We start from the raw sequence: 143703 nt of genomic DNA, 5'->3' as shown, positions 1-143703 counted from the left end.
TTATTGGAAAGGAGGTTAAGAGGCCAGGGTAGTTTATTTGACTTTTGTTGGATTTTTTTTCCGAGAAAGGTGGAAGATGCTAAAGTTTTTGGTTGTTTTTAGAGTAGAGAGACTAGAATATTATGGTGTGGTATCTCTGGTTTCTTGTAGTAGAATACATTTGGGGATTAATATATGATTGTGTTGTTTGTGATTGGATTTGGGGTATTTGTGAATGGATTTAATTGGAGAAAGAAAATGGTGGATAATATATTATCAGTTTAACTGCTCTACCTTTTTTTTCAAAAAAAAAAAAGAACAAGAAAAATTGGAGTACAATGTATCACTCTAAAATGGCATCTCTGCTTGCTACAGTTTCGCTCCTGAGCTATTTTCTGGAAGTCCAGACCATAATTTGTTTTAGCTAATCTCATGAAATTTAAATATAATTACATGTCTTTGCAGAAGGATGTGTTCTTAATCAGCTCAAATGCCATGCGCTATAATGCCCCAGACACAATCTACTATAGACAGGTATTAGTTTCGTTGAAGGTTGTTACATATTGTTCAGTATTTTCAGACTAATTCACTAGGCGAAAATACATATTGCAAGTATCTTCAGTTTGAAAAGTGGTTAATATGTTCAGGCTCGATCCATCCATGAGCTTGCCAAAAAGAACTTTGAGAACTTGCGACAGGAGAGTGATGACAGTGAACCAGAACTAAAGATGGTTGTAAGGAAAGGGAGACCACCAAACAAAAATAAACGGCCTGTTGGTAGACCTCCTGAGCGTGCTACTTCAGATTTCTCCCCTGATTCAACACTTGCTAATGCTGGGGATGGTACTCAGTGGTCTAACATGACACATGATTTGTCAAGAAAAGGATCGGTGGCTGATCAGTCTGGCATGATGGCTTCCCATGGCCTTCGCAACACTGACACGTTCAGTTGGATGGGTGAGCAAAAATCAGAGAGAAATGAAGAATATTCAGGTTTGTAATCTACTGTTGTGCATTGATTTGTATACCACAACAGTTTATGACCATATATGTATTAGAAAACTCTTGCTCTAGGGAAATTCTAACTGCTTACTTTGACCTTCTTTACTTAGGTACTCCACTTTAAAGAACTTTGAGCGTTTATTTAAATTATTTTTTCTGGCTCTTTTATATTTGCAGGATTTATGTTTAAAGGGATTTCAACAAAATATGGAAGAAACTCACTGTTATAGATGAAAATCGTCGCAACACATATAAGCAGTCCCTGCAATTTACATCTGTACATGAGCCACCAGTACTGACTATTTTTGATGGGGAGAAGAAACAGCTAGTGCCTGTAAGTACCAAGAGATTATCTTTTTTTTAATGCTAATTTTATTTATTTTTTTCTGTGAAAACTATCCAGGTTTTTCACTGGTTTTTCTTTAAGTTTTCACTATCCCAAATACTTATGATTTACTTTTATTTATTGAGAAATTTATGGAATTTCAACTTGATATGGTCGTAATGTCTTGTGATCTTTTACTTTAATACTGGACAATTCTTTTGCCAGTTGAGGACTGCTAATTCAAATGCTGCCACATGTTTCTACCTGTGAAACTCATTATATGTGACCATTATTTTTATTGGAATCAGGTTGGGCTACGCATGGAGTATTCATATTGAGAAGTTTGGCTCGGTTTGCTCAAATCTTGGTCCCATTGGCTGGGCCATTGCTGCCAAGAAGATTGAAAGAGCATCGCCTCTGGGACAAAGTTTGGCCCTGGTTGGGTTGGAGATGCTGATGCTCCTCAACAATCACGGCCACCTCTATTATCTGCATCACCTTTGCATCCCTCTCTCAACCTAAAATTTTGCCCTGCACAACAATATCTAGAAGCGATAAACTTCCTCAGAGGCCGGAACCACCCTCAAATGACTCAGCTGCTGAAGAAGCTCATTTCAGAACGTCTCTTCCCCCTGCTCAACATCTGCTGCCTCTAGTAGACCACCTGATATTAAGGATGGTCCCCGGCTTTCCAAGGGATCAAATTGTGAGAATGGATCGAGTGGTGTTGGTGGTGGTAATGCTAATCGGTCCAAGGTTCCTTTCCAGCTTCATCAGAGCCCAGGAATGCATACCACGATAAACGGCTTCAATAACGTGTTTAACATGTCTTCACAGTTTGGTAAGATGGTCAGACTGACAAGACCGCCTGGGCCTTTTGGTTCTGATGTACAGATGACGCATGCTCGAGCACTTGACATGGTTTCCAGAGGCGGCAACAGCCTCATCCATCAGACGTCCACCAGCAACTTGGACGTGGAGAGGGTAAAGACAAATGCAGATGATTCAAGTACAACAAATTCTGGAAATCCCTTTCCAGCTTCTGGCCTCGACTCCCAGGGGCCATGGCAGGGTATGTTTCTGCAACCAAAGTCGGATTCTGTTCCTCCTGACCTCAATGTTGGATTCCAGTCACCAGGATCACCAACTTCAGGCATGTTAGTTGATTCACAGCAACCTGATTTAGCCTTGCAGCTTTGAAGATACGAGTTATTCTTCATGTTAGTTAACTAGGGAGGGAGATTCATGGTGTTGGACTCGCACCCGACAAACAGTGTTAGATGAAGAAAGATGACGATGGTTTCTAACAATGGTTCCACACCACTAATATGTTGTAATAGGGCAGGGGGCGGTTGTACAGATTATTTAATGTATTAGAAATTAAAAATCTTCGGATGAAGAAGCTAAGTCCCATTTGTAACATTCAGATCTGTCTTAGAATAGAAGATTTTGCTTCTGCTGATAAATTACTTCCCCTCTTGGTCGATGGAGTCTAGACTGGGATCAATACTTCATTTTGTTTCCAAAGATGGCAATAGATTCTTCATATCTGGCTATGTTTTTATTTTCAGCACTTGTCTATATCAAGTCGTAAGGAATTGAGTGTATCTGTGCCTGACCATGGATTTAGTGATTCAACGTGTGTAATATTGTATGACATGGCATATCTTAGGTTGTATTTGGAAGCAAGATACGATTTTGTGGTAGGCCAGATAGTTATTTTGGGTTTATGTACAGGGTGGATAGAGTTTGGACCTTGGATACAAGTGTGGATGTGTAGGTTTTGTATTTATTTTATGAGAATGGTAAATATTTGGCTAGGTTTTTCTTTTTATTCATTTGTGTTGTTAAAGTTAATCTAAAATAAGTGTATATGCATAAGAGAAACGTGCTAAAATAAAAAAAAAAGACATGGGCTATGATATCTTGTATCTTGGTTATTTTTATCCTAAAAGATAAACAAACAAATAAATGCTCATTTTCATTCTTACCGTCCAAAATTCCATCAAAAGCAACTATAAGCAAAAGAGAAAATCCCTTGAAATAAGCATATTATATGGTTTGCCTGCACCTAAACTAACTTTTTTTTTTTTTTTTTTTTATTGAGTATATCTGAGTTTACAAACTCTAGAAAGGCAAAAAAAAAAAAAAATATTGTTTCTAGGGTGGAGCTAGTAAGCAAGTGAAGCATAGCATGACGAGGCAAAGCGAGCAAAGAATAATATAACCAACAGAGAATAATGAAGTCCTCAGAGAAAACGCAGAGAATGTCCCACATCACCAACCCAATTGTTGGAAAAACCATTGTCTAAAAATTGCATATATAATTATTTTATAAAAAAAATAATTCACTAAAATATATTCAGAAAATTGAAAAGAGCTTGCCCTGAATTGAAATGTGTCATAGACACTTCCCTAAGAACATGATTTGCCCCTACGTACGGGGTTTGCAGTATTTTCGTCTCCAAGGTACAATAATCTGACTCAATTCGATCCTTCTCTAATGAGCACGATCACTGGAAGGATTGACCTGATTGACTTGCCTAAGAAAAGAAGAAAAAATAAAAAATAAGCAAAGATAGAAAGTAGAAAGTTGAAGAGTAGAAGAACTCAGTCTGTGGAAGAAACTCTCAGAAGATAAAGTACTAGTAAGACGTTCTCTTTTGAAGAGTCACAACTGTCACGCCCCCAAACCCGAGATCACGAGCCGGGGGCCGCGACAACTGCCGCACACTCATAGGGAGTTCTCTCCACGAGCATGGAAGGCATCTCACACACGATATCATCAATATGTAGTGGAATAATTAAACTAATAATATGCAATCTTTATTTTATTAACTAACTCAACTTACAATGTCTTATAATGAACCTAAATTGAAAAACCTCAGGTCAAGTTAATTCTTCGGATCTGTAAAAATAGTAAGAGCTCGTATAATGAGCTAGGACAACCTAATAAGTAATGAATACCTTAACTAGACAATCATATAATAACATTAAAATATAAATGCAAATTATGATGAATCAGTATAAAGACAATCAATTTCGTTTCAAACACAAATCTATTGAAATTCGTATCTTTCAAATATCTGCATACATAATTATAAATTTGTTTCAAAATGAATCACATTCAACTCACGATCTTAACTATGGCCATACTTATACCCTGTGGCTAGGCTAAAACAGAACCATACTTATATCTTGCAGAGTGGGCTAGAATACTGCACTTATATCTTGCAGAGTTTGGTGAGAATACCACACTTATACCTTGTGGTGGGGCCAGAATTGCCAAATGCATAACCCCAATTGGCAGGGTCCAGAATATAGCCAGGCCGAGAGTTCAAAATCTGATGCACATCCAAGTTCTTTTTGTAAAATATTAAATATATCATAATCCAATCAAAATATGCATATACAATGCAAGAACAGTAAATATAATAGTGGTCCGAAAAATATTACTCCAATTTTACATATCTATTTTTCATTCAAATCATTCACCATCTCGTAAAATTCATAAATCACATATAAATCTATTAACAACTTATTCTATATAAAAAATAATATTATAAAAATGAAGAATTTAGAAAAGGCAAATCATTACTTACCTTGCAAATACGATCTAAGTGCTTAATATTCCAAAATTATATTTTTCATTAGAATTTTATTACAATAAAAATGCTAAATTTCAACACTGTTACAGGGTTGACTAAACAGGAGTGTCTGACATCCGAGTCGGTCTGATCAAGATAATTTCATCGAATTATGCTCGGACTAAGGCACAAATTGTTCAACAAAGATCGAGAGTGATCAAATCTAACAGTATTGGCAAGAACCAAGGTGGAGGCTGATACACCGCCCCACGATCCCAAATGAGGACCCTTCACCATGGTCAATTCAAAATCACTATAAAAATTTTCTACCAGATCCAACTATCCTAGAGAAAAGTAGAGAGAGAAAGTTTGGTAGAGGAAGAATCAAGATAGAGAAAGAATGGAGGAGAGAGAATCTCAGTCCAAGTTCAATCCAGGTTCAATCAGGGGCCCAAGGGACAACCTCGATCAATCAATATGTTTGGCCATGGAATCAAAAGAGAGAAACTTTGTAGAGAGAATAAAAAAGAGAAAGCTTGGGGAGGAGAGAGAAAAGAAGAGAAAAGAAGAAGCTTCTCTCTCTCTAACCAAGAAGAAAGAAGGAAAGGGGGTAGCTGCAGGTGGTGCCCGGGGTCAGAGATTCATGGCCCGGTCGATAGGCGGCCGGCGGTGACTGGCGGCTGGCAACGCCAAAACCAACAAAAACAGGAGAATCATAGTCTTCATTGTTTTTGGCTGTTGGCCGCTCGTCGACGGCCATTGCTTAATCGAGAAAGGTTGGTGGGAGGCCGGGGAGTCGATCAAGAGTCAGACATCAAGGGGCGGTGACGCCGATGGCCGGAGAAAGGAAGAGGCGTCGGTTTTCACAAAAAAAAGAGAAAAATAGAGCAACCGGTTCTTCTCGAAAATCCAGTGATTATCGGCCGAAATCAAGGTTTCCGAGGACCACGGAAAGTGGAGGGGGGATCAATCAGAAGTTTGCCAGTGCTTACCTAGCTTCCGGCGATGGCAATGGCGTTGACATAGTCGACGACTGCAGAGGATATTGAAGAGGAATCCGGTGACGGTTCGATCAAAGATTAAACTCTTCGGTGTGTGGTGGAAGAGAAATGAGGGGGGAGCTCTAAATAGAGCTTGGTCGCGACCGAAATCCGACCCAGAGTTGGATTCCGTCCAACCATCACGAGGAGGAAGAAGATTCCCATCTTCTTCTCTCAGGCTCATGCGGAGCACGTGCCAAATCTTTTTTTTTTCTTTTGGGCTAAAGCGATTGGGCCGGCCAAGTGGACAGTGCCCACTTTGCTAGATTTTACAACAACTTTTTGAAAGATGTGTCTTATAAAAAAAATATTTTAAAATATTTAAAATAACTAAAGATTAAGGGATAAAAAAATTTTATTTTTTTCAATTAAAACTCCAACACCAATTGTAGGCTCATGCCATTGATGCCGTCTCCATCACGAGACACCCTCCAATCAAAAATTTTAAAGTTTCATGTCCCCAGTGTTCAGATTCAGGATGAACGACCATAATGTTTTATAGGCTAACTCAAGGGTTGTGATTGTGACATGGATTATCCATGCTTTTATGATATTTAAAATTCAAGATTATGATAAGAATATATGAATAAATGTAACTCTATGTTCACAAAGTACTCATATATTATAATTCTCCTCGATAAATCGGCACATAAAAAGTGATGAAAGTTGGCAATAGATGGTGGGGTGTATTCTGGAACTAAAAATAACATAGCTGTGAGGCATCTCTGACACCAGTCAAAGTAGCAGTTTATCAAAATTTTAAGAATCAATATATTTCCAAATTTATTCAGGAAAAAAGTCCAAAAAACTTTGATTTCTCTTTCAACAATTGTGATCATGCGAGTTGTATATGTGAATCCAAATTGACTAGCAAATTGGTCAATATTTTAATATTAATTCAAAGTATTTATTCAATATGAAAATATTTATTATTCAATAGTCAATTAATTCAATACTATATATATATATATTTATTTGTATATATTTTTATATATTTTTAATAATATAATAATAAAAAATATAATAATAATAAATAATAATAATAATAATAATAATAATAATAATAATAATAATAATAATAATAATTAAGTATATTAATTATTATATAAGGTATTATATAAGATATTATATAATAAGATATTATAAGATATTATATAAGATATAAGGTATATTTGATTTCTCCTTCCTGTCACGTTGGTCGCACGTGAGAACCATTAGTTCGCGTATGAAAGGGAAGCTCTCAGATCGGAAGTACCTTCCTCCTCCCCACGTTCCTCCCGTCTCCTCCGCTTTCCCCTCCCCTTGGTATTCTCCTTGGAAACTCCAAGCGAAGAAAACCCTAACCCTAACGCTAGCGAGCTCTAGGAAGGAGACGACACAAGGTGGGCAGATATGGCTCTCGCGCAGCTGGGCGGGAGCATCGCCCGGGCGTTGCGGCAGATGAGCAACGCCACGATCATCGACGAGAAGGTGCTGAGCGAGTGCCTGAACGAGATCTCGCGGGCGCTGCTGCAGGCAGACGTCCAGTTCAAGATGGTCCGCGACATGCAGACCAACATCAAGCGCATCGTCAACTTCGACGACCTCGCCGCGGGCCACAACAAGCGCCGCATCATCCAGCAGGCATGCCCCCTCATCTAAAAGTTCTAATTTTTATCTATCCCCTCCTCTCTTTCTCTAATTCTTGCAAAATCGAATAATTCTATCACCAGTTTGATGTTTTTTTAATCTTGTGTATCGTTCTTGAAATTCAAAGGTGGAAAGTTTTAAGATCTTTGCATATGGTTCCTGAAATTGAAAATTGAATATTTTCGTATGCTGAATCTGAAATTCTTGAAGTTGAAATGTCGGATAACTGGTTTCAGGTTCTCTTTTTTCTTTTTTTTTCTTAGAGGTATAGGGTTATGTTGCGGTTTTTTGGAAGTATATTGGGTTTTGGGTGATTCTTTTTTCTTCTTTCTTAGAGGTATAGGATTATGTTGTGGTTTTTTGGAAGTATATTGGGTTTTGGTTGATCGGATATGTCAACTTGTTGCAGTTTGAAGGTTTTCGGATCATGTATAGGGTGTTCTTGAAATTCACAACGGAATAGTTTGCTGATTTCAGTTGTGAATTTTCAAAAAAAAAATTAGGACTCGGCAACAGGGGCGACCCCCTCAGATGAGACAAGGGCTTTCAAGTCCTCTCTCAGCCTTCCTCCCTCTCTTTCTTTTCCTCTCTCTCCTTCTCCCTCTCCCCCTCCCTTTCTGTCTCTCTTTGTGTTGGTATGCCCTGGAATGGCACGGTACAAACCTGTACCATGCCGAACCGTCGGCTGGGTACACCCTCCTGGTTTGGTGAACCTTGTTAGAAACTAAAATTTATGTATTTTGGTAGTCTAACCAATGCATCGTGTAGACAAAAATAAATGGTTAAAATGGTATGGGACCATATTTTGCTATGATGTAGGCATTATATTGATTTTCAATTTATATATATTTTTAATATGCTTAGATTGTGATCAATTAGGTGGATCCTTAATTTAAATGCTTTATCATGTATTTCAACACGATGTATTTGTTTGTATCCATTTGATGCATAGGTTAGAGGCTATCAAAATACATGATCTTTTAACCACAAATATTTTTAGTGGTATAGATTATAATGAAAATTGTGGATTTTTAAAGATGCCTCGTTATTGATTTTGGAGTTGAGGGGAGTAGATTCTCTCCTCTTGAGAGAAGCAAAGTCTATCTCTATATTGTAAACAAGACCTCCCCTTGTTTTTCATTTTTATATAACCTATTTTAGACAGAGTCATGTTTTAAGATTATTTCTTTAAGAAACCTCATAAACAACTAAACAGCCCCTAAGATATTAATTTGCTGCTGGGTTGGCAATTTTGCAGGCAGCTATTGAACCTAAGGTACAAAGGTAATAATGCAGCATTTTGATTATGCAAGGGCAATGAAACTTTTCTCATCTGCTCTTTCTTTATGACCTTACTATGAATAGGTGTTGGATGCATCCTCTTGTTTTTATTGATTGTACATGTGGAGGAATGGTTGATTGCTTCAAATCAAGGTTTGCCATCTTGGTTTTGGATCCCGTACCCATACCATCTTTTTATAACGTTGGTACGCGGTATGGTACGCGACAGCGATGCATACTAAGTGTCGGTACGGTACGATACGAGACTGCATACTAGTTCGGTATCAAAATGGTATTGTATGTCTGAGATGGTACGGTACCGATTGGTATGACAAATCTTGCTTCAAATACTATTACAATAGTTCATGATAAGATTTAGTTTGTCTGAACAACTTGTTATATTATTTGGAGTTGGAGGAGAAAAAACTGGGTTTTTTGAAGATAGGAAGATGAGTGTAGATGGAGCTTTGGAACTTCTGTCTATTGGTTTGACTTATTTTTATCGTTCTTGATTGACTTCTTTCATGGCTACCTATTTCTTCTTTTGATTCATTTTATATATTTTTATATGTTCTTGTGATTGCGAACCATTTATGTTATCACTCCATGCAATTAGGCTATTAGCCTTCCTTTTTTTGTTCTTCTTGTCTAGGATTATTTTTTTTGTAATTTTAATAAGTATGTATGAACTTAATTTGTTTAGAGCTCACAATTCCACAGATAAGTAAATCTTTAGCTATACTATTTCCTTGCGCCATGGTTTGTGTTATTTTCATTTCACTTTGTATATGGTAGTAAATTTGCTGGTGTCCATTATCTCAGGCTATCTTCAATGAACTTTGCAAAATGTTGGATCCTGGGAAGCCTTCCTTCACACCCAAGAAGGGAAAGACAAGTGTGATCATGTTTGTGGGTTTACAAGGTAAATTAATTGGTGGTCAGCCATACATGTTTCTTCATGATTATAGTGGAGAGTTGGTTACATCAGTAAATATTTCTGAGAAACTTTTATACTATCCTCTTCAATCTCTGGTCCAAAAGGAAAAGAAATAATAATTAGGTTGCAATCATTTTTTCAATGTATAAATGTTGGTATCCTAAAGGTAGAAGACATGACTGACCTTCAAGCACATCTTTAAGAAATCTTTGAATCTGATTGCTTGGACGATGATACATTTTGGCCATGAGTTCTCCTAGTAGGTGGTCATATTAGAAAAATGTGTCTAGTTCTTTGAAAACTTATTATTTGTTTTGTAATACCCTTGAAACTACATGCAATATTATTCTCCAGATTTTTATGCCTATTTACCTAATTTCACATGCTTGAGGGTGTGAATATGTAACCTATCTAGCTCTATATATTTTTGGTTATGAATACTCATTCCCAAACTATCAAATACTGCTAGCTTCTTTTGAAGTACTAGTACTTTTGCAAATACTATCAGGTTCTTTGAAGTACTACCAGCTTTTTGCATGTATACACTATAAATATGCATTACTGCATATTTACCCTTCAAAAATCCCTGCTTGCATATATACCTCTTAGATCATTTTATTCTTGCAATGATATCTCTCCAATTAGATTTTTGACTAATAGTATTATAAAAATAACTATTTTAAACAAGGTACGCTGTCTCGGTATCGAACCCCGTACCGATGCCACTCTATTACTGTGTCGGTATGCCCGATACGGAGGTCGGTTATGCGTATCGAGCGTCGGCACGCCCTCTATACTGCATATTGGTACCGAGTTAGTACGGTACAGTACGCTCCATACCGTCTGGTTCATTGCGGTATGTCATACTTTGGTTTTAAGTGTAGGACATTATTACCCTTTTGCATTCATACCCATAAAAAAATAATTTAACAATTGTTTGTACTATAAAAAGATATAATTTTGCCTAAATTTTTTAGTGGTATTGATGCAAAAGGGTAATATTGTCATGTTGTGCTTCAAACAATTGTTTATTAATATTGTCGGTGAAAAATCTAAATGGACAAAATTTGAGGGGTATGTATGCAAATAATGATTTCTAAAGGGTAAACATGCAATATGCCATATTTGTAAGGATATATATGCAAAAAGCTCTATAAAATGTATATGTATTATATGGGTATCATATTAGTTTTTATCAGTATTTTTGCATTTTATAAAATTTATCTTATATTATGTTGGTTTGGGTTTTTTTTGCTTTACTCTTCATATTTAGACATAAACATGTAAATACACATAAAGTTACATATTTAGTGTTGATCATTAATAATAGTTGTCATGACAAGTACACCGAATAAGCACTATGCAACTGTCAGGCCATTTTAAGTTAAACAAGATTAAGATATATTTCATGATTTTTCATATATTTTCTCTAAAACTAATGTCCTGTGATTGTTGCTTTCACGTCGTTATATTGAGTTTTTTTGCTGATCCTTGTTTGATATTTTCACTTTCTCTGATTGCATTACTTGTGTTGCTCTCAATATTGTCCATCCAGGTTCTGGGAAGACCACAACTTGTACCAAATATGCATATTATCATCAAAAGAAGGGATGGAAACCTGCATTGATTTGTGCAGATACATTTAGAGCTGGTGCTTTTGATCAATTAAAGCAAAATGCGACTAAAGCTAAAATTCCTTTTTATGGAAGGTATTATACTTATCCTACTTGTATAACATGTGCAAGCTATGTGCTTTAGATGTTGAACAACAAAATGAAGTTGGTTTTTTTGCATGCCAGTGACAGTTTTCTAATGCCTTACCAACTACAATGTTGAACTTGTGGTAGAAAACAAAAAGAAAAAAGAAGAAATAGTAAAGCTGATGTTCATGGTGGAATCTTCCCCCTGAACCTCTAGATTGAGGCAACTTTATCTAGGTTTTGATTTCCACCTATTAAATGTAGTATCTGTTAATCCTGCAATCACTTTTTTGATAGATAAGCCTATTGTATTGATAGTTTTATTGAATTAATTTGACAATTTGTTGTAGTGAGATGTTGCAATTCCTTGTCTTCTGGTTGTCTTAATTGTTTATTGTGTGATCTCGGTACATTGTAGCATGCGAATACATGTTTGATTCCTATTGGAGAGTCAAAATAGTTAGTACTTGCAAGTTTAAATATGATTTATTAAATCAACTGCATGAATTGATGTGGTAAAGCAATTCATAAATTAATCAGAGGACATCTAAATTGCTAAAGAAGAGCTATTACGAAGTAAACAATGAAATGAAAAAAGAATTGTGAGGTAGTTACTTTGGAAAAATATTTGTTGGTAAGGAAAACTTGAAGAACTACAATACAGCTTGAGCTGCATTGCAGCCTAATGCATGGAGTGGGATACGATGTAGGGTGTTTCAGCATTTCCTTCTTGACAGAGGGTGAGTTTGGGGTCTTATTGTGCTTACTATATGTTTGCATTGATAATTTTGTTGCAATATGGAGCTGTCTTACCAAGGTTCGCTGTACCGGTCGGTACCGGTCGGTACCGAGCGTACCGTACTCGTACCGATGGGTACCGGTATCGGTACACCAATGTCGGTATGGTCGGTACCGAGCGTACGGTACCGTACCGACACTCGGTACGCCTATACTAATGCGGCACCGGTACGGGGTTCGGTACCGGTACGGCGAACCTTGTGTCTTACACTCCCAACTAATGTCTAATTTACCACTTGAGTGATCGATCCCTTTGTTGCTAACCTACCACTTGTTTTTTGTTATTTATGATTATGCAAGATGGATATTGGGAGTGCTTTCAACTTTGACTTAAATGATGCATGCTAGAGATGGCTGTAGTTCACTGTTTTGAACCATGCCTTCGCTCTTCATATGGAGTTTAATGAATTGTGTCATGATAGGGTTTATCTACTGAACCATGTATTGACTATTGATAAGGCGCCCCCTTATATTTAAAATCGGCATGTTTATGAATTTAGGACTTGTTTATGGGGCTTTATCATGATCGAGAGTTGGTTTTAGAATATTTCTAGACTTGGTAGATCATGCATAAGATTATAGGTGGGTTGGGCTTGGGCTGGCTATGTCTTGGACGATGCAAGCCCAAACTACTACTCTTGGGCTTTAGGTTGGGCCTAAGTATGAAAAAATTTAACAAAGTCGGGCCTAGGCCTATCTGAAACCCAAGCTTGAACCTAAACTAGAATGGAATGTCCTCATTCATTACTCATTTGTAACAAAAATGAATTGAGGTGGTGGGGGGTGGGATGTGAGGATAGGGTTTCCACACAGCAAGATAGTGCTGCTGGTTGGGTTCGGTAGGGTGCAGACAATGGGGATAGTGGGTTTCGTGCAATGAGGTGAACTTTGTGGGGATTGTCATTAATGTGATGATGGTTAGATCGGTGCTGTTTGGAGTTTGATTGCTTGAAGGAGGATTGCTATCATTGGATCTTCTTAAAGTAGATGAAGTAATCTGGTGTTGATAGTAAGCTAAAGGCTTCTAGCCACCATTATCAAATAGCGATAGGATTTAGCATTGGTGGAGGAAAACTAATGGAGGGGAAAAACAAGGGATTTTGCATTATTTATTGAATGTTTATGATCCATTATACATAAACTCCAAATGATTGTTAGATTTGAAAGTAGTGAAGAAGAACAAGTGGAGAGGAGGAAAGGAGGGGTTGGTGGTTGCTGCAATGGGTTATGATTTGGTTCAAAAGATTAGGGTTTTTAATGTATAGTGATGATTTGATCTTGGTCTTCCATTCAATATGAATGGATTACTAAGATGTATCTGTTAGTTAAATAACATATTTTACAATTCAGTCTTTGTGTTGAGCCTAGAGATGCATGATCATAGCTTGAAAACTTCTTGAGCCTTATGCTTGGGCCCAACCCAATTGCCAAATATTGGCTCAAAGTGTGGCATGCGTTGGTTTATTTGTGCCCATTGCCATTCTTGATTAGAGTTTGATTTGATAGCCTAATTTATGTGAGATAAGTTTGTTGGTTATGACTACTTCTGTTGCTACTTTTAGTACTAGTATTTTTTTTCTCGTACATAAATAAAATAGATTTTGTTGGCATGAACTTGATGCGCATTAGCTCTATATCAAAGATTTAATATGATGCGTCTTATTTTTGAGAGGTGTCTTCTTATTATAATTGTTGTATTTGAAATGACAAATTAGTCTAGAACTTCTAGAGAAGGTACATTTTATGTCAAATGCTTGGCCTTGTCATCATTAACTGCCTATATAAATTTTCAGCCAAATGCAACATCATGAATTAACACATTGTATCTTCACTAAAAGATAGGTGTGACTAAGGCTGGAAAAAGTGCTGGGCTAAGTTGTCTTCTCCCTTGTCCAAGCTCAACCCAAGAAATATTTTCAATTTTTAGGCTGGATGTTAGCCTAAAATCAGCATTTGGTGACCAATTTTTAATGGACGGAGGGGTATTTTTGTCCTCCAATTTTAGCCCAAGATCACTGCCCTAGGGTGATCTTGGATGCTCGACCTAAACGATGGGTATCTTGTCACTGGATTGGGCGATGATTTGAGGAGTGGTGGTGATTTGGGATCGCCGCTACGTAGGACGATCGTGGTGCAACCAAATGCGGTGATTTCATCACTTCCACCCACATCACCCTTGATCGTGGGATGATCATCCCATACTAAACACCCCCAAAATTCTTTATAGGTCTTAGCAAAAGCCCAACCTAAGCCTAGCCCAAAGCTTAAACTTGCCTAAGCACACAAGGGCCGGATGTAGCCTATAGGTAGGAGGAGAGTGATGATGAGCATTCCTACAAGAGAGTGGGGGGGCTAGAAACTCTACCCGACATCCATGGTGGAGCAAGCGAGTGAGAGAGAGAGAGAGAGAGAGAGAGGGATGTCCATGGGGGATGGTGGGGGAGGGCAATCCATTGACATTGATGGTGACGAGGAGTTGTTATTATTGGAGATTTGGAGTTGGAGGTGGCCATATGGGTGCCTAGTTGAAGAAAGGAGTAAGAGAGCAAGGGAGATAGAGAGGGAGGTTTGGGCTTTTGGAGGTGAGGTTAGAGGCAAGGTTGGGGCTCGCTCTATAGAGAAAGAGATGCGGAGAGAGACGAGTGGCGAGGAGGAAGGAGCTTCCATTGATGCTTTCGATTAGTAAGGATTGGTGAAACATCGTAACTAAGTTGGTTTGAGGCCTGGGCTCGAGCTTTGGATTGGTTTCGTGCTAGGCTTGGGCTGCTCTAAATGAACCTCAAACCTGACCAAAACCATCTCGAGCTAGGTCCAATGCCCGACCAAAGCTAGCCCGGCCCAATGGTTATCGGGCTGACCCTAGGTGTGACCCATGTTATAATTTGTCTTTGGCATATGAAACTTAGGTATATGTGTTGAAATTTTCAAAATGTCGCTCTCATGCCATGTGAAGTTTTGGAAGTTTATGCTGCTTTGATTATTATAGTTAAGAAGTGCAACTTGTTTTATGCTTTACCTTCTAGCCAAGTAGCATTATAATTGGAGGCTATCAGCTATCAGGTTTTGCTTTCCTTTCCTTTAGCCCAATATATGCAGTGGGTGAAATCCCTTTTATTTATCAGTGGAATGGGACCTTTTTGGGTTTTACTATATAAAATATTATTATATATTTATATTTCAGAATTCAGATCCTGAGCAGGCCCATATCATTGGCATATGAGTACCATGAATTGCACAGTTTTGGTTCAAATGCATGCCACTATTTTTAAACTAGCAGTTTTTTTGGTCAACTTGATGGTTGATAAGTTGATTGGAATCAATTATGTTGTCCTGTAGGAAATTTAATATAGTCAAATGGTCGCATCACTCTGTGTTTCTGAGGTACCTCTTATTGGCACTTGTTTCTACAGCTACATGGAATCAGATCCTGTAAAAATTGCTGTAGAGGGTGTGGAAAGGTTTAAGAAAGAAAACTGTGATCTAATTATCGTGGATACAAGCGGACGGCACAAACAAGAAGCTGCCCTCTTTGAGGAAATGCGTCAAGTGTCTGAAGCAACGGTACATTATCATTACCTCCAAGTATATCTGACCAAATTTTTGTCATATACCTGTCAAAGTGCACTAAACTTTCTTGCTTTCTTGTCCCAGAAACCCGATCTTGTGATATTTGTTATGGACAGTAGTATTGGCCAAGCTGCATTTGATCAAGCACAAGCTTTCAAACAAAGTGTTGCAGTTGGAGCTGTGATTGTTACAAAAATGGATGGTCATGCAAAAGGTGGTGGTGCACTTAGCGCGTAAGTCCATTCGATTATGCTTGAACTGTGCTTCACTATCTGCTTGCCTCATTTTTTTTCCATTGTCTTCCGAAAGAATCATTCTTCATATATCTGTATGCTGATGCTTGCTTGTCTGCACATGTACACTACAATACTTGGTGGTTTAGTCATGTTATCTTCAGAACTAGTTTAGTTTTGGAAATGTTTAGAAAACTTGTTCCTAATTCATAGTTAAAACTGGCATCTAGAGATCAAATGCATTTCTGGTATATGCCTGATGTTTTTGAAAGGATTTTAAAACAACTAACTTCACTTTGCTGTAATTTAATTGCAGTTTTTACATATTATTAGATTGTAATGGTGCATCTTTCGTATAACCAGACAGGACCATCATCATCTCTTAATTGATTGCCCATCAGCTTGGATGGTCCATTGGTTAAATTCATCGAGATCTTTGACGTCTTTTGTCATATGATCCAGTCTAATGGCTGGTCAATTAGGATTAGGAATCTATTAAGGTGCATTAGGAAGTAAGTAATATCACAAAATTTTGTATATACTTTCTGAAATTACATCTTATTGTTCAAGAGAACTTGGTATTATGTAGTGAAATTTCTTAGGACTTATAAAATCATGTGGGAAATTTTTACTTTTAGCAGAATGGTCCAAGTTCATGATTTCCCTCTCTCATCGTCCTATATTTTTCCATTCCCAATCTTTCTCCTTTTAAAAACCAAACACCTAACCCACATGATAGCTCCTTGAAAAAATGAGTTAACAATCTTAAAATTAATGATAGACCATCCAAATTGAAGATTCAAACCCTTGAGTGTGATCTATACTACAAAAATGCTTAGAAACCAAAACTCATATATTTTAGTGGTCTCTAATCTTTGCATTAAGCTGTACAAAAATGAATGATATCAATTGTACTAGTATGGTAAAATACATGATAGGGAATATAATTGAAAATATACTTTAGATCGTGATCTACACATCTTAAAATGTGGACAGATTCAAAATCACTAAGTTTTGATTATAAGACAATAATAAAATATAGTATCATGCTATTAAGGTGTCGATTTTGGCATCAACTTGATGATTAGGTTAAAGACCACTAAAGTAGTTGATTTTTGGTTTCTAGGCATTTCTTGTAGTGTAGATCATGTTCAATTCTTTATGTGTGTGTGTGTCCACGTGCATGCATGCATGTGTGCTTCCCAGTGAAGTCTGTGTGTATGCATATGCAGGACATCTTGAGCTAAACCTGTCCAACTATTTATATGTACACCGAAAATAGTGGCCATGCAAATTGAATGCCAATTGGTAGGATGGAAATCTGTTGTGGGATGCAAGCTCATAGAAGCAGGGAGTTTCCATCCATAATGAGCGTGCAGGCAATTCTTCCTAATAGCCTTTTTTTTAGGATGGAAGATTAAAGGGAAAAAGGAAAAGGAAGAAAACTGCATGCTCGAGTTTGCATCCATCACGAGCATGAAGGTAACTCACCCTGCCAATGTTTGCCTGGAAGGAAAATGAAAAGAAAAGAAAAGAAAACTGCATGCTTACCTATAAGGAGGCATGCTTTGATGCATCATGGATCGATGGTTAATTAGGAAGTTTGATTAGAGTAATTAATTGATGCAGAACTACTTGAGATGATTCTTTAGTTTGCAATGAAAACGAGAACTGGGCTTGATGAAGAAGTGGGATTCATATTCTGAGGAAATTATATCTCAGTCAAAGAGGTTGATAAGAGTAGTTGGTTACTTAAAAGGAATTAATGAGCAACTTACGTATTAACAACTTAACAATAAACATCTTGGTGGTTATGCTGACTATTGAGAATGAAATTAAAGGCAATGGTTCTATTTGAAAGACGCGTAATAGCTACCAAGTAGGTCTCTGTTATTTGTTATTTTCTTGTCTTATTTATTTTCTTTGTTCTTCTACATTTAACTTTTTATTTTATGAGTTACGAGCTTCTTTTCTTTGAGATATATGGGTTTCTATTTTGAATAATAATGTATGATTAATGGCTAATCCTTTAGCTAAATGATTAATATACAATGCCTTGTTTCATGTGCAGCGTTGCAGCCACTAAAAGTCCAGTCATATTTATTGGAACAGGAGAACACATGGATGAGTTTGAAGTTTTTGATGTCAAACCATTTGTTAGTCGTCTTTTAGGTGTGCTATGACTCTGGTGTTTATTTCGAAATCTTTGCTTCTCCTGGTTAGCATACTTATTCATGGTACTGTTTCCAGGCATGGGTGACTGGTCCGGATTTATGGACAAAATTCATGAAGTTGTACCTACTGACCAACAGCCCGAGCTTCTGCAGAAGCTTTCAGAAGGAAGCTTTACTCTACGACTTATGTATGAGCAATTCCAGAACATCCTCAAGATGGGCCCCATAGGCCAGGTTCAACTATATACTATATCTGAGACCTATTACAAGCTCAAAATGAAAATAATCTCTTTCTTGTTGATACTGCTCCTTTATGACTCATTGATTATCTTGTTTTGGATATCATGAGGAACATAAATATATCTATAGCTTTAATAATGTAGCCCATGCATATACATTGAACTTGATATGTGCTACACCTGTTTAACCATATTTATATTGCATCATGGCCCATGCTTTAAACCATGCTTTTCTGTTTCATTATTTATTCTGCAGAGCCTCTTTTCCTTATGCATGTGGCTTGGTTTCACAGTCTGTAGTTTTCTGCTCCTTTTTTTTTTCTTCTTGGGTAACTTTTTTCACTTCTAACATTCTGAGCAGGTCTTTTCAATGTTACCTGGATTCAGTGCGGAACTGATGCCAAAAGGTCATGAAAAGGAAAGTCAGGCTAAAATCAAGCGCTATATGACAATGATGGATTCCATGACAAATGCAGGTAGTTGTGGTCCTTGTTGAGAAGCTATATAGAATTTATATTCAGAGAAAAATGACAACAACGTGCTACTCGGAAGATTCCCTTGAGGAAACCACATTAGTTTCCTATTAATCCTCACCATAGTGGATGGGTTAATTTGCTAACCAGAGTTTTGCCGTAGCTTTTCTTATTTGGCATCCTTGCAATGCTGGGAATCCTAGATGTGTTTCGATATGCACATGGAATGATTTAATCCTCACCATAGTGGATGGGTTAATTTGCTAACCAGAGTTTTGCCGTAGCTTTTCTTGTTTGGCATCCTTGCAATGTTGGGAATCCTAGATGTGTTACGATTTACACATGGAATGATGATGTCTTCTAACTTTTCATCAATGCAGAGCTGGACAGCACGAATCCAAAGCTCATGAATGAGTCGCGCATCTTGCGGATAGCCAGGGGTTCAGGCAGGCCTCTGAAGGATGTCATGGATATGCTGGAGGAGTACAAGCGCCTTGCCAAGATCTGGAGTAAGATGAAGGGGCTCAAGATCCCAAAGAAAGGTGACATGAGCGCACTGTCCAGGAACATGAATGCCCAACACATGAGCAAAGTCCTTCCCCCGCAGTTACTGAAGCAAGTTGGTGGAGTTGGCGGCCTACAAAGTTTGATGAAGCAGATGGGCTCGAAAGACATGATGAGTGGCATGTTTGGAGGGGACAGATAGATGGCTCAAATGTTTCAACTCATCAACATGAGATCTTCTGTGAATGCCAAGAGTTGACATCCAGGCAAGTTTTTTACAGGGATCTCAAACTGCCGAATATCTCGATGCATGCCCAGCATCCCTGGCTGTGGTTCAGTGAATTCTGTTGCGCTGGAGTGCATGGTTTCTTTACCAAGGCTCCAGCTTGGGCTTTGTGGTTAGGTGCAGCTAGGGAACTGTATGTTCTTATGACCAAAGTTTTTAGTGGTTTCTGCTGCCTCAGGAAGTTTTTGTAGGGAAATTTATTAATCGGGATGTACCTAACAAAAGCTTAGCTGAAATAGTTACATAGATAGATGAACTGGGAAGTGTTTTGAGTAGTTCTTGAAGGTACAAGGACATAATGAGAAATTGGATAAATCATTGTTTCATTCTTTGATGGATGCTGGGCAAAGCTGGACTGGCAGGGCTACTCCCATGCTAGGTTTAGCACACCCGGCTCAACAGCAGCCCTGGGTTCTGTCCATCAGGTTTAGGTTTTCAAGCCAAAGGTTAAATAACGGCATAATTTTGTTATCCCCAGAAGCCATTATTAGCCATTATTGGAATTGTTCATATAATGATGTTATATAGAAAACTAGTGGGCTGAAAACATAAGCGTCCAATTCACGGTTTATTTACTTTTATTTTATTTTTCCCCCTTTAGATTGAGAAAAAAATAGGAAAAAACGAATTAGAAAAAGAATGCTATTTTGCTAAGGGAGCCATTGTGATAGGCTGTTATAACGCTAAATAACCTGTCATAATAGCCATTAACCGACCATTGTGGCAGATCCTATATTGCTATGGTTGCAACGTACTTAATTTTTCACCCTGGCTCACTTTGGAGCAGAGAACATGTTCCATAGTCGCCAAAAGGATATGTGTGTAGCTGCATGGATTTGGCATGTGTATAGCTGCATGGATTTGGCAAGCTCAGCCCGTATACCGACTTCAGCTGCTGTTTAATAGAGATGAATACTATAGCAGGCATGACCCAACATAGTTCAGTGCCTATAGATTCTTTGCCGTTTCTTGGAATCGGTGATGTTGGTTTTCACTCTTGTTTTTATGGTTTATTTGTTTCCAGTTATTCTTAATATGTTTGGTTTTCTTTTCATTCATTAACCACATGTTAGGTTTAAACTACTAAATTTGCTGATACTTTTGACTTCTTATTCTCTCATTAATACAGCAGATTTTTTTTCTTCATTCTTCAAGTAGATTTTGTGTGTTGATTTTTTCTTAGTGTTATTTCATGAATTCCAATGTCAAGCAAAAAAAGAATTCCAATGTGGAAACACGATGTATGTTATCATATGAGATAGTGATTTCGTTTCGTGCATATTGTAGCAAACTTTTTTCCCCCTGTTATATTGTAGTATTCTATATTCGTTTCATTTGAATTATCATTTTCTTCTATCACTATCATTTAATGGATATATTGATTCTTATGAGAACTTAGGTTATTTATGTCATCTTAGTATTAATAAAATATACCATACTGATTGAAAGGAGGAGACATTATTGAGGCAGTTGCAGATAATAGAATGGGAGACCATAGGGGAGACACTGGGCATCATCACAATCATCTACAACAACTCAACAATAACAAATCAACTATGATGGACTCTTTGTTCTTATATTGGTAACCTTATGTTGTAATAGGGGACCATTGACCAATAGGGCAAAAAAAAGGAGTCTTGACAAGAATCAGGTTATTCCAAGTTTCAGGGTACTTGTGATGGATGTGAAATTGTTTAAAAAAGTCCCAACTAACATGCTTGTATGCCTGCTCCATGTCAAGCTTTAAGGCTGCCATCTGAGATGATTTTGTTCGCAATAGGTTTGACTCCATGAGTTAATAACTTATGTATGATATTGTAAGTTGCATTGCAGAGGCTAATCAGTCGAAAATATTTAGCTTGATTTGGGTGATCAATCTTGGGAATGAGAAGCATAGAGGTTGAGTTCCAAGAAGTCAGCATCCTGAGGGTGCAAAAGAAATGTTGGATTGCAGCATAGACATCTTAATTAATGATTTATCGATAAGCCTTGAAGATACTAGGTGGGAGTCCATCTAGGCCTGGTTTGCCTGATTAGATCTCAGAGATTTCACCATCTGCCCCATCTTCATAATTGTGATGGGTGTTGAAAGGAGATTATGATCAGCATCATCTAAAGTAAATGGGATAGTGGATAATTGCATCTGACAAGGAGTGACAAAGGAGGTCCATTTGTCATGAAAAATATTTTTGAAGAACATCATGGTCTTTGTCATCTCCATCAATAGTAGTCCTCGATTCATCATATGTACCGACAATCTTTTTTTTTTTTTTTTTGCGTACCTAATAATGGTGGATTGATGGAAGAATTGAGAGTTACTATCCCCCTCCTATAACAATCGAACTCTCGATTTCTGATGCCAAAACAATTCTTATTGAAAGGGGATATCGTTCTACTCCAAAATCAGTGCCCGAAGTTCATGAAGCTCCTCCAAATAGAGCCTTAATTTTGCTTCTTTTCACTGCAAATTAAAAATGGATCTCTTAATCTGTTCAAAGCGATGGAATAAATTGCCAACATGTTGCTAGTTCCAATCTTTGAAGGCTTTCTTGGTTGCACAAAGTTTACAACAGACCTGAAAAGAAGGAGAACATTCCAAGAATCTTCATAGCACATCTAAAAGTTCTTGAAGCGGAAGGAAACTTTGATCCATGTCATGTGCTCTGTACATGGAATTTGATTATGAACAATGCTATGTGCACCATTTTGCATGAGGTAGACCCAAATGCTCTAATTCTTCTTCTAAAGACTATGTATTTGATTTGGGTTTGGCTCATATAAATCCCATGGCTTTGCTTACTTTACTAAGCAGGTCTAATTTAGTTCCGACTAAATCTTAATCTATTGTAGTAACAACTTGATCCAAGCGAAATAAACCCTATCATTCTTCCACCCAACACCATCCAACGAACGAAGGTTTATCAAATTGGGAGAATAAATCCAAACCCAATCCATTTATAATTTTTTTTTCATATTGATTAATTCAAAATCGGCTAGATTATAAAAATTACTGATTTTGGACCGAGTGGAACCAATTGAAGGGTCCGAATTATTACTTTCCACTCCCACATGCCGCTTAAGTAGATGGATGTCCACTCCCTTCAACAACAAATCTTGTAGGTAATGTTTGTTTGTGTATAATTTTTGGAGAAGATATCCCTTGTCCTATTGGAGGGATAAACCTATTTCATGGAACAAAATAGTGGAGGAAATTAAGAACGTCTAATAATCTGCATTGGATATGAAGATATTTCAAAGTTCATAGCAAAGATAAAGTTCCCCTTTTATTTTTTAATATTTATAGATTAAAAAAAGGGACAAGGACAGGTTTATCTGGCGCCGCCTATACCCCCAATGGAAGCTCCTATTACTTCCTCTCTTTGTGGCGTCTGCCGAGGTCTTCCCATTGGGATATCCCCCGTTCATTCTCCGACCAAGTAGGCTCTCGCAATCCGATCTTGCAATAGTTTTGGATTCGTTTTTTAAACATACGGCTTTCTGATAGGTTCCAAAAGATCTAATTAAAATATGCCGCATGCCAAGAATTTCCTGCAGCCAAGATCGAAGAGCAATTCGCACTCGTCGACTCTCCCCCGTCAAAGCAGCCAGGGACCGAGACATGTCGGGCCACATCAGCCGAAGGACCGGGGAAGCCCGTCGTTCGTTCATTCGTTGATTTCCAATTCCCATCTACAGCCTTTCATACGAGCTTCGGAGAGAGAGAGAGAGGGAGAGGATGTGTATAGCTGCATGGGTTTGGCAGGCGCACCCTGTTTACCAGCTTCTTCTGCTATCCAACAGAGATGAATACCATGACAGGCATGCTTTATTTATTTAATTTCTTGTGGATTTATTTGTTCTTTTCTTAGTAATTGATATGTTGGTTTTGGTTTCTGTTTCCAAACTGCAAACCAGTTGAGTGGGGGGTCTGTGTTCTCTTAGGAATGGAACTTTTGGTTAATGCCTTTTTCCCCAATGCAATTGAATTTGTTATTTCTTTTTTTTTTCTTTAAAGTATCACTCATTGGGAAGAATTATTGGATTTTATAATTGTGCTGCTTAATTTCTGGGAGGCTGAACATTATTGAGTTTTATTTCTCCATCCAAACTCCAAACAAGCTAAAATCATTGGGTATCCGAATTCAAGTAAAAAAAAAACTATTAGGTTCATGTTGCTCCATTCATTGATCTGATTTTCTGTTTAGATTTATTATTTTATACGGGCTTTTCCCAATTCAATTGAATATTATTGGTCTTTGTTGCTCAAATTGTTGAGGAAATTGTATGTTAAGCTCTGTCATTGTCTGATGAAAATTCTTGGTTTTGAGGCTATTTTTTTTCTTCTTCCCCCATGGATGTGAATTTTACCTTGATTTGGGTGAACGGAATGGCAGGCCTGCAAAGCCATTAGGATGGTGGGAGGAGGGTAATAAGAAGATATTGGGAGGAAGAGATGAGCTGGCCGGAGGTACATGGCTGGGATGCACAGAGGATGGGAGGCTGGCTTTTCTGACTAATATAAGGGAGCCAGACCGGCTCCCCAGTGCAAGGACCAGAGGAGACTTGCCGCTTAGGTTCTTGAAGGTGTTTGTTGAATCTCATATGATTTCCATCTTCCCTTTCATTATGTTATGGACTTTTGCTTAAGCAATCTGATAGTTCATGTGATTTTAATTGATAAAATCGCAAATCTTCATTTCATTTATCAAGCGCCATTTAATTTCATTTTTTTTTGTCAATCAAGTGCCCTTTAATTTCATTTGTGTGCAATCAAATTGTCTTTGGCATGCACAACTTCAACCAAAAGAAAAAAAAAAGAAGAAGAAAAGAAAAGGTCTTTGGCCTGATTATACTGACAATCTATTATTTCCTATTTTTCTTACCCAAGGATTTTTGTTTAATTCAAAGGATATCATTGAGTTTATCACTGATTTGATTTGCCCTCATAGACTCACAGTGGAACTTATGATGAACCGAATATTACTCTCGTGGCTTCTCTATTTCTTGTCAGTGCGACGCCCTGCTCTTTATTTTCTAATTAAGTCTCTGTATGCTAAAGAAATCATTATATTTGATGTAATCATTGTTTTTTTTTTAATTTCATTTATCTCATTGATAGGCTGTTGATCTATAGTATGTCTCACTCGCTGCTCATGCAAGGAACAATTTTCTTTGCACATATCACCACCAGATAATAATTAAGATTGACCCACAAATACCCCTCTCTCTCTCTGTATATTCTGTATGTATGTTTGTTCGTACATACATACGTAGAATATTCTAAGATAATGCAGCCCATTAACATTTTTGAATAGTTAATATAATTTTTGTTTTCTTTCTTAAATTGTTCTAAGGAAGACATAGAAAGTATCATTTTCTACTTCCATTTTTGGTCCCTTTCAGACATGTTAGGCTTGCTTTTTGCATGTGGTGGCTGCATGCTCTTTATTTCCCCATGATGGAAGCGTCCAATTAGCCTTGAGATAAATTGTAATCATCAAGCCATGTCCAACTACCTTGGATCAGTTTTACTATCATCTTTTTCCAATCATTCTTATTGAATCTACCCCCAGTATCATTGCAAGCTTCTCCTGTGTCCTTCTAATTGCTTCTACTATGGAAGCTTAAGTCTTTTCCCATTCAAGATTGGTTTCATTGAAAGCATAGTTTTTCGCAAGATGGCTCATTGCTTGTATGTAATCCCACCTGTTTGTACCTATAATAACATGGTTGCTTTCTTTACATTTGATAATCCTCTATGGTTGGTTATACTGATTTAATTTACCTTATAATATATATTACTTTCTTACTGTGGTCAGGTCCTTTATGTGAGCATGGGTAAAATACTTCGCACATGTTTTTGCTTGTGGCTCTTCTGACAGTCTTATTTTCATTTGTCATTTTGTTTACTTAAAGGGAACACAGAGCCCTTTGGAATGTGCAGAGGAAATAATTAAGGAAGCAGACCAGTACAATGGATTTAATCTGATATTGACTGATCTTTGCTCGAAAGTCATGGTTTACATCTCCAACAGGCCAAAGGGAGAACCTATTTCTGTTCAAACAGTTCCTTGTGGTCTTCACGTGATTTCAAATGGAAAGTTGGATGCTCCTTGGCCCAAGGTAGGCAATAATGCATGCTGTTGACATTGTCATCATATTTGTCCTCATTTACCAAGGTATAAGGTGTGCTATTATCGGCTGATTTTCTTAATAAACAAGCTGGTTTTTCTGCTTTTTGTCTTCATTTTTTTTAAAGAAACAGTTTTATATTTTAATGCCGAAGATTGCAAATATTTTTTAACTGAGACATGCTATGGGATCCATGCAGAATTGTTTTTTTATGCAATTTACCATTTTATCTTTATGTGAGATGCATTAACTCATCATATAACAAGTATGGTGGTATTATCTTATGTATTCATGCCAGGGATCGCTTTTCCTTTATCATCTTTTATTTCTGGAGTAAAATTTTAGGCAAAAGATTTTCAAGCAGTACTGTATACTGTGGTTTTTAAATTCTTTTTATCTGCTATAGGAGTGAGCCTTCCGTTCATGTTTCATATTTTGGTATAATGTTGCAGTTAGAATGGTCTAAAAATCTCATGATACTCTGAGCAGGTGCCATGAATGCATGGTAGTAGTATTCAGTCATAAGGTTATGCCCTTTCAGATGTCTGTTTGTGTGCTTGTTCTAACTGTGCAACACGAGTTATTTTCCCTGTTATTTTAACTTGGTCTGTAGCTAAGATTCTTAATGCAGAGTAAGTCTGGTTGCAAAAAAGAGAGGAGGAAAAGAAAGAAAAAGCTCAATCAGTAATTTTCTTTTGCCAGCAATATTTACAGAAACATATAAATGGAAATTACGGTGCCACACTATTTTGACACTAACAAAACTATTTTATATGGACAAATACTCTTGAAGCATTCAGAAATAAAGTTCCAGAATTATTTTACTATTCTACTGTTTGATTAATTTCTTCCTTAAAAATGAGTACAACTGGCACAGCACTCATGATGGAAATTAATCTTTTTATGTAAGATCCATACTTTTACCTTATTTTGTTTCATGACATCCTGCACATGTCTGCATTCATCAAGTTTTCTAAGTTATGGTGATGTTGGTAAGAAATTAGCACCTTCTTACTATGTCAACGTTATTGTTGTGCAAGTATGTTAACTTGGCAATGGTAGTCTGATAGCTTTTTCTTTGGACCAACAATGGCACTAAAAACATATCAAGATGTAGTGGTGTCTGTGGAGGTAATAGAAGGGTCAAACCAAATAAAGGAGGAAAAAATCAAGTTCTTTGCCTGATATGGGTAGCCCACAAGCAGGCATTATAGAAAAGTTATGTTCTATAAAGTTCTCAGAGAAGTGAAAGAAGCTTTCATGAAGATATGCTTCTAGGAAGACTCATAATGACTAAAAAGGATATAGTATCTCACAACATATGTTCTTTAAAGATTACTGAAAAGCAAAGGCACATATTCTCACTGCTGCTTAAGATCAATGTGAAGATTCTGCATGTTGGAACTCATCTTAAGTCCTCCTTTTTCCGGCCCTGCTGTAGAGAAAAAAATCAAATTTCCTTGAAATTCATAATTTTCTTTTTCTTAAACATCAAGTCAGAGCCATTTGCATGCAAATGGTCCAACATCATAGGTATTATTGCTATATTCTTAATGGAAGTAAATGTAGAATTGCTAATATTCTACAAAATGTTGTCACATCTTCATCCAGGTATGTTAGTGAACCTGCTCCATGAGCCTCTAGTCTAGTTAATATTTACTTTCCATCCGAAATAAAATATTGGTCATGTTTAGTCAAAACCATGCCAAAATGCATTCAAACTGCACTCAGCCATACATAAAATTGCACCTAACCTGTGTTTTCAGGTATTAGCTGCACTTTTTCTGCCTCCTGTGGGGCAAATGATGCACCTTTTCTAGTGTGAGGAAGATCCCACAGCAGGTTCTGCCCATTGGTGCCTGTTTATGTGATTAGTACGAACACTTTTTCAAGACATTCCCACCTTGTAAAGTTTGATTGTTACTCTCCTGTTCATTGCTTTCATGGTCGAGATATGTATACCTAGCTCTTGTTATCCATCTACTGATTCAAAAGTCTAGAAATTGCTTATCTCGTCTAATTCTTTTCAGGAGATCTCTATTTCACTATATTGTTATACCTTGTTCATTGCTTTCATGCTCAAGATACGCTTGGTATTTGTGGTTCATCTCATTGAAAAGCTGTACAAATAGCAAGTTTCCTGTCTGGTGTTCAGAAGCGCTCTATTTCACAGATGTCTAGAGCTTTTTTTAATTTATTGATTGTGTAACCAACTATGTCAGTTTCAGTTGTTATCTAAATAAACACATTTGAGAGCTGCTTGTTGTTTATTATGCCCCAAACAAGCACTGAAAAAGGGTGGGACTTTTGTACAAAAATGGAGCATTATTTGCAAAAATGGAGCATTATTCAAGTTTACCTGGTTAAGCTACATTTGACGCAGCAGAAAAAGGAAGAAGGGGTGATTTGATCAATGAGGTTATGTTTCAAAGATCAACATGCAAATAGAAGAAAATTGGATTGAAAAATTCTTCACTTGGTGAAAGAAATTCTCATGAAAAGAATTTTATTAATGTCTCGAAAAGAATTCTTCACTTGGCATGGTCTAGTTGCTCATAGTACCTATTGGCTGCACCTTGTGCTACATCCACATTTTGCAACTTTTAAGGCTTCCAGTTTTCTGCTATTTATTGCTTTATAGATCTCAGCTTGTGTACTCACAATAATTTTCCATGTAAATTTGGAATTGGTGAGTTTTACCTATAGGAAAGTGGAGATAAGCATTCAAGCAGAAGAGTTCTTACAGGCAGGACTGACACCACTGCAGGGTATGGGAACAAACTGGTGGCAACCTTCATTCTTATGCTATAGCATGTCAGTCAGCTTTAACGGCACCAAATTACTCTCAAGCTTCTTAGAGCTTTCTACTTCATCTTTGCCATCTATGTATGAGCAAAGTTGATAAATAAAAATATACATTGGAAATACAGTCCATCAAACTTATACCAATCTATTAGGTGCATTTTTAATGCTTTTGTTGACCCCAAAAATATAATAGCCATAAAATTTCATTTCATACCATTTGATTATTTGGCAAACTATATTTTGAATATCTTGATGCGAAATTGTAAAGGATTGATATTTTGGAACAATTAGAAAGAATGGTTATAGGGCAATGTTACAATTTGATTTAGATAACTAAGCTCTAGATCTTACTCCTTCCTCAGGCCTAGCACACCCATTTCTCAGAATAGGTGCAGTTCCTTAAAAAAATGTTCCAGACTTCCAGACAATGATTGTAATTAGACAAGTCACTTGAGATTACAAGTAATATTGACAGCTTGTTATGCTACATCTTGACTGTTTGTTTTGGTATCTCACTGGTTTCTCTTTCCCATATTGTTTTGGTACTATGTGCTAAAAGGTGAATCTAAAGTGAATCCTGGATAACTGCATTAGCTTGTATGTTAGCTATGTCAGATACCTCGTCCATCCATTTTATTTGCAACTCAATCTCTTTGTAGGCCCAGCGCTTGGGTAAGAATTTCAATGAACTTCTAAGGGGACATGGCAAGAAGGACATCTTTTTGAAAGGAATGGTTGAAGAACTGATGGGAGACAATGTGAAAGCTAGTCGTGATGAGCTGCCGGACACTGGTTGCGACCCCGAGTGGGAATTTGAGTTAAGTTCTATCTTTATCGATGCTGACAGTAAATTGGTAAGCACTTCTCAAATCCCATAAACTGTATTCCATGATCATGTAATGCAAGCTCTAAGAACTCAACCTGGCCATTGCAGGGACGCTATGGAACTAGAAGCATGGCTGCTATATCAGTTAAAACAAATGGCGATTCAATCTTCTATGAGAAGCACCTAGAGAGCAGCTTGTGGAAGGAGAACATTGTGAAATTCCATGTCTAAAAGTCGCAAAACATCTAAAGGATAACATATATTTGTGAGGCAACCCTAGCACTGTCATTTTCCTCCAGTCTAATCAAATTTCCGGAGCACAAATGCTGCATCATTTTTTTCCTTGCAACTGTTCCCTTAATGTGAATAAAGTTGATGTGTTATCGAAAACTATAATAATCATAATTGGTTACACACTGTAGCATATACATGTCCTTCCTCTAATTTGATGGTCAATTTGAGACAACACTGCACAATAACCTCTAATGCCCACAGAAGTTACTGCATGTTGATCAGAGCAGAATTGAACCAACAAAGTTTGGCGAACCGAGGCTTAAAAGCTCCAAAGCAATATACTTGTGGCTTCTCTTCCATGTTTACCTGGTTATCCACCTGCAAAAAGGGACAAGCCCTTGAGAGGGCTTACCTTAAAAAGCTTTTGCAGGGTCATTGCCATGTAATCTTCCTGTTCAGGTAATGTCAATATGTCTAGTTCTTTTTTCCTCGAGTCATGCATTTATCCATGAGAATGAATTGGTAATTTTTTTCTTAATGAACATCAGCCTCTCTGCAGCAATCAAATCAATCCCTGTAGCTTCCTACAGGGATTCTTTTCATGTCCTTTAATATCTTCCCATCTTTGGCTTGCAAGAGCATCAGCTTAGTTTCGAGAAATTAAACCTAGGGCAAAATCAAGATCAGACTTGTCAACATGGCCAAATTTTATCACTTTCTACAAGAAGAATATCCCTTGATAAAACATAGGAAATCCAAAAGATGTTACAATAGCAATTCAAAACTCATATGCCCATGGAGTGAAAAACAAAGAGACAACTTCAAACATTGTAGCCAAGAGATGAATTAGGCCTCAAGAACAATTTCCGAGCATTAAACAACACAAAAGGATTACAGGAGCCAAATTTTCATATGAGATTGGACATCAAATATTTAATATTAATGGAACATCATTCATGTTTTAGAATGCAAGGGATATACTCCAAAAACCAAGCTAATATTAACAGCCTCTAGGCCATATATGGTGCTAGCTGAAGTGTACGTACAATGGAAGATCGATGAAGTGACATAGAATCATGATGCACATTGCTCGAAGCAGCATCCACGTAAAATGGCTTTGGAGCTAATCCTCTCTCTATGGTCTTTGGATCATTAGTTCTAAGGAATATTAACATGAAATGAGCAAGGATATCAGAACATTGGGTCATAAGGACATAAACTGAACAGGGCTGTAAGGTACTAAAAGGGCTATAGGTTGGTATGAGCCACAGATGTAGACATTAGGTTTAAAAAGGTGGAGCCACGAGCAAAAGCAAAAGAAAAAAAAGAAAAAAGAAGGATGGTTATGATTGATCCCACGTAGGTTTCTATATAAAAAACTAATAAGTAAACAAAGTTGAAGTGGCTTCATTTTATAATATAAGACCTCACCTAAAATGACTAGTCGAAAGATATTAATGGGTTCCTTAATCTTATATAGACATCCAAGATCTACTTGGTGAATAACCGATGTGAGGCCAAATATATGCTCGCACAAGTCTTGACATACTTATTTCATTCAAAGCTTGACGTTCTTGTCGGACAGTGTCTCCTAGTTCCATAGGCTATGGGCCGAATTTACTCTGATACCATTTGTAACAACTTAAAAGCTCACCTAAAATGACTAGCTATAAGATATTATTTGGATTTTTTGATTCTATAAAAATTTATCTAGCAAATAATCGTTATGAAACTAAACATATGCCCGTATGAATTCTGACATATTTATTCTAGACTCCAACACTACAACCCAGAGAGAGAGAGAGAGAGAGAGAGAGAGAGAGAGAGAGAGAGAGAGAGAGAGCTCCTGTAGACAGGCAGAGAAATAGCATAGACATGGGTCACAATTAATGATTTTTTTTATTTTTATCGCTTAAAAATTTCGGGATGGACATCCTGTCCCATTAATTTTCTTTTTTCCTTCTCCCAAACGGGGTCCATCAACAACTAGGATTTGTGTAGATCGGACGATTTTGAATGCGATCGAATTTGCCCTTACAAGTTATATTCCATCGTGTGTTATCCGGTCAAATGAAGCCTATCTCCCTCTGGATATAGATATAAATAAGATATTTGTGTGCAGGCCTGTGCTAAAATCCCAACCAAACCTGGCCAATGTCATCGGATTGATATGGTTGTCCAGTTGGGCCGGAAGTCGCAATGTTTCATTTCAATTCACAGCCGCGGTAGTGTGAATGTGCGATAGGGCGCAGAATTGCAGCCGACTCCGCTCAAATCCTCCCCACGCCATGGCCACCGCTCCGAGCAAATGCTTTATCGTCACCGGCCCTCCCGTAAACACTTCAAATTATTCACACTACTCTCCCTACTCTCACAACCCGTCCTATCGATGATTCAGAGAGCGAGAAGTTTTGATGGATGGTTGTTGTTGTTTTTGCTGCTGCTGACAGGGGATTGGAAAGACGACGCTGGTGATGAGAGTTTTGGAGAGTCTCAAGACTTCTCACCCTCACCTCAATATCCGGGGCTTCTACACTCGTATGCCTGTCGCTTGTGTTTTGCTCTACTTTCGCCTTTCTTTTCTCTTCTCATCCACATGCCCTTTGCTATAATTTTGTAGGGGAAGTCAGGGAGGCCTCTGAGAGGGTTGGGTTCGAGGTCGTCACGCTGGATGGTAGACGCGGTACCCTCGCCTCGTCCACTGTCTTAAGGTTCGGTTTGATACCTGTTGTCTATCTGTTTGTCGGTAAGTAGTGTGTGTCCCTTGGGTTGGAATTAAGATTCCCATTATTGCATATTTGTTGCTAGCAATCTCTAGTGGCAAGAAAGGGGAGGAGCTAGGGTTGAGGTGGGAAAAGAGGCAAGAGCCAATAATGGTTGAGGAATGTAAGAAGCAGGATAAGGGTTAGAAAGGGTTGGATAATAACTGGTTAGAATTGGTTTCACTGCTACATTTATTTTTAAGGGTTTACACGTGATCATGTGGCTGCTTGAGGTGGCCAGTGCACTCGCTTGAGTGCGTATAGCATTCCTCATGCTTTTTGAAGGGGTAAATCATAGATTATAAGCATTAGGCTATGGGAAATAAGTTACCATAGAAAAGGATATTTTGTTGTATTTCATGTCTAAACAAGATTGAAAGAAAAGGTACAAAGAGGAAATAGTGCAATAAGATGGATAGTTTAATGTAGGAAATTGCATAAGGAGGAAGGAAAAATTTAGTGGAGTTACAATAGTCACATAACTGAAATAATTGAGGATGCATGCGGATATTTGGTAGTTGGACGATAGAAGTAGAGTAGATGGAATTGTGTTTAGATGCCATATCCAAGTAGCTATTAAAATCTCATCTTGATTTAGAATTGTGACACAAATCCACTTTGTTTATTTGAAATTGTCAATTTTGTAATTTTCATTAAAAGTAGTTATTATAATGCAAAAAAATAGAGGAATAATTGTGATAGGAAACACCTAAAGCTGATTATGTTGTTACTAGTGCACCTAGACTTATATGTTTAATTTTTCCTTAAAAAAAGGTTTACTTGTCTAGTCTGTGGATGAGACTTAGCTGAAAGAAACGAGAGTAGATGCGAGGAAGCGGTATTCTAATAACTCTTAAAAGTACGGAAGCAAGTGCATGTTCGAGTTTCTAAAAATCTCGGAAGCAGACACATTATAAAAGATTTTTTGCTACAAAGGGATGAGTTTATCATCTTGGATGCTGCAAAAATCTTCATTTAGTTCTTTAAATAAGAAGCAGTTTGAGGCTAAATGTTAATCTGGCTATTAACTTGGTGATTAGAGGGAAGCATGTGACATTAGGTGCGCAAAGACTTCTGATAGAACTTTGAATTATGCAGCCAAGTCTTTCTTCATAACTTTATTGGTACTTAGACCATGCCTCTCTTGGTTTACATTTGGATCCGCTGTTAGAGAAATTTGAGTGCAACCATCTTTATGGAAGAGAATGTTTATGAGAGGAGGATGTGCCTTGTTTATAGTAAATATAATAGTTCATTAAGAATTTTTGGTTAGGTTAGAAGAGATTGTTTGAAGGTGAGGATTCTATGAAAAAAATTCTCATCAATGACATGACTCTATATATTGCTTTCCAAAAATTTCGAGAGTTGAAAAATATGTGTTGTTGATGCATATGAAATTACTGAACATAATTGGGCTTGGATCATTGCATTAAGGAAGAATTGTGGATGAGCATATTGAAAGGTATGCTAACTTTCCATTCTTTTCTTAATGGTTCTTGCATAGCATATGGCTAAGAGGACAGAAATATTTGGTTGGTTGGTCCCACCAACAGATGGCCTTCTTAAGCTTCTGTGTAAGGTGCACTTATGGGAGCTTTTCTATAAGGTCTTCCCCTAGAGATCTTTTAAGGGACACATAATGTAAAAGCACTCCTTGGGTTATTAGCTTATAGTTAACAATTTTGATGACCTTTGCAAATTAAATATCACCTTGCTAAGCGCCAAGCTGCCAACATCAACTTCTGTACTACCTTCGACTTGCCAAAATGACTTGAAATACTAGTGATTCTTTAGTGAATATTTACTACGTAGATATTGATATTCTTTAAGTTTGATTAGGTTTAGATTTAGCTACTTTAATTTTTTGGGATTTTTTTAGTTAATTTTAATTGTATTTGATTCTTTGTGTGTATATATATATATTTGCAATCTCAATCTTAATTTTGGAAGTTATTTTTATAGTGGATTTTTTAGTTCGATATTGTGTAGAATTGTTGTCTAAAAGTCTTATTTTAGTTCTTAGTTTGGTTAGAAAAGGTTTTAAGTCATTAAGATTATGTGTATGATTTCAATAGCTTCCTTTGTTGGGTTTCATGGGCATTCGAATTTAGCTATTTCTAACAAGTGTAAAAGCATCTGCGATGCTTCTTGCCTTATTTCTTTCTTGGGGGGAAGATGTAACAATTCAGGACCTTACCCAAAAAGGGCTAGCTAGAAGTTATTAGTCAGCTTCTTAGCCCTACTCAAGTATCCAAGGCCTCCCAAATTCACCGCTAATGTGGGTCTAAACGCATGCCCACGTGGTCCTCACAAAGTGGTCGTAAGTAGGAGATAGTGATAGAAAATTTTGCTCCACGTACTTTGGAGTTTGGATAGGTTTGAAGGATAACATCCAACAATGCACAGGCTTCAGCTTTAGAGGGCTTTGCTTGCTAGAACACATCACTCATATTATTATCAAAGATGACTTTAATGCCCTCCCTAGTTGGGCTTATGGCAGGCTATGCACCATATCCATTTCACATGAAATTGGAAGTCTTGCATTTTTTAAGAGGATATTGTTACTTGTAGCAAAATCCGCCAGTGTTAAAATAATGGTAGATTGTCTTGCTAGAAAAGGGGTGTGGAGGTGCAAATTGCATGTAGATCTTACCCTACTTTTTTCCATCGTGTGGCAATAAATATTGAACATGTGAAGGTTGTGATGGTGTTCCCGAAGTTTCAGGATCTCAGCATCCTTCATCTGGTCTCTGTCTTCAGATGATTTCTTTGCACATACTGGAAGAACACCCTAGAGGTACTTGTTATCATAGAACTCCCTCTAGTTCATCTCAGTAGTGAAAGTATGGTAGTAGTCTTCTTTGCTTCACTTATGTTTCATTCTGATGCTAATCCACTTCTTTGGATATTTGGAGTATGAAGGTAGAATGGTGCCAAGCTACCCATACCTACTGGGACAGTGATAGTGCAGTGTATTAGGTGGCTAAGTTTTTCGCTGAACACATTTACAATTACCAATGGACCTTTCCTTCCCTGATACCATGAGATCTTTGAGATTTTCTGTTAGCTGATGTAATGGTTGTCTCTATACATGAGTTTTGTGAGACTACTGGTTGACCTAAAAAAAAACATCGAGACTGTTTTTTGACATCCTGCTACAGTGCTACCTTGTCTGTATGATATCCCACTTATGGTTGGAAATTCTCTCTCAAGTTTCACTTCAGCTGAGAACTGGATGAAAAAGAGTGTGATGGAATTAAAGAGGCCACTGACCCCAAAAAACCAAGATTTTTTGAATACTGCAGGTCCCTTTTTGAATAATGCATCGTCTAGAATATGGTTATTGGTGGAAGTCTAACTTCAGCTCAAATATTACAGACTAACTCCTTTCAAGAAATCATTGAGCTGCTTCCCCTGGCATCCAAAAAATCCATAGGGCATAATAGCTCATAATCCAAAAGCTGCCTTAAGAACCTTGCTATCTTATTATACACTTAATTTGGTCTCTCTCTCTCTCTCTCTCTCTCTCTCTCTCTCTCTCTCTCTTTCATCACTCTCAGCTCCAATATTCATTTTGTTATAACATAATTCGCTGTTGCAGAATTACCTGGTTCCTTGTTTTCTTAAGAATCTTTTTTCATGTTTTGGTTTAGGCATCGCTGCTGCTTAGTGCTTATGATGGCACCATCAACTCTTCATTTTCTGCACATCTGTTACAGCCTCGTTTGGTTCGCGGGAAATATTTTTCTTCCTAGGAATATGATTCCTAGGAAGAGGATGCCTAGAAAAGTATTTTTGGCATGTTTGGTTGACCATGGGAAAGTGACAAATTTTCAAAGTGCTTACGTTTGGTTGACCATCCACTTTCCTGAAAAGTTATGTATAATTCCTATTATACCCTTAATAAAAATTAGGTCTTTAATGCCTCTTTAATGCTTCTTTAATGCTGAAGGGTTTTTTTTGGAAAAAAATAAAAATGGAGTGATTTCCGCCTCATGGGAAAGTAACTTTCCCATAAAATGTGGGAATCATATTTCCATGGGAATACAACTTTTCCGTCTCTCTCCTTTGAAAACTCCAACCAAACAAGAGGCATCTCTTACTTTCCCGTTGACCACACTCTCCCCCCTTCTTTTCCCGCGAACCAAACGAGCCCTACATGTTTATAAACACATTAATGGCAATATTGCAATCTTTCTTATATATGCTTCCTTTTTTTTTTTTGGCCCCCGGGAGGAGGTGGAGGAGAGGGGGAAGGGGGGGGGGGGATGGGGGCGGTATTAAACCTTAATCCTCATCCTCTTGTTAGTAATTTAATGGATATGCTATGAACTTTAAATGGTTAACATGCCCAGCTTTTCTAGCAGTTGAGTCTCCTAGTTATTATCTTGCTAGAGCCCCCTAGTAGTGTCAGTTTTCATTTCTTCTTATATCAGGAAGTTCTCGTAGAGATTTTTAATCCTATAGATTGCTCACTCCAAGTTTTCATTCAAATTTGATCGGTTTTCTCATAAATCTAGCTCATATCCTTTTTTTTTTTGGCAATTGCAGTGCTGAATCTTTCAGATGGCCTAGTGTTGGAAAATACAAAGTAGATGTGGCGTCATTTGAATCTCTGGCATTGCCTGAGTTGCAGGTAAGCTGGATCATAAGATTTACATGGCACCATATTGTATTGGAACTTTTATGATATACTCATGCACGTGACTGCAAATTTCATGTTGTAATATCAGGTCAAAGAGGGCACAGATCTTTTCATTATTGATGAAGTGGGTAAAATGGAGTTGTTCAGTTCTTCATTTTTCCCTGCTGTTCTGAAAATTCTCGAATCCAATATTCCAATTCTGGCATCCATTCCTATTCCAAAGTTTGGTCGTGACATTCCTGGAGGTACTCGTCTGTATTCATATGTCAGCAGCTTCAATAATTAATCTGCAGTTGCTGAATCTTATATTGTCTGTTTATTGTTGGATTTTTCTTTTGTCTTGCACTTCTTTAGCTCTGTCATAAAATATCTCCATCTTGTTCAGTAGTTTTCTGTTACATTTTTAGCTCCATAACCAATCACAAGGCTATTGTATATACAGTTCTGTTCAGTTTTTTATGAAGTTGAAGCTTCAACATTTCATAATTCCAGCTTCTACTCATATCATGGTTGGTTCATTTGAATGGTGTTGTTGGAGCTGCTTTCTGAATTTTAACTTACCAAAAGTAAAGAAGCCCCTTTATAATTTTAGAAGCACCTTCTTTCTATTTCTTAGGTTGCTAAATAGTTTAGGTTTATTTGAGATTGATGATGGATATTCGCTTTTAACTAGACTTGGTAGTTGGTACATATGATGTACATGACTAATTTGATAGGAAGGAATACCTGATGAATGGTTGTTAAGAAGGTGTATAGAAACTTTCTTTGTTTCACATCTTTTATTCGTGAGGACAAGACTTCTAAAAAGAGAGAGGAAACATGAATAAGACTTAGAACGCTGCCTCCAAGAGCCATGCAAGATAATAATATAAGGGAAAAAGGGCAGCCTAGTGCACAAGGCTCCCACCATTTGCAGGGTCCGGGGAGGGTCAAATGTTCATAGTCTTACTCCCTGCATGCAGAGAGGCTATTTTCATGTTTCAAACCCATGACAAGGTAATAATTAAGATAATAATAGAAGAAATTGTATGGATATTAATGGTGTAGAAGAGACTATCCCTATTGCTTTCTCTTTTGCTTTCATCGATATGCTTAGAAGAGAAAGGAAGCTGGTGCAACCACATACAAAAATTTCTCATTTTCTTCCAGGATTAAGACTTAAAAATAGTAAATTACATAAAGGATCATTTAAAACATCCATTTTAGAATTGGGAGCTACTTAAAGTTTATTTCACTTTTCCTTCACCTTGTAGGAGAAGAGGTCAGTTTTGCCCTTATCTAATGTCTTCAATACTATTCTAATACAACCTTGGAGTGGGGGTAGAAGTCAATTTTTCCCCATGCCGGAGAACTTATTTTTCTTTAATAATGTTTAGTTTATTAGCTCTAGTAAGCAGTTATTTTTTTGACAATAAAAACTTGAGGAGGCTCTAGTAAAGAAATATTTTAATTTGACTTGAAAGTGACAAGAAAAAGAGGGAAAACCTAAGAAAACATCGATGGACGTTGTGAGGAAAGACATGAGAATCTTGGAATAACTTCTGAGGTGGTCCTAAATAGGAATACTTGGCTAATGAGGATCGACAAAGATGATCCCAAATAGTTGAGAGAAGGCTGGATGGTTTGGCTTAGTTTAACTCTATCTTCCTCTATGTCCTTTATCCTTTCATTCCATCTTGTTCTCTTCTTTTCTCTTTCAACAAGAGAGCTTTGTGGAGTAAACAAAGAGGGTGAAGTGGCCTTGTAAGAACGATGGTGGAAAGGCCGAAGGAGGGGTATTGGTGGCAGCAGCTTGCCACTCCAATTACATGGGTTGCACATCATGGCGAGGAAGTTGTAGATCATGAGTTGGTGAGGACCTATGGCTAGCACTCACTATAAGGCTCAAAATAGGAAACAAAAACTGCTTCTAAGTTGTATCATTTTGCTTCCTCTTATAGATTAAATTCTTGTTTAATTATTACTGTCATTTCCGACCTGAAATCACGAGTTAGAGGATGGCAACTGCCGCATACTCATAGGGAATACCTGCCAAATAGTTCCAACAATTATACTAAGAATATAAAGACTAGTTTTAGACTACATTGAGGATTCTGCTCTGGCATCTAATCACATTCTCATAATGGTATCCTTTCTGCTAATAGTTCTCTAAATTTGTAAAAAAAGAAAGAGACCGAATAATGAGCTCAACAGCACACTAAGTAATGAATAACTCAACTAAAAACCTAAGTCTTAAAATGGATAAAAGAAAACCTGTTGCTCTCCAGTCTCCACTATTCCTCTTCCATCACAACCCCTTCACCTCACCTCACCAGTCTCACTTTTAGTTGCTAGATGATATGATAAAGAAGGTGGAGAGGGCAGAGGACAGGACTTTGGCATGGAGAAAGTAGGCAAAGGTGTTATTAGGTCAAACGTATTAAGAAAAAGTGTTGCTGAACAAGTAAGAGAACGAGGGAAAATGAGAAGAGCAAAAGAATCTGGCAATGATCTGCTTGCTGCATGGCCCTTGCCAAGGCTAGTAATGAAGGTTGATGGAGGTTTGTGGTCAATAGCATTTCTTTCCCTTTCCATATTTCTTCTCCCTTACTCACCCGTTCGTACTTCATTGTGAATGTTAGTGGTTAACAGTTGCAGATGATGTGAGGGAATGAAAGCTTCTCCAAGATGGCAAAAATGCGATACCATCATGGACAATGGTGCTTGTTAAGGTGGGGCATTTTTAAGGGCTGAGAAGGAACTATAGGAAAGGTTAATGTTGAAGATCCAACATTCAAAAATTAAATTTTCAGCAAAGGGCGAAAATAATTTTCCCCCTCATTGTGAATTTGTATTGAAAAAATGGTACTAAAAATATTACATGGGGTAGGGTGAAAATTGACTTTTCCTCTAGCCAAAAATTAGACTTTGAAAAGTGACTGATTCTTAAATTGGACATTGTAAGTGACTTTTTTTTAAAAACTTACCCAAAAGAAATCTGTCAAGAGTTCAACAGAAAATTATAAAAGAACTAGTTTAATTTTCAAAATAAAAGAAGCAAAGCTCATATTATGAAATAAACTGAAGGTGAATAGAAAGCTATTGCTTGAATGTTCAATTACAAACCTGTTCCCATTATTAATATTTATCAAAGACAGAATGGTTTGTCTTTCATTTTTTTTGCTTCTCTAGGCAATCTTTCCACCTAATTACCCACTCAAGATAGAAGACATATCCATGTGCTCGATGTAATGAAAATTCATGTTATTTTTGTAGAAATTATTTGAATATATGAATTTGCTGTCATTATCGATCGACAAATGCACAATCTATATCTTTCTATATAATTTGAAAATAAGAATGTGGAGTTCCCATCTACGACCATTTATACCATAGATTGATGCCATGTGGATTTTATGTATGTGTAGTTGTTTCCCTTTCTATTTCTTCTATAAGTTTGTCTTTTGTTTCTTTTGTTTTAACTCGCTTTTCTTGGGATATTACATATCAATGTGGCTATAATTGCATTTAGAAGTTTTCGTACCTACAAACAATCGACATTTTATTTCTTCAAAATTTTTATTTGGATATCATTACATGAATGTTAACTACCATTTGAATTTTGATTGCTTAAATTTAGTTTAACATATCTTGCATTTAACCAATAGCATTAAGTAAAACATGATGTCAAAATTTGTGGGAGAGCGAATTCTAGCAATGACCTATTTTGGTAGCTTTCCTTGGACACGACAGTCTTAGGGATATTTGTTCTGCCCCACAGGGACACGACATGATGCGGTAGACACGCTGGATATACTGTGGACACACGTCACACACCTTCATGCTCATAAAGTCCTATGGGTTTCTGAGATCAAAAGGAGATCAAAGAGAGGGGTTCCATCTCTCTTCCTTTTAGCCCTCGATGAAGCCATGGAATAAAGAAAATGAAAAAAAAAACACATAAGAAGGAAAAATGGCTTAGGTACGTTTCTTGAGAGAGTTTATTTGCACTTTCGAGCAGCAAGGACTTCTCCTCTTGCTGATTTGTTGCAGTATTTTCTCTCAGATAGATCCTAAGTGGAACAAGTAGAAGAGGTCAGAACTCTAAGGCAGCATGTTTCAAAGGTCTAAGCGAAATATGCTGGCTGATTTTTTGCTTGATTTTCCTCTTGGATATAGCCGAAGGGGAATTGAGAAGAAGGTCTGAAGAGGTCGGAACCCTGAGGCACTGTGTAATGTGTTACGTAGAGTTTTTAAGAGATGCCAAAGCAAAATATATGAGGGTTTTTTAGTGACTGAACTAATAGAGCACCTTATGGGACTAGGTGATAGCCCAAACTAAGTTATGGGCCACATCCAAGCACGTGGTCTTTTTATCACTAAAGATAAACTAGTCCAATTTTCAAAAACAGATACCAGTCCAAATATTTAAAATTATATATATATATATATATATATATATATATATATATATATATATATATATATATATATAGAGAGAGAGAGAGAGAGAGAGAGAGAGAGAGAGAGAGAGAGAGAGAGAGAGAGCTATATCCATGCATCCAAGTTTTCAAACATTGCCATGTTGGATGCTCCAGGACACTTGGACAGTTGACACCTGTGTCCCATGTGCAGGTAACATTGCCTATTTATTAGCACAGTTCTCAGTACTGGGCCGTAACAGGCATATTGACTCATACTAGCAAGGAGCCATTAATTGGCACAGACCTATACTGAGTGTCAGTACCAAGAACTGGCACTATATTTATTGGGTACTAGTACTGTAAACCTTGTTCTATAGATTTGCTTGATTGTTCTATCTTCCTACTTCACCTAGAATCTTGCCCTATAGCCTACTTCAGATTTTGGGAAAGGCTACTTTAATTAAAGTAACAGGCATGATTGTTTTTCTTTTAGCTCCTTATATGATGTAATACCCTGTTAGTAAATGTTATCAAAATTTAATATAGTTGCCTTAGCTCTAGGTTGCACCAGGATTATGTATATTAAAGGGTTGACTCAGGTCATCACTGCTAAGCTGCCGCATGAACTATAACCGTGTTCAAGGGTGGTTGTGAGCTTCTTGGGACAATGACCATGGCCACTTGAGCTCTGTAATAAATCAAAGTTTCTTATGTGTTTCTCGCTATTTATTACATATTGTGTGCTCTTATTTTCTTCTTTCGATCCTGATGAGCCAGTTTCTGAGGTATGCTCCGCATTATATTCTTGTGTTTGAAAGTTGATGCTGGTCATGCCTGATATGTAACTCTTGCTTATTGGTCCATGCGGTTTTCTATGTATTGTTTTTCTTATTCATGTGACGCGAATGATGTCTTCACAATTTGCAGTTGCAAGGTTGAGGAATCATCCCGGAGCTGCTGTGTTCACACTAAACACGGGGAACAGAGATGCAATCAAAGAAAATATCTATAACTTCTTGGTCACCTTGTTGTCAAAGCATTGATACCATTAATTGCCCGATGCCTGAAATCAAACTGCTGTATATTTTGGAATATCATGTTTGCTATCGATTTCTCCCCTTGTTAATTTTGGATGGTTGTTCCATAAATTAATAAAATCCCTATCTTTTTGCTGATAAAGGAAAGGTTCTATCAAGTCAATAACTCAGTGATCATTGACTTGCATAACTGATGCTATTTGTTGATTGCAGGCATCCAGTCACTTTTGTGTGATCGTTCCTGATAATTATTTGCAATGCTAAACGTCTGAGTGAAGGTGCTGATTGATCATATGGAGTGAATTATTATTGCCAAACTCGTGTACTCTGATTGCATTATTGATTGAATCTGCAGCATGATTCCCCAAGTTAACAGGCGTTAAAGGCATGCCTTGTCTTATGTGATAGAGATCCAACTGATATGGTAATTTGTTAGTTTCTTTTTCAATATATAAATAGAACCTGGTATTTATGCACGCGCTCCTCTAATTTTTATAAAAGAAAGGCCTCTAACTTTATGCCTGAAATTGCTGGCTGTCATATCACTTGATTGTGAGCTTCATCAGAAGCTATCTTTGTTGTGAAACAGTTATGGAAAAAAAGTTCTCGATTTTTAGCCGGAGGGACCATCACATCAAGTTATCTGGAGTCATGAGAGATCCTTCTAATTCTGTTTCATCTAAATCTGGGAGAGGTTGTTCAAGAGGATAAATATATGAAGGAATACTAGGATTTGGGTTGAATTGTGTGAAGGGTATATACATACCCCTGTGAGATAAATTATTACTAAGATATTAAATCAAGTTGCTGGCATATCCTAAATTTCAATAATGTCAATTGTTTATATTTTTATTTTGTAAATTATAAAATTTATTTATTTTTACTTTGTGCTAGGATTCGCCGTATCGGGCCAAACCGGACAGTATGCCTCATACAGCACTGTACCAGTTACTGTTACAGGAGGCATGAAGCTGAAAATTAGATCATAACCTTGCTTATCTAAAAGAAACATAATTTAACTTGAATTGGAGCGAAATTGATTCTGAATTTGTAAATAAGTTAGAACTGAAACAGTGGCTTGATTTTGATGAATCTCTTTATGTGGCCTTACATGCTTTAATTGTATGATACTTGTACTTAATGCTTTGATACATATTATAATGCATTAATGCTTGCTGAAACTCATCAACATTAGCTTCATATCCTTAAAATGAATATGATCTGATGCTTTAAAATATGTGTTCTCTATATCATGGTACTTCAAATCTTAATGATTTAAGATGAGCTACAATGTATAAAAAATACACATCTCAAATTATTAATCTAATAGTTTCATTAAAAACTTTTTACAAGTTCTGAAACTTTAAGAAAACGATTAATTGAGAGGGGGAAAGAAAACTTAAGGGGAAGAGATCATATGGAACTTAATATCATAAATGAAAGACTTCTACAAAAAGGGGGAGAAGAATGCTAAATATAAAAAGAAATTAAAAATGACCCTAATTCTCTCCAATAAGCCTCATCTAAAATTTATTCTGATACTCTTTGAAGCTTGCTGTTTGGTTGATACATCATGTGCTTCAATTATGAACAAAATTGCAACTCTAATATTTGATGTTTTTAGCACCACCAAAATTGATCTTAAATAGCTCTAATTTAATGGAAAAAGAGAAGAGGGGGGGGGAGAGAAAGTTAACTATTGCTAAGTCTGAATTTTTTTGTATAGTTTCCCACGCTTCATACCTCTTCTCCTCTTCTTAAGGTAAAGGGCTAGGCATGGTGGGGTAGGAGCATCCAGTCGGCAAGATTTTGGGCCTGACCAAAAAGTCTAGATGGGCTTGCATTGGAATTTGAAACACCACAACTGGACACATTTTTGACAACGATTTAACTCTTGAACCCCAAGTGGTCTGATACATCAAAATTGAATGATCAAAAGCTCTAAGTTTGATTTTTCATCTTTAATCTCTTCAATTATCTTGAATAATGATTGGAACAAGTTTGAAGTTGCTATAATTCTCTTAATATTTTATAAATTTTAGAATGCAACTTTTTGATGCTGTTAGAAAGGAGGAGAGAGTAGGTTGAGTGTATGCTTAATTGAATATATATTAGCCTGGGTTAATCTGAATATTTTATAAAGGATTCATGAAGTATGTTCTCAAGGCATATATTTGTTTACTTCATGTTTTGCATAAATGAATTAATTGTGCACAAATCGTAGAAACACAATATGCTTTATTTTGCATATATTCAAAGTTTTGTCATCATCAAAAAGGAAGAGATTGTTGACCCAATGGATTAATTTTGATGAGTACGAAATATCTGAGTATAATACTAATGATTTTGTGTTCTTAGAGTAGTTAAATTTGTTTTATAGAGAGCTCAATATGTTTGAAAAGTTAGAGAAGCATGAAGAAGTTTTTTGAAGAGTTTTAGAAATTTCTATAATAGATGAGTCGACCCCAGGGTATTTCAAGTCAACTCCTAAAGATCACAAGTCGACCCCTAAGATCACAAGTTAACCCCTGAATGGCTACAGACAGAAAACACAAAGCAGTCAAAAATATCTCTTTCATGACTTGACCATGAAGATTACAAGTCGACCCCTGAGATCAACCTGTCTACGCTTGATAACAGTAACGACTAATTTTTCTGCAAAACTAGAATGACCATATTCACTTCAAACGGCTGGTTTCTTTTCTCCAACAGCTAGAAACGACTCTCCAATAACTTTGTAAGCTATAAATACCTCCAAATTAAATTGGAGAAGATGATGGATTAAGGAGATTAAGTGGATGAGGTAAAGAAAAAGGAATACAAGTGAACGCCACTTTTTAGGCTTCAACTTAAGGATCAATTTGAGAAGTAATTATTCAAAACCTCCTACTTCTGAGTGAGCTTTCAAACATCCATAGAGAGAGCTTCAACTACCAATTATTAAATTCATCACAAGATCAAGAGCGAGCAAGGAAGGAAAAAGAGAACAAGTTGAATTCTGAATCTTGTGTGGGGTTTTTGGTATGTCTAATGCCATGAAAATCAATTGGCCTGTAAGATTTGGCTGTACCCATGAAACAACTAGGTTGCGGTCGATCACCCTAAAAAATTAACTAAGTTTTGCAAATCAACAAGGAATTCTTAAGGGTTGAAACTCGGGATTGGTTTAGTTGTATTGGCAAAATAGCTTGGTTTTGGTTGATTGCCAGAACAAATCATGTAAGTTTGGTTGTATGCCCAAAAAACAATTGTGCTGTAATCTTGCTTATAGATTATAGTGAAATTTCTAAGGAAGATTTTTTGGAGAGTGGATGTAGATGCAGGGTTGGCACCGAACCACTATAAAATTATAGTATTTATATTGTTATCCTTATTCTTATCTTTTGCATTTATTTATCATTTTACTGTGCATACTTATGTTTAAATTAGTTTAACTTAATCATTATTTAAGTTTGTAAAAAGTTTTGAAAAGTCCAATTCACTCCCTCCCCTCTTGGGTTGTCATTTTAGGAAACACACATACACACACACCTATATATATACAAGATATGTTATTAAGAGAGAGAGAGAGAGAGAGAGAGAGAGAGAGAGAGAGAGAAATATGTTATTTTAGATTCTGTCAGTGAAAATTTGTGATTAATATATAAGAAAATAATATGAGTAAGGAGTTAGTATATTATCCACTTGTGTCTCTCTCATCTACGATTTCTCTTAGACAACCCAAATCGGTTGGACTCTATTTAAAAGAAAATCTCCAACATCTTTCATCCACATCCTGACCCACTGGATCTTTTTAAAATTAATAAACAAATAAAAATATTGAAATATTTTTTCCAATTCATGTGTTTGATCTCTCTTATTCTTAATACTTGAACTTATACATACTCGGTAGCTGTTGTGTATATATTTATTATACACACATTCATGCTAATATAAAAGAAATATAATAAGAAATAAAGTCATCTATAAAAATATAGAGGTAGTACCAACTGAGGATTAATTGAGAAAATGATTTAAATTGTTAAACATGTACAATGTAGGCTAAAAGATGCACCAGTGTAAATAAGTAATTCAATATATATATATAAGGAAAGATAGAGATAGATCGAAACTTATATGAGATTAAGTAGCAAGGAAGAACGTAATATCACTACATCTTTTAAAAAATATAATCCTAAATAAAGTAAAATGGAGGATAAAAAATCATTCAACCAATCCCAACTAATTTGGGATTAAGGCTTATTTAAGTTAAGTTGCATGCATACATACGCACACAAATACATATACATATATATGTATGTAAAAAAAAAACACTCATAAAACATAGGAGGCTATGAAATATAAAAGGCTATGAAAATAACATAGTTTACATTTTATACATTAATATTATTTTTTACAAGTTCCTTGTTAGTCATTTTTGCATAGACTATAATCCATACGTTTTAATATTAATATAAATAGACTAAGAAATTGACCTCCTCATTATCGAAGGTACCGAGAGAGTATCTAAGGCATATTTAGGAAATATCCAGTGTGTTTTATGAATTTAAAAAAAAAGAATATCTCACACAAGTATCAAATATGTATTCAAGAAGTATCTGACAAATTTAGGTATCCAATATGGATATAATACGAATGTAGCATGTGATTTGAAAGCACAAGGGCTCGTTTATCTGAAGACATACATCATATTACATAGGGAGTGCTTCAAAGTTAATTGGGATGTATGGGATCATTGGTTTCCATCAAGATTTCATATGTTGGTTTTTATATCTCATGCATTTAACGGCTACCTCAGCAACTAATCAACCAGAAAAAATTGGTAGGTCGTTTACGGTCTTGCCAGCTATCGTAGTATAGCTGATTAGAGACTTTTTTTTTTGCTCATAAAGAGAAAAAAAAACTTATTTTTCTTTACACCTGCCAGCCATTCATCCATTACATTGTTGAAATACAAACTGTGAACTGCACAATGATATAAAAATTAAAACTAGGACACAGTGCTAGGTAAAAAGTGCAGCCAATTAATTCCATGGACAACATAATTACAGAACACTCGTAGCTTGTTCAAATATTACACAAGGCAGAAGTAAAACTGCATACCAGAGGGAGGACATCGAACGTACAAGTCAAAGATTGATGTGGAAGAGGCCTGTCTTAAATCATACATAGAGACAACATGGAGATATACAAAACAAGACTGCAGTTATTTACTCCTTTCGCGCTGTGCAGCTTGTAACACTTTATTTGCCAATGATGAGAATGACTGAGCATTGTTCTCCATCTCTGATGTCCGGTCGCTAATGGCCTGATTAAAAAGTCAGAGTTAAATGTTCTAAATTTCTGCTGAAACGCAACATGATGGTGGCAAAATAAGACTTGATTAAAATTTTTTTTTAAAAAATCCTCTATTGGTTAAAGTAACATCAGGTGGAAATCTTGCACCTAGACTTGCTGAAAGCAACAAAAGAGATAGCAACTAAGTAGCCCTAACATTTTGGAAAGTTACAGTGAAGCTAGATGCACTTTGGAAGCGGCAATTGGACTACATAAACCATGTCAACTATCACGATCTAGGAGCATGGTTATAGATGCCTGTAAGATTAGAATACAAGGTGGAAAATAATGACAATAGATTAGATTTCTGTTGGAATGGAGTTTGCTAGCATACAAGGATGAATTTTGTTAATGGTTCAATAGGGCACAACATTAGTCATATGAATGTCAAACTGTGTTGATATGGGCTAAGCTATCATCAATCTTCTTCCACTTGACATTGTAGTGCAACTTAGCCCAGTGTTTTTTAAAACACAGTTTTTAAGTTTTAGAATGACCTTTGCTTGCATCATCCAACTTGGAGAATGATGGTTGCTTTAAGTAAATGATGCACTTCTGTGACTAGAGATGATAAAATTGTACGGTCCATATAACGTTTCCGAAAAAACGGAGCCAATTGATAAGATGTTACCAAAAGTTGCTTTTTCATAATGAAATAACAAACATAACACTTCCAAAGATTGGAGATGAATAATATTAACATATGTATGCATGCTCTACACACATATCATATATGAACAAGAAATGCAGGAGAACCATAGAATAACTCATGAAAATATCAACCGCAAACGATAATATTTAGAAAATGAAACATAGGACTATCAAGCATATGTACCATATGATGGTCAATGGTGAGCATTAAGATGTAAACTTTTCTTAGAAGGCACTACGTACATATAACTACGGACTTTCAAATAGGATTTAAATCATTTGATGAAGAGCATTAATGGTTTAGTTCCACAACTTAGGCTGCATTTGACTAGGTTAAAGGAATGCTAAATGGAATAAAGGCTCCTTCACTCCATCTATTCCACTTTAGCCAGCCAAACATCAAAACTGTGATCCATTTCTTATAAGGGTGAAATGGGTATTTTGAAAGGAAGTAAAGCTGCTTCTTCCATGTAACCCCAATAAACTACTCTATGCTACCTGATGAAGTAATTTACTTTATTTCGAAGTAAAGGGGGTTATGAGTAACTGGACCCATTTACTCCAAATTCACTGATTTTGCAACTAGACACTTAGTAATATCCCAAGAGTCACATGTCCTGGATCAGCTTAGATAGTGTTTTCTGCCTTTCCCTCTAATACTTTTTGCATAATACATGCTAGTTGATCATAAGTTAGTTCCTTTCTGGAGGCTTTTAAATTTAGTCCATAAGTATCAATTTACAACACTATTTCCTCATATTAGGGTTGAAAATGGACCTGAGCTGGCTCGAGGCCTCTCAAATCGGGCAGCTTCTTGGTCAGGCTTCGGGCCTGGCCTGAAAGGGTTCAGGATTAGGTTCAAGATCAGATTATATAGCTCAAACAAAAACCCAGCCCGGCCCAAGCCCAGCTCAAAGCCTGACTTAGATCGCCCCTAAACCGAAACCTAACCCACCATACCTTGCCCCAGCCCACCCCACCCCTCTCACACCGCCTCCCAAACTCTCTCTCTCAGCTCGGGCCCTCTCTAACTCTCTCTCCTCCCGATGCCCATCCCTCTCCCCCCACCCTACCAATCTCCTCCACTTCTCTCTCTCTCTCTCTCTCTCTGCGCGCGAACGCGCGTGTTTTTGCTCCCCTTCGTCTCTAACAAGGCAAAAGGGAGGACACCAGCCCTACCACAACCTGCTTCCATGTCATTGCCTTCACTGCCCATTTGGCCCCACTTAACCAAGCCTGCATCGCCGCCATAGCATCCATCCGCTAGAGCATCCACCAAAGTTGTTGCCATCAAGGAGACCTCAGAGAAGCTAAAGAAGATAGCAGAAGACAAGGCAGGGTTGGACTTGGGGTTCCGATTGGCCTTGATTCAGGTCGGGGGCCTGTTTCGGCTTTGGGCTGGGCTCAGGTTGGGTCCAAGCCTGAACCTTCAAAAAGCTTTCGAGCTTAAGCCAGCTGTAAGCTTAAAAAGAAATTCTAGGCTGAGCCTAGGCTGCATGAAGACCTGAATGAACCCAACCCAATTCCAACCCTACCTTATATTCTACATGGAAGAAACAACATAAATTATACAAGAGAGCATGATGACCAAGATCTTTGCATTGATCTTACTAATTATACTATGGCAAAGAAGATGAAAGAAGCACACTACTTCTCCTTGTTCTTCTTTGGGTTAAACTAGTCTTTTTTAATCTATTCAAGTATTATACTTCATCCAATATTTTAAGTATTGGCTTCAACAGAGCGCCCCCTGATGCAGAATCAATATGAAAACAAGTGCTAGTACCCAATACCTAGTCCAATCAGACAAAATTGGTCCAAATCTTCTAGCATCTATTGATATAGACCGGCACCTACAAGTTTGCACTAGTATAACTCAAAACAGAATGGACAAGATTCTTTGACTACAGTCAAAGAAAGAATAAGGTTCTCTAATTCTTTTCTCAGAGAGGATGGGGGGGTGGGGGGAACTGAGTGGCTGACCCTATCTCCTAGATCTCATCAAAGAATCAGCACTTTTAAGCCCAATAGCTCATCTATTACGGTAAAATGCCATCCCTTCCTGTTTTTTCTTTTGATTTTTGATAAAAAGGCTGAGAAAATAGAAAATGAGGAAAAATCACGGCAAAGTAAGAAAATTTTCTCATTTTGCCATGATTTCATGACGTGTTGTAAATCTACAATGGATTTACATGTTGGCATAATTTTCTTAAAAGCACTTTCAATCATGGTATGCCATACCGGTCTAAATCGGATGGTACGGAGCATACCATACTGTACCGGTTCAGAGCCTACCATACCATACCAGTTCGGTACAGGTATCTAGTACGGATGGCTACCGTACTGTACCGACGCTGTGCTAGTGTGGCAATGGTATAGGGTCCGCTACCGAGACGGCGAACTTTGCTTTCAATTTTACAAAATATATTTATTTTTGGATTGAAAATTAAATTTAAGATTAAAAAATACTTTTAGAAAAGGCATGCACATGCTATCATCTTTTGGTGGCAATTAGCCTAACTTTGGGCATGTTTAAGGCCGCTCAAACCTATACCCAAAATTAGCACATTTTGGAAATTAACCTAATCAAAGGCAACTTTCTTTTAGGGTAGAAAAATACATGCAATGTACATATGTTTAGCGACAATAACCCTAAACAAATTTAATCTTCATAATTTGATCATGCAACCCACCAACTATTAATGTCACATGCCTACAAGATAGGAGAGGGCCTAGGATTGTTTAAGCATGTGAGTAGAAGATGATATCAATGATGTTGCATGCCGAGTAGCCTCTTGGACATGTCAAAATATGATTGGTACCAATGTTCCTCACATATCAGATCTATCAATGATCAAACAACTAGAGTGGTCATTCTTCATACTTTGGGTACTAAAGTCGGTGGTACTATCTCGAACCGCCCGTTTCGAGGCATACTGAGCCATACTAAGGTAAGACTAACATGTTTCCGCTCCTCAGTTCAAGAAACCGGTGAGAGAGGGAGAGAGAGAAGGAGAGAGGAAAAGAGAGAGAGGGAGAGGGACAGGGAGAGGGAGGGAGAGAGAGTGCAGTGGAGGGAGGGAGGTGGAGGAAGGGAGAGAGAGGGCTCCTCTGTGATGCTGGAATAGGGGTGGAGCCTCTATTTCGAAATGAAACAGGGGTTTTGGGCCTATTTTTTTAAAAATTTAAAAGTGACGTTGGTGGCGTGGCTTAAAAAATTTCACTTAAATTTTTTTTTAAAAAAGGCCCAAAGCTCCTATTTCATTTCGGAACAAGGGCTCCACCCCCATTCTGGTGCCACGGAGAAGAGAGGGCTTCAGAAGCCCTCTATCTCCTTCCCTTTGCCTCTCTCCCTCCTTTCCTCTCCCTCTCTCTTTTCCTCATTCTTCTCCCCCTTTCTTTGTTGGTACGTGCTGGAATAGCACAACACAATACCATATCGCCAGCCTTCCGGCATAAGTGTCGGTTCCGATACTGAAACATGGCTGCCACCTATGACTTTGAGTTGGGATTTGGAATAGACAAGCCCTAGACTATAAACATGACCTAAACATCCATGTGATCCAAAGACACTATAAGGAATTAGAAAAGAGCTGCACGTTATTTACTTACTGTAATTGAAGTGTTATGACTTTATTGTTCGTGTTATGATTTGGTAATTCATGCTACATTTAAAATTATTCTTATTATCTTCAAAATTAATGTAAAAAGTAGAGAATAATTTTAAAATTTTCAATTCTAGTCAACAAGCTAGTATAGGTACCAAATCTAGTACTTAAAACCTTGACATCACCTATGTTCTTCATGATCTTTTTTTCTTTTAGCAAATTGTGCTAGGTTTTTCAGCAAATTTCAGTTCCTAGGTCTCAGCTTGATCAAATTTGGATGGACCCTTATATACTAACTTCATAAAATAATGAAACACAACTTGTTCCATTTGACTAGCTTTCCATAAGGAAGCTTCACAAGAAATATAAGGCTTCAATCAACTACACAAAGAGTAACCATGCTTTCATGGATTCTAATAAGCCTAGAACAAAAGGCCATGAATTTACCTAATATAGTTCCTTGTAGAAAGATTTCTTTCAGTCCTGTTTGAGATGCTCTAATAAATATACGTTTGTTTTGTTGATGGTACACAATCAGCATTAGAAGTCGCTTAAGCCCATTAGGGACTTACTTTTGAGATGATCAAATAAGACTACCAAGGAGATTCAAAATGGGACATTTTACCTGAAACTTCCTTACATTCTCCCTTAGCTTGCTCTCAGCTATCTTTGGAACACTTGCCTCCTGATCCAGAAAGAAAATGCAGCACATGTATTTCATATTATGAACATTTAAATTGTAAAAAAGAAATTGGAATGCATAAAGGATCTAAAATGCTGATACAAGCTACATTAAAAGAATCGGCTCGTGTATCATTTAAAAAGAATGCATAACTGCAATTTAAGTGAACAACAGTATGAACTATAACATAATATAAATAGTTTGAAGCAGAATGAAATTTTGTGTGCAAGATTTGTAGTGGTGTTGGGAGTTTTACCTTGTGAAACTGTAAGGCCATTTAAAAAACACAGATAAAATAGTGCTGGTCATGGGCACAGATAAAATAGATGGAGGGATGGCATTAGGTCAACTATGAAAATGCATCAGAATTAGCCTATACATATATGCATAGCAAATGATAGTTCACAAAACCAACCCCATATCAATTGAAAAATGTTTATGTTGAAAGAAACCAATTGCTTTCATACAAAGAGGGCCAACAATTGACAACTTTCGTAGTCCAGGAATTTTAATTATAATCAGTGCGAGGAGCGCTTCTGCACATAATTTATATTAATAAGTGAGCTTATGATAAAGTTTTGAGAGAGACTGTTTCATGAACAATGATGAAGAAAGTGATATTTTCCAGGGATATCTATTTTTGAAGGTGTGTCTTCTTCGCAATTATGCATTAGAACTAATATCGATATTCAAAAGAAACACAATTTTATCATAGACAATAGATTGCTGGTACATAAGAGAAAGGTGAACAAGCAAAAGAACTAGCAAAGGCACTTTTGATGGTTTCATGCCTAACAACTAGCTGCGCCTGTATAAATTATATATAGTGAAACTTATTAGTATCAGTAATCTGGATGGAAGAACACATTTAGATTTGGTGGAGATCTACTCAATTAATCAACTTCACCAGCATAGCTCTACTAAACCAAACACTATAGAGCTAAGGATTTTTCAGACATGGGAAAGCTAAGATGAAGTGATAACGCACCTCTTCAATTTTGTGCAATCATGTATATGTATACCATCAAGCCTTTGAATAAAACTTATATATAAGTTAGGGATAACAGTATCTTATGGATTAGTAAATCAGATCCTTTATATGTGGAGCTGAGAAGTTGAGGAAACTGTGCCATAAGATGAGGAAGAATGAAGTTAGAAGCAAGTACACCATTTGGAGAAGCACTAATTATAAGGACTTATGTAGGTGTTTATTTATTCCAATATCCATTGGGCGGAGGAGAGGTCTTGGGTACTTAAGTAGAGCCAAGGACCCTAATCAATAACTTTTGGCTGGCCCTTTTTGGATGAGCTTCTGGGTTGTTACAAATAACATAAGAGGTGACCCACCCCACAGCCTATATGGCTAGAGGGCTCTACAACATGGGTCCTTTGTGGCTGATCATGACCAATCATGGTGTTCCCCTATCAGGGATGACAGGGTTCAAATGGGGGAAGCGTGTGAGGATCCATGCAGGTGTGTATATAATTCCACATCAATTGTGTGCTGGGGAGGTCTTGGGTATGTAAGCAAGGTTGTTCTCCCTAACTAATAATTTGTGGCTAGCCATTCTTAAATGAGGTCTGGGTTTTTTCACTAACTAAAGAGAAAGTGAAGAATAATGATTGAAATGATGTGCAGGATAGGCTGGAGACCAAGATCGCAAGATCCACCATCTTGGTATCAGACCCCGTACCGGTGCCACACTAGCAGTGTCGGTACAGTACAGTACTAGATTTTTTTTTGGCGTACCGAATGTCGATACACTATCCGTACCGAGTACCGGTACCGAACTGGTACGGTACAGTACACCCCGTACCGGCCCAAACAACCTGGCGAACCATGTTGGAGATAGTTTTAATTACAAGAGACAAGACGTAGGATGAAGGGTCCCTGCTTCCTAAAGAGGGATAAACTGATAAGAAGCTGGATGAAATCTATAAAGCATCATTTGACAATATTTTGAAAGACTTTGCTAAAGGAAAAAATAGAATTTATAAAAGTAGTAATGGGATATAAATATTGTTTATGCCTTTTTTTATAGGCAATTGGTTATACTGAAGAAGAAATGAGGCGCAAGAGTAAAAAGCATAAATGTGCGATAGCACCTCTTTTTAAAAATTGTATTTAGTGAATGTGCTTTGAAAAGCTAATTAAAAACAAATATGATAAAATTACCAAAATAGAAAATGGTAATTCAATTAACTTAAGCTGTTATTGATCTAATCATTGTAAAAATAGGATACAAACAATCTCCTTTAAACTGTGTTGATGCTATCCAATCCAAACACATGGACTAAGATGGCTGGAGGTATAGGACTTAAAAGTGCGATAGGAAGATTTTTCTTTACTTACATTGCTTACAGAAAATCCATACTTCTTCTTGATTTGATCAATTTCACTAACACTCTCATCTTCGTGATTGTAATTCCCTGAGCTCACCTTTTCATCTCTCTTGGGCTTCAATTTACCTACATTTCACAATGTAAGTCCACACAAAGACCAACCAACCATTGAAGTAATTAACAAAATTAAGAAAATCAAACTCAGAAAAGGACCTCCTACAATTTTATACAATAGTTTTCCCTGTGTTCCTTTTGGTGAGCAAAATAGTAAGCACATCATGCCTTAAGTGTTTTATTCAAAAATTTAGTGTTTTTAAAGAAAAAAACGGTGTACAAAAGTTAAACTGAAAAAAGAGATACTAGCGAAAAAAAGACAATCAAATGTGACTGGAAATTAAACTGACGAAGACAATGAAGAATGCTGGATATAAACAAATCGAAATATTAGCATACTACAAACCTTTGAGGGCCTGAAATTTCTTGCCCAACTTCTGCTTATTTAAAACTGCAAAGCTTCGTCCTTTATGTTTCACTTTAGTATCATCAAGGTCAATATCTTCTTCAAAAACAGAAAACAGAGATGATTTAGATATGGATATCAATGCCCTTCACAAAGCACAACATAAGAGAGAAATAGTGATGTTTACCTATATCCAGCTCAACATCTTCACCATCTTTTGTTAAGCTATCTCTTCTCTCAATATCTGGGGAGAAATTAGCTGTTGAAAATATGGCAGAGAGTTCTTCAGAGGTACTTGCGCTGGGGACTTCAGCCACAATTTCTTGCCTGTGTTTTGTCTTATTCCCTTTCAGGTCTTTGACAATCATGCCAAGTACTCCCTGAATGTCATCACCTCTTAGACATAGAACTGTAGAGATAACAACATCTTCTGTCAAGTTGTATATATTACCTTTTTCTTTTCTTTGTGGGTCTTTGTTAAGGAGGAAATTCCTTCTTGTAGGGCAACAATATCTTTCTCATATACCTGGTTAATATACTCCAGATTCCTGACAAGAATTAGAGAGATCTTTAGGTGGCCAAAAGGAGAGACTTTGATTCAGTTCATCCAAGTCTTGAAGCTTTCTAAGCCTAGAGTGATCTTGGTATGGTTTCTCCCAATTTGCATGAACTTAAAGTGCATGACCAATAAAGTATATAGCCAACAATAATTTTAGTAAATAAGACCTTGATTCATAAAGTTAACTCCCTATATATGGGATATAACTCATTGGTTACAACCTACAAGTTTAGGTACAGTTACGTTACAAACCATTCAATGGATGCTTAAGTCAAAAATTTACTATGATATTGAATATACTGAAAGAAATATCACTTCTTTTCTTAACAAAAGCTTTTTTTTAATACAATCAGTATAAAATTTATTAAGTAATTAGTGAATTGGAGAAGTTAAAAGACACCATAAGTAAGAAAGAAAATAAATAAAGCACTATAAACATATGCAGAAGAGACCAATAAAGAGCTTTACTAGAGTACCTGTACAAGTCCTGATATAAAATCGTGAAAAAGAAAATCTCCTGATCTCCATTAACCTAAATCATATACAGAAATTTCATAAATATGCTTGTCATGCATTCACTACAACTTTTGATTAGTAATCTATCACTTGGTCTTACCATGACAAGTTCTCCATCAGATGAACTGCAAAGTACATTTGGATTCAGATTTGACTTCTGTAAGGAATTTGTGGAACCTAGTATTGATGCCTCCTTTAAGAGGGTTAGATCTGGGAGGGATCTGAAATATCATAATGGGGATATTTAGTTAAATGTCCATAGCTCATTCTAGAAGCAACTTGGTCCATGATGAATGAAAAGAAAAAAAAGACAAGAAAATAAATGTAAAACAGTTAGTTTTGCAAGAAAATTTGGCACTCAAAGGATGCAACAAGTACACATATAAGCAAAGCTGTAAAACCATCAGTAGAATGTGAGAATCTTCTGCAAAGCTTCATGAAAATCAGAAATAAGAATCTATAAGTTACATCATTCTTTGTGTCCATTGTTTCGAAAGGAAAGGGAACTAAAGAGAATATTAGGGCCTGTTTGGTATTGTCGTTATTTTTGTTTTTTTATTTCTCTACAAATTAGTGAAATACCACAAGGAGATTGATGTAGAAGATCGCATTTATATGAAACTTCTGCCCATGGTTTGTCGAACTATGCCAAACCAGCCGGTTTCAGACATACTGTACTGGACCAGTTGGCTACCGACACGGTTCGGTTACATCAGTTCAGTTTATACTGGTTTGCTCCAACCCAAGCACCTTTGCATTTTTTTTATTTGATCGCGGCTTCGCCCATCCCCCTCTCTCGAAACCCTATCCCCGTCCTTGGCACTTGTCGCCACCATAGAGGACTAGTAAGTCTCTCTCCTCTCCATCCCCTCGACAACGACGGCTTCTCCCTCTCTCTCGGCGTCTCTCTCTCCCTCCCTCTCTCTCTCCCTCTCCCTCTCCCTCTCTCTCGGCGTCTCTCTCTCTTCCCCTCGACAATAACTGCCTCTCAACCCTCTCCCTCTCTCTTCCCCTCGACGACAACTGCCTCTCGACCCTATCCCTCTCTCCCTCTGTCGGCCTCTCTCACCCCCTCCCTCTCCATCCCTTCCTCCCTCTCTCTTTCTTTTCCTCTCTCTCCTCCCTTCCCCCTCCCTCTCTGGCTCTCCTTATTACGATACACCTTAGAATAGCACAATATGGATCCGTACCATGCCAAATTAATCGCCAGCCGTTATAATCTCTAGTACCAGTTCGGCGAACCTTGCTTCTGTCATTCCTTGCTTTTGTTTTAACTCTTTGTTAAAAGCAACAAAATCTCTACTTCCAAAAGCTCTGAAGATTTTTCAAACATTTTTTTAAAAAAAGAAGGTGTCATCATACATGTTCTTCAGTCTCTTGGGTTTTAGAAAACAAAAGTAGAAAACAAAACAATACCAAAAAGGGTCCTTGTATAATTGCCAACACATCAGACTTTGGAACTAATTAAAACCCTGCAAATGTCTAATAATGTATGTATTTAAGTCCAGCCTTTCCATATGATCAATAAGACATCCTATTAGTTAAAAAATGGAAGTGCAAAAATTGTAGGCACAAATTTGGAAGAAAACACAGAGACCGGAAGAAAACCTAAGCAATGACTCAATACGCAATGGGACTGTAAGGCCCTTAAACAACCCATCTTCATGGTTATTCACTGGCAATATATTAGTAATATGTGTTACCTATGAACTTTCTTCACATGCCAATCTATGGTTACATCTTCCTTCTACTTTCTTCAAAATTATTCCCACATCCATTACAACAGTATGGCATTCTTTCACAACAATGGCCATGCTTCAAATATGGGCATGGTTTGTATGAAAAAATTTGAACTGTTCCATCCTGATGCATTGACATATCAAACGCTTGTTTACAGAAAAACATGAAAAGGTTTAGCCTCGTCAGCATGTCACCAGGAGTTCCAGGATATGAGACCTCCTATGTTGGCAGGTCATGTCAACAAAAATCACCATCAAGGTATTCTAGATTTTCCACCTAGTCACCACTTTCCATCCTCTACTGTAATTCCCTTCTAAATTTGCCCATCAACTGTCATATTATTATCCTTCAAAAATTTCACTAGTCATTCTATTAAATCTGCAGAATCATTCCTCCTTACCAAAAATCAGACACAAGGAGTGCTCCTAAGAAAAATGCATAAAGAACTTTTATTTACTGATTATTTAGCACATAAGCTGCCAAAGTGCCATTAAGCCAGTGGGTGCCAGCCAGTACTGCTCCACATGCTAGTTCAGCAAAGCTTGGTACCAACCAATACCAAGCCAAGAGACTTCATTCTTTTTTTTTCCTGCTTTTTCTTCCATTATTTCTCAAGTGGTTCAAGAACAACAATCAGCATCCATACATGCCTTTGTTTTTTATTATAAGACATAGTTTGTTGGTTCTATTATTTATTTTTTACTTAAACAAACACCTTAAGAGCTTTGGACAGAAGTTTAGAGCAGTTTAAAGTAAAAAAAACAATCCAAAAAATTTATGTATCTTCCTGAGCTCATGCATGTGATGACACTGACCTGGCATATTATGTAGCACTTAAATCCTTGTATAAAACACATGCCTTGGAAAAATAACAACAACAACAACCACAACCAAAAGTCCACCACGAGATACCTGTCAAGGTGATAACCCAAGGTCCCAAATGTTTACTTCGATGTGAGATTGCCCATTATAAGTTAAACCCAATTTTATATCGATAATACCTATCTGCACAAGGTCTACCAAAATATATTTATTTAATGATATAAATTAACAAGAACAACACTTAGCGTCATGTTGTTTCCTCTGTTATGCTGCTTTTATACTTCACACTTTCTATTAAATGATATAAGAGCATGGTCAAATGCCAAAACCTGTTTTCAGATAAAGAATCCTTTGTCAACCAATTTATCCGCATAAGAGATCATGGATCGCCTATAACCTTAAACATAGTCAACAAACCTAATTCCATCAACTTAAGGTTGGTGGTGATGGATCTCCTTATTCATAGATAATATTCAAGTTTCAAGTGACGCTACAGACAAGACCAGCAAATTTAGGCTGAGAGTCGAACATTTCTTAATGCATGACATTTAGCTCAAGATTGCTAAATTAAGTACTTTTATTTGCTTTGCCCAAATACAAGCCTTGAAATGATTTAATGCTGCCAAGGAAACCTAGTATTATGGAAGTAGATCAAGGTTTTATGTGTCGTGAGAGATATAAGCCCCTCTTCTAGATTCATTAGTAGACAGTTCAATGCAGCCAGGAAAATCTGCTCATCCCAAACTGGAGATAGCTACATTCTTCGTGTGCAGACAATTTAGCCCATGTACATGTGCAACTCTCACCAATGAAAACAATTATAGATTTCTAGATGTAAAGCACCTATCTCTGGAGCATCATCTACAATTAAAGCACAGTAAATATAACAGATACTAATGGGAAAACTCCACCTTATCTCTATTTTGCCGCTGTCAAAGACAAGTATTAGTCCAACATCAGACGAAGGTCCACAGAGAACTGAAGCAAAACAACACGTTCCACTTAATTTTTTCTTGCAACATAACTTCTTAATCCCCTGAGATCACACAAAAATTAGGGCAATAACATTTTAAGCTCCAGTTGCTCCACCTATTAAAATTGTTACACACAAGAATAATAATTACCTGAATTGCATGACTCAAAGAATATAAACGCACGGTATTTTCAGAACAAAGCAACAGTAGCGACTGCTTTGGTGCTGTCTCTTCAAAAGAACTTTCTTTACTTACATGCTGGCCATCTGATATCCACATTCCATCAGGAGATGCATCTGGCCCATTTTTCAGATACCATCCATCAGATACCTTTTTGCATTTTCCAGCCACTTATGTTATAGTATAATGATAGTGGATTTTAAGAACATGGGGAAAAAAGGCTTCTAACTTACCTAGTATTTCCATCAACAAAGCTCTAGAGGGTTTCTTGGTACGAATATAATTAATGCTGAGTGCATTTCCTGTATCTTCTTCAAGAGGGAAAACTGATGAATCTCTCAGCCCTACAAACAGTACATTCTTCTCAGAGCCGTCTTGGCAATACTTTTTAAACTGCAAAGAGATGATGCCACTATAATGTTGACTTGGGATTTGCTTCTGATATAAAACACTGGTTCCTTCCTCATCAATTATCGATACCTGGAAGATATAAATTATAAAATAAATTAAATGAAATATATTTTTTATATGGCATGATACAGAAAAGATGAAAGAGGTGTATTGGAATAGTCAGAATATCAACTAGTTTGAATAGAACTAGTTTCACAAAAATAAATATGACTAGTATAAACAATCATGAAAAAAAATAAAATTCTACAGGAGGTAGATCTCGACTTCCACATCAACTTTACCTTCCGTCATTTCGCCTAATTCTTCACGAATTGAAAGATGCTCAATCAAAATATTTTTTCAAAGGAAACTTTCAGTTTGGCTTGCCTGTTTTGGGGCTCAAATAATGGAATTTCGGCCCGTTTTAACCTCCCAAAAAGTTGATGCTAAGTCATAAATCTCGAAAAGTTACCCAATTTTTTTTAAAAAAATCTTAATCATACATCATATTATCAAATCATGGCCTCCAAAAGTTTGGCTCATGCTTGGCTTTCCAATGTGGCGGATCTAACTCCTGGACCCTATTCAGCCCTACTCAAAGTGGCCAAAGTGGTCCATATTGATTCTGGTGATCCTCCTGGATCAACCTATACAATGCCAAAGAACCCAAATAATATGTTTCGACCAGCCTTTTATGGTGAGGTCCTGGTTTTTATAAATTGTACATAAAATTTCTTTGAACTTTTAAACTATGTGGTGAGCTAACTACTGCACATACTTTAAATGGCATAGTCAACTTTAGGTGCAAAAGAAACATCTGCATTTATCTCCTATTTTTCAAAATGGAGCTAGATACATTTGCTATTTGTGGTGTGATAATGTTGTCATTTTAACCCAACACTCATATCCATAAGGAATTATCAAAAGTTACAGATCAAATAATCTGCTTATATTTGAATAATTATAGAATCCCTCAACAGCCCTATAAACCTAAAATGGCATAAACAACATCATATCATCAAAAGTAGATACACACCAAGAGTTTTCTCCTCCATGTTAGCCGGTTGTGTGAGATGTTACCATGAAGGGTTTAATACCGATTGTTGTAGTAGGTTTGCTACAACTAGAAATCATTTTGCCTTTATGAATTTCATCTCCATGATCCCTATTGGGTAAGGAAGAAGATCTCTAGGTTTAGGATTCAATCTTTGGAATTAAAAAGCTTTAAAAGTTAGGGCTCCATAATTTCAAGCATATTATTTTGTATTTCACATATAACACATAAATAGTAAAAAATATGCATAATCCTCTTCACGGATTTGCCCTTGAATGCTATGCAATGATTAATCTATTCTGTTCTTCTCTTATGGTGGGTTTCCCTCATTTTCTCTCATCAAAAAAGTTTGTAATTCAGATGTTTAATTATCAAAATAGGCATAACATAAGTCTAAAAGCGAAAAAAAGTATAGCTAAAACAATATATGAATATCCAAGCAAGGATTAAATGCCTGGATCATTAAATGCATTAATATAATGTCACTAACCATACATTAGACAACAGTATCATCCTGTATCACCATTTAGATGAAAAGTATTGCCTTCAACAATGTTTAAAATTTAGTTACCAAAAAAACCAATTTTAAAATTTAATTATATGCTGGGGAATATGTAAGTAATCAAAGTTCACTGTACCAACTTAAAAGATATCAGATTATTTGGCCGCATCATTGCTACTTGTTTAGAAAATTCAGATGCAGCATCCTGGCCTTTCTAATGGGAAATCCAAATTTTAAGTATACTTGTGCACCAAGCTTAATAGAATATTCATACTCGACAAAATGAATTGAGATGCTGAACAAGAAGCATGACAAACAATTGTTAAAAACTAACCGGAAAGTCATCTATAGAACTATCATACAACTGGAAATCTGGACAGTCGAGTCTAACTTTTGGAATCCATGTCATATACATTTTCAAACCAGATGAGTCCGATACTCGATCTTTTGTTCTTTTGAGAGATTGGCCTAGAATTTAGGTATTAAAATAACTCTGCAAAGAATTATTTTTCTAAAATCCTTAATGTCATCGAGAAGTTTGGATAAAAAACAAGCATATTGGAAGATCCTAACAAATAATATTTTTAAAATTTTCTTTTATACAATATTTTAAAACTATTTCTAACTAAAATTATTTTTTCTGCATATTACTGTAAGTCCCGTTTTTCCTCTTGCTGAGTCAGACACTTGGACATGTATCTTGTTCATGCATCAGAGTCCATGCAACACTGGAAAGTAGAAGCTCTGATTCAGTTCCATCTCTTACATTCTGAAAGTAACATCCTGGCGTAGGAACAAAACTGTTGTCGAAACTTAACTTTCGATGATGTAACTTACAAGTATCACAACCAGTAGTATGACTGTATACTTTTACAACCTAGCATTAACAAGATTTTAGGTCCGACTTCAACGTGGTTGTCTTGAACAGATATTGAACTGACATAGCAAAACTAGCAGAAAGAGAACAATTAGCAATTCCAGGTACTTATGTTGAAACAGAAGATAGAAACTTATTTACCAGGACAAGAAAGAGAACAAACAGAACTTACAAATCCTTTGTCGGTTCCAATAGCAAAATGTTTGGAATCAGGATTTACACCAATGGTTGTTACAGCTCCTTTAAGTTTGACAGTATGAACTATGTAATTGTCTCCTTGCTTTGCTGATGTATCAAAATGGTGCATGCATAACGTTAAAAGGTTATTCCATCAAAAAGTTATAAAGGAACCTTCTAAGCTCTAGAATAATGAAAAAAAAAATTCTTTGAAGGAGTTCCTTATTCCCTTTTGTTTCATGCAGCAAAAAAAGAGATAAAAAAGGATCATTTTCTGGATGCATATAAATCTTGAATTATGCTCATGACAGCACTAGTTTGTTACAACATGATATATGACATGATCAAGCATCCAATTGCAAAAGGATGAGTAAAACATGCCACAGAAAGAGTCCTTGCATAATAGCAATGTACTGCTTAGCACAATATTTTGTGCATCAATAAAGAGCATTCCTTACGTATTAATACTAGGAGCTTTGAAATTCTAGGCCTAACAAAAGACAGCATGGTAATTTCATTTCCAAGATGACTATTGTTTGAAAACATGAAATGATTAGTCTAAAGTTTCATGCATTAAAAAATTTTCAGTTTGTAAACATAACCTAGATGCTAGTACTAACTGTCTCGACTCTAGAGTATAGACAATCACAATCTCGGGTTAATATCAACTCAAGGGAGCAGTTGGGTGTCTCAACAATACAGGAACAACTTCATGTCTAAAAGATCCATACATCATGAAATAGGAGCATCATATCTTCACCGAAAAGAAATCTAGTACAAAGAGTATGATGCTCAGTTTTGCTTATATGGAATTCATTTAGAAGGTAAGTTATCAATTCTTTAATTTCTTTCTTGAGTCTAGGCGGTTTACTGATCTGTGATTTTCGTTTCATGATTCTCCCAGTATTCAATTTCAACTCCTAAGCCAAGTTTGCCTCCATCCTCCATTGGAGGTTACACGACTTCACAAGCTATTGTAGTGTATTATATTGGAGTCTCCATGCAGCCTATTTCAATGGATGACTAGGATAAAATACTAATCCTTACATCTTTTTAAGATTTATCAAATTTCTAAATGCTAAGCCCAAATTAGTTAAATAACCCTCAAATATAACAAAAAGGCCGAAGACTGGTGAAAAAGATAAGAATACAATGTGAAACCTAGGTTGTTTATCAGAGGAAAGAGCAATAGATAAAAGGTTTGTTATTACACAAATTAATGAATTTTAGCAATTGTTCTTTCTTAAAATAGTCCAATGGAACCGACTATAATTTGAAAGAAATGCAAATACTCAAGGCAACCTGTTTGATCTTTCAGTAATAAATGCCCAAAAGAATACCTTGTAGAAAGGAAAAAATATTTTCCGAAGCCAGTTGCTCTTTTTTGAATATGATGATACAAACCTGTAAAATAGCAAGATGAATACATGTAGACTATAATGCCCTTGTCAAAATCATAAGCCCAAACTAGTTTTCTTATAACCAATAAGGTCATCAACCCACCAGTCCATTCTGATCTCCAGAAACAAGGATATGGGAAGAAACATCAAAATGCAGTGATGTTACTGGCGTAGCACCTGAAGAATTTCCATCTTCACTCTGCTTAAAATTTTGCTGAAGGAAATTAAAAGACAATTTGTCTAATATAGTCATATGGTTTTATTATACTGAATGATTTGCTATCCATATTAGTGGTGATTGTCAGCATACTCTATGTGTTCTACAAATTAATATTTGTAGCTAAGAAATTACCTGCTTTTTTATTGATAAAATTGGAAGTAGAAGGGGGCATGATGCATCCCATATGTTTATAGCTCCATCAAAGTGTCCTGTTATAAGGAGGCTTTTTGTTTTTGAAAATCCACTGAAGCGTGGACTTCCATCCTTTTCCTTCACGCCAATAGAAAGAAGGCGAGAGTATTTCTTGGCAAAAAAAATATGGTCCTACATAGAAAGAAAATAATGCAACTGCATCACCAAGGAGAGTGTAATGATCCACCAAATACAAGCAACAAAGTAAACTAATGCAGTTCATATGTAATACCTCGCTCATAGGAACTGATGAAGCAGGGTTGCAAGTATACAGTCTTGCGATGGTGATTCCTGAATCACCAAATGGTAATTTCACCATTAACTGGTTTGGGAGCGTTGGTGATGATTTAGATTGGGACTTTAGCAGATAATGTTCAATCTCTGAATCATTGTAGAGACATAAGCGACCTGATTTTAACAAGAGGACAAGAGCATTTTCCTTGTGTTTATTCTGGTCACTGAAGCCTGAAATAAGTTCCATTGCAAGACAAGCTTCAGTCAAAGGAAGCATCAACTTGATTGTCCGAGATTCACAGTTGTCATTGAGAATTATGACCTACAGGTCATAATAAACTTATTAGGAAATAAAGAAAAAGAAAAAGAAAAACAAGTGAAAACATCTGCTCAATACATGATGGAATAAAGAAATGAACACAAACACTAAATTTGGGGTAAAAGGACAAGGTAATGACAGCAGGCAGATGTTGCCAATCCTGTAATGGCATACAAAATAACCAGAACTCCAGAAGTCATTAGCCTACTCACTGTTTATTAGATTTGTATAATAAAACATGATCGACTGTAGATTAGAAATATTCTATTAAAGTAACAATGTCTAAGCAAGCCAACAATATGTCATAGCATCTAGTATAATGGTCAATATTCTCTGATTTATATTCTGATAGTAAAGCACAGTAGCAGGAACCATTGCTATTCCACCATTACATAACTAAAAATCCAAACTATGCTAAAAATATATAATGTTATGCTATGGAAATGAATATCCATAAAATGCAACTACAATTTCTGCATAAACAAAATACTGAATATTCTTCATAAGTTGTGTTAAGTCTGATATACATTGTTGACCAATTCCTTTCTGCTTAATCTAACGTGGTAGCAGAGTTCAGGTCGCTAGAGATCATGAGTTCAAATCCACTCCAGGTCAGGTATTTATATAATTCACCTGGTTGTCATCTTTATTTGTTTTAATTGTTGTCTTGATTAGCTTAAGCCTCCACATGCTTGGTCCAAGCCACATGTGATGGAGGGTGTTAGGCATGATATGCATCATTGTCCCATTGCCTATCAGCTTTTGGGCTGAAATGATTCATTTACAAGTTTATGGTAAAAGATAGATATTTATAACAGAAAAAGGAATACTTGAGTGGTGAGACTAGTAACATACTAGTGATATGATGATAATAATTACGACAAACTTGATGGATTCTTACCCATGAGAAGCTAAAGTGTAGCTCGTAAAAAACTAAAAGAAGCAATTTCTGTACCTCTTGTAATATCAAATTTAATAGCAAAATTGCTCTGTTCCATCCTATATATCGTAAAACGACTTTCAAAATTCCATTACTTCCTCACCCTCCAGAAGATCTTATTGAAATTTCTGTCACAAACTTGCAATAGATATGATAGAAATCCAGTCCAACAGAATGAATAAAACTGAATTTTAATATATTTTAAATTGAAAAATTAGAGTAGAGTTGTGAGATTTACACAACCAACCAAACAAACAAATAACAAGTCAGGTAATGCAGAAGCATGATTCAAAATAGGGGGCTTCATATATTTATGAAAAATAAATTGTGCCAAAGTATCAAGTCAGGACTGCTAAAATGGTATCACATATCTTGGTTCATTTTGTGTTCTTCCTATAATACTTTGAGATGTACTAAGATGGTTTAGATAAGAGGCATAGTTAAAGGTATTAGAATATAGACTTTTACCACTGTATCCGTAGTGAAAATCTGCAATTCAGGGTTTAACCGAAAACATTTGGACCTCTGGGTCATTAGTTTGACGGACCCATACGCCCTTTTATCGAGGTTGGTGTAAATTTGATCAAAACATTGTGCAATGACTCTTTGAGTATGATGGTGTCACCTGAAGATCTAATATTTCATTTTTGCAGCATGTTCCAGCTAATCATTAGGCTGAAAAGCATTTTTGGATGTTTTATTTTATTTCAGATAGTTTGAGCAAAACATCACAACATCAGAAGAATACCGTATCAAAGTACAGTACAAGAAAACATAAAACTGAGTTATCAGTTTTGAAAAAGCATACAAAAATACCTAAATACATGTATATATGAAAAAAGGCATTTGAGGTAAGTTATTAATTGTATATATTAGGGTGTTTTTTCAAACTAGAAACCACCATAATTTTATTTAACCAGAAGTGGTCCCTAAGGTTTTATTTAAGAGAACAAATGTCTTCCTCAACACGTCAATGTCAAGTAGGTTTGCAGCACCAAAAAATGTAACTGGAACTAACAATCAGGTGCATTATTTTTCTAAGACTTTGGTTTTAACCTAAAGCTCAGTTTGGAAAATAAACTATTGTATTGCTTCAATTGGACTGATCTGTATCACAGGCTCCTTTCATACTTCATACCTAGCTCCTGCACAACTCCATCTATATTACAAAGACAAAGCCAATGATACCACATTTTTGGTAGAGAAGCTAATGATACCATAGAAAAGTCATTTTCTAAGATAGGATTAAAATCCCACTTCAATAAACTAGTTTTTATATCCATTTTAAAAAAATGAACTTCAACCAGACTAAAGTCCTCAATCTCGGTACTAGGTACCATATTGGTACATTATTAGTTCGATACGATATGGGTTGGTACAATACGGTACGTACCCCATACTAAAACAGCTCTAGAGCCATTTTTTCTCACTTTTTATCTTAATACGGGTTGGTACATATCTCGGTACACTTTGGTATGCCTCGGTATAGATCAATATAGGTCTGTACCAAGCCAAATATGCTTTTCATACTGGTTTCTAAGAAATTTTGATGTACTAGCACATAATGATCCATACTCCATTCTAGCCATATCGCGGTAAACAAACGTATCATGTGTCTATATGGTACTATACATGTTTGTATCACGTGTCTATAATGGTATGATATCTCGATTCTATTATGCCAGCACCAACAAACGTATCATGTGTCTATATGGTACTATACATGTTTGTATAGTATCCATTAGGTCTAGTATTTTAAACCTTGAATCAATTAATTCAGCAAGTATAGATTAACATTTGCAATGCCATCTATTTTCGTTTTCTTTTTTTATTGATATAAGTAGCTTCCCATAAATAAAACCAATGCCAATGACCTTTTATACAAATTCTAGTTTTCAATAAACTTTAAAGAAAATTATACTTTGCCCCTTCGACTTTGCTTGAGTTACCCACCGGCCCCTCCATACAAAAATTTTTAATTAGGGCTGTCAAGTTACTTGGTTGACCCAAACTCATCCTTCCATCCATCTCCATTAACATGGATTCCAAAAATTGCATCGTGTGCCTATCATGTGATGACTTTTAAGGACCAACAGTAAGGTCTCGCATAAGATTCTCAGAGATCTCTACCCACCTCCCATGCCACAACCAAGTAGGAGAAGGAGGCCTCCACACCGAACAGTTCCAATACCTTGAAGTAGTAGATGTACAGCATCATCATCTTCGGCAAGCTGATGAACCAGATCCCATTCTAATTCCCAGTCAACTAGTATTCAACCAAGTTGTGAAGACGAGTTCATACTTGCTGTGCAGGGGTAGAGTACAAGTTTGGGAAGGGGTCGAAGAGGTTCATCTAGGAGATAAGGGATGATGAGTAGTGAGGGCCATATTGGGGATTCAGGTGTTGGGTGGGTGGTGGAAGCTCTGCCAAGCAGCGGCCCACTAGGGAGAGGAAGAGGAGGTCACCAAAGTTGAGGATGCAGCGCCATTGGTGACCAGACAACCCATCTCGGAGGCTAATATATAAATCCATGGGGTAATTTCTAAAACCCATTCACATTGGATATAGTGGTGTTTAATGCACTGATATCAATGGATGGAAATTGTTTGAATTCTGAATATTATGCTCAGCAAGTGTTTGATACTATACCAATCATGAATCAAGAATTTGACAACATGGAATTGCATCATTCTATGCACTCTCAAAAAGGCGATGTTATAGTTGCCTTTAAGCTTATTTAAGATGTGCAATGCTGGATTTGATTCAAGACCCAATGCGTATGCCTTTGGCATTTTGATATCCGTGACATACCCTCCTCATTCGAAGCATGCCTTCTTGACCAAATGCTTGCAAGGAGTGTCCAAGTCCCAATTTTCGAGTGAACTCTATGTCGGTAGAGCCTTGGTTACTGCTTTTGCTAGATTTGGGTTGCTTGATAGAGCTATAGTTTTAAAAGATATTCCTACAAATGAATGTTAGGAATGCTGTATCCAGCTATAAATTCGTTGATGGTTGGAGTGGACAAGCAGAACCTTGGAGCAGTGGAAGTTTTCAGAATAACAAAATATCTGGTTGTGATATAACTGGAGTACAGGGAGCCCATCAATCTGAACCTGCTCCAGGAGAGGTGGTACATAAACATAGCGGTGCAAAAGGTGTGTTCCATTTCACTAGAAAAGGGCTCCAATGGCAATAGAAGGAAGCCAACAACCATTTGGCTCACTTGCTTAAGCTAAAAGCTCAGCCTTTGAGGAAATCAATGTGCTTCAACATAGTAGAGCAGCAAAGACTAATACCTTGAGGCTTTTTCTCAATGACTTTTCTGAATCATCATGACCCACCGAAAGCAAGCTTTGCTGTGAGACAAGCTTAGCCTTCAGTTCAACCCATGATGTCTGAATACTGCACTATGAAGAAGCTAATGCCTCCTTCAAAACATCAACCACTAGCAGAGCCTTAACATTGGCTTTCACTTGGTCCTCCAAGCCAAAGTCAAGAATTTTAGGCCTTTTCTCAATGAATCTCACCATAGCCAGTCTCAATAAGCCCAAGCTCTCAAGAATGCTTGATCACTCTCCCAACTCATGTCGAGTATCTCCACATACTAAGTGAGAATATCTCCTAATTCTCTTCTTGCAACTCCAATTTCAATCAGATAGGCCACTGCTGTGCTCATGATCCCCTCCAATTTGAAGTCAAGCAACTTTGAGTATTGCTCAAGGACCCGAGGTTCATCACCAAGTTTGATCTCTAACCCTACAAGTACTTCACCATGGGTGTGAGATTGACCACCATGCACATGGAGGACTTGTGGGTACCACTCCATGATGGTTGCCTTGCAGATGCCCTACCCCAAATAATCGAGAATGGGGATCATGTTCTTCTTGACACTACAATCAAGGACAAGGTTGCAATTGTTGATGTCCTCTAACGTGAGGCCGAGGGAATGGAGGAAGTCGATGCACTCCTACATGACATCGACGGTGATGGGGAGCTCAAGGCCATCGAGCTTGTCAAGGACGATGCAAAGCCCATGGAGGAACTTATAGATGCAGGTGCTGTTAGCTGTGTGTTTATTCTTCATTTAGAGCAGGCTAGGCCTTAAGCATGTAATTCTCCTTGAAAAATATCCGAAAGATGAAATGATCAACTCTGATAAAGAAGACTTCTAGTTAGTTCATTGGACTGCTCAAGAGGAAAGGCTAGAATTGAGGGATTAGAGTGGAACAATTTTGGTCATGGTTCGTCGTACCGGCCTAAATCGAGTAGTACAGAGCATACCTTACCGTACCGGTTCGGCACTAGTACTTTACCGTACCAGTTCGGTACTTAGTATGGATGGCGTACCAGCGCTCGGTATACCGAAAAGACCTTATACCATACCGACATAGTGCTAGTGTGGCACCGATACGGGGTCCGGTACCGAGACGGTGAACCTTGATTTTGGTAAAGGGCTTTGTGCAAAGGTTGAGAGAAAGGGCATTTATGTCATTTAGAATAGTGTTCTAACAATGTCGAATGGCTAATGCATCAAAGGATGACATTGGATCTAACTTGAGGGAGCCAAGTAAATTTTTTTAAACTAGAGGGGTCTGAGGGAAACTCAAGCAAAATCGAGAGGGTGAAACTATAATTTTTCCTAATCATTTATTTGATAGTTTGTCTCTAAATTAAAAGATGAAATTTATAATAAATTTGGCACATTTTGAACTGCACATATTTATATATACAAAAAAATAAAGGTGGCAATGCTTAACCGTTTAACCTGTTTAACTTATTTCAACCCGTTGTTGATTGAATTAGATTACCTATCTAGTAAAATGGTCAGGTTCGGATTTGGATTTTTGCCCCTTTAATAAATAAGTCGGGCACAAGTTGATAGACTTTGTTCTATCCTGTATCGGACCGGGCATGTATCTAGTCCAACCCGACCCAATTGCCACCCCTACAAAAATATTAACATATTATCAATATCTTTATAAATAAATTATTCTTGAATTATCTATGCTTAATAGTTTTAATTTATTAAGCATGATATACATTAATGATTCATTCCCTAACAACTTAAGTTTTTAGGGTCAAAAGATTGGTTAATATGGTATAAGAGCTCAAGCTGCTAGAGGTTAAGAGTTCTAATCTTCCATGTCAATGATTTGTTTAATAACTGGTGGTCATCTTGCCCGCATTTCAATCTCCATGTGCAACGTCAAGCTCCAAGCAACAGGGAGTGTTAAGCTTGATATATATTACCAACTCATTCCCTAACAACTTAAGCTCTTGGAGTCAAGTGTTTGGTTAAAATGATCTAACCCATGTTAAAATTGATTTTAAAAACCAATTTATGAAAGGACTTTCATTCTTTTTTTATAAAAACCAGAATTTGAAGTCCTAATTCACAAGCTAGATTTTGAAACTGGACTTTTGTGTATTGTTATTGACTTGAGTTTCGTAGATGGCATAAGATGGATGATGGAACTAGGTATAGCATAGAAGAATCGTAGACTTTAGGTTAAAACCGAAGTCCTCTTTCTCAAAGCGGATATTGAATTAAAAATTGAAATGAAAAATTGTAACTTGCTAGGCTTGCAGCTCTCGTCACACTTTTTCGCCTCCCAACCTCCTTGACATCATGATGGGAGGAAGACTATTCTGTGAAATAAAATTTTATGGATCACCTTTTAAAAATATTTTTGAAGGGTGTTATATTGAAGGAAAAAAAAATGTAATATGAACAATAAGTAAACTACATATCTTTTAATATCCATATAATGGAAGATTAATTAAGGTATAAACATAAATGTTAAAAAATGGAACAAATAAAATAGGAAATAATATACAGATTTAGATTCTTTTTGGCAACTACAGAAACTACCTATATATACCCAAAAGGGCCAATACAGTTATATACTCAGGTTTCTATGTTTCAGTGGGAAACCATTGGTCCAGAAAGTTTGCTGCAAATATGCTAAAAAGGTCCCAAAAATCTATTCAACAATTTTGGCTTTAAATCTAATATGCCAAAAGACTTCAAAGTTCAAACACTTCAACCTGATGTCCTTTCAAATTTCTACAGTGGCTTGAGTTCTCCCTTATCGAAGGAAAAACATCTTCCAGTTATTCTACTAACCTTGTTAGGTAACATTGCCCATGTTGTTATTATGAGAATAAAATTTGCACTACAAATTATCTGCATTTCATTGTTCAACAATTGAAAATTTTTCCCTACATTTCCTCTGCTTGAGGATATATATCTGCATGTACCTACCCTTATGCCTACCTATTTATAGTTTGCTTTATAAATCTTATTTGGCCTATACTTACTTGAACATGTTAAGTATGAATGATACATATATGAAGTACCAATTCTCTTCAAAGCACTTCCATGGAAGTCCATGAAAGGTGTTATGAAAGAGTAGAAGCACCATTGAACACCCAAAATATCTCTAAACTCTAAGGTGGAAATTTTGTAATAAAGAAATCTGCACCAAATCAAGGAATAGAGAATATCTTTTGAATCTACGTATTGAAAGTAATGTTCAACCGGCTTGTGATATTTTGAAGAAAAGAAAATGCTAAGGGAAAACTTGCTAAATTTTGAGTACGTCAATACTTCTTATATGTCATATATCGTTAACATTATTATACAAACGAACAATTTGATGCAAATCGATTGAACAAATAAGAACAGGCATAAATCATATCATGATTAGAAGCTTCAGACCTGAAATGAATGAGAAGATCCATGATCAGAGAACCCATTAACATATAATCGACCTGCCCTTCCGTCACCAGCAAACCACCTTAAAGAAACTATAGGGACCTTGTCCATCTTATATCCAAGGTTGAGCTTGAAAAGCGGAACACTTGGAGCAGCATATGACTCTTTTCTGTTTGTCACTGGGGTAGCTTTCTCAGCTGAAATCAGTGGTATGGCCCAAAGAAATATTTCTCCACTATCATATCCAACAACAACTTTACTTCCAATGGCACATGCCCAGCATGCTGAAACTACACTTTTTGGTTCATAGAGTGATTTATGTTGCACATTTCCACCAGCAGTGAATACAACTTTACTTTCTTGTATACCCCATAAGCTCATAACTCCATCTCTAAAAATAATAAGAACCCTGCTTTGCAAAGAATGTTGTAAAAGAGTTTAGACATAGCAAGAAGTTCTTATGCATCCTGATAATACTACAACTAACTGTCAGGAGAAGTTTAGAGGAATGTTAGGACCGTAAATCAAAAACTTCATCACCCCAAAATAAGGTGTTAAAAAAAATGTAACTACCATATTGGATAGTGACAGAAAAATATACAGCTTCTTTTGTATAAACAAGGCTTGGTTCTTGTTTATATAATAAAACCTTAAGTTTGTAGAATAATGCCATCCTCACTTGGCAATTAATAGGTGAAACTTTTGCAGCATTAAACCCATCTAAATACTAGGTATATATTCTCCAAGTCACACATCATATTCCTGACCTAAAATGGGTATTGGCAAGATAAAAACAATGAACTTAAAAAGTTAAGGAGATATTTATCCTTTTTTCATATAAATTATTGCAACAGCTTAAATGATGCTTTACTTGCGAGACTCACAGAAATCAGTGTAATGGCATTAGATGCTAAACAACATTTATGTTAGTTCCTAGTTGGTCCCTTGAATGCATTCAACAATTTTTCTACAAACAAAATGGAACACATATACACTACCATGCACGTTAATGGCAACATAAAAGAGCATTTAGTTTGCAAGAGAACAATAACTGACTAGCAACATAAAGAAACACAACAATGTAGAAAGTATTTCTCATTGCACTATTAATAAAACAAGTCTAATGGATTCTGGGGGAGAAACTGATTGCTAAGATGATCGGCAATTTAAAGAATTTTCCACTTTTCAGGGAGTCAATTTAAATTATAAGATTTCACTATAGTTAAGCCACATGATTTATTTTGATGCTAGTGATCTTCTAATCATGGAGAATAATTCCATGACATATCCATGGCTTGTAGAGAACCAACATCTCCTACCATCATTCACCTGAATTGCCCTAGGCCTCAGTCCATTAATTGAGATACCCTGATGCAGCATAGGAATTCTAACATGAGACCACTTGAACACCTGCTTTAATCTAGACCCAAAAAACTATACACACACCATCATAATTGTACCCACACTGAACACTTGAACATGGATATTGGAATAACACCTGCGTATGGATATGTGAAAAGAAATTCTTAGACATTTGAAGGATCTAATAAGACATACACACGTGACTGAAACACATACTCAAGTCCATGTAGCCAAGCTTTCAATGCACTTCTTCCTATGATGTCATCTCCTTGTTGACGTGAAATTTGGACTAACCAAATGACAACACCCAGTAATCATACCCACTGTCAACAACTCTCTCTCCCATAAAATATATGTAAAAATTTGACATGACCTGGCATGTTCTTTGAGAGGTTAAAATCCCTAACAACCTAAAAGGAAGTTTGTACAAATTCATAGAAGACGAAATTGCTGAGCCTTCCAGCAGATTAAATTGGCACTAGAATTTAGAGAGAGAGAGAGAGCATTATGAGAACTGACCTCTTGCTTTCTGCCATTGGCTGTTGTAATGTACATGTGACTGCAGTCTCCTTGGCTGCCTCAGCTGCCATACCGGATAGAATAGCTTTTCAAATCATTTAGTAAAATGGCCTTAATACAGTAGACTAAAGAGAGCACTTTGGATAACAAATCATTTCTTTTTCCAGACATGTTACAACAACCAAGAATAGTGGTGATTTAAGGTTTATGCCATCATAACCTGATGTTACGACAACATCTGTGGCATTTTCTGTACAAATGCTGTGTCAGCACACTGTGCTTCAATAATTGCCAAATCATGCAAATGACACAATGCAATGCAAATTACTCCCATGAAAGTACAAACTATTTCAAGATCAGAGCAAAATAAGTCATTATATCCATGTTGGTGAAACCACAAATTAGCTGAAGACAATTGATATTCAACATTTCCAAAGTCTAAATGCAGAGTAATTTCATCAAAGATCAACCGCATGTATCTGCATACTTAAACTGAGGACATTTAGGCTACCATGTGCAACTGAAGATCCCTCAATTTCATCCATTAAAGTCAACAAGCAAATAAATAGGTTCCCAAGATAAAAGTTCCCATGCATTGTACTACATTTTCAAAAAAAATAAAATTCCTGCTTTGGACGTAGCAGGTACAGAAGTTGACTTAACAGGAAGAGAATGAAATACGAACATATAAGAAAGCAGAAGATAAATTTTAAGGGAAAATTTGAAAAGATATTTTCATAGGCAATGTGAAAATAACGAGAGGAACTGCACAAAAAATAATAAACTGATCACCAGGAAGTAACCTACTCAATCCTGAAGCTAAAATGCCAGGATATCCATACTTGGCAGAAGATCGTTCTCTTAATTGAGATATTGTATAAAAAAAGCATGACCAGATAATAAGTGGGAAAAAAATCTTGCTAAATGTTTACAGAAAATTCCTTTGCCCGGTTGTACAAAGTCCTATTACAACTGAACATTGAAATGGATCCATGAAAGCAAAGTCATGATATTGAACAAATACAATACTAGCTAAACAAGAAACAGCTAACTGGTAAAGATTTCTTTTAAAGAAAACAAAGTTAACCCATGGCCTTGTCAACATTTTGTTGTCCTTGTTAAAAAAGGAAGTTAAGTTCATCAGTAGTCCACATGCTATATAAACCAATACATAGAACTTGACAAATAAATTTTTCAAGGAAATCAATATAAGGTGCATTTTTATGCACACTAAAAAAATATTAATCAATGACCTTATCCCATCAATTTGAGGTTGGCTGCATAAATCTTATTCTCCAATTAGGCCTCCAAATACAAAGTGACTTCCAAATGAATAACACTATTTCCATCCACACACTCTCTAGTCTCTACTCTTTTCTGACCTTTTTACTTATACATAAAGGGTACCAAAGCCATTTATAACCATCTTAAACTTGTTTAAGACTCTCGATACACCTTCTGATGCTATTCCTAAAAGTATTCTTATGTACGTGATTATAATGCAAACCTTTCTAAGTTTGCAAGTTTGGAGCTTGAGCATTTAATTGTTCTAGATTCTTCAACAATTTTCTTACAAATATTTTTAAATGATTTTAGTTTATTTTTCTGGTGTTCTGCCATCACACATGATTCTTCAAATTCTCAAGAAATTTGAGAAACTTTTTTTGACCCTATCTTTCTTAAAAATCCTCTTAACATGGTTAAACAGATTTACCTTTTGTTTGCCCCTAGGTGGACCTGTAAGAATTTGGGCCACCAGTTGCATGCATGTATGTCTAACCTGTCTCAGTTCAGATTGGGTCTCCCCAAGATCCAATCCATTTACAACCTTGCTCTGTTGTTAAGCCTCGGAGCCATCACTTACCATCAACACCCGCAATATATGAGGCAACGATGTTATAAAAATGTCTATATGTGCCTCACCCTATACGAGGGTTTCTTCCTATAATCTCGTTCTCTTTGCAATTTCCATAGCATATGCTTCATCCAAGAATCCTCATTAGTGTTGTACAGTTGTAGTTACATTATGTCAGTGAAGTACAAATCCTCCACAAATCCAACTTTTGTAACACTACAATAAAGTAATATATGTCCAGTTCACTCACATTTTATTGATCCTATCAGAGACAAGAACGTCAGCTTTTCCTAGTTATTAATGAATATAATCAAACAATAATATAATCAACATAAAGAAAATAATTTAGTTTGGGGATCGCAAGTTTACTTAAATTTTAGGTAATTTTAGGTTAATTCATTTTCATTTATTAAACTCCGTACCTTCCTTTTTATAAAAATCAATTTGATATTCACTTAACCCAAGGCATATCAACTAGCAGCACATCATTTGCATATTTTATGCATGCAGAAGGCAGCTATCCAATATCAGCACTTCAAAAGATCATATACATGTTACATGTAACATGTAAACAACAGGGTCTCATATGAACAGAATAAAGGTTTGTTACCACTTACCACTATGAAATTCCTGGTGTGCTCATAAATATAGTTCAAAAATTATCTTCTATGAAATATATAATTACCTAAAAAGCATAATTCATAAGGACTCAAGCTTCATTGCTTCTGGAAATGCTAAGCATTCTAAGAATTCATACACTTTTTACTGCTAGTTTTTTTATTCAATGAGATTTTCATATTGTTATGGTAACATTTCTTTTCTGTTCTAAAAAAAAAAAAACCATATAACATATGCATGAAGGCATGTATTGGTGTACAAGTGTAATATGTATGTTCAACTCTTAGAAAGCAAAGGAAAAAAAAACGTTAAGTGCAACAATCCACAACTAAAGAAATGAACAAAAACAGAATGTGGGAAAATATCTCACCATGGGACTTTGAGAAAGGAATTCTATACTGCATGTAAACTAGATGATTTAGAGTATGGTCCAGCTTCAAAACAGATATATTTCCAACGCAATCCCCAACATATCTAGGTGAAGTACAGAACCAAATTTAGCCATTATAATAATTGGAAGTATTACTTTTAGAAGCAAACCAGATAATGTGTAAAGCTGGAGAATACTTACATAAAGAAACTTTGTTGCACAACAGAAAATGCAGTAATTTCCTCATTGAAAATATGCATATTACACAATTGTTTCTTATCAATGTCCCACACCTGAAAAAATGATTTTGTATTTACAAGGGATTTACATCAATGACAGAACCTACTAATTGGAACACCTCATTTTTGCGAAGAAACTATGAACCTGGTATGCAATAAAAAAAGAAACACCAAAATTTATGCTGCACCTTATAACATACTGGAAAACATAAAGATCTGCAGTGGCTGCCCAAAGCTTAACATGGAGAATGCTAATTTTGAGATTTATCCTATGTATGAACCAATTAACTCAGCAGAAAGTAATTAGGAAAAAAAATCAATAATTAGGAGAATAAAGTAACTATAATGAGATAATACAAGCTTAGACAAACACATGGAAGATTATTCACGTTCTCCAGACCCTGGGGATCCACATCATGAGACAAATTATTAGGGGAGGTTGCAAAGAAAACCCATTTAGTAACTCTAATTGATAAATACATCATTTGGTCCACGTTCAAATATAACTCTGGCATGTATAATCCTATTTATCAGTATTGTAGTATTTAGTATGCATATAATACAAATTGAAGGAACCAACATCTGTTAGCACAGCTGGTTGTACCTTCCTCTCCAAGCAAAGAGTTCTCAGGTTCGGTTTAAGGACTTAAGTCCAATTTCCTTAGGATGGCAACGTTAATGCAGGCCCCTTGGGGACTCTGCACTTTCAATCAAAAGCAAAAAAAGCTTCGGATGATTTTAGGCATAGTATATTCCCTTTGGCTATATAACCATGTGGTTTCTAGAAATTTAAAACCTTAAGTGGTGGTGAATAACCACCGTAATCTCAACAAGGCGCTTACATGTGCTTAGAAAAACTGTATGCAGTTAGAACTTAGAACTTTAACCAAAAAGCAGTCCTTCTAGCTCGCATTATAATTCATAAGCCAAAGAAATAGCCTAAATATCAAAATAAATGATGTAAATAATTTGTTTGTCAAAAGAACTTGCCTCGATGTGATTTTGAACAGTCACATTCAAAAGGATGCCTTGATTCTCCATAAACTGCAATAAAAAAAAACAATTATAGCTCCAAATGAAAAAATGGCAACATTTTAAAAGGAATCATCTTGAACAAATCCATAATAGAATTATAGAAGTGCTAGCTGACATTGTTAACAAACAGAATACATAATGGTCCAGAAATTAGTTGTCAAATTACATGCAGCTCATTTTCTTCCTGCACTTACAACTAGTCAACATGTCAGAAACTATATTCTTTTAACTTAACAGAAACGCAAACAATGACATGCAGTATGTTTAAACAGACTATATATTTTCGGTATTCTATTGAAAGAATATACTTTATATGAACAACTCAAAAAACCAATAGCTTGTCTCCAGAAGAATAAAATATTTCTGTTCTTCAAAAATGCATTATGCTTATGATTCTAAAATATTTAAGTCCGCTAAATTTCAAGTATCTAATTCTATGCTAACAGTTAACAGACCAATTCAATTATATTTTAAAGTCATCAGCAACAAAAGAAACTCCAAAATTACAGCATATTGTTGAAAACCATTAAGAAACCGAAGTACCAAAGCGAGATGGAAGTGGACGAACCTGCAAGAACTTGCTGGGGACAGCTTCCTGGGACTGAAGCAGAGCTTGGGTGTTGTCCTTCCCAAATAACTTGATCTGTCCATTTCTGACACCATAAACCACACAAATTACACAGCAAACTAGCAGTCAGTTTTCTCAGAAAGGCTAGTCGACGGGCATCAAATGAAATGCGATATATTAAGAGTTTCTTTATTCATTAAAAAAAAACTGTGGCTGAAGAAATTAGTAAGAAAAAAAGGGGATTACCTGGTGGAGATAGCGAGAATGTGTTGAATGGGGTCGTAAGCCATGGAGGAGGCTCCGGCGGGGACGCCATAGTGGAAGATGAGGCGGGGGTTCACGTCCTCCTCTCGTATACCGTTGATGCCGCCTCCGATGTGCTGATGGAAGCAAGGAGATGGGGAGAAAATAAACAGTAGAAACAACAATAAATAAAATAAAGTATATGGAACGACCATTCAGCTTCCGTAGCATGGTGGTAGTGCGTTCGCTTCGTAAGCGAAAGGTCGCGAGTTCGATCCTCGCCGGGAGCTTTGTTAGTTTAAAATAAAATTTTACATAGTTTCGTTCCATATCTGTTTGATATTTTTTTTCATTATTTCATTTGATGTTCTAATAGAACTGACACATTCTCACACTAACTAACAAGTAGTGAGAAAAAAAATAAATCAACATTTCGATTTATTATCACACCGTGCCAAGGCATTGCGTTGCTTGGCATTTTGCCATCTGATATTAACTTCCAAATGGCCATACATCTGAAAACTATCACATCCACATATTTCAAACCATGCAACTCCCAATCCACATGCAATTCGACGCGCTCACTCTCAAACAACTCTACGTTCTTTTAATCAAAGTCCCGTACTCTAAGGGAGGCAAAAAGAAGGGTGAATTCAAAGACATGGAACATGAAGCTTCGTATCAAGTCTATCTATATCCTAGAAGAAATATATTGAAGTAGCATAAAGTCAATTGAGAGTAATAAGAAAACTAATCTTTTAATTTGCCTACACCCCACCTCACAAACAACCCCCCAGACAAATACTAAACCTGTTTTCTTGGGATTCTTCATCTGGGCCCATGTTAATTTTATAAGCATTGCCTTTCCCTAAAGGCAGCTATCATGGATGTCATATATATGATGGCATCATGGTACATAGTGTGCCAATCAGGTACACGTGTAGGCTTCTAAGCACCTACATCATTTCAACTCCCTGGCGACCCCTCTGCCGTCCAAACCAAGCTGAAGGGAAACAAACAATAACTAGATCCTGTCCTTGACCACCATGTGGAAAGGTTTTGGTCGGCACTCAACTAAGTTTGCTCCACTGGACCCACTCACCGGCTATCACCGTTGGTTGGAGGACTCGAAACCCAGCTGCCAGTTAAACTAATAAAATACATATTAAAAAAAAAACTCGTACACCTCATACGACGGATATATCTAAATCTAAACAAGTTAACCGGCTGACCTCAACAATTCAAAGCATATCATAAAATGGAATAACACAAAACTGCATCCATATTAACGAGACCACGACGTCTGGTAGCGCGGCGTTACACGCCGTTTCTCTATCTAATATTAATTTATTAAATATCTCCAATGCCGCGATATCGAGATACGAGAGATCTCCAGGGCCAAGATCTATCTCCTTAGATCACAGTTCAGGTCTCTTGGAGATCGGATACAATTGAAAGGATCAAGAGATCACAATTTAGAGTATCCGACTCTGTTGGATTGCGAAATCTAATCATCATTACTGAGAATTGTAGCAAAAGATCGTACTTTTTCCCCTTCTTTTATCTCCATAACTAAACCATTCCGAGAAATAAAAAAAGTAGGAAGAAATGAAGAAAGATAACGATGGGTGAGACGAGGGGAAGAGAAGTTTGGAGGAATGGAAAAATTTTACCTTTTTGGAGGCCTTCTCCACAAGCTTCCTCACGAACATGGTTGAAGATGAGGAGGAGGAGGAGGAGGAGGAAGAAGAAGAGTAGGGGCGAGAGACTTAGATGTGATACTATTGATGTTTTCCTCTTGGCTTTAGTATTATAAAGAAGCGTGGAAGGGGAAAGAAGGTTGGAGGGATGGATTGCTTTGAGGTATCCGGAGAAAGGGAAAAGAAACAGAGGGTGGTGGGGCAGGAGTTTGGAGCGGTTTGGATTTAGTTTTAAATTGAGAGAGAGAGAGAGAGAATTTATGAGGACGCGTGGTGTTGATCCAAAGATGTTTCTGATTGTGATGGTCATGGTCACGACGGCCCCGTGGCAAGTGACAACCGGACGAGGCAGCCAACCAAGGAACGACACGTCCAGCACCAAAAAAAAAAAAAAAGGTTAGCAACTCCACTTGAGATGCCTCCATGAGCAGCTATTTTGCCTAATTGAAACAAAGAACGAAAATAAAAATAAAAAATAAATTAGAGAAAGTTAAGGCTATATTTGTTGATTTTATCTTTATATAAAATTTTAAAAATTAATAATACTGTGCTAAAGAAAATTAAGTGCTTAGTAAGAGAGAATGAAGACTATTATATTAAGAGCATCATACAAGGTGCGATGAGATATGTACATTATATAAAAATTTAGAAAGAGATTGGTTATACAATTATGGATATAACTATAATGATATAAGATATACTATAATTATTGAGATCGGTCAACTATACAATAACATAAGAAGATATATGACATGATATATTTCTTTGTACATCCTTATTTATTTTCTTCATCATAAGAAAATATATGCTATAATTTATTTCCTTATATGCCATTATTTTTTCTCTTTATTATAAGAAAATATACCCCATTATTTGTTTCCTTTATCATAAGAAAATATATGGCATTATTTGTTTCCTCTAGAATAGAAGTAAATCTTAGTGAAATTATCATGTGTATTGGCGAAGCAGATTTGGTGGTATTAATGGGTGATATGCTATCATGCTCCCTCGAGCAAAACAGCATATGAGTGATGTGAAGCTAAGATCAAAGTTTAGCAAATCTTGTTGCGATAAAACCCATGGTAAATATATTAGCTAATTGATCAATTGTACCAACAACGCAAACCTGAAAGTCGCCATGTATAACTTGTTCATGAATAGAGTAATAGTCCACTTCGACATATTTGGTAGGAGCATAATAAATTGGATTAAAAGCAAGAGATATAACACTAATATTGTTACTATAAAGAGTTGATGGTGAAGAGAGGAAAACACCAAGATCCTTCAATAATATATGAGTCCATGATAATTCAACTACGATATGAGCCAAGGAGCAATATTAGATTCAATAATAGACTTGGCAACAATAGAAAGATTAAGTTGGGACCAAAGAACTAAGTTGTGGGTTCAATAATATGTAGGGTAGACCTGTATGATGTTAGAAGAGAGTATTCGGTATTAGTGAAATCTTGGACTTGAATATTCCTGATTTAGAATAGGTTTACAAATGATGAATGATTTGGGGCATTAATGAAGTTTGAGTGAGTATAGTAGAGTTGGAGAGAACTAGAGCGATAGAAGTAGAGGAGGAGGATTTTGTCTAAAAAGATTGTTGTCATGTAGAAAATGGGAATCAATAGAGTTCCTTTATATCTTCTATCATGAATAAATAAATGATAAAGGGTAAAATAAAAGAAAAGAAAACAAAAAAAATTACAATATCTCCTCACCATCAATATCATCAAAGTATTGGTGACTCTGGAATGATATGACATTGCTGATGCTAGAAATATATAGCATATAGTGAGGTGGAGGGCATCGTCTTTTGGATGGATCTAAAAATTGTCAAAAGGGTAGGGTACTCTATACATCAAAATCATTAATTAAAATATTAAGAAGTTCTTCCATGTTCAACCTTCTTTGCTATATAGGGTGTCGAGAAGAAGATAAAATGAAAGGCACATGGGATTGAAAGAGGAGTCTAAAGACCCAAAGTCAATAAGGTTGGAAAGGCTTTTTTTTCTTGGATAGAGAAGGGATCCAAAAATTTTAAGAGCCAAGGAAAAATTAAAAAAAAACACACATGCCTACCCCTTAATATTGGTAACCCTAGAAAGATGGTGATGCGTATTGAGGGTTGTCTATGACAATAAGGTGAGAGGCACCAAAATCTCTCACCTAATATGTTGCGAAGTTGTTCTTTTTCAACTATTTTGAACAATGGTTTTCTTCTTCTATTATTTGCTATATACGAGTTCCGCATGGAGTTAGAAAGCTCTTAGATATGTACATCTATATCTATTCTTCAATTACTGGAGATTGTGCACTGGATTTGGGTGCATGGCCATACATCTTAGATGTGTCCCTAATACAAGTTTAAAACTATAAGGGCTAATGAACAACCAATAAGAAGGCTAACATGATAAATTCAGGTATATCCCTTGAATTGTCAACGTAGTGTTTGTCAGGTTATAGTTATCTTATATGGTTAAAAGTATCATCATACTCCTATTTTTGCAATAATTTACAGAAACATTTTCAAGTATGTACTTTTTTATATATGCATGCACCTATTACCAATATTTGTACATTGAAAAACACAAATACGCTTATTTATCTCGAATAAGAACATAATGGCCCAAGGGAAGAGGGGTCACATGAATCTAATGATAGAGGCGGTATCAAAGAAAGAAAGAGAGATAGAAATGGAGAGGGAAAGAGGGGTCGGGTCCCTTCTTCATAGCCTATGGCATGGCCATAGGGTAGGCAGAGGATCCACCCCTGCCGGCCTCAGGTGCCCGAGAGTAAGAGAAGAACCACCAACAAAGAGGCAGCGACAAAGATGGCGATAGCCAACTAGATTAAATGATCAAAAAGCGAGAAGCAAAAACTGATCATTCAATTAAGATTTTAAACGCCGCCGATCGAGTGGCAGACCCTTGCAAGCATATGGGCGGCCAAGAAGAGGCAACCATGAGATATTCGTGCTTCTCAGATTTGGAAAAAGGTGATTCCATGGCTACAGGCAAGTCTTGATCATAAAAGGTCGTGGTAAAAAAGCATTCAAGTCTGCTGCCTAGTGGACGACGAGGTTGCTGAAGATGCTAGCAGCACAAATAGTGGCTAGAAGAGAAAAGATAGATACATAGGCCTGGTTTCATGGTGACAGGGGATGCCCTATCTCTTTAGTTTTAGTTTTAAGGAAATAGGGTATACCCTATCTCAACATCGAGCCACCAGGTTAGGCTTGTGATCACCCATCGGCTATCACTAAGCGGCAGGATCCGATAAGCATGTTGATCAACTGACCACCATAGGGGAGAGCAACATAAATAGGGATCTGTCAAGCTTACTTGACCTTGAAAGAGGCTAGGATCTAGAAGTAGAGGAGGAGATTCAATTTCTCCTTAGATTCTAGAAGAGAGAGACAAGGGGTGCTAATGCTAATCGAATGTTGAGAAGGTGGAAGAAGGAGGAGGGTCGAAGAATGGCTATTATGGTAAATGAAGATTAGAGGAGAAAGTTAGAGAATAAATAGGAGAAATGAGGTGAGAATTTTAGGCCTTTTTGCATGCCACCGCTAACTGATATGCTGCTCAATGGAGGACCTGAGATTCTTTTGAAGGTCCCACAGCGATTACCAAAGCTGGCTTGAACCTTCCTAACCTAGGTGAGCAAGGATCCCACCGCTTGATTGAGAAATGGATGCTGCCCCAGCTAGCAAGTTCCTCCTTAGTTAACCTAGCCAAGTTGGGTCAAGTCAAGGTGCTAGTCATTGCCAAGTTAAGATGTGAGTTCTAGGGCTGGGTATTACATTCTCCTCTTCTCAAAAAAATTCATTCTTGAAATCTATAAACTTAGACCTTCAAAAACTGAAGAGATACTCAATCCACTTCCCAATAATGAGGGGGCTCTCTTCTTGGGCAGTGCTTGTCAGTCTGGTAGAGCACTTGCTCTCGGCCTATGGGCTCTGCCCCATCCCTTTGGTTGATGTTGTGGCCATGCATATAAAGTTGTGGCAACATTCTTCGGTATGGTCGAGATCATTCCAAAATGAGGGACTCTTATCACATCATGCCCAGGTCGCCTTCCTCTCCCCCACCCAAACTATCTTAGTGCTGCTCAATTTTGTGCATCAGTCTTCCGTGGTGCCCTTCTAGTATCTCGTGTTTAGAGGTGCTTCATTGTTGGTGGCCTTACCCAGCTATTGCATGTGCCCAGGCCAGAAGTCTCTATGCATAGATAATGGGCGTGAGCACGATGTGGTCATCCCTATGTTGGCGTGTAAGCTATTTTCTTGGGCGGTGTTCATCGGTCTGGTCGGGTTCTCGCTTTTGTCCCTTACTACCTATCTCATCCCCTTCAGTCAAAGTTACATTCGTGTGCGCATAGAGTTATGGCGGTGTTCATTGATTTGGACAAGTTCGCTCTCGATCGAGGGACTCTTATCGCGTCGTGCTCGGCTGCCCCACCACCCCCCACCCTAACCATCATTGGTGCTGCTTGGTTCCGTGCATCTGTCTTCCTTGGTGGTCTTTCAGCATCTCGTGCTCTGCCTAATGACGACCCCTCCTTCATGCATACATGGGCCGGATAGCTTTATGCACCGAGAATGGGTGTGAGGTATATGCAAATGTGGTCATGTTGGTGTGTGAGTGGTGATGAATTTGCATCCATTGGCGAGCTCCTTGTCTTGTTGCAACCAACTGTTGGTGGGTGCATCCCTTCACTCATGCTTGTGTGGTCTTGCCCCTCTTAGAGATTTGTTGACATCCTATGTGCCCCTTTTGCCTCCCCTACCTTTACCATAGCGAGGGTTGGCCCTCTTGTAGTCGAAAAAATATAGCTTATTTACCCAATAAATACTCAATTCACCTCCTATGAAAATCCTTATTACAACTTTTTCTTCCTCTAAATGATAAGGTTCGGTGGACTTCTCACAACGTTGTAGGTAGCGGACCGCTCATGCTACCACTATCCGAACACTTCACTAAATCATTCAATCAGTAGGAGCGATGGGTGGTGTGTATAAAGGATAGGGATATAGTTATGTGAACTGATGACTTGCGATTACTAAAAATTTTTCGTTGAAAACCAACAATTGCGATGATCTATCTCTATCATGATAAAAATTTCGAAGATTACTTAAGCCTATTGGCCAAGGCTATAGACTTGTCGAATATATTAGTGCAGTGCATGTGTGGCCCAAAACATCTAAGGGCAGCACAAACCTGTTATTCTCTCAAACTTTTGGAGCCTAAGCGGCTATAGTCCCTCTAAAAAGCTAGCCGCAGAGGCTGCCTCTTTATAGCTTGTTAGCAAGCCGAGGTCTCATTTGCTAATGGAATCAACTATTCATGGAGTCAAGAAAGAACTCTCACTTTGTCAATCTTTGCTATGTTTAGACTTGATAAGTTTCCTCGTATTGTCAATTTCTTTAAGTTTTAGCCATGCGACCATACTCTCCCTATAACCCAAAAACTTTGATTTCTCATAAGGTGTCGGTGGATCCCGAAAGCAACATCTGCCATTTCTTAGTTGGCATTATTTAGATTAAGACAGTATTTGATCACTTTTAAGCCCTTGACTTTCGTTCTTGATTAATCTTGACAAATACTTTTATAGGGGTTCGTCTTTTATAAATCAAAAAATTCACGTTTGACCATAAAATATGAATGCCCTTGACTGTACCTCTTAATCATTATTTCAGTCCAATAGCCCAACCCAATAGGATTGAAATCTTGTATTGTTATCCTATGCTAATGTACCCAAAGTGTCGGTTTGCTTTGAGCACTCTAATATCTTCAAAATAATGGTGCTGGAGGCGCAATCCATCCAATTAAGGAGAGAAGCACATCGTTGGTAGAAGGCATAAGAAGACTGCTGCACACCGTGGGGCAGACCGATCAGTCCAGCCCAAGATCAAACTGTAAGCTTTTTAACCACAACAATTTAAATATATGCTATTGGAAGCAAGCAATTACATTATCACTCTTTCTTGATAGCAACTTTTTCAACTAATTGTCATCTAATCTCCTCTTCAATCTTTTTACTTCTAACCATTTCTTTTGCCTTGCAACCCTTTAATTACATATGTGGACAATCCAATCATGTCTAATTCAAATACATGTATTAGAAGCGGGTCCTACTTTGTTGTGCACCAAAGATCATTAGCAATATATGCGCTGCACATGTAATGAACCTGTTCATGAAAAAACTTCATTTTGAATATATTTTATTCAGAAAAGGCATCTACTCTTTGCTAACTAGGTGTTTCTTTGTTTTTTTTTATTTGTACAAAACCAAGTGAAATTATTTGAACCTCCTCTCTAACAACAGTTCAATGTGGTTAAAATTGAGCATCTAAAAGATGCTTTTCTTTTTTCGATGAAATCTCAAAATTACCTCTCATCAATGAGACTTCATCAAGATGATCAAAAAATTGTTTGGCTGAAGAAACATGATCAGAGCTGAAAAAGGTTGACACCTTTCATATTTGGCAGGGAATCAAACATGGCCTCAGCTTTTCAGCATGTACGTTCATGTGGTCCAAACCTCCTTCAGCTTTCAAAATGTTATAGGCTGGAATCTAGGCCTCACTTACGACTTATAGCACGCCTAGGGTCCGTCCAGGCAATCTTGGGCTTAAATCCAAAACAAGCTCGAATAAGCGTGTTCCGGGCCACGACCACCCACGAGTAGCCCCAGAGCACGATGATCCGGTGTTGCTCCCTACATCGTATCCACCACTGGATTATAATCCAAGGCTGAAAACAACGGAGTCGAGTTAAATCGCTCATACCCGGCGCCCTCTCTTTTCCTTTCTCAATCTCATTCTATTCCTCTCTCTCTCCTCGCGGCGCTGTTCCTCCCAAAGGTGGTGCTCTTCCTCCCAAGGGTGAGATCCCTAATCTCTATTTTCTCCTAAATCTAGAGCTCCGATGATCTCGTGTAGAAGTTTGAAATATTGATGGATCTCGTGTTATATGTTGTTCGTATACGTATCTTGATTTGTTTCTTATATCTGGAGGATCTTATAATGCCGTTACTTTATTTTTCTTCGTTTAATCTGATTTCAATCTGCCTCGTAGGTTTTCCGGTAACTATGTTGTTCGTAGGTTTTCCGGTTCATTTGCAGTCATACTCGTAAATCCCTCACCTGCTACATATCAAGTATCTTCTATTCAGAATGGGGCCGTAGATTGTGTTATCAATTGATAAACCTTTTTCTTGCATTGTTTATGGATCACGATGCAAAGTGATTTTTGAGTATCAAGAATGTTAGAATGATACTTGGTGCTTCATCTTATGCAACTAAAAAGAAAACTTAGGAAATGGGAAGTAGAACTAAGAATTTAGTTGGGTTGTTTTACATTTGTCAAAAAACAATTTTGAATAGAAAGTATGCTAGCAAGGAATGCTGAACCGGCCTATACCGGCCGGTTCAGCCCGTACCGAACTGGACCGGTCTCTATACCGGCCTGTACCGGCTAGGCCAAATTTTTTTTGGGCTTTTAGATGTGTGAACCAGACAGAACCAGTGGTACTGGTTTGGTACCAGTTCAAACCGATCCAAACCGGTTCGATGGCCGACTGGTACGCCTACCGGTACCGGTTCGGCGATCCTTGTATTCAAAGTTGGAAGGTAGACAAGATTGGTATAGATGATAGAAATCCCCTTCCTTTGTCATCTCTCTTGATATCTCATCTCTCTTGATGTCTCAGACTCGCGCTCCCTTTCGATATCCTCTTCATCATGCAGAAAAATTGATGGCCGTTCTTCTCCATCCATGGGCTAACCTGCTCGTAGATTTTAGGTATCTGTCTTTGAGAGTATTTGCAATGGGTCGAACTCATGTCCCGTACCCATACCTGGTTTATCGTGTTGACATGGGTATGCCTTGGATTAGGTGGCAAGTCCAGGTATCACGGTGCTTCTTAGTTGCACGAGCTTAAATGGCGTAACCAATTACATAGGTTACCTGTGTACTAAATAGCCTTGTAGGTGTCATGACAAGCCTCTCATTTGCCAAGCGGTACATTTATTGGATTTGGGTGCCAAATCAATAGTAGTGTGTACAGTTTGGGTCAGTTTAGAGGTATTTTTGAAACCAAACAAACTCAAATCAGTTTTCTAAAAGTGGAACCAAAAATGAATTGTCCTAATACTAAAATTGGTTCAAATCAACCGAAAAAATTCAGTTTGGTTCGCTTCAGTTTGTCGGGTTGGAAGAGGAAGAGAGGAGAGGGAAAGAGGGAGGGAGAATAGACGTGCTTCACCATTTGTGGGGGATTTAGTGGTCGACAACCTCTCTCATCACTCCATCGTCCCCTCTTGTTGGGAGATGAATCCAAGCCCATCCTCCAGTGCGGGAGAAAGTCGAAAGGGGGTGACAGAGCATATCTGCCAAAGGTGGGTGACCATGAGTAGGAGCTCCATCCTTGGATGGTGCGAGGCTCGAACATGAAGCACGAGTCCAGGACTTGGAGGTGAAGCAGCAGCAGCATGTGCATCTTCATCTTCGCTGCCACCTACACGCATGCTATCGATAGCAGCTACATCAGCCACCTGCTCCTCTACCCCTGCGTCGCCTTCTATATTTAACCCTAAATCAAACATTAAAAAAAAAAAATCACACCATCACGATACCATGACTTTAGATTTTGATGATAGCATAAAGTCATACCAAGAGGCTATGCAAGGAGAAAAATCGGTTGAGGTAGTTGACGGAAAGGTACACTGTCATTGGTCGGAACCAAATTCTTGAACACCTCCATTTTTGCCACCATATCCACCAACATCTCCCTCTCTAGCCTCGATATCAACACCCCCTCCCTCACCACCAAAACCAAATTCCATCGGTTCATGCACCCAACCAAGTACTGCAATGACCTCCTCACCTTGATCCTCTCCCTCCGTAGGTGGTAGTGGTCCTCCAGTTCAATCCTTACGCGAACCTTGCCATCGGCCTCGGGCTCGGAGGTGGCATCTTGGACTGGTTATGAGAGCTCATGGAGGTGGTCAACATCGGGGTCACCATTAGCAGCGGTGACGATTCAGGGTGTGGTGGCATATTAAAAATGCTCAAAAACCATATTGCATCAAATCCTAAACAAAATTTGAGGAAAGCACCAAAACCTTGACCCAAGATTTGCTTAAGAGAGCAAGGAGACAGATAGATAGATCGGTCAATAATAAAAATGCTCAAGAAGCCATATGCATCAAATCCTAAACAAAAATTGAGGAAATCACCAAAACCCTAACCCTAGATCTGCTTAAGGGAGCAAGGAGATAAATCGGTTAATAATAAAAATGCTCAAGAAGCCATATTGCGTCAAATCCTAAACAAAAAATGAGGAAAGTACCAAAACCCTAACCCTAGATTTGCTTAAGAGTGCAAGGCCATAGATATATTGATAATAAAAAATGAAGGGAGAGAAGAACAAGCCAAGAACTTGATATAAACAATCAACAAAAAAGAAGAAATTGGGATTTATTACCTCTGGGTCGGCATCTCTAGTGATTTTCTCGAAGAACGTTTGAATTCGTGGAAGGAAATGAGAGCTGGTGGATGCTTGTAAATTCTCTGATGGAATTTGGACCAAGCAGGTTTGTGATTGTTTCCAGGTCGAACCAAGGTGGTGGGCACATTTGCTGCCTGATTTGGTTCGCCTAAGGACATACTATATGGGGATAACATGGGTATCAAGGCATGGCAAGGAGAGAAGATTGAGAAGCGACAAAGATGTGGCCTCGGTTGGAGAACCCATGGTTCCTATAGTTTGGATGCCTCAATCATCTCGGGGCAAAGATTGTACAATGCTTCGTACAAGGATGGGTTAGAAGACCTGCAGTAGTGGGTGTGTGCCCCCTCGAGCTCACCAAAAACAAATTGGTGCCTGGCCGTATGGCACCGTGCCCATTTTTTTGGAGTAGGTTGTATTGTTTCAGCTGTGGTATACTGAATATGCTATCCTTGTATCTGTTTCCTACAACTACAAGTATGATATAGTGAAGACTATAAATATGTCCATGTTTGATGGAAATGTCTGACTTTGTTTCAACCACCTTGAAGTTGGGAGTTGCTGTCAGGTTAAATAATAAACTATAACAAAGGAGTTCAGCTGCTAATGTATGAAGTTGTAAAGAAGCTACTTTGCAGATCTCTTATTTGGGTTTTCTTTTTGTTAATATAAGGCCGATAGGCTCTAGGTCATGCTTCTTTGTCATCAATCCCTATTTATTGGATATCAAAGTTCGAAGTTCCTTCTTGGGTGATCAAAAGGCTGGATAAACTGAGTTGAAGTTTTGTAGGGAGGAAAGATTCCATGAGTGGTGGTGCTTGTCTTCTTAGCTGGCAACTTTTTTTGTAAACAGAAAATTCAAGAAGGCTTGAGGGAGGATTTATGGTGGTGCAGCTTCCAAAATTTAGATATCAAACCTTCGGAAGAATCTTATCAACTATATGTACTACACAAGAAGGAATCTAAATTCTATCTCCAACCTTTGAGTGCTGAAGCTTTCGCTTCTCGCAGTATGTTTTTTGTAGATCCATGACATTTTTCAACTGGGTTTTGTGTTTATTGTAATTGATGGCTGATTAATCAACTTTCATTCAGTTGGTTAAATGAGGAACCTCGTAAAGTCTATTTTACTACATGACTTCCAAAGAAAGAAATGCGGCAGACTTATATAATCAATAGACTGACCGAAGTGGAATATTGAAATCAGAAATTTGCACTAATTTCAGATCCAGGGTTCTTGCTTGTCATAATCAGGATAAACTATGTAGGCAATGAAATAAAAAAGATTTATTCTCTGTTAAAAATTGTGGTTCCATTCTCAACTTTGGAGCCAACCATTGATTGATTGCTAATCCTTTTTGGAGATTGCAACTTCCAGAGAATGTTGATTATTCGATTTTCTATGTGCTACTCTTAAAAGAAGAAAATTCTCACTCAGGAAGGTATGAAAAAGGATAGTGAAATTTTCCATTACACGTGCTCTGTGTAAATTGGAGGAAGAGTCCACTGTGAAATTTTCCATTACACGTGCTCTGAGTCAACTGGAGGAAGAGTCCACTGATCATCTGTTATTATCCTGTTGTTTCTCTGAATCCATTTAAGGGTGTTCTCTTACAAAGATAAATATTGACTGGTTATCAGAATCTCTATGATTCTGGTTTACATTGGAGACTTATCACAATTAAAAAGGTTTGAATGTTTGGTTGGTTTAACCCTTGCAGCTACTGGATGCTGGTCTGAAGGATTATATTGCTAAGGAGAATTCAACTCTTATAGATTGGAGATGCAAGGCTGCCCCAGTGTTGACATTGGAGTTACTACCTTTTTGCAGGACGTTTGTTAGTTTCTTTGTTTTTTTTTAAGAGAAAGGAGGAGGGTGAAACATCCACCCCCCTTCCTTAAAAAATTGGTGAAAAATTAAATAAAAATATGTGAAGACAGGATATTACAACGAGTTAGTTGCATGGAGGTAAAAAAGAAGACAAAAGGGAAGCCACATCCTCATGCTGCCTAAGCCTCTTGGGAATGCAAAGGCTTCACTACCGCATTAAAACACATATTGAGGATTCCAAATGGCTGCAATGGACAATTTGTGCCTTGTAAACATCAAATTATCTCTCCCACGATACTTTTCTACACATAGAAATAAGCTAGTCCAATGGGTGTGATCATTCTTGTGCTAATGCATTGGATTCCTTCAGAACAAGCTTATCCCATGCTAACTTGACTGGTGTCTTGACTCTTCTTCCTCCAAAAAGTTTAGAGACTCAATAGGATGGGTGGTGTTGAGGTAGGTTTTTACGGCAAATCGGATACTTTTGGTAAAGCTAAAATGGAGGGAAATATGAATGCAGACTCTTGAGCATTAGATGCTATGCCAGCAAATTTAGAAGTCATGCAATCATGTGACACTAAAAGGCAAATAGCATTGAGCTCTATCAATATGATTTTCTTATTTTGCATGATTTTGCAAGATTGTTGATTAAATCGCCAAACCTCAAAGTTCACGGACTTGATTACTAGAAGCCTAAAAGTTGATGCTATAAAAATGCATTTTTTCCTACTTAAATAGTCATAAATGAATTGTGAAATTGTAAACCAATAGTTCTTGATTACTATGAATGTTGGAGAATAACTGAGAGAATCATTGTGCCTAGAAAAGTTTTAAATTTAACTAACAAGACAGTTCTTTGATATTTTCATCTTGCATCAATTTCATCTTTGCACTTGATTTTGTTGTTCAACTTATGATTCTATAAAAGTCAGGATTTTTGATAAATTGAGGGAACTAGTACACATTAGTTTCCACGGGTGGGACATGTGGCTATATTTTAGAAAAAAGACTATAAAGATCTCAACTTTTATAATTCTCATAATTTGTGAATCAACATTATTTTGCAAGTGCCAGTGTAACACTTAACCTACAAGAAAGTGGGCCTAATCCACATGATCGGCTCGGATAGCAAAATTAGCCTGGAACCAAAAAAAAGGGCCAACACATTAAAGCATGTGTTTGGGTAGGGGGGATGGACTCCCATCTTCTTTCCCGACTACGTGTGGAAATTTGACACTAAGTAAGGCTCGGGAGCTCGATCCTAGCTCTATTAAACTGCTGGTGTCTCTTCAACCTCCCCCACCAGCTGTCTTAGCCTTGAGTTGGAGCTCGTCAGTGTCTCTTCCTTCGTCCTAATCATCGTCCACCACCGTCGTGGCCTAAGCACAACCGGAAACAACGTACTGATCCCTTAATTGTTTAGTTAATCTTTTTCCATACCCTCCCTAGGCTTTGGATCATGGATTTTGACGGGATTGTCACCGGATTTGGGTGGAAAAGGGGGACCCTGTTTCGATTTTGGATCCCCTATTTTGATTTTCTGCAAGATAATGTGAATTGAATAGGGTTTCGGTCGTCGGTCTACGGCCACATCGAGCCTTTTCTCTATAGGTAGTGACCTAGGTCTTTACTCTGGTTCTAGTGGATTTTTTAGCCGCCTATAGTTGTGCGAATCCTTGGTTTAGGCCCTTGTTTTGGATTCTTATTCGGGCATCGCCAAGTGCTGGTTCCACCATCGCCGAATGATAGACCTCTCGTCGTGGAAAGTCGCCATTGCCTCTGCTTGTTGCTGGTCCTTCGGCTAGTACCATCATGGACATCGCCACCCTCCTTTTTCCTTTTCTTCTTAAGAGAGACCTCAGAGTTGTTTTCACTCGCTCTCTCTTTCTCTCTCTCACGATGTTTAGTGGACCCAACATAGGTCCCTCCTATTTTCTCTCTCCCTTACATGTGAACTTTGTCAACTTGGTGAAACGAGGTCCTGTATAGTGCGCCGGCTCATGCCTTGATCTTAGCCACACACTCTTAGACCCTACCATCAATAACTCCTATAGTGCCATACAAACTAAAGTATGATTCTTGTTATGTGATTTGCCTAGTTAGATTGTCCAAATCGGACTATCTTAAGAGTTCAGACATCGTCTCTCAGCTAGCACTGTCTTTCCTCCATCTCTACCTCATGTTATTAAATTACTAGTTCTGTGCGGGGATACTGAGACTCAAGATATTGTTAATCATGGTTAAATTTTGATAGTAACATAATTTTCAATATTAGGCTCCGAGGAAGATTTTCAAAGTTAGTAAATTGACGGTTGGTTGTTTGTGCAAGGTAAGTAATGCAACTCCTTTTTTAGATTTATCGGTAAATTATAAATTTTTTTCTAAAATAAATTGTTCATGATTTATGAATTATCATTAAATATGCCTTTTCGGAATATTAAATGATTCATGATCGAACGTATTGATTTTTATATGGACATGCCTGATTGATTTGGATGTCACATGGTTTTATAAATCTTTTAGTTTGGAACCTGAAATATGATTTTGAGAAAAAGAGTTTGATTCGAGATGAATTAGGACTTGTAGCCGGACTATGTTTCGACATCCTTCTAGCGGGGGTTGTATGTTGGCATTTTGATACTCTACTAGTAGGAGTTATACATTAGCACTTTGATACCCTACCAATGGAGGTTGTATATTGGTACTTTGATACTCTATCAGTGGGGATTGTATGTTGGCACTTCGATGCCTTGCCGATGGAGGTTATATATTGGTACTTTGATACCCTGCTATTGGGGGTTATATAATATCATTTTGACTATTTTTGAGCTCATTATCTGACATAGCTAAAACCTAAAAGGTATAAGCAAGGTACGCTATATCGACGTACCGGTATGGTACCGGTATCGAACCGGTGCTGTATCGGTTCGGCTGGTTCGGGCCAAAGCCAAAAAAAATTTGAGGTCGGTACGGGCCGGTACGGCCTGTATCGGGACTGGTACGGGTTGCGAATAGTTGGAACCGAAAAATATAGCTGTACCGTACCGGTACCAGACGGAACCGATCCGTACCGGCCCGTACCGATCCGTACCGATCGGTATGGCAGACCATGGGTATAAGTATGGTTATAGTTCATAGTTGACGAGATAAACTTGATGTTATGAAAGAGATTGGATTTATGATCAGATTTGATTCATATGTATGATGCTTTTATATTGCTGCATATCTGGATCTAATTTTTGAATTGACACACTTCCATATGCTTATTTTTAGCATATTTTTATTAGTTATAATATTTTCTGATTTATTTAGTTCAAGTGTTCATTGCTGACTGGAGCTGTAAAGCTCATTATTCGATATCTTACTGTTTTTACATAATCGAAGGGGTAGCTTGACTCGAGGTTGCGTTAGTTCAGATTAGGGTTTTATTAAAGTTTGATGCAAGACTCTAGAGTATTGTTGGTTTGGTGAAATATTTAACTTTGATTTAGTTATTTAAATTAAAAGTTTGAATGTTAATTATTTAAATTTATTCTGCTGCTTATTTATGATATCATGTTGAGATGCTTTGTATATTTGTGAGGAGAGTTTTCTATGAGTATGCGGCAGTTGACATGATCCCGACTTTGCTTATTTATGATATCATGTTGAGATGCTTTGTATATTTGTGAGGAGAGTTTTCTATGAGTATGCGGCAGTTGACATGATCCCGACTTGTGATCTTGGGTTGGGGGCTAATATGGCAACAGAGCATAAGTGGATGAATCATAAGATGTAGAGTTAGATATATGATGAATGTAGATGGATAGACACTGAGAATATTGGGATGTAAATCCATGTTGAATACATAATAAGTTATTTAAGAATTGAGATGTCTTATTCGAGGATTTCTAAATAAAGAAAACATTATATATTCTCTATTTAATATTTTTGAGTTATTTTTTCATTAGGAAGTTATTTAGTGAATTTGGAGAATTTTAGCGGTTTAATCAGAGTGCACAATGGAAGTATGGTGGTTTGAGTTATTTTGTAGTTAGACAATAATAACTTTGTTATAGAAAGTGTTAGGATGAAAAATTTAACTTTAAAGAGTTACTTGGAGACTACGGGATGATTTAACGTAGAAGTCCCTCTGATTATTGAAAGACTTAGTTAAAGATATTTCGAGGATGAAATTTTCTTTAGGAGGAGAATGTAACACCCAACCTAGAAGAAATTGGGTCCGGTCCACTTGTCCTGCCCAGATAACAGAATTAGCTCAAAACGAAAAAAACAAGGGCCAGCACGTGAAGCACGTGCTAGGGTTTTGGGGGACGGACTCCCATCGGGACTCATCTTCTTCCCTAACTCCGCAAGGGAGTCCGACACCAAGTAGGGCTTAGGAGCTCCATCCCAGCTTTATTTAAACTGCCATTGTCTCTTCAAACTCTCCCACCAGCCATCATAGTCTAGAGTTGGAGTTCGTTGGTGTCTCTTCCTTCCTCTGTCCCAAGCATCGTCAGCCGCCGTCGTGGCCTAAGCACCGCCAGAAACAAGGTAATGATCCCTTAATCCTTTAGTTAATCCTCCACACCCTCCTTAGGCTTAAAATCATGGATTTCGGCCATGTTGAGCCTTTTCTTTATGTTCAAGGAGTGACCAAGTGCTTTGTCATCGGTTAGAGTGGATTTTTTAGCCTCCTATAGTTGTGCAAATCATCGGTTTAGGCTCTTGTTTTGGATTCTTATTTGGGCCTGCCGGCTGCTGTTTCCATTAGCAAACCTCTTGTTATGGAAGGCTGCCATTGCCTCTGCTTGTTGTTGGTCCTCCGGCTTGCACTACTGTGGACATTGCCACACTCCCTCTTCCCTCTCTTTCTTCTTAAGAGAGGCCTTAGAGCTCTATTCTCTCTCTCTCTCTTCTCTTTCTCTCTCATGATGTTTAGTGGACCCTGGTAGTGGGTGTCTGCTGTTTTCTCTCACTTTTATATAAACTTTGTCAACTCGGTTGAAACAAGGTCTTGTACTGGTCGTGCAGTGGGTCAGCTTATGCCTTAATCTTGGTTGCACCACTGTTAGACTCCATCAATAATTTCTATAGTGTCATATAAACTTGACTATGATTTTTTTTGTGATTTGCCTAGTTATATTGTCCAATTCGGACTACCCCAGGACTTCAGACATCATCTTTTGGCTAGCATTGTCCTTCTTCCTTCTCTACCTTATGTTATTAATTACTAGTCTTGGTTTTGTGCGGGGATGCCGGACTCAAGATTTTGTTAATCATGGCAAAATTTTGATAGAAACATAATTCTTGAATATTAAGCTTGGAGGAAGATTTTCAAAGTTAGTGGATTGTTGGCTAGTTGTTCATGCAAGGTAAGTAATGCAACTCTTTTTTTAGATTTATCAGTACATTATAAAATATTTTTTAAATTGAATTGTTTATGATTTATGAACATGATGCATAATATTTTATTATTAAATATGCCTTTTTTTGAATATTAAATGATTCATGGTTGAACAAATTGATTTTAATATGGATTATGTTTGATTGATTTTGATGTCGCATGGTTTTATGAATTTTTTGGTTTGGAACATCAGATATGTTTTTGGGAAAAAGAGTTTTGATTCAAGATGAATTAGTACTCGTATCCAACTATGTTTTGTTATCTTGCCAGCCGGGGTTGTACATTGGCATTTTGATATCCTGCCAATAAGAGTTATATATTGGCATTTCGATACCTTATCAGTAGAAGTTGTATGTTCGTACTCCGATACTTTGCCAGTGGGGTTGTATGTTGGCATTTTGATACTCTGTCAGTTGGAGTCGTATGTTGCCACTTTGATACCTTATTCGTAGAGATTATGCAGTGCCAATCTGACTATTTCTGAGCTCATTATCTGGCCTAGCCACAGGATATAATTGTGGTCATGGTTCATGCTGCCGAGATGAACTTGATGTTTTGAAAGATATTGGACTTGCTTTGCATGTTTGATACTTTTATATTGCTGCATATCTGTATCTGATTTTGAATTGATGCACGTTCATATGCTTATTTTCAGTATATTATTATTATTTATATTATTACCTAATTTATCTAGTTAAAATGTTCATTGCTTATCGGGTTGTAGAGCTCATTATTCAATATCTCATTGTTTTTACATAATTAGAGAGCTATTTTGACCCGGGGTTGCATTGTGGGAGAGCGACTAGAGAGAAATTTTGGCATCTTTAGTTCAAATTAGAGTTTTATTAAAGTTTGTAGAACTTCAGAATATTGCTGGTTTCGTGAGATATTTAACTTTGATTTTAGTTATTTAAGTTAAAAGTTTGAATGTTAATTATTTAAATTTATTCCGTTGCTTGTTTATAATATCATGTTGAGATGCCTTGCATGCTTGTGGAAAATTTTCGATGAGTATGCGGCGGTTGACACGACCCTGGCTCGCAATTTCAAGTTGGGAGCATGATAGCCAGTTTATGTTGGCTATCATGGGAAAATTACTATGAACCTTTTTAGAGATCATTAGGTCTAGATTCTGTGATTGGCAGAGTCGACTATCTGATAATAATTCAGTTTTTGTGTTTATCTCAATCTTGAGTGGGCTCGCCATTAATGAGATTCACCATTGATCTGATATAGCCATATATACCATTTGTATATGTTGTTAATATGTTTTTCTAATTATTTGAATATGTGTGTGTGTGTGGGATAGCTTTTAGCAAAACTTTTAGATACAATGTCAGAGTCAACCCATCTATTCCATATATTCTCCTGTATTGTTCTCTTCTGCTATTCCTCTTTCACGGAAGTGCTATTTTGTGGACATGGGACAAATTCTGGATTGTGTTACATGTTCATTTCCCATCATTGATGCTTTGGAAATTTTTCACCATCAAGTCCAGCTATGGCTGCCAAATACATTGGAGCTGCAGTGGCATCCTTTGCAATCGTATATGTAGTCGATACAGCTATTGCTGAGAAGAAGATATTTGGAGGTAGATAAAACAAATCTTTATATTTTTGTTGAACCTGCTTTCATCTTATTGATATAAGGCTTAGCTGTTGTGTTTTCTAAAACCAGGCACCACTCCCAAGACTGTTGCTGACAAGGAGTGGTGGAAAGCAACTGATCAAAAGTTCCAGGCCTGGCCTCGAACCGCTGGACCACCAGTTGTCATGAACCCCATCAGCCGTCAGAATTTCATTGTCAAGTTCCATGAAGCTTAGGTGAAGATGAATTGATGCATCTTTATAATTATGTTCCCTAATTTTTCAGCACCATATTTTATTTTGCTGATTTTTTTTCCTCAGGATGATGAGAAGGTACGTTTTGGAGTCTCTTGCTGGAAAGGCATGCATTCAATAATCTCTGTTCTCTCATGAGGAATGGTTTCCTTCGTCATGATCTTCTTTGTAGTTTGGATTTGTTGAATGAGTTGTCCAACTGAATAAAATTTCATGAAACTTGTTTGGATGTGATGATTCAACGAAAGATAGAATTTGTGATCTTCTGAACTATTGCTGCATGTTCATCTATGCCCATCTCTTTATAAAGCCTGGATGGAATTGCATTGACTGGTGCAGTCTGGTCTAGGGAACCTGGGTGACATCTTTTGCTTAGGTTGGTTTGGGTGTCAACCTTGCTTTATTTGACCTGCTTCATATTTCCTAATCCTTTGAGGTTCTTTTGTTATGCTGTGGGCCATAGTTCTCACTGTATATCTTTGCGATTTTGTTACTATGATGCCAATTGCAAGATCAAGCATCAATATCATGTGATTTCTTGTTTCTTTCTTTTCCTTTGTTATGCTGTTGTTTTTTTTCCCCACCACACATTGATGGAAGGGTGTTGGAATGCAGACAATTTTGTTTCCAATTAAATCAGCCTACAATTCTGGTGGTCTCGGAAGTGGACGAAAATTCCAGTACATCGACGAATGTAGATGCCTGGTTGATGACACAATTTTGCTTCTAATATCTTGTTAAACCAGGTTGGTCTGCTCTGTTTGTTCTTCTAACAAATTGCAGATGAATACTCAAAAGGAGAACAAGAAAAATTGGGATAAACAGGCCAATGCATCCCACTCCCTCTCAGCAAAACTATTGCCCTTGCAAATTGGGAATACTGAACCTGACAGGAGGTTTGTATCTGCTACTCTTTAATGTTGCAGGGCCAAAAAATCTAAATAATATCTTTTGGCTAGTCTTTTTTGGTGAGGTCTTGGATTGTTATTTAACCTTCCATCAAAAAATTCATTTAAGCATTGCACAAAAATGATACTTGTGCGGTGCGTGGGAGGCAATAAAAATTAAAATAAAATCAAGTAGGAGAGGTGTGATAGGAGAATTCAATGGTCAAATTAGATTCAATGTAAATAAAATCAAGCAGTCAAGGGTGTGAAAAACATGGATTAAAAAGAATAATTGTTCATTACCTTTTATTTTGCAAAAGTAGAATTGAGATTGTCACGCAAAACTTGCAAAAAATAGTTGATTATAAGTATTCATACAGTATCTATGGAAAAACCTGCTTCTAGCTTCAGCAATCAAGTTACAAGCGTCAGATCTTCCAATTTACACCTAGAATATTTCAACCATTCCTATTATAAAAAAAATTAATAATTAAGAAATAATTAAAAATGTAATACTAATTTTTTCAATCGCTTCGATCACTATAACACAATTAGCACTTCAACTATAGGTAGCAATAGAAGTGAGTTTTTTTTTATTGGTCCCCTATTATTCTCGATCATCATGCCATTAAATTTAAGTTCGTATTTATTTTGAATTTTTTTCGTGTATAAAGAAAAATATGAGGAACATTTTTTTTACATCGCTTCTTGTAAAATTTTTGTGAGTGGGCTTTCTAAACAACTCTAAATTCTATTTTTTTTTGAATGGAGGAAAATATGAGCAAAACTTTTCTTTTTTACATGACTTCCCACAATTATTATAAAAAGTCCCACTAAAATTTGAATTTATTTCAAAATTTTTATACATTTGAAGTAAAGTATAAGGAATGAAATAATTTAGAATGGATAAGAGAGAGAAAACTCGACCCCTCTTAGAAATTTAAGAAAAATAGAATGAAATATTAGGAAAATTGCATGATGCATGGAAAATAAAATTTTAAAATTAACTTATTGAATAACTAAATGAGAAATTTATGCTAAAAATTGGTACAAATAAATTGTAAATAATATTTTGAGTGTTATTATTTTCAATATGAACTTTTTGTGGATGGCTAAATTATTTTAGGAAAATTTTTTCTAGGTGGTGTTTTTTGGGATGCACCATAAAAGGCCAAGTTTTGATAAACATGTCCTATCCGTTTAATAGGTACAGAGATGCCCAAGATGGGCTACTACTATATTAAGGTTAATAAAATTTACTTATTTTTTTATTTATTGCTATATTATGTGGGGATTAATGGTGGTCCTTTGGATGGGTGGACCCAAGAGGAGGGCGATATTATGATGTGGGAAAAACCTCATTCCTATTTTTTAATTAGATAATTTTAGAATATTTTTTCTAAGAATACCCATTTTCCTATGCATCATAATATCTAAAAAGTATCTAATTTAATTTATTTTCCTTTTAGGAATGAAATTATTTGAAAATTATTCAAAATTTTTTACATGACTTCAAAACAGATAATTAATTGTTTTTTTTTTGTGCATGGAGGATTTTCCTTCCATTACGTGACTTTCTAAAATTATTTGAAGAGTCCCACTAAAATTCGAATTTATTTCAAACTTTTTTGTGCATGAGGAGAAAAATGTTGGGAACAAAATATTTTTTCCTTTTTTACAAGACTTTGAATTTTCTTTCCTTTTTTACACAACTTTCTAATATAATTAATAAGCAAAATACTTTTGTATTTGGATGATTTTTCTTTTTTATATGACTTCATAAAATTTAGGGAGATTTTTTTTAGAATGAAATAATTTTTTCCTCCTTTTAGACAACTACAAAATGGAATATTTTTTTTCTTTATGTGCATGACTTACTATATTGATTAAGAAGTGATTTTTTTTTGTGCATGGAGGAAAATGTGAGCATAATATTTTTTACATGACTTTTAAAATTAATTAAGAAGACGTGGATTTTTCTATAATTTTATTTTTATTTTTTTTAAATTTAAATAGCCTTCTGCTTTGTTTTGTCATCCAATTTAAGTGATGTGCCTTGTGCTCGCTGCGCCTGCAATATGAGCCCTTCAAAGCCGTAGGCCCTTGCTAAGGGTTGGAAGGTGAATGGTGTGCTCGGCCGTCGCTTCACTAGCTTGGATTCTGACTTAAAAGTGTTTGATCATAATCTGGCACATGGTAGCTTCATGCCCCTAACTTTTCAACTAAATGTGATGACCAATTGTGTGAATCATTGATTCTTCTTGTACTAGATCGAATTACTATCGTGGCACAACCATTAGTATGGTCAAAATTAACTTTTCTCTTGATGGGCTAATCCTAGCTCATGTTTTCAATTAGTGGGTAAATAATCCAATACTTGGCTAGTTTTGCCTTTCAGTGATTGGAAGAGCTAACATCAAAGGATCAAAAAGCAACGTTACTATGAATGCTTAGTTGCCACAAGCCACCTATACCTTTGGTATCTTTTTTGACACCTTTAGCTTTTAATCCTGAAGGTCTAACGGATGAACAATCTATGCTTTTATGGCTCATATTCGTACTGGAAATCATAAATAAATGAGCTTTTACCATTTTGTTCCGCATGAGGCTTCTGTTCTCGTTGAGCTCATATTAACGCACTTGAGTTATCTTTTAATAGATATCCCGCCCCAACCAAACTCTCCACTTGATAATGTCTTCCGCCTAGATCGGTTCGCCAGGGGTGGGCCTTGGAGCCAAAAGGAGGGGCCGGGCTTTGCTTACGACTCACAAATAAGTAAAATAACGTAAAAAGTAGTGGTATTTCACTTGTGCCGGCCGAGTTGGCTCCCACTTATCCTATGCCTCTCAAGTCATTTCATAAAGTTAGACTAAAGTCAAGATCAATAGGGTCATCTTTCCCCGTTGATTTTGCCAAGCCCATTCTCTTAGTTGTGGTTTGATTGGATAGTTGGCAAGGGCAAAAGCTCATTAATCCATTCATGCATGTCACTAAGTAGATGATGAGGCATTTAGCTATGTTAATAGAGTCACAATTACTCTCATTATTTACTTGTTCTTGGTCGACTTTCTTCAGTTTGATATTCAAAGCACTGGGAAGAAATCACATAATGATTGGTCATTAAGTTCCCTCAAAAAACATTAGCAACTCTACTTGAGGTGTCTCGGTTTAGCTGCTACTTTGTCTACTTGCTAACAAAGATTAAAATAAAATAAAAACTAAGTTGGAAAAAAGGTAATGTTGTATATGTCCACTTTATCGACGCAATTATTTTTGAAAATCAAATAACACTTCATTGAGAAAATTAACTGCTTGGTAAAGAAAGACAATAATATGATATATTAGGGACACCATATTCAATGGAATGAGATATGTAGATTATAAAGAAGTTTTATAAGAAACTGGTTATACGATTATAGACATTATTATAGTGATATGACAAATATATGCTATAATTATGGAGTTGGTCAACTATTCAACATCATAAGGAAATATATGCTATAATTTATTTTTTTGTATGCCATCATAAAGAATTTTGGATTGAAGGCGGAGGAGAAAGAAGAAGATTTCACAAATATGATTTATTTGATGGGTAGTGGGTATAGATGAGAGCCGTCCATGAAGTCACCTAATTTATAAGAAAGAAGGTCCGGTTCGCTTACCTGAGAACTCCTATTTTATGTCACAGGTTAACAAGTCTAATAGGTTTGGGTTGGGTTACGTAGGGTAACAAATAAGAAGGCTCAATTTTGACCTAGAAAACATGCAGCTTGGGTTGGATCGGGCCAAGTTCAATAGATCCAGACTCGATTCAGAAAGTCGAATGTTCCAATTTTGAAACCCGACCTAACCCTACGAATCCTTAAAATAAGGTTGAATCAAATAGAAATAGGTCAGGACGGGTCATGGGTCAGCCCAACTTATTTGTTGCCTTACATACTATATGGACTACAAAATAAACTTTCCTTCAGGTAATATGTGCACAAAAAGGTGAAAATCAAAAGGGTAGTTGGTGCCCCATTTCCTCTGGCATTTTATGATGTATTAGAGATTAAATGCCATTGATTTCTAGTGTCCCCACCATGTGATTTACTCAATGACATGTTTCTTTCTATAAGAAAAATGGTCTCACATCCATTTATTTGTTATAGTTGCATGTGGTCTAGTCCTATATGTGACAACCTCGTGTCTCCCTGCTCAACCATGAAAAATAATTATGAGATGCCTTACCATAGGCTCATACCCTGACTTCTGGGTCTTTGTCTTCAAAGAACTGCCGGTGCCATTAAAAGTTGATTTGCTTATGAATACCCCAACCTTCTGAGGGAGAGCACAGTTATCTCTTATTTTTGATTCTAGCCACCATTTTCAATTGTTTACCTATAAAATGAGATATAATAGGGAATATGCTATATGAATTGCAATTGTATGGTAGTGGCCAGGCTAAATCTACTGTTTCAGGAGTCAATTATATTTTGATAATAATTATTTATTTATACTATTTTTCATTTAATGAAATTGTTACTAAAAAACCAATATTTTCATGATATTGTACATAATCTTTGTATTCTCTAATTTATAATGAATGGTAAGGGCTGCTGCATTGCATTAACATTTGATTTTATTTAGAGAATTTTAGATAATTAAAAGACAATCTTGAGATAAATAGTTCAACATTTACCTAAATGCCTCTAACCATGTGAAAGTTAAATACAGATTCTCCTGATTGTACTGGTTACACTCATGCGAGACTAGCTATTGTGAGTTGCCGATTTACCAAAAAAAAAAAAATATGTTAAATACGGATTTCTAGAGGTTGGTAATAAAAGCCAGGTGGTTAACACCTCCTTTTCAATATAAAAAAAATAAATCTTGGGGTTATTTCTTTCCATATGTTTAGTTGACAGGCAAATTTTTTTTTTATGGATAGGCTAGAATGATGTTGTGCCATGGCATTTTGGCTGAATACTGTGCATTGCAACTTACAATCATGGATGGAATCTGAAAGAAGCTTCAAAGCTGTTGTAGTGGACCTATGGAGGTTAAAGAGAGATGCCCATATCAGAAAAGCTGCTTGGACCCAGCCTAGCTCTTTTCCCTTTAACATGAAAGAGATAAGCCTTTGGAAAGGCAGTAACAACATCTCAAACGAAGTCATAGCAGCAGCGGAGCTTCGATTCAGGAAACAAAACTTTCACCTTAATTGCTTCTTTCAGATGGATCCGTCACCTTAGAAAAATTCAGCTGTCTTGGGATTTCTTGTGTGGTTTTCACATATTTATCAATGATAGTTGTATTGTACAATTGCGAAAATCCATCTTATAGAGGGTGCATCTATTCGGATTTTTGACTCATCTTGAATCAAGTCCGGTAGGGTTAGATTCGATCGAGCGGGTTGTTTGCTCGGTTAAAACAGGCCAGATCAAGTCCAAATGTGTTGGATTGGAATTACTTGGAATAGGTCAAGCCGAGCCGAGTTCGTATAGATGTGGTCCACATGCATGTCTGCTTTGATTTTTTTGCTTTCCCACTAGAAGTTACAACAAAAAACAGGAGTATTATTTGGAAGCTAGTGTATACTTACACCATGATAAACAATCAAGGGTCCATTTTGGTTGCCCCACTTGCTGCAAAATAAATGAGCAAAACATTCAGGCTTCCCCTCACATAGAGAAGGAAATACAAGGAAGAAAAGTAGTTGGAGTCCAATGATAAAGAAGATAATGTCCATATTAAGAAACACATCTTAAATACTGTACATAAGGAATGAGACAAGGGGTTAGAAGTTGCAGCCTCTAAACCTAAGCTTTGATACTATATTTCCTAATCAATTAATTCTAAAAGCTTAAGTTGTTAGGAAAAGGATCGGTAATGTATGTCAGGCTTTACACCATATTGCGAGTGCCCTTAGGTTTTCGAGTGCAATTGAGGTCCACCACTTGCTTGAGGAAGGAAAATTGACTATAAAGTTCAAGTGGTTTATCTTGCCAGGATGCGAATAATGCAGATACAACAATGTATAAACCATGTGGACCATCATGTCAGCAGAAACAGTCCATGTGAAATGTGTACCTGAACAAGCATCAAATCTAGTGAACTAATTCATAGGATTTGTGGGATTCCTCTCCATGTACCATGTCCAATGCACCATACTACTGTAGAAAGTCAATGCAAGATGGTAAATTTCACACTAAGTCAAATTCAAAGTTCACTTGAAGTTTAAAAAGAAATGGAACTCATGCATCCAAAAGTAGGTGCAAGACTCTTGTCTAAGACAAGAACCAAAATTGCTACTAAGATCTTAGAATAACCTAGAAGGAAGGCAAAGGTCCTATATTCTGATTAGCAATGTCATGCAAGATAAATGCCGAAAGTATTTGTTCGGGTGTGGAAATCATCTTTCATGGATAATCAGGGATCTGTCCACTATTCTTTTTATTCTTGATGTCTCCTTTTTATTTTCCTTCACATTATACTCATTGTAAAATAAATGCATTCCAAAACTAATTACAAATTTAGGCCTTGCTTGCATCATTTCTAGTTTCTAGTCTTCATTTTTTTTTAAAATGCAGAAATTGAGAAAAAAAATAGTGTTTTATATCTCAGTTTCTATGTTCACTTTTTTTGAATACCTCTCCTAAATTTCTAGAAATTGAGGAAACTAAAAAAAATCCGGTTTTAAAGTTTTTGAAAACAATAACCATCCATGATCACCAAGTTATATCTCTATTGCCAACAATACCATAACTTCATCGCCCCTTTGTTACGCGTCGTTACTCGTTACCGCCGGCTCCAAGCCATTGTAAGCCATCACTATCAATCATCAACACCTGGTCGTAGCTTTCATAAGCCATTAGTCATTGCCAAATAACACCTTGCCTTTGTCATTATCTCCACCGTCACAATTACCAAATATAGTCGAAGTGACTACCAAACATTTTATATTTTAATTTTTTTAAAATAATTTTAATTTTCAAGATACTGAAAATGAAGTGATGTTAAACCGACCATATATTATATATAAAGCACATCGAAAGAGTATTCAAAAAGTAAATCAAAAAACATCTCCGTTAAATGCACGAACTATCTCGACCAACCATCCTTGCTAAACTACTTACCCTCTTTGTTGACACATACAAGATCTCTTCCTTATGGAAGAAAAAAACCCTAGTAAGCAGAGGATGGTGGGCCACCATATGTGGGACTAATTCCATGCTGCCCAATCAACACACAGATGCCAGCCACACTCTCCTCAGAGAAGCAAGACCAAGTCAACAATTTCCTACAATTTCCATGCTAAGGAATGAGTGCAGGGAACGAACCAAAGCAACAACTAGAATAAAAGCTACAATAGCCTAAACAGTCCAAACGGCTGTATCCCCTTTATAAAGTGGCGCCAAATGGAACCACCTCGTGCCCAAAAGCAAACTACCAACCAACTTCCTCGCCCTCGTGAGCTGTAATTGCGCAAAGACCACCCCATCGCAGTCCCCACGGACACAAGAAAAAAAAAAGAAAGCACAAATCCGAATATCTCTTTACTATTTTAGTCTTTTAGATTAAGACGTAAAGGTAATAAAAAAAAAAAGAAAAGAAGCTCTTTTCCTTGCCCAAAAGAGTTAAATAGTAAAATAAAAAGATTGCTTGGGGAAAGAAACGAAAGCGTTCGCTTTCCGGCTGTTCTTTTCATCAAATGGGTTCTACTAGTAGAAGCTCAGCGCTTCCTCCATTCCCACGGTTCCAAGCCGGAAGCCCTAGTCCTCGATCTCACCTTCCACTGCAAGTCCTTATAGGTAGGCTTCTCAAATGCCGTGGTGGAGTCTCTGAAGAGCGCTCCGTGCGAAATCAGAGCATCTCCAGGTGTTTTTTTTTTTTTTTGATGCTTGTTCTAGTTAGTCGCATGAAGTTCAGATATCGAAAACTTTCAAGAATTTTGGGTTCTTTCTCGGTTAAAACGCATTATGTTTTTGGATTTTTTTTTGTAAAAAGATGATATGTTTTCCAGCTATTTTATCACAGCAAGAGATTTGGATGCTTACTCTGTTAATTGACTTCCTTATTTGCTTGCATTTTTCTTTTTTCTTTAAGAAAAAAAAAACAAATTGCATTCTTTTGCTTTTTCTATTTTTTGGGCTGTCATGTTTACTTGGAATAATGTCTTCTTGGTTGGTGGTTTGGAAGTTTTGTGCTATCCAAATGATTTGTCCTCCATCAGTAGTCATTTAAGGGCAAATCACCAGTGTTATAATTTCTTATTCCTGGGGTTTGGGAACTTGGGACTTTTGCTGCTGCTGCAGAGTGTTGGATTAAAGATGAGTAAGTGGTAATTTGCATTCAAATTGAACACTTTCTCATTAGCAAAGTCTGATTTTCCCATTTTTGATGTCCTGCTCTCGGTTATGTATTTTGATATTTGCATTGGCTTTTGTAGCCTGGCATCGAAAAGTAAGACTAGGAAATTATTTGGATGATAAATTTTGGTCCACTTTCTATCCTAGTCCATACATTTTGTCTATGAATTTGTTTTAAAGTTCTTTCTTTTTTTGTCTCCCTACTGTTGCTAGTTAAGTGGTGGAAAAGGATTCATGTTGCCAATCCCAACTAGTTTGAGAGTAAGGTTTAGTTGAGTTGAGAGAGAGAGTATTGGTTGCTAGTTAAGCACTACAGTAAGCTAAGATAGAGTTAATATAGATTTTTAATATTGATATCTTGCTGCCTTTATGTCAGATTTATGGTCTTCAGCTGATTTCAAAATTGTCATTGTGTGGCAGGGTAGGGCTTCCTTCTGTGATTGTACTTATTCTGGGCACCAGAAAATTCGATCAATCTGCCAAGGGATAGTGTTCATATCTAGAGGAATGATGGGGGGCTTATTGCAGTTTTTTGACTTCAGTCATGCTATCATGTCTCGGAAGTTTTTGATGCATAAGAAGAACAATGACGGTGAGAATAATGTCCGGTTGCATATTAAAAATTGTTTCGATGAACAAGCATAGGTTCCCAGAAATGAAGATGGTAATGCTAATCCTGCTGTTACAGCTTCCACCAAAACCTTGAAGATAAGGGAAAAAACAAGGACTACAGCTAATATTGCGTCTGCTTAATTCATGCCGCTTTTTCTATCTTCTTGTTAATGCTCATCATCTTGGCTTTGCTTCTTTTCTATTCCTTAACAGTGTTTTTGCACTTTTTCAGGCCTTGAAGCACCTAGGAATAGTTTGGAGTTTCCCAAGGAAGCATCTCATAGTTATCATGACATTCCTGAAGACATTCCAGTTGAGTTAGATATCTCATTTTCTTTTTTAACATCCATTATCAGATTAATGCTACAGATTCCTTGGTACATGTGGAACATTAATAATCTTTTCTTTACATCGCACCGATTCTTCTCACTATCATATAGTTTCTTGATGTTGGTCAACAACTATGCTCAAATTGATATAACTCAATCATTCTTCTTCCTTGCATTTTAATCATATCTAATATCGGGCCTTTGCCGAAACACAGTTGTAAATTACAATCTTCATTTTTGTTTTGTCTTTCATGTATATATTGATTCAATAATCTGATTATTAGCATAACAGCATATTTGATGAAATAGCAAAATTTCCATGAAAACCTTCAGTTGTTATTAAATAATTGTTCATGTACAGAAACTAAAAGATGTCATAATCGACATTTTCTTTTGTGTGTGGGTCCTTCGTAAACTTCTTCAAACCCATTCCTGGTGGTTGATATTTCAGAGTTATTACTTCTGTATTTCTGATGGATTACCCTGAAGGTTGATTCTGCATGTCCGTATCTCTCCCATCAATCAGTACATCAGTATTTCTTCAGTCAAAAACTATGCTTAGCTCTTCTTAAGGATACTTGTATTCACTTTTTTCCTCAATATTGCCACAATGAAGATATATATATATATATATATATATATATATATATATATATATATATATATATATATATATATATATATATATATATATGTGGATAAGTTTTAGTTATCTACCAACCAGGCACTTTGATTCGACATAGGGTAATAGTTATTTCTACTGATCATACTTAGGGTCTGTTTGAGTTGGATTTCCCATAGGATCATGGATTACATAGTCTATTTAAGTAAGGCTCATACCAATCAAATCCCTCTCCAGCCTAAATCCTTTGGGAGAAAAAAAAGACCTCCATAGGTCTTTTTTTTAATATTTATCTTGCAGTCCAATAAGCCCATAGATGGGATTTAGGCCAAGACTAGGATGGGCTTTTTGAAGAAAATGGGCTGGGCAGGCTAACAAGCCCGATTCCTATAGGAAATCTAGCCCAATCCTGCTGGATTTCCTAAGCAGGCCCTTAGCTGTTCCAATGTGGTGTTACGTGCACTGAAAATAAATGCTGATATGTACCTTGCATATGTTTCAGTATTCCTTCCAGGTGAAGCAGCACTCAGCAAAAATGAACTCTTTTTCTAATGGAGCTCCAGTAGAGAAGTTGATAGACCAGGAGATATCTACCAGAAAAAATGACAGATGTAATAGACCCAGCATTGTTGCTCGTTTGATGGGCATGGATACAATGCCATCTGAAATTAAGCCAATGAGCCATGTTAGGGAAAGGAAGGATGAGAAATCAATGCCAAGACAGGAGCCCAATGAAATTGTACCGACTCATAAAACCTCACTTATCGCAACACCCTTCAAGCAAACAAAACAAGAAATACGTCCCTATGACATTGAGCAAGATTTCAGCCGATCCACCAAAAGCCTCAATTTCAGAAAACCACAATCGCGAGAACATCCTCAAGAAGAAATACTGCAGAAATTCAAGAAAGAATTTGAGGCTTGGCAATCATCCAGAACATGGGAGCATTCAAGAACCCTTGATTTGGGAAATGATCTTGAGCAGGGAAATATGCAAGTTCTTGCACAAGGCAATCTCAACAGAGAAAAAATGGCTAGTTTTGTGGATTCTAAAAGAAAATTGTCCTTCAAGGAGACTGCAAAGCCCAAAGATTATGTGTCAACAGCTAGACTGAAAAAGGATACACTACATGGAGGTGTTCCAACAAATGAAGGAGTTATGACTAAACGGAGCCAAGCTATCTTAAGAAATGATATTGCTTTGAGGAACAGTGCAAAAACTAATCTTGCACACATACCTCTTGCTAATTTTGATAAAAAAAAGGGTAGATCCTCTTCACCTGCAAAGATAGTGATTCTTAAACCATGTTCTGAAAGAAGTGATGATATCGAAGAGTCTTTGGTAAGCTCACGTGACATAATAGAAAAAGAAAATAATATGCATGACTTTCTGGAAGAGGTAAAAAAAAGGCTCAATTTTGAAATCCGAGGAAAGTCTAGACATGATACAACAGCCAGATGGACTAATGTTGACACTTACTCTAGCGAGAGATCAATTGACCCAAAACAAATAGCGAGAGACATAGCAAAACAAATAAGAGAGACTGTTGCTAATGACTTCAGGAATACATTGGTTTGGTCAGACTCAACAGGGTCACATAGAAGCAAAGCCCAATTCAATGGACCAAGTTCTCCAGCATTCTTCAAGAGAGACGCAGGAAAATTGTCATCAGACAGACAGAAGAATGTCCTAAGAAATGATACAGATATTAAAACTCCTCAGACTGCCAATGGAAGGCCAGGTACTTCAGTCCCAAGGAAGGAAGCTATGAGATTGAGACCAACATATGATCTCCCAAAGAAAGGCAGAAAGGAAATATGTTGGGAAGATAAGAAAGCTCTCACTGAAACAAAAACTAGATGTTTTAGACATGAAAATGAGAAGAGTGTGGCATTTGATTCTGAGGCAGTGTCACCTAGGTACCTTGTCAGATCCCACTCTGCTCCAATATCTGGAACAACTTTTCGGAAGAATCTTTTAGAGGACCAGCATTTATTGACTGGGGCTCACAATTGTAGAAAGCATGACGGATATGCACCTACTTCAGAAGAAGGGAGAAGACGTAAGAAAACTGGCTTTAACTTTAAAAGCAGAGTTTCAAATTTTAAAGGTAAGTTCTTTGGGAAGAAGATCCACTCCATGGATGAAATGGCTCAGGATGATATTCCTTATGTGAAGAGTGTTGCAACCGCACCATCTGGTGTCTTGAATATACGCATCGCACAGGCAAGTGTTATTCTTAAATAACTCAACCATTTAAATCTCATGCAAAGTAATGTGCTTTAGGCAGCTTTTTCCGTTATTAATATAGATTTTGTATGGCCTCAGGAAAACTCTACCGAGGTGCCACCAAGCCCGGTATCAGTGTCCAGCAGCTCGTTTGATGAGATTTGTAGGCCAAGTTATCCAAGTCCGGTTTCCCCATTGGAGGGTCCTTTTGCAGAAGACTGCTCATCCTCGCAAGTTTTTGGGGAGCTAAGCTCAGAACTTCCTGGTACATCCAATTTAATTGTTCAATTTACAGAAGACTTGCAATTCTATATATTTATGGTATATGTTGCTATATTTATCTATCTTGTATATCTTTGCTTAAATGTTCTCGTCATACTACTTTATATATCCTCTGATATGCTAGATGCATTTAAAGAAACATTGACATGCATATGCAAATGTGTCTGGGATATTGGGCCCATCTATACAATGATCTCACATTTAATAAAGATATTCCTTTGTGCTGTTGAGGAGAAGATGAATTCTGAACATCTATTTTGCCGCTTTTTATCAGTGACTATCTTCCTATGAAAAATAATGCTCATAATCAGTAAGTAAATCATGAATTTGGTTCCCCATGAAATGGTCAACATTAGCATGAAAACTGTCTACTAAATTGCTATATGACAAACAATCTGAAATTATGTTAGACTTAATGACTTATTCGGATTGAATCAATTTGATGGTAGAAAAATGAGATATGTTAATGGTAGTTAATGATTATTGGATTGGTATGTGCTAGCGCTAAGTCTTTTAAAAAATTAGATTCCTCAATATTAATCACCTCTTATGTCAGTTAGATCTGCTTTATGGCTGAATATGACCAATGAAAAGAGAGAGGAAAAAAGGTTTTCACTGGATGCTGGTTCTATAAAGTTCTGCATAAGGTTGATTCAGCAACTTGAATGTGCTCAAGTGAATCCAAAAATTTACTAGCAGCAAGCTGCTGGCGTGAATCTTAAATTTTTTAGGTGCTCTGCACTTGCAAGCGGTGGTTATCTTTTCCTTTGGCATCTGGTGAAGCTGAACTGTGTCAATTAACTTTTCTTTTCAAAGGAAGGACTGTGCAATTGGCATAACATAGCGAGAAGACTGCTGATGAGATACTGTTTGAAACTATAAAGCAGATACTCACAAAGATTTGATAATATTTGGATTGTTTTTAACTCTTACCGTCAAGCAGTTAAGGCAGGTGATAGACTAACATATATATAGCTGACTTGTCAATGTTTCTTACAGTTTTTTCATTCAAGTGATCTTTATAAATATTTTGCTTTAACTATGTATTTTTACTTGTTAACCATGAAAACTTCTCATCACTTCTAGAGATGAAGAATCTGCTGGAACAAGGTGACAATAATGCAACTGAGAAAGTAGCAACTGAGGGAAGGCTGGATGAGGATGAAGCAGTTGAGGCAGAAGACCCTGCAAAAGCTTACATAAGAGATGTCCTTGTCACTGCTGGGCTGTATGAGGGTCAGCGCTATGATCAAGTCTTCTCAAGGTGGATTCCTCTGACAAAACCAATTTCTCAGTGGGTGTTTGAGAAAGTAGAGGAGTTATATGATAAAAATTGGAAGGTGAATGATGGAGAACCTCTACTCCATAATGGTAACGCCAATGTAGGTCACAAGATGCTGTTTGATTTAATTAATGAAGCATTGCCCAGGGTTATTCAAACTACAATGACTAGTTCTACATTCAAGACTTGGATTCTTGGTCCCAAGAGATTGCCACATGGGAAAAAACTGTTGGATGACGTGTGGCGCCAGATGGAAATACACACAAACCCCCAAAGGGATGCTTCTTATTCTCTGGATAACCTTGCAGCCAGGGATCTGAGTATGAATCCTTGGTCTGGTGTATTGCATGACGATATTGATGCAATGGGAATGGAAATGGAATGCATAATTCTAGGGGAGTTGATTGATGAATTTATGTGGGATATATGCTCGTACACATAGGTGGATGAGCTGGTTGCAAGCATGGCACCATATTCAATTTTGCTAGTGATGGCTGTAGGTGTACATACCCCGAACCTTACATCAATGCACGAGTGTTAATGATGGATAACACCTTGTCAGATTTGTCAATGGTCAGTCAGTTCCTGTACTGAGATAATATGTATGTAGAGATTAGTATAAAAGAAGATTACAAGATTGAGAGAATGGTTACCAGTACTCAATTGGTGCTAAATAATAAAATGATGTCTAATTCCTTTTATATTCATTTCTTGTTGATTGAGGATGACCGAATTTGGAAAACACTTTTGGCTGCATCATTATTTGTTGTTATGCAGGTTGCATGTTGAATGGCCATTTCCAGCAGACAAGGTATTGCACTATCAATTATCCATTCATTGACTTGTTGTCCACACTAGGCTGTAAATTTGATCCTATATTTAGATCATTTTGATATTTTTCAATTAAGTACTAAGTGTTATATGCAGCAATGACTGAATCCTGGATGATGCTCATTTTAGTGGCATGGTTACCTATACGGATAAATTATCATCAATCCTTTCATGTTTGCTTCTTACTCCCCATCTCTAAGTTTCAGGGATCAATTAGATGAAATTACCACCGGTTCATGTTAAGGGTGAGGTTGTGAACTTACATGAACAACATGGCATTTATTTTGGTAACTGAACTATTGTTTCGTAATATTCAGCTGCTTTTGTTGCAGCTATTATTCTGAAGCTTCGATATTATCTCCATTCATCATACAATATGTGCTTATCACAACTAATGACATGAATGATTGTTTCCTAAATTTCCAATCCATGCATTCATATTTTGATTTTGTTGTTTGCTTGTGGTAACAGAGCTGTCACTTTCTATCAGATAGATCCACCAAGTCTTTGGTGCAATTATATGGGTTTGATGGCATAGGACTTCTGTCTTTATATCCCTTTCAAACCAGTATTGCTGTTCTAAGGTTTCAATTACTACTATATTACCTTCAGTTTTCTTTTTCATCTACACCTGAATGGTGTAAATCAATGGACATTGTAGTAATATATATTACAAGATTGAAGGTCTTCGTTTTCACTGATTGGAGAGAGATATCTGGTAAATGGTATCATTTAGAGCAGGAGCAGCATTTCCCACATGTAGCAGGATCTTTAGAAACCTGACCCAAAAGCTAGGCGTTATTTTCTAGTCCTGCAGGTTATGGAGCAGTAGCTTAATAAAAGATTGAAAATTTGTTAATTATTTGAGGTCAATCGGATGGTTGGTATTCACGATTGACAAGCCGGGTTAATTAAACCTTTTAGTCCTTGTTTGGATGACCTGTTCGTTAGAATTTAAAGCAAGAAAGGGGGACATCTCTGGAGAGAAGGAATCACTCAGATCAGAATTATACAGAACCCTCACTTTCTGAAAGACAGATTATTTGTTCCGGGTGATAATTCTTGATGCAGACTGATAGGAATCAAAGTTTTCTATTATAGTTAAATACTTCCTCACATCGCATAGTTTCTTCTCAATCTCTTGCTTTTTTTCTAAAACCCAGCTGCTTTACAAAGGCCTTGAATAAATACCACCATATGCTTCAGTCATCAAAATATCCCGAAGTTAACCTGGTAAAATAGAGGAGGTATCTTAAAGAAAGGTCAGAAGGTAGTCCACCCAAGCGTCCCTCATAACATTCACACTTTGAGTAGCTGCCGTTGGCCTCTGGAAAAATGATTTTAATAATTTTATTATTGTCTACTCCACATCATTATCATTGCCTCCATTATAAATATTGTCTTATTTATATTTTCAAAAATAATTGACTAAAAATTATGTTTTTAAAAATTCAGAAAGGAGCAAAGCTTTTGTTTTTTATTTTAAATATAAAAATATAAAATGACACCTAAATTTTCAATGATAGAAATATAAAAAAATATTATAAGATCTAATCATGTTATAAAATAACTCCACATATAGGGCATAAAGGTAGTGGTCGATGTAACTAAGCTGAATTTGATAGAACTTGTATCTAATTAAACATGTTTGAAAAATTTTGAACTCAATCTTTAAGATCAACTTTTTGAGATCTAGCAAAAAACAAAAAACAAAATTTGTGATCATTATTTTGAATTCAATCTGAACTCAATTTCCAACCAAGCCGGTCAAAAGTCAAATTAATTAGCTTTATATTCCTAAATTTAGTTGGAATCAAAACAAGCTTGGTTCAAGCTCGAGTCGTTATTAAATTGATCATAAGAATAAACAAAGATTCAAACTTTTATCTAATTATCAATTGTTCATATATCATATATTGCATATAATGTATTGAAATTTTAACGAGCCCAGCTTGATCGAGCTGGGTCAATCTTTAACTTGGCTTGAAACTAATTTTTAACTTGTCTTGCATCCCCTTAATTTTGCAGATTTCAAGTTTTTCAAATAGACCTTAAAAATTATAAATTGATCATAATATGGTCTAAACTCTAACACCATTAACTGTGAATATGTAATCATAAATATAAGCTTAGATTTTTCATTCCCACCTAAATACAGCTCTTCTAATCCAGCGAACGGCTAAACCATATTACAACCAAAACCTAAATTTTAAGATCTTATTGAAAAACTTAAAATATAAATGCAAATTGCAAAAAATTAAAAAGATACCACAATTTTACAAAAACTAATAAAAATCTTTTGTTCCATCTCATAAAATTTAAGCTGAATGATATTTAATTAATACAAGACTATCCTTAAATCGATGATCCAATCAAGAAATATCCAAACAGCTCTTAATATTAAAAGAGAGAAGTTCCAAAGATTTAAAATTTGCTCTCTCTATTTCAAGTCCCGGTATCCCAAATTTTGTTCTTTTTGTCAGCTGGTTCCTCTTTAAACTTCTCACTATCTAATTCTAATCAAATAAATTCCAGAAGATGGAAGAGAGATGGAAGTCTAGTATCCCAAGTTTCTTTAGCCATTATCACTTAACTGAATTTTCTTATCTGGAAATTAGAAGTTGGGGCTATCAGCAGCCTACCATGATCCCTCCAACACCTGACCTTTCTCCACAAGAGACCAGCCATTAAAACAATCAAACCTTGCATACTTTCTCTTTGGAGACGACAAAGAGTCGAAACCCTTCTCACCATGTTACAAGATAAGCCTTTATTATTACATTACATACATAAAAACAGCCACTCAGACAGCACCTTATTAAACTGCAGCACTAGACTATAGCACTCCAAAGCTCCAACAAGCCAGAAACCGAGACTGCTCCTCTCAAGCCGCGGCACACGCAGCGCATGAGCAACCAGTCCCACACGTGCAAGCTGACCTCCCGGCACCCGTGCCGGACGCGGTCCTGCCGCACGTGCAAGGGTTACAGCCGCAGTGTTGCCCACACGAGCACAGGTTGTGTCTCACCTCCCCTCCACCCCCTACGGTGGCGGCGGCGGCGGTGGCGGTGGTGCACCTGCCCATTTTCCACCATTTAGTTAATAAAGTCTTTCAATGAAACAAGTACAAGGTAATATAAATCAACGGTCACGATCATCCTAAGTTAGGATTATGATCAAGGTGGGTGGTGGATTTGGACCTGCAAGATACGCCGCCGGGGCAAGGCACCGCGCAGCCGCACGTGTCGTCGCACACCTTAACGGTCCTGATGTCCGCCATCTCGTTCCTCGGCTATTTCACTTCGCCATGGGCAGCTTTTAAGCTGGTCGGGTGGCGCATCAAGACGACGCGTGGCATGCCACGTGACAGACTACCTTACACGTGCGAGCAGGAATAGTTGCCATGCGGTCCACGCGTATCCATCTCGCAACACGTGACGAGATAGCGCTGCTCGGTGGCGCCGTGGCGGTGGACGCTGCGACCATGCGAGGCTGCTACAAATCGAATGGTGTATGGCGGCGTACTTGTGTTTGCCCCTTGATTTGTTTGTGCGGGCCAAATGGGCAATGGCTGGGGGAGAGTTGCCAAAGAAGGGAACATTTGAAACCATGTAGATGCTGAGCTGGTCTTTATGGAGTCTAGGTTTCACTAAGTTTGATTCGGAATTATTTTCGAGGCTGAATTTTAGAATTCAATTTAATTCAAAAAAAATTAATTCAAAAATAAATAATATTTAGTAAATAAATATAAATTTAAAAATATTAAATAAACCAATATATATATATATATTTATATTTATATATCAAATAAACTAAGAAAATAAAAAAAATAATTTTTATTGGTAGGGTTACAATTTGAAATTTAATAATATAGTAATTTTATATTTTATTGGTAAATTTAGAAAAAGTGAAGCATTACTTACCTCACATGTACACCGACAATCTAGATAATTTTAAAAATTTCTTCTCAAAATCCTCAATGACAGACAATATTATTAATATCTCCTCGCAACATATTTTCTTATCTTGGCAACTTTACCTCTATATAGATTCAATTTCTACAATTAAAAAATATTGATAAAAAATCAATGATCAACAATGGAAAAGTATGAGGAAAGATGAGAGAGGAGTAGAGCTGATCAAGCGGAGGTGCACGATAGCTCATGTCAGACCAATCAAATCAATTTCATCTAATCAAAGGCCAACCTAAGATATAGGCAGCTCAATAGAAATCAGGTGATCAGTGTCCAACAATATATGTTAGTTCGATCTAGTAATCTAACTGATCCACTTAGGAATATTAATGAAGTTGTACTCTATGCAGTGAGGGCCGTTGTACTGCAAGGCTATGAAGATGGCTTAGGATTCATTGCTAGGGTCGATCAAGCTTATCGGGATGAAAAAATCTGAGTTCCACCTCCCCCAAAAGAGAGAGTAGAAGTGAGAAAAGAAGAAAGAGAGTACAAAAGAAGAGAGAGAGGCTCGAGGAAATCTCCCAACAGAGAAGAGCCTCTCTAACCTATCTAAGGAAAGAAGAAAGAGAAAAAAGGCAGTGAGGGATCACTGGTGCAGTAGCAGTTCATGGCCAGAAGGCCAACGACCAGGCATGACAGTGGAGCAGCTGGGCGGTGTTCTAAAAGGAAGGAAAACAGTATTCAACTAAAACTCAAAGGAAGAAGAGTCAAAGGAGATAGCGACGGAAGCCGCAGCCCATGGCATCTTTGGGCGGCTGCCTATGGCTGGTGACTACGGTGGCTGCTGCAGAGAGAAGTGAAATCTAATAGAGAAGCACAGCAGAGCATCCCAATATTTATAAAATATGAGCTTCCACTGATTGCGTATTTTTATTTTTTAAAACGAGTTAGACGTATGGCTCATGATGGTACTATGATTAAGTCCAATATGATGTGTGATTATTTTGCTTTATAGGCTTTAGTGCACCTTAAATGTATAAGATTGAGTCCTATTATTGCGGTAATTTTGGTATGTAGGCCAGAAAACCCAATTAGGGTTTGAAGTCTTTAATGAGAAGGCTCCTTATGTTTTCTATATAAAGGCTAGGTTCCCCTTTCCTCTTCATATGGTTGATAGCTTGCTTCATTGATGGCTATCTTTTGTGAGGAGCAAGGAAGGAAACGTTCAGCCGCTATTATTCCAGATGATTGAAGAACATATTTAATATGCCTTCCGCGGATATATCTCATAAACTTAAATATACTATTATTGTGATTTTAAATCTTAGCATATTATTATTTATGATTAACATCCCTTTCTCAGCTAAATCCGGCAACTACTTGGCCGAAATCCATTATGATTTAATGACTTGGAAAGATGGGAAGAAGGATTAATTGGAGAATCACGTGGCCTGATTTATGGCCCCGATTTTCAGCGGGCACAATGATAGAAAATAGTTGGCCCTCGGAACCAAAACATGGAAGAATGCCGGCGATCTTCAACCTTCTTGATGCCGGATCTTCGGTGGTGGATGTTAAAGGAGATCCTTGTTTGGCCACTGTTTGGCCACATGGGTTTCTTGGATCCAGTACAATACCAGGTCTCAAAAGGGCTGGGTATTACATGTTTTATTACGAAGCAATAGAGATATGAGGGGTAGATGATTCTGTCTGAGCTTGCTTTGATTGTAAACACCTTGTGTGAAGCATCTGCCTGTCCTAGACAAAAACTCCAGCTGACAGTGGGTTCAAAACAGCATCCACAGACACTGATCAAAACAGCAGGCTAAGCATCTGACAGCAGTGAGGGGAGAGTCTCAACCATGTTCCAAGTTTAAACAAATTCAGAAAGCAACTTGTGGTTACACAAGGGAGACCAATCACTGAAGAGTGTCAGACCATTTCTTATTTCATTCTTGCCAACAAACCCAGGTCATCATGGCTAGAAGCATAAAGATCCCCTTCTCCAATCCAAGTATAGATCTTCAAACATTGATTGTGGATGCAATACCCTTAAAGAGGAGCAGATTCCTTTCCGAATTTAGAGATGAAACCCCAATTGTAGAACAGGTGATCTATTGAAAGAGCATTTACAACATTTCTCCACAGGCTAGAGCATCCTTTGTTAGGTTTTCAATTCATCGAAAGTTTTACTTCTTGTGAAAGCAGGATGCACTCTGGGACAATGTTACATGCTAAAAAGTCACTCTTGAGACTTTTATTATTCTGGACTTTTAAAAGGGGCTAAAGCCAGAAACAAGTGGCTATCCCTCTCAAGTTGCACCCATTGTGGGTCATTCATCTTGGGCCTGTTCAATCATTGCGGGCCATGATTATTTTGGGCCTTTTTCATCTACGTGCGCCTTGTTTATGTGGGCCGTGTTAGGCCCTGTTCAACTACTGTGGGCCGTGATCATTTTGGGCCCTAATCATTCATTGTAGATAATAGTCCCTGACTTTTCTTTAATCGAGTAAATCTAGACCTCTCCTGATTGTTGACCCGGACTGCACAGATTGAGCCAAAGACCAAGGATTAGGTCAAGTCTAGACCCGAGCCAAGATTCTCTCTCCTCCTTTTTGTCTCTCTAGACAGGCTTAGGGATCTTAGGGTAAGCCTTGTTTTTCTTGTTGCTCAAATCCAAGTTAACCCAGTTTGGAGACCTTGAACCACTCCGACATCCGGATAGTAGACCGGCTCACTACTTGAGCCCCAACTATATTTGACCACTTCTGATCTTCATTTGACCCGTTGATCATTCTAGCTCAGACCGACCTGGGCAATCAGGCATAATTACTCGAACGACCTGATCTGGGGGCACGAGGCTGTTCTCTACTCGTATTTAATTTTGACTTCTGAAATGATATTAAAATTAATAATATTTTAATGATATTAAAGAGGTGTATTTCATATGTTTGCTTGAAGTGGGATTTAAAGCGAAAGAGGTATTTAACTTAATATTTCAAAGTCCCGAGCAATCAGACATTCGAATCTGAAAAATAGAGAAACATAGTAATGAGCTATACTAGCCCAATAAGCAACATAATACTCCAAAGTGAGGTTAAAGCATGCCAAATAATTTATTTAAAAGCACAAAATATTCAGGTGGGCCCCATCCCACCCGGTGTCAGGGGGCTCCACCCCCCAAACCCTCAGTGTCAGGGGCCCCTTCCGTGCCCCCCGAACCCCCCTTGCTAACCAGGGGGCTTTCCCCGCCCCCTAAACCCCCCTTTGCTAACTTGACGGAATAAAGGGCCTTTTTGAGGTTATGGAGGAGTGTGAGGTGACCATATCAAAAGAAAAGTCCGTCCCTAACGTGAGTGCTCTAGAATTTGCTAAGAGATTTATGGTCTATAAGGTTACACTTGACTTTAGTGCAATGTCCCTTCGGGTTCTCTGTACTCTCTCTTCTGGAGTTTCTACTTGTTTTCAGAGTTGCGAGTCAATTTGTTGTGTTTGTACATGTTACACAATGGATCTTATAAGGTCTACTAGTCCCATAGAGAGAGAAAGTTTAATAGCAAGAGAAAGTCTCGTACAGAGAGAAAGTCTCGTAGAGAGAGTCTTGAAGAGAGAGAAAGTCCAAGGAGAGAGAAAAATTGAGCAACAAGAGAAAATATAGAGAAAAGAAGAGAGAGGAGAGAGGAGAGAGGAGAGAGGAGAGAGAAAGAAGAGAGAGTACTCTTTTCTTCTTTCTCAAAAAAGGGGAGAGACCGTCTCTCCCACCCCTGATGACAATTGCTGGCCTAGTGATAGCCCTCAGCCGCGGTCATTGCCGGCGACGGCGGCCATTGCAATGGTGGTCGAAGAAAGAGGAGCTCGGCTCGGGTGCTGTGGGTCCACAAGGAGGAGATGGGAAGAGGGAGAGGGGGGCCTAGGTGGTGGGGTTGCCGGCATGGTGGCCGTGGCCCATGTGGTACGACGGCGCCCTGCGGCGAGGCAACCGATGACGGCGAAACCCGTAAGAGGAAGCCGAAACAGGGCACCCCGGTTTCGGAAGGTAATCTGGTGATCCGCCGGCCCGAATCAACGTGAAATCAACCCTAAAACTTGGAAAAGAAATAGAAGGAGGCGTTGGGAAGTTATCTTGGTCCGGTGAGGTGTTCCAGTGACCTTTCCCGACGACAAATCGAAAAGGAAGTTTGGAGAAGAAGAGTTTGAATCGTGGTGTTTCTCGGCGATTTGGGTGGATGAAATCAAAGGAGGTGGAGGGTGATTAAATAGGTGAAGTCTCTGAGTACTAGATGAACTCGGATTGCCTTGGATGTTCCCGACTTTTCCGAAAGTGAAAGAATAAGAAGACTTCTATCAGAGTCTTCTTCTCCGCTTCATCGTACCACAAGGCACGATCGGGCTAGGCCTGGCCCCTTTCAGCCGGCCCACAAGCCCACGGGCTGGGCTACGTGGGTTCAAGCTGGGCCTGGCAACTCTGGGTCGGCCCACGAGCTCCAATTTTTTCTTTTCATTTTGTTTGCGCTAAAAGGCTAGGTTGATTAAGTGGACCGGGCCAGTTTACTGGGTCTCACAGTCAGCACAATATTTGACGAGGAATTGAAGGGTGACGGTAGTGTTGCTAAATAGCTTGTTTCATGGTGCGGCCAACTGTGTTGCAAGCAAAGTCTATGTCATCTTTCACCCCCAAGTCAGCACGTGGGCCTTCACCATTTTCTGTCCTCTCCCAACTTTCCTTGTGCCAACCATGGCAGGTAGAGACTTCTAGCCACTGATGTATCAAAAAAAAAAAAAAAATTTTAGTCATGGCATGGGCCCTTCACTCTACTTCCTGTTCCTCTCCTCGCTTTCCAAGCATTTATGATCCATAAAATGGTAGGCAAGGGAAACCAATGGCACTACTACGTTATTAACATCATAATTAACCAGAGAAGGAATCTCTTATACCATAGAAGCAAGCCATGTTTCCAAAGAACATGTTCTTCTTTCTCATCCTCACACTCGATACGGCATCTGCAGAAGATGCCGATTTTACCTACAATGGATTCGGTGCTGCCAAACTGCGGCTAGATGGCATCGCAGAGATCACACCCAATGGCCTCCTAATGCTCACTGACACTAGAGAGCCAGCCAAGGGCCACGCCTTTCTCCCAACTCCCCTCCGTTTTAAGAACTCGACAACTGGTAAAGCTCTCTCTTTCTCAACTTCTTTCATCTTTGCAATGGTCCCTAAGTACCAAGACTTGTTTGGCCATGGAATTGCGTTCGTTCTTGCACAATCGGTAGATCTGTCTTATGCCTTACCTAGTCAATACCTGGGACTCTTCAATTCAAGCAATTCATATTCTTCAAACCAAATTGTGGCCGTCGAGTTCGATACAAACATGAACCCTGATTTTGACGATATCGACAATAATCATGTTGGAATTGATGTTAACAGTCCAAAGTCTATTAACTCCTCGCATGCAGCTTATTACACAAACGATGACGGAGGTGGGTTCAAGAACCTGAGCCTTGTGAGTGGCAAACCAATACAGGCCTGGATAGAATACAGTCACTTGGAAGGACTGCTTAATGTAACGTTAGCACCTATTGATGTAGCCAAACCAGGCCTTCCATGCTTGTCTTCAAATGTAACTCTCTCTTCCTTGATCTCAGACTATATGTATGTCGGATTTTCTTCTTCGGTAGGACCATTTATAACATCTCATTACATTCTGGGCTGGAGCTTTAAGTTGAATGGAAGGGCTCAAGCACTCAATCTCTCACGTCTTCCATCCCTCCCCCACGCAGAGTCTAAATCGCGTTTAGAGTCTTGGAAGATTGGGTTGCTGATAATCTTGGCAATAATTTTTTTGTTAATAATGATAATTGGCATAATCCTTGTGAATAGTGGGATTAAATTCAGAGAGGTGTTTGAAGATTGGGAGTTAGAATATGGACCCCAGAGGTTCTGCTACAAGGACCTATTCTTGGCCACCAAGGGCTTCAGAGACCAACATCTCTTGGGAGCTGGAGGATTTGGTAAGGTCTACAGTGGTGTGCTGCCAAACACTGACATCCAAGTTGCAGTTAAGCAGGTCTCGCACGAATCAAGACAAGGTATGAGAGAGTTCATTGCAGAGATTGTTAGCATCGGCCGCTTGCGTCACCGGAACTTGGTACAGCTCCTTGGTTATTGCAGGAGAAAAAGGGAGCTCTTGTTGGTCTATGAATTCATGCCCAATTCTAGTTTGGACAAGTACCTATTTAACCAACCTAAGTCGATGCTCAGTTGGGGACAAAGATTCCAAATAATCAAAGGTGTAGCTTCCGCGCTTTATTATTTGCACGAAGGATGGGAGAAGGTGGTTGTTCACAGAGATATCAAGGCCAGCAACATCCTGCTAGATGATCAGATGAATGGAAAACTAGGTGATTTTGGCCTGGCAAGACTATATGATCACGGAACCGATCCCCAGACTACACATGTGGTTGGAACTTTGGGTTACCTTGCACCGGAGCTCGGGAAGACTGGCAAGGCAACTACAAGCACAGATGTGTTTGCCTTTGGTGAATTTTTGCTTGAGGTGGCTTGTGGAAGAAGGCCAATAGAGATGAGAGCATTAGAGGAAGACATGGTGTTAGTAGATAAAGTTCTGGAGTGCTGGAAGGCAGGGATTATTTTGGAGGCAAGGGATCCTAACTTGGGGAATGAATATATTGTTGAAGAGATGGAGATGGTGCTAAAGCTTGGCCTTCTTTGCTCACACCCTAAGTCCACTTCTAGGCCTCCTATGCGGCTGGTGATGCGAATACTGGAACGCGAAGCTCCCCTTCCAGAGATATCTGAAGATGGTTGGAATGGCGAAATTTCAGCTATGGGAGAGGAAGGTTTTGATGATATTGGCATGTCAGATAGTTGACTGTTAACCATGTCTGCCTGCTCAGCATCAGCAATGGAATCTGTTCCCTTGACAGGCCGTTGATAGTCGGAAATGCTTGTAAAAGTAATGTTTAAAGTATACGTAGCATCATGTAATGCATGGTATAAATGATTTTTGTTATCATGTAATGCATGGTATAAATGTTTTTTTATTGTAGTGTGGTTGTTGCTAAAATTCAAAACTAAAACAGCAGCAACTAAATCCGGTGCAGTTTGCTGAAAAAAGGAAATCCAGTAGGTCAAGAAAAAATGGAATGTTAAGTTGGAATGGAATTTGCTCTAGTGTAGTATAGAAAAGCTTGCCTAGCAGAAGTCAACCTCAAGGTTCTCTGCACCTGTACCTAGATGTATGAGATAATTCAAATATAGATACTTATTTAGATTCCAGTTGCTCGGATGCATGCCCTTACTCTTTCATTTAAATGAACGGGAAGTGGACACTTAAGGACATATACGATAAAATTGGAAGACGAGCAGCTTGAACTCATGGTTTAACAGGATTAGTCTCACCGTCTGAGACCCATTTATTCCTGGTGAAAGATATGAGATTCTTCTTTTTATTTTTCGCTGCTTTTTGTTTCTGGTGTTGTTGAGCGAAGAGGAGGGCTAGAAGCCCAACTAATTTATTTCTCAAGGAAAGAAATACAATAAGAGGAATATCGGAAGAGAAAAAAGAGTAAGCCACTACTAGGAGAAAGTCAAAAGACTAATTACTTTTAGAATTCTGTCTCTTTCCTGTTAATCAGAATTTTCCTATAATTAAGAAGTGACCATCTTTTGAAGGATCACCTCTGCACATGAAATCTTGAGGAAGATATGCAGAAGTTCCAAGTGCACCAATAAATTGCGTCAGTATCGTAAGAATTAGGCCAATTAGGCCTGACCTTGACCAAAGACCCACCCGGCTTTGATTTAGAATTTGAAAAAAAAGAAGAAGAAAGGAGGAAGAAGAGGGGAGAGCTGGGGGATCATGATTCCCGATTCGAAATGGCCAAACGGCCGCCATTGAAGCCGCCCCGGAGAGGGGGGGGGGGGGGGGGGGGGGTATTATGAAATATTTATTTTGGAATATTTGCTATTTTTCTTAAATAATATACTGGCATGAAAAATTTATACTTGATCCGGTAAGGTAGTAAAAGGTTTACTTACTGAGCTATGTCGCTCATATATCTTTGTTTTTATTTTTCTCCCCATGCAAATAAGATCAATAGGGATGAAGGTTAGTCCAGACTTGGATTCCGCACTAGCAAACTTGGCAATTTGTAGAAGAGTTGTAGTAGTGTATAGCTAATGATGAGTTTGACATTGATGTTGGATTTTCGATGCTCTGTACTTCCTTCTCTTTATTCTGCAATAAAAGTTGGGCACATACTATTTTTCAATGATTTGTTATTATGGGCTTCGCGTTATTGTGGGCAATACCCTAATGTAGCATGGCCATGTCATGCTCCGGATTTAGGGTGCGACAAATTCTGCACCGGATTCGGGGAGTGACAAAATGGTATCAGTGCCACATAATTGATCATGGGTAAAACTTAAAGTTTAGCAATAGGCAGCTAGGTCCTGTTTAGTAGGTTCCGCATAGTTGAATGAGAAAATATAAATTTTCTTAATTTTACTATTGGTCAACCTTGGAAATTGATTAATATTAGTATTTTGATAGGTGATAATAAGCAACAGGGATGAGGAAGTTAGGGTTAATACAAACTAGTCTAGAGATTTAGACCTCAAAAGAGTTTGTTTAGATCTGAGTTTCGCAGCGGATGCATGGTGGAGCAGTAGAAGAAGATTCAATATTCTTAAGGATTTAAGGCCCGTCAAATTATGAGGATGATTTTTTTTTTAAAGAAGGAAACAATGTAAGAATCAAGCCAACTGGGCCTGACCTAGACCAAAGTCAGCGGGCCCAGCTGGCTTTGATTTAGAATTTTTTTAAAAAAAAAGAGAGAGAAAAGAGGGAAGAAGAATGAAGGAAGAAGAGGGGGGGGGGGGGGGGGGGGGGGGGGGTTAGCAACTACCCAACAGTTGGCAGGTACGGCCGAAAAGGCTGTTATGGCCGTTTTGCTGCCTAGTTCCCTTCAAAGAGGGCTTATAAAAACCTCCGACTCCACTGAGCTCCCGCAACCTCTTCCTGCTTCCTTCCTCCTCCTCCATCTTCCTTCCATTTTACTCTCCCTCCCATCCTTTCTTTCTTGTCTCTTCTCTCTCCTTTTTCCCGATTGAGCTCGCGACTGCTTTAATTTGTGCCTATTAGAAATCGGGGCCGTCGGACGCCATAGGAACTCAGTTAATGCTCTGGATTTCCTTCCTGTGCCATCTTTTTCTTTTCACGATCGAGATCCATTGCCGCTAGCCGAGAAATCGATCGAAAATCGATCGGCAAGAGGATCCTATTTTTACATTTGTTTTGGTCGAGCTTCTCTTCCTCTTTTTGGCCATGGGCACTGCCACCTCTGGGCGCTGGACCTCCAATAGAGGACACTGCTTTCTTAGTCTCCTCCATGATGTAGCTACAACCATCTGTGAGCGGCCAATGGCCGGAAGTCAAGGAGAGCCTGATTTTTCTGTTTCGGACCTTTTCCTAGGTTTTCTTCATTGGCCAGCCATCGCCGCTGGCCGTCACCACCGCCACCTCCCCAGACAATCTGACTGCTGCCACCCGCTGTCCTCTCTCCCTCTTCTATTTTGTTGAGGAAGGAGAAAGTAAGAAGAAAGAAAAAAGAAGAAGAGCAGGAGAGAGAAAATCATCTTTCTCTTTTTCTCTCTTATTCCTCCCTTCTCTAATTTCTCTTTCCATTTTCTCTCTCTATTTTCTCTCTAGAATGTCCAAGGAACCCAAGTTGACACCTGTAAAGGGCCTGGTTCCACCTTGGTGCCCAGTTTGCTTATTGGACCGATTACCCCAGCATTGTTAAATGTTCTTGAAACCTTCATTAATGAGCCATATTGGTTAACCTTAACCCTAATCAATTCCATGCCCTATGATTCGTTGATCGAGTCACTCAGGTCTGAACCACCTGAAATCATCGAACACTGTCACCTGACCAACTATCTCCTCATTTATTTCAAATGAAAATTAATCTCACTTTTAATGTTGTTAATAGGGTTAACTGAATCGCTTAGTGAAGCTTAATAGCTTAAGGCAAAAGAGATAAGTAAATTTTATACTTCTTACTAGTTTTCAAACTTGTAAGTTGATCTTACACTCTTTATGATCATATTTTTCGTGCATAAAATCTACTTGTAGAAATATTATACTTTTCTTAAAATTATGGATCAACATATGTGTTATGAAAATCATGCGTTATTATAAAAAAGAGTTTTATGAAATTTTGATAGAAATAGCTCTGCTATGTATCTGATCATGCTATTTATTTTTCACCTATTTATGTGTATGTTTTAAGAAAAAGATATAAACTTTCTAAAGGCTCTCAGATAGCTAGGTATGATCCCTTGCATTAAAGAAATCAGCGCTCGGAGCTAGCATCCATATGAACACTGGCCCCACCAATGGATAAAAGTTGGCATACGAACATGAATCTATGTCGATAACACTAGCTTTATCATGGGTATAAAGTAACCATAGTATGAATATATGTGAGCAATGTTTTGAACCATGATAGGATTACATGATATAAGGAACAATTTACAAAATTATTTGCAATATAAATGAAACTATGTTTGTGAAAGATGAATGATTTGTTCATGAATGATTTATAACCTGTTTTTATTATACCATATTATAAAATGTTTATTTTGAAATATCTGCTATTTTTTTTAAATGATGGATTGGCATGAGAAATTTATACTTGATTCGGTAAGATAGTGAAAGGTTTACTTACTAAGCTGTATCGCTCATATACCTCTGTTTTTATTTTTCTTCCCAAGCAAAAAAGATTAATAGGGACGAAAGTTGGTCCAGGCTTGAAGTTCGCACTAGCAAGCTAGGCAATATGTAGAAGAATTTTAGTAGTGTATAGCTAATGATAGGTTTGGCATTGATGTTGGATTTTAGATGCTCTGTACTCCCTTTTCTTTGTTTTACAATAGAAGTTGGACAAATACTATTTTTTCATGATTTGTTATTGTGGGCTTCGTATTATTGTGAGTAATATTGTAATATAGCACGGCCATGTCATGCTCTGGATCTCGGGAGTGACAAATTATGCGCCGGATTGGGGAGTAACAAAATGGTATCAGAGCCACATGATTGATCATGGGTAAAACTTAAGTTTAGCAATGGATAGTTAGGTCTCGTTTTGTAGGTTCTGCATAGTTGAATGAGAAAATATAGATTTTCTTAATTTTATTATTGGTCAACCTTGGAAATTGATTAATATTAGTATTTTGATAGGTGATAATGGGCAACGAAAATGAGTAAGTTAGGGTTGATACAAACTAGTCTAGAGCTTTGGACCTCGAAAGAGTTTGTTTTGATCTGAGTTTCGCAGCAGATGTATGGTGGAGTAGTAGAAGAAGATTCAATATTCTTAAGGAATGAAGGTCCATCAAATTTTGAGGACGAAAATTATTTTTCAAGGAGGGAAGAATGTAAGAATCATGCCAACTAGGCCTAACCTAGACCAAAGTTGGCGGGCACAGCTAGCTTTGATTCAGAATTTGAAAAAAAAGAGAGTGAAAAGAGAGAAAAAGAATGGAGGAAGAAGAGGGGAGAACAGGGGATCACGATCCCTTGTCCGAAATGGCCAAACAGCTACCATTGAAGCCAACCCCGGGGGTAGGGGGTGGGGGGTTGATGTGGGTGTTGGGTGGGTGGGTTTAGTTGCGGCTGTTGGAGGCGGTTGCAACCGCCCAACAGCCGGTAGGTACGACCAGAAGGCCGTTACGGCCATTCGGCCGCCTAGTTCACTTCAAAGGTAGGTTATAAAAATGCCCGGCTCCACCGAGCTCCCACATCCTCTTCCTGCTTCCTTCGTCCTCCTCCATCTTCCTTCCCTTTTCCTCTCCCTTCCATCCTTTCTTTCTTGTCTCTTCTCTCTCCTTTCTTTTGATTGAGCTCACGACTGCTCGAATTTGTGCTTGCCGAAAATCGAGGCTGTCGGATGCCACGGAGCTGAGGTAATGTTCTTGTCTTCCTTCCTGTGCCCTCTTTTTCTTCCCACGACCGAGATCCATGGCCGTTGGCCGAGAAATCGGATGAAAATTGATCGAGAAGAGGACCCTATTTTTATATCTATTTTGGTCGAGCTTCTATTCCTCTTTTCGGCCATCGGCGCTGTCGCCTCTAGCGCAGGACCTTTGGTAGAGGACATAACCTCTCCGATCTCCTCCATAATAGAGCTATGGCCGTCGGTGAGCGGCCAATGGCCTGATTTCAAGGAGAGTTCGATTCTCCGGTCAATGGACACAGAATAACAGGATGAACAGCCCCGAACTCGGCCCACAATAGATGCAACTTAACAAAGTGAACAAGGCTCAATAGGGCCTAAAAGGTATACGACCCACAATAGACACGACCTAACAAGACGAACAGGGCTCGAACTCAGCCCACGATGGATGTGGAACAATAGGGTGAACATGGCCCAAAAAGACTAAACTGGGCCCAAATTTGGCTCACAATGGGCACGGCCCAACATGGCCCAAAATCACTGAACTGGGACTAAATTTGGCCCACTATGGGTACGACCCAATAGGGCCCAAAATGATTGAACTGAGCCTAAATTTGGCCTATAATGGGCATGGCTGAACAGGACCCAAAATGACTGACCTAGGCCCAAATTTGGTCCACAATGGATATAACTCAACATGACCCCAATGACTAAACTGGGCCAAAATTTGGCCTATAATGGAAGCAATCCAACAAAGATGAAACAATTCAATTGTATAAATAGGGCCCAAAAGGACTGAACTGGGACCAAATTTGGTTGACAATGGCCACGGTCCAACAGGGCCCAAAATGGATGAAGTCGGCCCACAACCCACATAAATTTCTTCATCGTGTTGAACATGGAGGAAGAAGGAAAAGAAAGAAGAGAGGAAGGAGAGGAGAAGAGAGGAAAGAGTGTCAGATGGCCTAGCGGTGGCTCAGCCAATGGTTCGTGGAGACACGGCTAGCAGCAAGGTGGGGCGGCTGGCGAGAAAGGGCCAACTACTTGGCTCGAAATAGAGGAGCGGCCATGAACACAGAAGAAGCAGAGGAGGGGAAAGAAAGGGGGTTGTGCCCCACTAGCTGCCTTAGAGGTGGCTTCCTTGGCCAATGAAGAGGAAGTCAAGGAGGGGGAACTCATCGGCAGATGGAGGTGACAGTGGATCTCGCGGCGGTGGCGGTGGCAATGTCTCTAAGCTGATCTCGAAACAGAGGGAAATTGGGCTCACGGAAAGGTTTTTAGATGGCGCTTGACCAGGTTGGCATGCTGGCCATTGGATGAGGAGGAGAATGAGGAGAGGGAGGAGAGAAGGCTCGGGGTGGATCAACATAGGGCAAGAGAAATTTATAGGTGGGTTTCGCCCTGTTCACTGCCACGATTCTCGTGGCAGTTGAGCAAAATCGACGGTCGTTCAAGGGGCCACGAAGCTGCCGTGGAACGGCCGTGACGCCTCCACTCCATCTTGTCTGAGGACGGCGGAGCATGGGATCGCAATCGTGATTCCCTGTTCTGCTTCTTCTATCTAAAATGGACTGAGGTCGCTTGGGCCTGCCGACTTTAATCTAATATAGCCCATCCCGGCCTGGTCTTACAGCTCTCATATTAAAAACAAATATTTTTTCTTGATTTTTTTTTTGTTTTGTTTTGGACATACATCTCGGAAATTTCTATGATACAATAGAGATGGCAGTTGCAAGGAAGGAAGAAAGAAGTGAAAACTCAAAGCATGCCTAAGCTATCTACTTGTCACCTCGTGAAGGGAAAGAGATAATATCTTAAAAGCAAGGACCCGCATCTGGAGATGCGAGAATGGTGGGTCTGGTGTCCTTAAGGATGACTAAATAATCAGCTTGTTTATTGCAAGCAAAGACTATTAGCCACTACTTTCTGTCGTCTCCTAACTTTCCAAGTGCCAACTATGGTGCAAGAGAAGACTTTTAGTCATCACATGCGCCCTTCACTACTTTCTGTCCACTATACTGCAAGGAAAGACTTCTAGAGGAGTACAAGCAGAATATTGTGCAGCATTAGGGCAGAGAGTAAATCTCCAGAAATCAACTATCTCCTTCAGCCCGAGCACGAAGTGCAAGGTCAGACAGGAGATCCGAAGGATATTGAAGATGCCAGAACAGGAAGAGACCTGGAGCTACCTGGGTGTACCCATTACAGGCAGAAGGTTTTGGGTGGCCGAGTGGTCCAGTCTGGAGCAGCAAGTTTAGAGCAGATTGGAGGGTTGGAGGGCATCGTCGCTTCCTATGATGGGCAGACTGACGCTGATCAGATCAGTGCTAGCATCCATGCCTATCTACCTTATGGCAAATACAGTGGTTCTGAAGACAGTGCTGATGAGGATTGAGCGGCTACTTTGGAACTTCTTGTGGGGGTCGTATAGAGGTGTCATGGGGTACACTTAGTGGCATGGGAGAGTATCTGCCTACCATTGAGTGAGGGCGGCCTCGATGTATTGTCTCTTTTGGAGCGGCATGAGGCACTGATTGCCCGACATGTAGTTCGATTCATGCTGGAGTTGTAGTGGTTTTGAAGTCAGACCATGGCGGCTAGATATGTTCGGACGGGCCTTGTGGGGGTGATCCGGAGTGGGCGCAGATGCTTTTTCATATGGCGAGAGATCACGAGGTTCCTACCAACTGTTGTAGAGAACACTAGACGATTGATAGGTGATGGGCGAAGCATCGATGTGGCTGGTGACTCGTGAGTGGGCACCCTCTCTTTGAGACTCTAGCCGACTATGGTTAACATCGAGGCAGTTGAGGAATTGCGGGTATGCGACCTTCTCGACTCTGGCAGGGCAGCTTGGGACTAGGCTAGGTTGGGTCATATATTCGGAACACACCTTGCCGAGAGGGTCCGATCCCTTCCAATACCGGGGTGTGCAGGTCCTGATATTCGGGTGTGGAGTACCTCGAGCAGGACCGGAGTCAGGGTGGGGGAGTTTTCCCGGGCACCTTGGCGGGAGCATGAGTTGGGGCCAGAGTGTGCTTGGATCTGGCACCTGGGCCTTCACTCGAGGGTCGCACTGTTCTTATGGAAGGTAGTCTGAGATCGGCTTCCAACGAGAGCAGTGCTCAGCGGACGAGGCTTGAGGATTCTCTCAGAGTGTGGGGTGTGCAGGGTCGATGAGACAGTGGACCATGTGTTGTTTCCATGTACATGGGCGAGGTTGACATGGCATTTAGCAGGGTTGCTGCGAGAGGGTTGGTCTCAGGGGGACTAGTTCTTAGGGACCATTCGTCGGTTGGCGGGCAACCCTCTAACATGCTAGGAGGCGGTTAGAGCGACTTGCATAGCATACCAAATCTAGCTGGCGAGGAATGCTCAAACTCTTGGTGAGCATAGCATATTGCTAAGGCTCGTAGCGGAGAGCGCCCGACGCAGGCCACAAAGATTAGTCATGCTTCCTTCTTAGATGGGCCTTTGACAGCTTGGAATATCTGGAGTTTTCATTCATCCTTGGTAGCATCCTGTACGGTGTTCTTTCTCAAGGTCAATTTCGATGGGTTAGTATTGAATGGAGGCACAAAGGGTGGAGCGGGTTTCGTTATTAGGGACCCAAACTCCAGTGTTGTGGCAACGGGAAGCTATCAATTATTCGATTGCACGGTCTCCAGTGCGGGGCTGAGGGCCGTCTGGGCGGGTCTTCGACATGCTCAGCGCGTACTATCAGCTAGTTCAGTCATCTTGGAGGGTGACTCGGCTACGGTCATCAGCTGGATCCAGGGGGTCCGAGGATCACTGCCGGTGATCATCCGTTGCCTTGTGACATCTGGATGATGATAAGGGATGGTGGGGTTGTTCAGGCTAAGCTTGTATTTAGAGAAGCCAATGGGGTTACGAACTGGGTGGCCACCTACATGGCCAACCACGCCGGCAGTACCGTGTGGACAGCAGATGGAGAGTTGCCTCGGAAGCTCCGTGATATTCTGTTTTCTAACTTTATTGGGTGTATCTGTGCACGTGTTGTATGAATTACCCATCGTAGCAAAAAAAAAAAAACTTCAAGCCCGTACATAGACCTTCACTATGTTTTCTCTCTCCATCTTTTCAAGCCCCAACTTCATTGCCAGCAAAGTCTTCTAGTCATTGCGTGGCTCATCACTACTTTCTATCCCTTCCTAACTTTAAAAAAAACTTAAAGTCAATACATGGGCCCTTCACTTTTCTCTCCCCAGCTTTTCAAGCCCCAACTACATTGCAAGCAAAGTCTTCTAATCATTGCATGGCTCTTCATTACTTTCCATCCTTTCCAAACTTTTTCAAAAGCTGACCATACTACAAGCAAAAACTTCTAGACATCCCATGTGCCCTTCTAGTCATTGCAAAAAACTCCAAAAAATAATTATATTGCAAGCAAAGTCTTCTAGTCATTGCGCGTGCTTCATTAAGCATGACTAACTCATTACCTTGTTTTATCATGGATGTGACCAAAAGAGACCAATATGTCACAACTCGCATTTTTCATTGTTCCAGGACGTGATATCTTGGGAAACAATCATTATGATGCAGAGTCAATTCTATGCGCACAAAAATGAACAGGAATATTTGAAAGATATTCCGATTAAAAACCCAATACAAGTTAAAACTTCTTATAGGTTGGAGGTGCTGCCTCACTCCAATATTGAACCAGGCTTCCGTGCATCCTAAGTTCAAAAAAGAAAGTAAAAAATTAAGTTCTTCTAGGGAGGAGAAGTTAGAAAGTGTTACAATATCAGACTTGCATTTAAAAGTCACAAACAAAACTCTGATCATAGTATATGACTGAACCCAGTGATTCCAGTCCTAATGGATTTTGTAAATTGAGTTTTGCCCAGAATTACAAAAGAAATTTACATAGCTCCAATCAACCTAAGTTTACATGGATTTTTTTTTTCCCATTGAGACTCCTTGAGCCTAACTTTTTCTAGAAAAAGGTCTTTTTGTTTTTTTTGAGGAAAATGAATATCATGACATGTTTTTAAATTTTAGTATCTTCTCTTACATTTCTTGGCTTTCAAAAACATCCAAGAAAGTCAGGGATAGGTAAGCATTTTCGTCGACAAGGACTTGCGTGGCCGTCTGCAAGCAAATCTTGTCTACTGACGCAGTAATCTGGATAATCTTTCAACATGAAATGGGATGTGGATGGATGAACTACCCAAGGACTTCTACTCTTCAGTGAGATGTCTACCTCCCAAAACTAATTAGCTGACCTTCTGTCGTTTGCGGGACGCCAAGTTTGAATAGATCCATGGTTGCACATCATGATGTGTGGCAAATAACCATTGAATTGCTCAAAAGAAAATCCCCATTCTTCTCCAAATGGATCGAAAACTATCCTTACTATTGGTGATATGTCTGCTTACAGGAATCTCAGCAACCAAATATGATGAATTCACATACAATGGATTCCAAAGGAGTGAGTTGTACATTGATGGCGTAGCAGAGATCACACCCAATGGCCTTCTGAGATTAACCAACACTACAAGGAGCCAGGAAGGACATGCATTCCACAAAGTGCCACTGCATTTCAAGGACACCTCAGATGGTAATGTTTACTCTTTCTCTACTTGCTTTGTTTTTGCAGTACTCTCCGAATATCCAGATATGGGTGGCAGTGGACTTGCACTTGTGCTTTCTCCAACCAGGGGGCTCCCTGGAGCTCTGCCCAAACAATACCTTGGTCTCTTCAACTCTAGCAATAATGGCAATTCATCAAATCATGTCCTTGCTATTGAGCTAGACACCATCTTGGATGTGGAGTTTGGAGATATTGACAACAACCATGTTGGAATTGATGTCAATGGATTAAGGTCGACAGACGCCGCGCCAGCATCATATTTCATTGAGAAAATTGGCAAGTTTAAGAACCTTAGCCTTCTAAGCGGGGAACCTATGCAGGTGTGGGTAGATTATAGCAATCCAGAGAAGAAGCTAAATGTAACAATATCTCCCATCAGTGTGCCAAAACCAAGCCATCCATTGCTGTCTTCTTTCGTCAATCTCTCCTCGGTAATTTTAGACACCATGTATATTGGCTTCTCTTCTTCTACAGGCTCCATTCTAACATCCCATTATGTTCTGGGTTGGAGCTTTAAGATGAATGGACAAGCGGCTGCCCTCAACCTGTCCAGCCTTCCTTCACTTCCCTTGAAAAAGCATAGAAGAAAGCTAGCGCCTCTGATAATTTGGCTGTGCTTAGGAGTAGTGGTGTTCATAACTATAACCGCCTGCAGTATTGCTTACATAATAAGAAGAAAGGCAAGATATGCTGAAGTTCTTGAAGAGTGGGAGCAAGAAAATAGAACTCATAGATTCTCATATAAAGAACTATTCAAGGCTACGAAAGGCTTCCCCGAGAAAAATCTTTTGGGTGTTGGCGGTTTTGGAAGAGTTTACAAAGGCGAGCTGCCCACCTCTAAAACTGAAATTGCAGTGAAGAGGATTTCTCATGATTCTAAGCAAGGAATGAGGGAGTTTGTTGGGGAGATTGCGAGTAACAGTCAGCTCCGTCACCGCAATTTGGTCCACCTTCTTGGCTATAGCCGTAGGAAAGGGGAAGTCCTTTTGGTCTATGAGTTCATGACCAATGGAAGTCTTGACAAGTTCCTCTACGACGCAAACAATCCAACGACACTTAGCTGGAGCCAGAGACTAAAAATTATCAGAGGTGTGGCTTCAGGTTTGCTCTACCTGCATGAAGAGTGGGAGCAGATTGTTCTACACAGAGACATAAAAGCAAGCAATGTCTTGCTGGACAGTGAAATGAATGGAAAGTTGGGAGACTTTGGACTATCAAGATTGTATGATCATGGAAGCAATCCCCAAATCACTCATGTGGTGGAACTTTCGGTTATATAGCTCCAGAGCTCACTAAAACAGGCAGGGCAACTACGAGCACTGATGTCTTCGCCTTCGGGGTTTTCGTGCTTGAGGTTGTCTGTGGAAGGAGGCCAATAATGCAACAAGAATCACTGGACCTTCATTTGGTGGAGTGGGTGTGGAGGAGTTCGAGGAATGGAGTAATTCTAGAGGTTACAGATGCAAGACTGGGAGGTGATTACCATCTGGGGGAAGTGGAAATGATCTTAAAGATTGGATTGCTTTGTTCACATCCTGTGCCTGCAGCAAGACCAACCATGCGCCAAGTGATGCAGTTCTTGGATGGTGATCTTTCGCTGCCGCAAATACCCAAGGATGGGAGGGGCATCACTATTTCATTACCAGAGCATGCTGAAGAATTAGAAGAATCATAATATGACAAGTTTCACTTGTACAGCTGATACAGGACAGGTTTCTTCTGTGGAACGGAGCCATGGAGCAGGGGCGCTGATTGTGAACGCGGCAGCCGTAAAGATTGATCCGTGGACGTGAAGATTAATCCGTGGCCGTGGAGATCAATCCATGGAGTGTTTGATTAAGAGTCCTTTTGCATTTGAATTCTGGTGTAGCCAAGTCAAGAGTCCTTCTTATGTTTTGTTCCTGAATTAAATCAGGATTAGCATCTTTGTTTGATTAAGTTTCTGAATTACGAGTCCTTGTTGGTTTAGGATTAGGATTTAGTTTTCTCTGAGTCCGTTTGCTATGAGTTAGGGGGTATGCGATCCTATATAAGGAATCGCAAGTAGGGCTTGTTTTTTTCCTCTTCCTGGTTATTGTTTTTCAGCCGCCATTGTTAATGAGAAAACACGGTGAAAGCACAGCATGAATCCCCTGTTTTTGTGCTCTGTTTCTGGTTCCAGGACAGAGTTTTGCTTGTGATTTTGCAGCGCTTACTTGGTTCTGAGTTTTCCTCAGATCCAGCAGCGTTGTGAACCCTTTTCTCCACGCTTCCCCGCATCATAAACTATTCCATCCACAGGCAAAGAGCCAATCCTCTTTGAAGGTTGTTGATTTTCTTGAATTTAGGTAACTAGTGGAATTTGAATGGAAGTCTCTTCTCACTTCACTGAGAGATGAACATCCTAAAATAACGTCAAATTAAGTGTTCATCTTCATCCTTTATTCTCATTTAAAGATGAACACAAACTGCTATGAGCACCATGTAATTCTGAGCAAGTCATTCAGCTTCTATAGCTTAGGTAAAACACTGTCTGTGACATTACTTTTTTAAGATAATGCTTGCACCGGTCCATATTCCGTGAAAAAATAACCGTTAATGTTACTGAAGAAAAATGTTGCCTTGTCCTTCAAGTAAGAATGAGCTCTCAGATTCCAGATTAAACCAGAATCTATTACTCTCTTCAAATAAAGGGCTATAATATCCGGGTCATGATACTCGATGCTAACTCAAATTCCTATATGTAAATAACTGAAGGTTAGCATGTTGCTAATGTGGATGCTATTATTCGGAAACAATATTTCTTCAACGTTTTATCCTGTTACCCAAGAATCTGGTTTTGGTTCTTCTCATGTAGCTTGTCAGCTTCTCTGGTAATATTTTCATTCTCAATGGATTCAGTGGGGCAAACATGGGTCCCAATGGAGGTCACCTCCAGTGGCAATATTAGTGTCACCAATGACAACAGGGAAGTAGAGGACTACACCTATGCAATGAACAGCAAGGAAGCTTAGGGCTTCACCTTCTATTCCACTCCACTTCGAAAACTCTTCAAATGGTAAATCCACCTCATCAACTACTTCTGTCTTTGCACTTATGCTGAGTTTCTGGCATGAGCTACCATGCAATTGCTTCCCCCCCCCCCCCCCCCCCCCCCCCCCCCCCCAATAATTTCCCTGGATCTGTACCAAGCTATCATCTAGGCCTCTTAGTATAGCATATCATGCCCCAAATCTGGACATAATATGACCTTGCTATTGAGGGGTACCACTTACAATAACACGAAGCCAACAATCATAATCTATATACAAATGAACTTCAAATAAAATATTGCAAAAAGAACCACATCCGTCTTTCATTAAATAAATATATATGTACCGGTTAAGAGTGACTAAATCCAAATTTAAATACCAAAAACTCATAACCTCAAAATTCGAGAAGTCATCAACTACAAATTCATAGTTAGTTAAAGAATTAAATTTCTACTATAAAATCGCCAAACTTACTAGTGCGAATTTCAAGCCTGGACCATTCTTTATTCCTAATAACCCTATTCATCTAGAAAGAGAAATGATAAATAAAGAGATTTGTAGCCTTGATATGATCAGAATTTATTATTGCTTTGATATGATCTGTAGCCTTGCATGCTTGTATGGTCCGCCATACAGATGTGTGGCATTTGTTACACTCCGAATTTGGGACGTGACAAAACCTATTTACAAGTTTAAAAATAAAATTAATTTCTATTCAAGGATTTGAATACAATTAAAATACAAGAAACACTAACGATAGGCCGGATGGTAACCCCTGGCAGTTTTGGGTGGGTCAAGTCTAAGCAACTCCATCAATGAATCATGAAGCACGGACTCGATCAAGGCTAAGATCATTTGATAGAGTTCATCAATGGTATGTTTTAGGGACAAGGCAAGGATGATCGATCTAGCAGGTTGGCCATTCACCAACTCAGTTAAGAGCCTCTTTGCATGGTCATCCCAGGTCCATAGGATAGAAAGTTGGGACCCTTCACTGAGGTCTGCTGGAGAGATAGCAAGAGGGAGAAGAGAGAGAAGAAAGACAAAGTAGAAGAGAGATGGGTCTTCTATTTCTTCTTCTCTCTCTTTTTTTCTTCTTCCCTAGCCAAACAGGGGAAGAAATAGGGTAGACTGTGGTTGTGGTTGTGGTAGTCCAGCGAGGTGGCAGTAGGTGGCGGTGATGGGCAGCGGCGGTTGATTGGCTGCAATCAGCCCAAAAATAAGGCTGAACAAGCAGTTCTTGGCTTGGTTGTTCTTGGGTCCCAGCCTACTCAGTGGTGGTTGTGGCTTCGGCTCTGGCCAGAGGCCAATGTAGAGAAGAGGCCGAGGCTCTTAGCAATGAGCATTGTGGCAAAGATGGCTGGAAGAAAAAAAAAAGAGAAAAGTAGGGGCTGAAATAGGGGCCGGCAAACGTGATGGAAATTCATTATTTTCTCGCCAAAATCAAACCGGCAACCAAGGTCTTATACATGGATATGTAGAGTAGAGGGAGAATCTATGGGTGGTAGTGGTGTTTACCTTATCTCCGGTGAGCAATGACAACAAGCACAAGAACTGGATGCAATAGAAATCAAATAGAAAAAGAGGGAAAGGAGGGCTATGCACAGTGGTGGAGAGCCTTGGAGGGAGGAGAGGGGGCCTTTTAAAGATAGAGGCAAGCCTCTGATTGCTCATGGGAGTTCGACTCTTGTCGGGAGTTGGACAAAAAGAAAACTTCAATTGAGAGTCTTCCTCTATTCTTTTTTTTTAGGAGCTTGGGCTCGGACCCGGTCAAGTGGACAAGGCCTTGACCATGGATTGGGCCTTCACATTCGTCCTTAAAAGAGTTTTTTCTTCAAAACTTAACGCATCTTCATTCTTTAACAACTAAGGATGCTAATCTAATACTCCACCATGCTTTCGCTGCACACCTCTAATCTAAATCCATGATTCTAGGACTCAATACTCTAGACTAGTTTCTATTAACCTTAGCTTCATTATCTGAATATCACAATTCCTAAGTACAATATCGGCAAGAACAACTTTTCTAAGAGGAGTGGCAGTATAGTGGATCATCTAGTTTCTCAGATATAAAGTTCAAAGGTGTAGTAAACTTGCAAAAGAATGAGAAGAGTTATAATCAAGTAATCACATAAGCATCTTTTGAGTTTATTGGAATTGTACTTGACGCCACTCCGTCAGTTGCACCAGCGTCCTACTGAGTCAAGGTAGACACGTGCATTTTTTTTTCTGATTCTGATCAGCTAGTTTGGCAAACTTAGAGTCATTCTTTTCGTCAAGACAATCCCGAGCCAAATGTCCCTTCTTGCCACACTCAAAGCATGTTCCAAGTTTCTTGAAACAAGGCCCACTATGATTTCTATCACAATACCCACAACTCTCAGCCCCCTTCCTTTTGTTAGAGTTGTCCTCTGAATTTTCCTGCGGACATTCTAAGATCTCATCGGTCTAGGCCTCTTCTTATTTCTTTCCTCTTCAGATTTCTTTATATATGATTCAACTTTCAAAGTCTATTCCAGCACATCATTGTAATTGTTAAAAAGATGAGATCCCAAGCGTGATTGAATTTTATATCTTAGACTATGCTCAAATCTATATGCTTTGCTTCTTTCTAACTCCATGATGTGTGGACAAAAGTAGCCAAACTGGTTGAATTTATTTGCGTAGGCAAGTACTATCTTGTCATCCTTCTGCCACAAAGCTAGAAACTCGTCCTCCTTTTCTAAGCTTATTAACTCGAGGAAGTACTAGTCATAAAATATTTTCTTGAATTACTCCCACGTCAACTGATCATTGTCATTCCCATATGCAACTTTTATTACACTCCACCAAAACTCAATGTTTTCCATCGGCATTGGTTTGGCCAACCTTTCATGTTCTCAAGACACTGTAGTGCATCAAATATCTTCTCCATGTTTGCGAATCCAGATCTCTGCGGCCAGAGGATCAGCTCCACTCTCAAACGTTGGTGGGTTGAGCTTCTTGAATCTCTTGTATTATGACTCCAAAGTTTGTGCAGATCGAGGAGTGGCCTGCACTGGCTGCTGCTGCAAAGAAGCTAGGCCACCACCTGGTATACTCCAGCAATAACTGCTCGAATGGTAGGCATATTTGGAGCCTTCTTAATTAGTTGGTTGGCATCTCCTCTCGTGGTCACTTTG

At 37.9% G+C, this 143703-nt stretch overlaps 8 protein-coding genes, 1 non-coding gene and 1 pseudogene across 21 annotated transcripts; 9 read left to right on the top strand and 1 right to left on the bottom strand.

The window, feature by feature from the left end:
• Positions 1–376: 376 nt before the first annotated feature.
• Positions 377–1713, top strand: LOC120106548. Its single transcript, XM_039119514.1, has 4 exons — positions 377–513; positions 627–972; positions 1159–1315; positions 1615–1713. The coding sequence occupies exons 1-3, from the start codon at positions 412–414 to the stop codon at positions 1209–1211; spliced, it is 501 nt and encodes a 166-aa protein (XP_038975442.1). The 5' UTR covers positions 377–411; the 3' UTR covers positions 1212–1315; positions 1615–1713.
• Positions 1714–7170: 5457 nt separating this feature from the next.
• LOC103720916 (signal recognition particle 54 kDa protein 2-like) lies at positions 7171–20088 on the top strand. The gene is made up of 9 exons (XM_008810884.3): positions 7171–7556; positions 9666–9765; positions 11336–11489; positions 15689–15839; positions 15930–16078; positions 18150–18250; positions 18329–18486; positions 18853–18967; positions 19345–20088. The coding sequence occupies exons 1-9, from the start codon at positions 7326–7328 to the stop codon at positions 19668–19670; spliced, it is 1485 nt and encodes a 494-aa protein (XP_008809106.1). The 5' UTR covers positions 7171–7325; the 3' UTR covers positions 19671–20088.
• A 2999-nt stretch (positions 20089–23087) lies between these two features.
• LOC120106547 (transport and Golgi organization protein 2 homolog) lies at positions 23088–29983 on the top strand. The gene is made up of 6 exons (XM_039119513.1): positions 23088–23191; positions 23298–23573; positions 24149–24338; positions 25671–25877; positions 29351–29545; positions 29626–29983. The coding sequence occupies exons 2-6, from the start codon at positions 23491–23493 to the stop codon at positions 29746–29748; spliced, it is 798 nt and encodes a 265-aa protein (XP_038975441.1). The 5' UTR covers positions 23088–23191; positions 23298–23490; the 3' UTR covers positions 29749–29983.
• Positions 29984–31733: 1750 nt separating this feature from the next.
• LOC120103760 (cancer-related nucleoside-triphosphatase homolog) lies at positions 31734–43798 on the top strand. Of its 4 annotated transcripts, XM_039119506.1 has the most exons (9): positions 31739–32084; positions 32202–32289; positions 32372–32462; positions 37065–37149; positions 37247–37403; positions 42489–42659; positions 42812–42876; positions 42954–43022; positions 43493–43798. In XM_039119506.1, exons 1-6 carry the CDS (start codon positions 31986–31988, stop codon positions 42602–42604), a joined length of 636 nt encoding a protein of 211 aa, XP_038975434.1. In that variant the 5' UTR covers positions 31739–31985; the 3' UTR covers positions 42605–42659; positions 42812–42876; positions 42954–43022; positions 43493–43798. The 4 variants fall into 4 exon arrangements, with proteins under 4 accessions (XP_026665741.2, XP_017701615.2, XP_038975434.1 ...); XM_026809940.2 differs by lacking the exon at positions 42489–42659 and having other exon boundaries at positions 31734–32084; XM_017846126.3 differs by lacking the exon at positions 42489–42659 and having other exon boundaries at positions 31734–32084; positions 42812–43022.
• A 3804-nt stretch (positions 43799–47602) lies between these two features.
• LOC103720924 lies at positions 47603–82210 on the bottom strand. Of its 3 annotated transcripts, none has more exons than XM_039119502.1 (24): positions 81977–82210; positions 80307–80440; positions 80061–80145; positions 79448–79501; positions 78420–78511; positions 78219–78322; positions 75376–75439; positions 73498–73903; positions 65515–65838; positions 65223–65414; positions 64974–65084; positions 64811–64874; positions 63466–63578; positions 60704–60950; positions 60441–60586; positions 60228–60352; positions 56855–56975; positions 56715–56770; positions 56131–56227; positions 55867–56059; positions 55680–55778; positions 55230–55345; positions 52820–52879; positions 47603–47906 (listed from the first exon to the last, which is right to left on the bottom strand). In XM_039119502.1, the coding sequence occupies exons 1-24, from the start codon at positions 82013–82015 to the stop codon at positions 47805–47807; spliced, it is 3144 nt and encodes a 1047-aa protein (XP_038975430.1). In that variant the 5' UTR covers positions 82016–82210; the 3' UTR covers positions 47603–47804. The 3 variants fall into 3 exon arrangements, with proteins under 3 accessions (XP_038975430.1, XP_038975431.1, XP_017701613.2); XM_039119503.1 differs by having other exon boundaries at positions 55680–55775; XM_017846124.3 differs by having other exon boundaries at positions 64974–65069.
• TRNAT-CGU lies at positions 80522–80593 on the top strand. Its single transcript has one exon. It is a non-coding gene; the product is annotated as a tRNA-Thr (tRNA).
• Positions 82211–88787: 6577 nt separating the features above from the next.
• LOC120106546 lies at positions 88788–100930 on the top strand. Of its 6 annotated transcripts, none has more exons than XM_039119507.1 (5): positions 88788–88901; positions 98666–98719; positions 100251–100343; positions 100430–100575; positions 100660–100930. In XM_039119507.1, the coding sequence occupies exons 2-4, from the start codon at positions 98713–98715 to the stop codon at positions 100573–100575; spliced, it is 246 nt and encodes an 81-aa protein (XP_038975435.1). In that variant the 5' UTR covers positions 88788–88901; positions 98666–98712; the 3' UTR covers positions 100660–100930. The 6 variants fall into 6 exon arrangements, with proteins under 6 accessions (XP_038975435.1, XP_038975438.1, XP_038975437.1 ...); XM_039119510.1 differs by having other exon boundaries at positions 88789–88901; positions 100246–100343; XM_039119509.1 differs by lacking the exon at positions 98666–98719 and having other exon boundaries at positions 88789–88901; positions 100246–100343.
• An 8216-nt stretch (positions 100931–109146) lies between these two features.
• LOC103720925 lies at positions 109147–115894 on the top strand. Of its 2 annotated transcripts, none has more exons than XM_008810896.4 (6): positions 109147–109274; positions 110253–110424; positions 110677–110756; positions 111898–113622; positions 113725–113890; positions 114994–115894. In XM_008810896.4, the coding sequence occupies exons 2-6, from the start codon at positions 110340–110342 to the stop codon at positions 115629–115631; spliced, it is 2694 nt and encodes an 897-aa protein (XP_008809118.3). In that variant the 5' UTR covers positions 109147–109274; positions 110253–110339; the 3' UTR covers positions 115632–115894. The 2 variants fall into 2 exon arrangements, with proteins under 2 accessions (XP_008809118.3, XP_038975432.1); XM_039119504.1 differs by having other exon boundaries at positions 109147–109341.
• Positions 115895–124799: 8905 nt separating this feature from the next.
• On the top strand, positions 124800–127000 carry LOC103720920 (L-type lectin-domain containing receptor kinase SIT2-like). Of its 2 annotated transcripts, XM_039119501.1 has the most exons (2): positions 124802–125107; positions 125393–127000. In XM_039119501.1, the coding sequence occupies exons 1-2, from the start codon at positions 124885–124887 to the stop codon at positions 126826–126828; spliced, it is 1659 nt and encodes a 552-aa protein (XP_038975429.1). In that variant the 5' UTR covers positions 124802–124884; the 3' UTR covers positions 126829–127000. The 2 variants fall into 2 exon arrangements, with proteins under 2 accessions (XP_017701610.2, XP_038975429.1); XM_017846121.3 differs by having other exon boundaries at positions 124800–127000.
• A 9956-nt stretch (positions 127001–136956) lies between these two features.
• On the top strand, positions 136957–139659 carry LOC103698282 (annotated as a pseudogene).
• Positions 139660–143703: the final 4044 nt, after the last annotated feature.

This window comes from Phoenix dactylifera, unplaced genomic scaffold (genome assembly GCF_009389715.1).
Source record: "Phoenix dactylifera cultivar Barhee BC4 unplaced genomic scaffold, palm_55x_up_171113_PBpolish2nd_filt_p 000563F, whole genome shotgun sequence".
Classification (NCBI taxonomy): Eukaryota; Viridiplantae; Streptophyta; class Magnoliopsida; order Arecales; family Arecaceae; genus Phoenix; species Phoenix dactylifera.
The sequence above is the reverse complement of the archived record's forward strand: the minus strand, read 5'-3'. Positions and strand labels throughout refer to the sequence as shown.

Coding starts and splice junctions, on each gene's coding strand:
- LOC120106548 (XM_039119514.1), top strand. CDS start 412: ATGAAATTTAAATATAATTACATGTCTTTGCAGAAGGATGTGTTCTTA. Junction 514..626: donor ACACAATCTACTATAGACAG/GTATTAGTTTCG, acceptor TAATATGTTCAG/GCTCGATCCATCCATGAGCT. Junction 973..1,158: donor GAGAAATGAAGAATATTCAG/GTTTGTAATCTA, acceptor TTATATTTGCAG/GATTTATGTTTAAAGGGATT.
- LOC103720916 (XM_008810884.3), top strand. CDS start 7,326: ATGGCTCTCGCGCAGCTGGGCGGGAGCATCGCCCGGGCGTTGCGGCAG. Junction 9,766..11,335: donor CATGTTTGTGGGTTTACAAG/GTAAATTAATTG, acceptor TTGTCCATCCAG/GTTCTGGGAAGACCACAACT. Junction 16,079..18,149: donor GGTGGTGGTGCACTTAGCGC/GTAAGTCCATTC, acceptor TTTCATGTGCAG/CGTTGCAGCCACTAAAAGTC.
- LOC120106547 (XM_039119513.1), top strand. CDS start 23,491: ATGTGTATAGCTGCATGGGTTTGGCAGGCGCACCCTGTTTACCAGCTT. Junction 25,878..29,350: donor TGGATGCTCCTTGGCCCAAG/GTAGGCAATAAT, acceptor ATCTCTTTGTAG/GCCCAGCGCTTGGGTAAGAA. Junction 29,546..29,625: donor TCGATGCTGACAGTAAATTG/GTAAGCACTTCT, acceptor TGGCCATTGCAG/GGACGCTATGGAACTAGAAG.
- LOC120103760 (XM_039119506.1), top strand. CDS start 31,986: ATGTGCGATAGGGCGCAGAATTGCAGCCGACTCCGCTCAAATCCTCCC. Junction 32,085..32,201: donor TTATCGTCACCGGCCCTCCC/GTAAACACTTCA, acceptor TGCTGCTGACAG/GGGATTGGAAAGACGACGCT. Junction 32,463..37,064: donor GCCTCGTCCACTGTCTTAAG/GTTCGGTTTGAT, acceptor TGGCAATTGCAG/TGCTGAATCTTTCAGATGGC.
- LOC103720924 (XM_039119502.1), bottom strand. CDS start 82,015: ATGTTCGTGAGGAAGCTTGTGGAGAAGGCCTCCAAAAAG. Junction 73,904..75,375: donor CCAATGGCAGAAAGCAAGAG/GTCAGTTCTCAT, acceptor TTTGCAAAGCAG/GGTTCTTATTATTTTTAGAG. Junction 60,587..60,703: donor TTTGTTGATGGAAATACTAG/GTAAGTTAGAAG, acceptor AAAATGGGCCAG/ATGCATCTCCTGATGGAATG.
- LOC120106546 (XM_039119507.1), top strand. Junction 100,344..100,429: donor TGAGAAGAAGATATTTGGAG/GTAGATAAAACA, acceptor TTCTAAAACCAG/GCACCACTCCCAAGACTGTT.
- LOC103720925 (XM_008810896.4), top strand. CDS start 110,340: ATGATGGGGGGCTTATTGCAGTTTTTTGACTTCAGTCATGCTATCATG. Junction 110,425..110,676: donor GCATAAGAAGAACAATGACG/GTGAGAATAATG, acceptor GCACTTTTTCAG/GCCTTGAAGCACCTAGGAAT. Junction 113,891..114,993: donor GCTAAGCTCAGAACTTCCTG/GTACATCCAATT, acceptor CATCACTTCTAG/AGATGAAGAATCTGCTGGAA.
- LOC103720920 (XM_017846121.3), top strand. CDS start 124,885: ATGTTTCCAAAGAACATGTTCTTCTTTCTCATCCTCACACTCGATACG.